The 144,179-nt window shown below is 38.5% G+C and overlaps 7 protein-coding genes across 11 annotated transcripts in view; 2 read left to right on the top strand and 5 right to left on the bottom strand.

Annotated features, from left to right (window-relative positions):
• Window positions 1–364: 364 nt before the first annotated feature.
• On the top strand, window positions 365–30,115 carry mxra8a (matrix-remodelling associated 8a). The gene is made up of 10 exons (XM_036559482.1): window positions 365–644; window positions 6,826–6,852; window positions 7,231–7,533; window positions 7,622–7,723; window positions 9,331–9,789; window positions 26,645–26,806; window positions 26,908–26,965; window positions 27,063–27,142; window positions 27,220–27,294; window positions 28,251–30,115. The coding sequence occupies exons 1-10, from the start codon at window positions 584–586 to the stop codon at window positions 28,274–28,276; spliced, it is 1,353 nt and encodes a 450-aa protein (XP_036415375.1). The 5' UTR covers window positions 365–583; the 3' UTR covers window positions 28,277–30,115.
• Window positions 30,116–34,148: 4,033 nt separating this feature from the next.
• On the top strand, window positions 34,149–78,923 carry dvl1b (dishevelled segment polarity protein 1b). Its single transcript, XM_036560066.1, has 15 exons — window positions 34,149–34,572; window positions 50,487–50,556; window positions 51,804–51,925; window positions 59,948–60,057; window positions 65,439–65,577; window positions 65,738–65,831; window positions 66,102–66,171; window positions 66,262–66,401; window positions 68,674–68,750; window positions 68,851–68,918; window positions 70,711–70,788; window positions 70,891–71,025; window positions 71,132–71,299; window positions 71,781–71,996; window positions 76,991–78,923. Exons 1-15 carry the CDS (start codon window positions 34,403–34,405, stop codon window positions 77,497–77,499), a joined length of 2,166 nt encoding a protein of 721 aa, XP_036415959.1. The 5' UTR covers window positions 34,149–34,402; the 3' UTR covers window positions 77,500–78,923.
• Window positions 78,924–79,120: 197 nt separating this feature from the next.
• On the bottom strand, window positions 79,121–86,942 carry nfs1 (NFS1 cysteine desulfurase). Its single transcript, XM_036560067.1, has 13 exons — window positions 86,611–86,942; window positions 86,218–86,294; window positions 84,813–84,929; window positions 84,535–84,618; window positions 84,203–84,355; window positions 83,542–83,635; window positions 83,308–83,442; window positions 82,990–83,147; window positions 81,607–81,712; window positions 80,539–80,620; window positions 80,370–80,453; window positions 80,200–80,289; window positions 79,121–80,040 (listed from the first exon to the last, which is right to left on the bottom strand). The coding sequence occupies exons 1-13, from the start codon at window positions 86,723–86,725 to the stop codon at window positions 79,977–79,979; spliced, it is 1,359 nt and encodes a 452-aa protein (XP_036415960.1). The 5' UTR covers window positions 86,726–86,942; the 3' UTR covers window positions 79,121–79,976.
• Window positions 86,943–91,018: 4,076 nt separating this feature from the next.
• Window positions 91,019–98,497, bottom strand: rbm39a (RNA binding motif protein 39a). 5 transcript variants are annotated; one of them, XM_036559213.1, is made up of 17 exons: window positions 98,226–98,497; window positions 97,522–97,584; window positions 97,292–97,352; window positions 96,070–96,119; window positions 95,661–95,897; window positions 95,221–95,286; window positions 95,060–95,113; window positions 94,814–94,931; window positions 94,562–94,714; window positions 94,332–94,469; window positions 94,164–94,229; window positions 93,802–94,006; window positions 93,582–93,662; window positions 93,356–93,476; window positions 93,138–93,243; window positions 92,958–93,036; window positions 91,019–91,707 (listed from the first exon to the last, which is right to left on the bottom strand). In XM_036559213.1, exons 3-17 carry the CDS (start codon window positions 97,295–97,297, stop codon window positions 91,607–91,609), a joined length of 1,581 nt encoding a protein of 526 aa, XP_036415106.1. In that variant the 5' UTR covers window positions 97,298–97,352; window positions 97,522–97,584; window positions 98,226–98,497; the 3' UTR covers window positions 91,019–91,606. The 5 variants fall into 5 exon arrangements, with proteins under 5 accessions (XP_036415106.1, XP_036415108.1, XP_036415109.1 ...); XM_036559215.1 differs by having other exon boundaries at window positions 96,070–96,588; window positions 98,226–98,496; XM_036559216.1 differs by having other exon boundaries at window positions 96,437–97,352; window positions 98,226–98,496.
• A 9,185-nt stretch (window positions 98,498–107,682) lies between these two features.
• On the bottom strand, window positions 107,683–119,758 carry rem1 (RAS (RAD and GEM)-like GTP-binding 1). The gene is made up of 5 exons (XM_036560078.1): window positions 119,160–119,758; window positions 118,642–118,991; window positions 112,651–112,733; window positions 109,927–110,134; window positions 107,683–108,919 (listed from the first exon to the last, which is right to left on the bottom strand). Exons 2-5 carry the CDS (start codon window positions 118,970–118,972, stop codon window positions 108,642–108,644), a joined length of 900 nt encoding a protein of 299 aa, XP_036415971.1. The 5' UTR covers window positions 118,973–118,991; window positions 119,160–119,758; the 3' UTR covers window positions 107,683–108,641.
• Window positions 119,759–124,182: 4,424 nt separating this feature from the next.
• On the bottom strand, window positions 124,183–136,470 carry cunh20orf96 (chromosome unknown C20orf96 homolog). Its single transcript, XM_036560060.1, has 10 exons — window positions 136,178–136,470; window positions 134,410–134,599; window positions 132,989–133,110; window positions 132,735–132,893; window positions 132,363–132,462; window positions 130,655–130,812; window positions 130,263–130,364; window positions 130,082–130,168; window positions 127,750–127,868; window positions 124,183–124,358 (listed from the first exon to the last, which is right to left on the bottom strand). The coding sequence occupies exons 1-10, from the start codon at window positions 136,232–136,234 to the stop codon at window positions 124,298–124,300; spliced, it is 1,155 nt and encodes a 384-aa protein (XP_036415953.1). The 5' UTR covers window positions 136,235–136,470; the 3' UTR covers window positions 124,183–124,297.
• A 776-nt stretch (window positions 136,471–137,246) lies between these two features.
• Window positions 137,247–144,179, bottom strand: part of pnp4a (purine nucleoside phosphorylase 4a) — a 7,526-nt gene continuing 593 nt past the window's right edge. The window contains exons 2-6 of the mRNA XM_036560061.1: window positions 143,537–143,700; window positions 142,709–142,812; window positions 138,976–139,151; window positions 138,296–138,486; window positions 137,247–137,802 (exon numbers count right to left, since the gene is read on the bottom strand). Of these exons, the coding sequence (XP_036415954.1) occupies window positions 137,585–137,802; window positions 138,296–138,486; window positions 138,976–139,151; window positions 142,709–142,812; window positions 143,537–143,700 (853 nt within the window). The 3' untranslated portion in view covers window positions 137,247–137,584. The remainder of the gene's footprint in view (window positions 137,803–138,295; window positions 138,487–138,975; window positions 139,152–142,708; window positions 142,813–143,536; window positions 143,701–144,179) is intronic.

A 144,179-nucleotide genomic window follows, 5' to 3' on the forward strand; every position in this document is an offset into this window, starting at 1 on the left:
TCTCAAAACTGAGAATATGCAAAGTCTAGGAATGAAGGAATACTTCCTATACTCCCGTTTTCCATCATTTCTGTCAGTATGATCTGACCTACTGGACTTCATGCTGATAGAAAACGTTTCAGTGAACTTCGCTCTTTCCAGCGTACTTTCCTATTTTCCGTTTAACTTCCCAAAAAACTCCTCAACATGCGAAAATATGCATGATCTTCATCGTCTCCTTCAAAGTCACGAGTTTAAACTGCATTAAGTAACCTCTGAAAATCTAGAACATGTAAAACGTTCTAGGTGAGGAGAATTTTCTTTCTTTATGAAGAAATGTGGAACATGAGTTAAGGGATGAGAGTGCCGGGCGGTGAGTGGGGGTTCTGGACGGGGGGAGAGAGTCGAGGCTCCGGTTTGCTTTAGCTTTAGCTTAACACAGCTGTGGGTGGGTCCACTGCTGCTGCTGCTGTTGTCGCTGGTCGACCAACAGCGAGCGGTTCTGGGAGTTTGTACCATCTCGTACAGGTGATAAGAGTCCCTGCCGTTTCTGCCTTCCACGCTTTGGAAAAGCCACTTCTTAAGTCCAGGTGAAGTCTGGGAAATGACTGACATGAAGAAAGCAGGTGTGCGCGTTGTCGTCCAGACGCTGCTCTTTCTTCAGAGTGAGTATCTACCTGTTTGATGTTTTCAGCCTGTTGTCTACCAAAGTGAGGCTTAGCCCACTGTTGTAAATGAGAAATCAATAGTAAAAATAAACAGGGTTTTCGATTTAAATATGCACATGTACTATTATTATTGGATTATCAAAAACATTTTAAGCGGCAGAACCTATTAGAAGTTTGCAATACCTTTGGACCTAATTGTAAATTGCCAAAACTGTGACATTGTGTGAACGTTTGGTTTATTTATTTGAAGAGGTTAAGGTTATTTTAGTTAGCCTTATCTATGACGAAGACCAATGTCCTAACCAGCTGGTGCATGTGGACATTTCGAGCACCAGTGTTACTTCTTTGTTTTGAAGTAAAGCAAAAGTTTGTTCCTGCCAAACCTTAAGGTACTTGAAGGAAAATAGCTATAAGTTTATTTTCCGGACTCATGCACAAAGTGAGTTGAAAGGCGGTGGCTGTTTGTACAGACATTCTCTGGAAAAGAGAAACCAGATGTATTCTCTAAAATGGGTTATTTTGCAGCAGAACCAAAGCATGCCGATTTGCTTCCTTTGTACTCCTATCGCTGTGGAATTTTGTTGGTTTTGAAGAGAGTCCAGTATTGCTCAGCAGGGGCGAAGAGTAGACATGATAATGGATGATGTTAGTCAGCCTAAGGCAGGCCTGGTACCGTTGGACGTTGACAATATTTTGCGTGGAGAAGACACCCTTTGGGTAGGTAGTCATCATATGGCCTTTTCAACCAGTGGTGGTCTTGGAAGGACACTCAAAGTGATTCACCTTTTTTTTGCTGTGTTAGCAAGAAACTTTGAATGATTCAACTGAGTTTGGACTAGTTCCTCACACCAAGAACAGAGACATATGGGTTTATTCAGAACCAGAAGAAGATATCTGACTAAGACTGACTCATTTCCTCACAGACAGAGTCAATACAGTGGTCTGTCTTGGTCCAGTTTTGAAATTTGGTTGCAAAACAAGGTCACTACACTAAAAAAAATCTCTCTTGTATTGGTTTATTTTATGGTGCAATTCAGGGAAACCTACAAACTCCGAAATCCGAAATTAACCTACCTTTATCTCTTGAGTTTTGTATGTAATGACGGTAACAGTAAAATGGTGGTAAATCAGAAAAATAAACTTTCTTTAAGAACTATTTTGTAAATCTCCATCATGAAAACTATCATAAACAATGTTTCAGAGATCAGGCAGTGTATTCTTAACCATTTAATGTAATAGCTTTCTGTAAGGTAGCTGTGAGGACGCATTAAACAGAACCATCTATTCTAAAGTTCTTTGGGTAACCAAACGAACCCTTTTTGGTTTCTGATGTGCTCTGGAGATACAGTACATACATGCTCTGGTGTACATACATGTAACGTGAGTATTATTAAGCCCTCGAAATGCTTAATGTGCTTTCTTAAAGGTTAATGGGTTTTTTAATTACATCCTGCAAAATTCTTTGAGGCCGTTTTGGACAGCGTGATGTTTTTCTGTGAATTAATTTTGTACTGTGCAGTTCTGTTTAGTCTGAAATGACTCGTTATAACTTGTACCATTTTGGCGTGCGGTTGAGGTTTAATGCATGCCATTCATGGTAATTAATTTGTTTTTGTGTAGATTCCGGTTAGAATGTTAGATTTTTGCACACTCAGCAGATCTTGAAGACAGCAGAAAAGCCCAGCCCAGGTGGAACACACACCGCCGGTAGCAGAACATGTGTCAACATGGCCTCAATGTACTTACCTCTCAGAGCACAATGTTCTGGCCAAGAGAGCTAACACCTCTATTTTATTTAGAAAGAAGTTGTGATTTAAAGGGCCTGTGATGTGGAAAGCCACATTTTCATTACTTTTTTTGAAATAAGATGTATGTAAACCTTGGGCCTCATTCACCAATAATACTTTCTGAATGTCAGAATCTTTGTGAAAACTGCATAAGTAGGTCTTAAAAAGAAATTTATTCTAAAGAACAGTTGGTGAATGAGGCCCATTGCTAGTCTTAAAACAAACTGTTTAGGTCTGTACTGTCTTTATATGGAAACAAAGCTGCAAAAAACATCCTGTTTTGAATTCACTGTTTTTGTAACAGCACAGAAAACAAGGCATTTACATATGTCCACCTTTTTAGACTATAGCTGTTTAGTCCAGCTCACGCTGAAGTTATAAGGAATGTTTCAGCCAGTACTTCTATTTGAGGCGCAATACAGGGCAGCTGATCAGACCACATATCATTTATGTATATCAGTCTTAAAGGCACAGTAACAAAAAACAGCCTGTTTAATCCTGAGGGCTAAATAGATGTTGGCCAGTGGTCATGTATAAATGAATAATGACTTTTTGATACATAAAACCACACAGATGTTTTACGTGTACCTCAGGGAAAAACATAAAATAAGGTAAAAAATAAATAAGAGAAGAGTTATAGAGTAAGTGAATAATGCTCTGACAGAGTGTGACGCACAGATAGTCATCCGAAGAGAAGCCAGTGTTTAATTAAATCCATTTCCAGTTCTCCAAAATTTCCCATTCAGAAAATCCCCTTCATTTTTACCCGGAACAAAAACTGCTGCTCTTGCAGATTAAGTTACCCAGTATCCCCCAATTTTGGAGACACAGCTTAGCCAAGTCTGATGTAATGTAACAGTTATTTTCAAACCCGTGTCTTCTCTCAGTCCAAGAAAACTAATTTTCACTCACCCTCTGAGAGAAAGACAAAAAGGAGAGCATAGGAAGTATAGCTTTCACACCCTTGTGCGCAGGTGTTGAGCTGTGCAGCTTGGTGTGAAGTGCGTGTGGGTTTTGGAGATGTGAATCCATGGACGTGAGAGCACTCTGCACATTCCTGTCAGAAGACCCCCCCGTTTCTTTTTATTTCTCTTTCTCTTCTTTCTATCTCTATCTATCTGATTGTTTCTCTCGCTTTCTCGCACTATCCTTCTCTCTATCTCTCTTTCTCTCTTTCTCTCCCTCCCTCCCCATCTCTTTCTGTCTCTCTCACATGTCTCTCACCTCCCTGACTCTGTCTCTATATCTCTCACTTTTACTCTGTCTCTCTGTTTCTCTCTCACTATCTGTCTCTCTTTCTCACTTTCTCTCTCCCTCTCCCCTTTTTTGTTTTTCTCCCGGTCTCACTCACTCTCTGTCTCACTCACCCTCTGTCTCTTTGTCTCACTCACTCTCTGTCTCACTCACCCTCTTTTCTGTCTATCTCTCTCTGTCTCTCTCTCTCTTTTCTCTCTGTCTCTCTCTTTAATGTCTATCTCTCTTTTCTGTCTCTCTCTTTTATGTCTATCTCTCTTTTCTGTCTGTCTCTCTATGTCTCTCTTTCACTCACCCTATGTCTCTCTCGGTCTTTCTCTCTATCGCTCTCTCTCTCTCTTTTCTGTCTATCACTCTCTCTTTTCTGTCTGTCTCTCTCTATCTCTCTGTCACTCGCCCTCTCTCTGTCTCTCTGTCTCTCTCTCTGTCACTCTCACCCTCTCTCTGTCTCTGTGCCCCCCTTTTCTTTCTGAAGTGCATGTGTTCCTCTGGTTTCTAACATATGCTCATTACCAGCTTTTCCTTTATTGTTCCTTCAGGGCTTTTCTTTTCCCTCCTGTCTTAGTTGACACTGACAGGCCGCCACACAAAGAACATGAGTCCTGTACTTGAGCAAAAGGGAAAATCCTTGGTTAAATGTTTAATTCAGATGGATATAAATACTGTGATTAGAAAATATAGTGACTACATTGTTTCTCTTTAAAAGTGCATCAAATATTTTCAGCAGTTCAGTTTTATCCCACTTGAGAGTCACAAGTATCCACATATGATGCAAAAAGTATTGCAGTGAAGAATAATATATTTTACTTTGGAAAAGTATTTGAGTGAAGGTAAAAAGCCTCCTATATGGACATACTTTAATAAAGTATACATACACTTGAAAAAATATGTGAAGTTCCTACATCATGGAAAACTTTTTTTGAAATAACAGTTTCATGTAGTAAGTAAATATTGTTAAAGTTTAAATATGTACTGTTCAAGCCCCAGTGCATATAGCCCATATATTGAAAGTAAGCTGCAATCACAGCCTAATTTAAATGTACTTTTTTGTGATGTCACATAAACCAACATTTTTACATACGTTCACCCATTTAGCCTCCAGCAGTTTAGCCCTGCCTTATGTCTTTTTGGATTATGCACAATACAGGGCAGCCAATCACAAAAAGGGTAGTTTAAATCTTAAATGTGTTCATCTTTAAGCACAGTAACATAAAACCACAGAATAATCATAAGTGGATCTTGAAAGATGTAAAGTACAAATAAAACGTAAGATATGTGTCCTTTAACCTCAGTAGCTAATAACATGTACATTGTAACTGGCCACTGCTGTAAACCTCGCTACGAGAAAGACTCTATGAGAAAGATGATAGGTGGTCTGTTGAATGTCTATTGAAGCTAAAAACACTGAGCAAAACTTTGAAAGCTTTGTAAACATTTGACAAGCCTGAGCAAAAGGAATTACTTGAGTAGAACAGCTTTTGCCAGAAGCTGACTCATTTGAATTCTAACCACAGCTGCTGAAACAGCTGTCCAGGGAACACAACAGAGTTTTCTGTAGTGTTCACTCTGCTTAATATTTACACTTAGTAAGTGAAAGATTTAGTATGTTAGTTTGATTTGTGCAATTGTGAGCATGTATTTCTTGTCAGTTTAGACAATACATCTCTGATTTTGTGTAGCTAGAAGCGTTTGTGTGCAGCATAATTGTGTTTATATTATGTGTCTGGTGCATCTTTTTGTCTGTGATGTGATGAAACTGCATGCTGTTAGTTAGAGGTTGGGCAACATGACAATATGTTATTGTTATGATAAAAGAGATTAGAGGGAATTAGAGGACATCATCAGTACTTCTTGAACACTGAACAGCTGCGTGTATGTACGATCTTGTTTGTGTGTGTTTTTTTTAAATATATGGTTTGTCTGGGTGGGACAATAAAGAAAGGGACTCAGTTTCTTTTACAAGTGTCTGGTTTTCCAACTATAAAATAGCCTCTTAATTAGCTTTTGGTGGTATGCTTCAGCCATCCCCAGTCAAACACTTAGCACTTTAATCCGTTTTAGCTATATAGGCTATTTTTATATAAGGTCTCTTGTGATCATCTTTGGATTAAACATTACATCACTGGAAATACCCTGACAGGTAAGTAGAAAAAATGCAAGTGAGGACCGGTACAGTCCCAGCTATAAACTGTAAACTAGAAACTAGGGCTGGGCAATATGATGATAATCGTTATTGTGATAAATTACACAGCATTACATACTAAATGCATTTCTGAGCATATCATGGGTAGCGTTGTTGCAAGATGTACCGCAGTACTCCTTAAATATTATCTTGAAGAGTACAGTAGCTACCTCCTTGTAGAGTATGGTAAAGTATGCATAGGTAGTATTTCTCAATAAATTCTTCAATTTTTATTTTGTAAAAGAAGAGCACAGAGATGAGATGAAAATCAGAAGTAGAAGAGAATTTCTGTTTTACAATATTGCCAAACAAAAATGTCACACAGTGTCATAAACCCTTGATGATAAATTTATATGAATAAACTTACAAATGCCCGATGGAATGTGTTACTGACTTTTTTTTTGAGCAGTGAAGTATTTCTTCACTTCAATCAAAGTTAATGGCTGAAAGTAGACAGAAACCGATCTGTGGTTGTGAGACATGCCTCTATTTTTAAACAACTGAATAAGTCTAATTCAGGTTTATGTAACATTTTATTCAAATATTTAGTATACTGTCTTGGTCCTAAGCTTATCCTGAAACCACAGAGGTTTGTCCCTTTGAGGGACATGGTAGAAAACCAAGTTGTAGAGCTGAAAGCAACTTCTGGTCGTATTTTTAGTCCACCTTTGTATTTTTTGTGCAACAAGTGTATGTAGCCAAATAGCCATATGTCTTGACAAATGGGCTTGGACCTCTCTGGATTTTTCTCAGCAAATCAGTTAGCCAGTGTCCACCATCGCTAACAGAGTTGTTACGGGAGACGACTGGGACCATATGGTCAGCAGGGTACTCAGCCTGGGAGGAAGTATAAGAGGGGGATCTGCATCCTTGCTCTTGGCATAGCCTCATGCTGGCTGGCTTGTTTTGTTTGTGTGTGATTTTAATCATTTTTCTCTGTTTGCTTTTGTTACAGTTGCTGTGTTATCTCTCTTCACCACTGGTGAGCCCCTTATACACTTTAAAGGATCTTGATCTCAAGCATTTCCCAGTCTAATCTTTGTCTGCCACATCTGTAGCATGCAGATAATTGCCATGAACAATTATTTTCCTGTACTTGTTAAAAAAACAGGACTTTTTTTTTTACTCAAAACACACTTGGCATAAATAGCAGCCAATGGTAAAATGTTACAGCATTGCAATGGAATTGTTATATCAGATGTGGCGGATGGAGAGTAGACTGAAAAATGCTGGAGTATTCCTTTGACTGCATTCTTTGTTCAGTGTTGCTGATAAGTGGATGCTTTACCACAGAAGCAATTGTAGTGTTTATTTTATTATATTAATAGAATCATTCATGTATTTATTTTCTTTCTCTCAGTACTAGGCCAGAGTGATGGCAGTAGTGTGGTGGTGGCCATGTACAATATTAGTGCACCTCAGGGGTCTCAGGCAGTACTGCAGTGTCACAGCCAGCGCATGGTGTGGACCCAGGACCGGCTGAAAGACCGCCAGCGTGTTGTCCACTGGGATCTGTTCCGCAGCACTCCAGACTACGCCATGGAGCGTGTTCTGGACATGTTTTCTGCAGGAGATCAGCGTCTGTATAATGCCTATAACCAGGGACGCATCAGTATGTCCAAGACTGCTTTCAAAGATGGCAACTTCTCACTAGTTATCAAGAGTAAGCACTGTTCTTTTGTTTTCTGAGCTGGTGCAAAATGCCTATTGATCCTTTTGTTTCATTTAATGTGGTGTGATCCTTATTACAGAAGTGGCTATGACTGACAAAGGCATCTACTCGTGCAACCTTCACCATCACTACTGCCATCTCTATGAATCAATCAAAGTGCAGCTCAATGTCACCAAATCAGGTTGGTTAACTTCTCTCTGTGTACTCATTTCTGGACAGTACAGATATGGCCAAGTGTTAATGCAACTTGTAGTTCACCGATACCTCTACTTTACACAGAAATCATGAAAATAAGCCAGTGAACATTGGCCTACTTACAGTGGTTGCTAGTTGGTTCCTTTTTGATTTCATTAATTACTAGTAGGGGAGTAACAATAGACTCAGTCCATGATTCAGTTTGGTTAATATTTTAACATAACTCGAATGAAGATTGATGAGGATGGCTATAGTCATTTTGTTGCACAGCTTACTGATGACACTAGAGCTGGGAGGCAGGAGGAGTGCTAGAGTGAGTTGTTCATTGATGCAAAATGTTTGCAAATTTTAATGGCAATACATTAGATGTCATACTTTACTGAATATCTCCACGATGCACACTGTCACATGATGATGCCACGATGCATTGTTACATGTGTCATTAATAATATTCCTTTAAAGATAAGCTATATAATCGCTTCCTACTCCAATGCTCATTCTAACAAGCCCTTGTCAACTTTGCCTCGCCATTTCCCCTTGAGGGAAACCCTGACGCTGTCTTAAGGGCCATTCCAATACTTTAGAAGCTCAAGTGAAGGGTCAACTTACGGCAGAACTTGCCCAGAAATCATTGCAACATGACGTAATTCCATTTTCAAGCTGGAACCAGTGTGCTGCGTTCAGAATGGATTTGAATTAGCAAAATACTACATCTGTTATGCTAGTTAGCAAGCTAAATGAGCTACACAGCACCAACAAAAAAATACAAGCTATATGCTACAGTTCTACACCAAAGTTTATTGCCAGATAAAGTGATTAGTCATAAAATATATGCATGTTATGTTCAAGCTTGTCAAAAAACATTCTGCATTTCAAAGTTTGCATGGCTAGCCGATTAGCTCACTGTGACTAAGTCCTGTAGCTGAAGGCAAGTGTGAAAAATCTACTCTTCTCTGTCCCTGCATTCCCTTGTGCTGTGAATGGCCACTTGTGTAACGTGACACATTTCCAAGTAGTGAGTCAAAGTTGGCGTAGACATGTTAAAAAGAGTATTTAAACAAGGCCTTAGATGACCCAGAGGATCTTAAATCTTAGCAGAATTGAGGCTGTACAATATGAAGCAAATACCACATTTTAATTATTTTGCTACATATTAAAATTCTGATATAATTACAATATATTTAAAACCCTTCAGTGATGGCTTAACAAGATGTGGTAAAAGATTGCCCTGTATTATTTTTGACCGGAATTATTTACATTTGTAGGACCATGCGAAAGACTTCATTCATTCCGACCTCCACAGGTGTCTGGTTAGAGGGCTCATTTGCATGTTGCGTCCTTTTATATATATATATATATATATATATATATATATATATATATATATATATATATATATATAACTGACAAGCAATATATTGTACAGCCTTAACAGAAACCTTTTCTGCCTTCGGTTTATGCTCATACCATTATTATTTACCCAGAACCTTTTGATCCTGGTCTTTTTGTATGACGCACACAGACATTTTGAACATTGCCTTTTCTGTCAGGAAAACTGAATCTGTGTTAATCGAATTTTTGTTGTGGTTACAGCTCACAAGGAGCGGCGTTTCTGGGATGGGCAGAAGGCAGTGTATGTGGTCCTGTTGAACAGCACAGTTGCGTTGCCCTGCGTGAACCGCCGGCCCATCTGGACAGAGGGCAACAACCAGGAGGAGCAGCAGCAAGTGGTGCACTGGGACCGCCAGCCACCAGGGGTCCGTCATGACCGTGCTGACCGCCTTATCGACTTGTATGCTTCAGGAGAGCGGCGCCATTATGGGCCACTCTTTATTCAGCAGAAGATGAATATCTCGGCCACAGCTTTCTCACGAGGAGATTTCTCGCTCATCATCTCAGACCTGCAGCCCACTGACCAAGGGCTGTACTCATGCCATCTGCACCACCACTACTGTGGCCTGCACGAGAGACGCATCTTTCAGCTGACTGTTGGCCCACCCATCCCACAGGCCCCTACTGATGCCCCCCAAGCGCTGCCCAATGAAGATCCCAGTAAGATAAATGTTATCATCACTTAAAAAGGGTGTTGACAAATCTGTGCATTTATATATTTATTTACATATACAGTCAGGTCTTCAGAAATTTGGTTGTTGACAAAATTTGGGTGTTGACCGCCTACCGCGGTGTATTGAAGTTTAAATTAAAGTGCAGATTTTCAACTTTAATTTGAGAGTATTGACATTCAAATCAGTTGAACGTTGTAACAGCCATTTTATGCACAGCCCGCCGCCCCTTCACCCCATTTTTAGGGGCTAAAAAGTAATTGGACAAACTAATTTAATCATAAATTAAATTGCAAAGTATTTGGATCCAAGTATTAAAAATGACAGTCAATGACTGCCTGAAGCTTGACACCCATAGACATCAGAAGATGCTGGGTTCCTTCCCAGGTGATGCTCTGGCAGGCCTTTACTGCAGCTGTCCTCAGTTCCTGCTTGTTCACAGTAAGTGAAATGCATGCTCATTTGGATTGAGGTAAGGTGACTGACTTGGCCATTGCAGAACATCCCATGTCTTTGTCTTGAAAAAGTCTTGGGTTGCTTATGCAGTATGCTTTGGTTCATTGTCCATCTGCACTATGAAGCACTGTCCAATATGTTTTGAAGCATTTGACTGAAATTGAGCAGATAATATAGAACCTATACACTTTATCCTGCTGCTTTTGTAAGCAGTCTCATCCTCAATAAACACAGAAACTTGTTCCACTGGCAGCCAAATATGCCATAACACTACCTCCACCATGCTCAATGAAGTGTTATGCTTTGGATCAGAAGCTGTTCCTTCCCTTCCCCATACTCTTCTTTTCCCATCATCTGGTGCAAGTTGATCTTTGTTTCATTTGTCCATAAGATGTTGTTCCTGAACTTTTTAGAAGTTTTTTCTGGTCTTTCTGTTTGAGGCTTACCGATGGTTTACAACTTATGGTAAACCCTCTGTATTTACTCTGGTGAAGTCTTCTCTTGATTGTTGACTTTGACACAAATGCGCCTACTTCCTGAAGGGTGTTCTTGATCTGGCCAGGTGTGGAGAAGGGATTTTTCTTCACCAGGGAAAGAATTCTGTCATCCACCACAATTGTTTTCTATGGTTTTCTGTGTCTTTTAGTGTTTATGAGCTAACTACTGATTTTTTTTTTTCTTTTTAAGAATGTACCAAATAGTTTATATGGCCACCCCTAATGTTTTGCTGTCTTTCTGATTTGGTTTATTTTGATTTGTAAGCGTAATGATGACTTGCTTCGCTGGCAGTGGTGGCACTAAGGACTTTATATTGGGACTTAACAGAAGGAGATTCCAAATGCCATATTTGAAATCAACTCTAGACATTTTATCTGCTTACTTGTAGACTTTCTATGGGGTTTAGGTCAGGGAACTGGGGTGGCCAAGGCAAAATCTTAATTCTTTGGTCAGTGAATCATGTTTGTTAATTTTGAGGTGTGCATTGTCCTGCTGAAAGAACCTTCCTGGCTGAGGCAGTCAGGTTTTGATTTTATTTTTGCTGGTACTTGGTAGAGTTAGTTGTTTGCAAAAGTTAGAACTGGTAGTGCCACCTTTTTGTATTATTTTTTACCTTTTACTTAAATATATATTAAGATAAACCTTGAAGGTTATATGCTCCATTTTATATACTTTTTAACTTCAAATATCTTTCACTGATTGACACTGGCTATCATACCCCTTTTTTTCTGTATGAAAAAACATGTATTTTTTGGCTTTCTGTACGACTGGAAAGGTTGCAAGGTCCAGTAAAATCGTAAGTTTTCCAGTCATATGTGTTGCAACAAGGCCTGAAGTGCAAGTCTGTTGTGTGTCTGTGACTGCGACTTCACAGTCAGTCCGGAGATCCTGTCAAAAAAACTGATTTATTTGTTTCTTAGGTGAAACTCACCCCATTTTCTAAGCTATATTCTCTTGATTATAAACAATGAGTTACAGCCACTAATATGGCCACCTTAGGACCAAGCATGTGCAATGTCAGTCAAGGCTGGCTGGATATCAGGGCTAAAACAAGTAGAAGTATATGTAGGCCATGTTTACAATGAGAAAGTATTCCTATCTGACTGATTTTTAGAGTGTAGGCAGAGATGAGTGATTACTAGATGATATATTAAACAATGTTTACTGGTGAATTGCATCTCTGCCATGGCGCTATTGTTGAATTATGAAGTGAAAGTAATGGGAAGCACATGTGTTTGGGATCTGACAGTGTTTTTGGTGGCTTTGTTTTTGCAACTCATCTCAGTACTGATTGCTGTAGGTTCTTGTTCTTGAGTTTGACTTCTCATTTTTTTGTTTTATGAGTGTGAGGGAGGAGATGAAGTGGGCCTTGTTACTGGTGTGTGCATTTAAACATGTTGTGCTGTGCATTTCCCCCTACCATAGTCAGCACAAACTGGGCCAAGCTCAGTTCTCCCAACCAACAGCTGTTAGTTCTCTCTCTCTCTCTCTCTCTCTCTCTCTCTCTCTCTCTCTCTCTCTCTCTCTCTCCTCATCTCTTTCTCTGGAAGTGGAAAAACAAGGAAAGGCAGTTTTTTTTTTTTTTTGGATGACTTAGAAAGAGGACAGATGGGGAGAGTCTAGAAGAAAGACTGGCATGTACAAAAACACTTATATACACACACACATTTAAACACATCTTTATTTAGGTCCATATTTCAAAATACATTATAAGAGGTCACCTTTTGTCAAATGCATTAGTTGTCCCCTCATGTATAATACAATACTACATGAGCAGAAAATCTGAATCAATCAAAAAAAGAATCAATCAAAAAGTTTTTACTCCAAATGTAGCAACTTCCAGTTGTTGAGGATAAATCAAATAATATTTTGCCAGTTGCATTCATTTTTGTTAAATTCAAGATTTTAAAACAAAGGCTTCCAGTTACAAATACAAGGAGAATACACTTGTAGCCCAAAGGATGGATTGACTGTAAAAGTGTCTTGTATACACACGCTCTAATACTAGACTTTGAGATAAGGAATAGCTTACCAGCAAACATCCATTCAGCCCTTCTTTGGAAAAAGTGTTTCATTTTTCTTCTACTTTTTACTCACACTTCTCTGTGTCTACCCTCTGCCCCAATTCCCGCACGTCACCCCCTTTTTCTGTCTGGCCCTGGTCCTGATCGCCACGTGTGCATCTGTGTTTGAAGTGCTGCCAGACAGATGGGGGAAATGGAGAATAGAAGATTTTTTCACTTTAGATAAGAGAATGGCAGAAGAAAGGAGGGTGAAGGAGCGAAGGGAAGAGTGGAAATACAGAAGATACAGAGGTGGTCTCAGTAGGAGTGTAACAACTATTTACCTCCATAAACATTGACTGTTTCAACACACTTCCAAAGTTAACACACATGGAAACGTGTGTGTGTGTGTGTGTGTGTGTGTATGTATGAAATGAAACCGAAATATTTAAGAAATATATTTAATTTACATTCAAGTAAACAAAGAAAACAGTTTTCTAGCCATGTTTGTAGTGGTTGAAGAAAAGTATGAGTAGCCCATCTTGCCCCACTCCCAGGTACTTTTCTGCTGGTAATAATACTAATTTCTGGAAGTGAGGTAAAAAGTATCAATGCAACCAAAGTTGATAATTAGCAACCACTACACAATATTTACATAAAAACAAATAAACACACGTTTTAAGGTATAAACCGATTTAAGGACTATGCCATTTAATACAGTTGCATTGTTTGAACAACAAAGATTGCTACCAACTTAAATCACAGCAGCACATACGACACACTTCCAGCTCCAGGCTAGGAGTCTAGTCCCTAGTGTTATTAGAAGGTTGTGCAACAACTTGGATACAATCATCATTTTTCATCATTTAAAATTTGTTTAAAGTATCACAAGAATATTGACTCGGAAACCAGAGATAGCACCAGTCCAATATCTCAGTATTTGTATCGACCAGATATCAACAGAACAAACTGAAGCAGATATTGGAGAAAAATAGAATGAATTATATTAGATTTTATAACATATGTACCCTGAAATATCACAGAGTTGCTTGTAGTGCAACATAACATAAGGCAAAGTAAAAAAGGTCATGTTATAATACAGGATACTGTCATATGTTAACAGTATTGATAGGGTTGTACAGTGAGTGGTTTGAGCATGGTACATAAATATATAAAATTGGTGTTAAAGTCAACGCATTGTTAACGCAATAAAAACTGCACTATATTTTTGAAAATGCCATTAATGCATTTTCCTAGTTTGACCCTTCAAACCACCTGTCGTTCCAGCCTAAACCCCAACTGCTCATGCTGCTGTCACCTCACTCAAATACAGCTTTTAAATCACAAGTTTCATTAATGTCTCCCTTGATAAAACCAGAATTATTTCCAGCTACTAACCCTGCAATCACACGATGAAAATAATGTTATTAAAATTAATAAATACACTCTGATGCAGCATATTTTGTTCACTCATGTAGCTGTAACAAAATGCACTGCTTTTTAAATGGGGAAAATATTTTTTAAGGTCATATTTGAGCAAATGTGACTTAATCTGGATTAATTACACAACATAATGTGATAATGTAATAAACTGTGATTAATTTATTTTAATTCTTTGAAAGCCATATATATATATATATATATATATATGTGTTGTAAACAGAAAATAAAATCAAATCCTGAGCTGAGTGTATCGTTACATCCTTAGTGTGATATGTTTTTTTTAATAATTGGAGTGGGGGTTGTGGTTGGAAGTCTGGGGACGTGTTAGTCTAGTTTAAAAAATGCTAATAGGAGAATGTGGGAAAACCATTTTCTATGGTTGAGAAATGCTTGCGCGTCTTGGACCCGAGTCTACACAGACCTCAGTAGAATCCAGTGGGATAACATCACATGCCTTTGGGCGGGGGAGAAAAGAGCAAAACACTCTAAGAACTGCTGAACGCATTACTAAAAAGAAAATACGTTCTGATTCTGCTTGAATGTTTGTTTGACTGCACAAAAAGTAGTAAAGTAACTAAGGTTGCTGTGTGTACTTGATAAAGTGTGCTGTCCTGTCCCGTTTGTGACACATTTTGTGTGCTTTGGCAATTCCAACATAGACATGGGCATGAAGTTTTTCCTTGAATCATTTTCCCCTTTCTTAATCTGTCTGTCTGCAAGTTCCTGCTGTCAGTCAAGCAAACCTTTTGTGGGTTTCTGTTTGTTTTAAGTGTTTTGTTCATTGGCTCTTTTCTTATACATACTTCCTTTTCTCTTTTGTTTCTCCTTGTTTTTTGTCTCTATTTTTCACCCCTGCTTTCTTTCTGTTTTGGAGTTTGCTTGGACTACTTGTTGTTTATCCTCAAAACTGTGGAAGTTTGCTTCATGTGTAAAGCATCCAGTCAGCTGCGGCTGTAGTTCAGCCTCTGAGCTGTGGAGGAGGAGGTGGTGTTGGATTTAGGTCAGCTCAGCACCACCCCCACCTCTTCCATCCAAGCAAAATATGCTGGCCCCTTCCGCTGACCTGTTTAAGCATAGAGAGGAAGGCAACTGTCTCTGAACTCACAGACAGAGATATCTAAACTACGTTCTTCCAAAAAAAGGATTTTTTGGAGCGCTACCACAGGGGAACCACTTTTTGCTTCCTAAAGAACCTTTCTATTTAATTCCAATGAGAGTTTTTTAAAAAGCCATAGATTGACAACCAAAAGTGATTCTTCTATAGTAGTAGAAGACAGTGCACAGTGTTTTTAAGAGTGTAGAGTTGTCACAATAAGACCTTTGACTTTAATACCAAAAAGAAGTGTAGTTCAAAAATGCTCACCAGCAAATACTTAAGTTTCTTTCATAACATAGACTCTCCCAAGATACGTTACGTCGTGCTACATTATAGGATCATTCCACCATGGTTCGTTCTTTGTTTACATGTGGCAAAAACTCACTTACACTATGAGAGCTTAAAGAGATTGCTGTTTTACTGTGTTTTTCAGGCTTGTCATTCTTCATTTTGAATAAAATGAAATGGGAGTGTATCTTAACCAAATCCAGAGGAATGTCAAACAACAATATAATGATAAAATTAGCTTTACTGATGGTCTGGATCCACAGAACTAGTGGAGTAATGATCTGTACATGGTAATGTTACCTCCTTTCCATGGCCATAACTAGCTATGAGGACACCAAGGTCCAGACCTCGGTAATTTAGAAGGGTTTTTTCACTTTCCTCCTTTCATGAGATTAAACATAGAAACAGAGCCATTATGATAATACAGTCTATTCAGGGGTGCAGCCACAGTATCACTGGCCACCCAATCAAATGGGAACAGAATATTTTTTATGCCACATTTCTAGGATGATGAATTTTGATTTGTTTTTTGTGAGCGCTGTCACTCTATTGGAAGTGAGGTAAAAAGAATGGCCAATCTATGGCCAATCAAAATTTGCCGTTATTTTCTAAACCCTCCACCCAGCACACATGCTATGCACTAACATATAACGTACCTATGGTAAAAATGTAAGAGTTTATGACCATAATTTCCATATTAATGTATTTTTTTTCTATAGTAATGTAAAATGCAAACTCCAATATTCATGTCTTTATTTCAAGCATTCGTAACATTGCTAGCCAAACCAGCATGCTTTAGTCTAGTTCCAGTAGCTGCTTAGTTTAGGCTACAGGCTCCATAGTTGGCTAGATTAGTGATTAGTATGGAGGGATGGGGAAGGAAGAAATGAAAGAAAAAGGTGCATAACAGTTATGGATGGGTAAAAAAAAAGAGCAAAAAAAAAAACTAAAGGAGAAACTTACAGTTGGTGTAATACTCATATTTAACAGTTATTTTATTTTATTCACTCTGAGATATAGGTCACATTTTGCAAAATGAACCTCACTAAAATTCTGCTCCCAGTTACGGCCCTGCTCCTTTCATTCACAGACTTTTTTGCTGTTGTGAGGCTTATGTGCCTGTTCCTTTAAGTAGGTCTAAAGTTTTAAGTCACTCGAGGCCCATGTACAACTGGTTATTTCCCCCAGCCACTTGCACATTTAACTTAGTTATCTTACTGATATCTTTGACTCAGCTACTGCAGATTTAACTCAGTTACGGCCACATTTCACTGAGCCACGGGTGGATTTAACATTATTCACTCAGACACTGGCATATTTAAAGATGGAGAAGATTCTGGAGGCAGTCAGTCTATAGTGTTTAAGAGACACAGACAAGTAAATGCTAGTCATCTGGCAGCTCAGCTAATGTTACTTGCCCACTCACAACTTAACCTACTTCACCTCTGACCTTGCAGCTGCATTTGCTTTGAGATTTGCTTCTTGCTGGTCAGTTTATTACTCCAGTTTTCTGTTCCACCTTAAATGATGAAGCAGTTTCATCCTGACACCAATGAGCTGTTTGAAGAGTTAGCTTAAGTTAGCATGTTTGTTTTCAAACGTGATAAATCCACAAAATGAGGCTGAAAGTTTTATTCCATAAAATCTACAATTAGCTCTATAAAATAATCTTGAGCTTCATGTTTATCTGCACTCTCACTGTGATATTTCATATGCGCTGTTTAATCAGAGCTGCAACCGGACAGGTGACTAAACTTTCCTTTCTGGTCTGTTTTCTTTGATTTTGCTCTGATCAGTTATCTGTTAGTCATGTAGATCCACATGCAACATAGTTTCCTTGGGAAGTCACATCAGGACTGGGGTGTGAGACTGGGCTTCACACCAGCACTACCTGATCTGTAGCACATATGTGTAAGCACTGGCTGTAGTTGACCTGTAACAAAATGGCCGTGTTCTTCTGTAGTAATTACATATGTATTTTGCACTCTTCTCTGCTCAGCTGGCAAGTGGTAATTACATATGCATCCTACATGTTTAAACCCAGAGCTTTAAGGTGTCATTATGTACCTGAGCCATTTTGCTTTGTATACGATGTCTCTTGGGCTGTATTTGCCCTACAATTACAACAGTTTGAACAGAGTTCATCTTCATCCCAACCAGTCCTTTACTTCGGTGGCCCAGTCTTCTTCAGAAATGCTAAGTAAAACGGCCTTACTGGAGCTAACCCATTTAGTCAGGTGGAATCCTTCACTTGCACACAGAGCTTGGAGCTCTCTTACCAGAGCAACTGCCTGAGCTTCAGATCCAACTGACTTTAAACAGTCATCCACGTAAAAATTGCAGAGCTTCCTGGCTAGTTGTTACTCTTCCATCTTCTGCTGTTTTGCGTAAGGCATAGGAGGCACAACTGGGCGAAGACGTAGCACCGAAAAGGTGAACCATCATTCTGAACTCTTCAACCTCATTACTAAGGTCACCCTTTGGCCACCACAGAAAACGCAGAAGATCAGTGTCTTCTTCTGGGACCCTGACCTGATAGAACATAGATTTGATGTCCACCATTAATGCCACCGGTTCCTGTCTGAACCGCGTCAAGACACCAACAAGCGTGTTGGTGAGGATTGGACCCTGGAGCAGCTGCTCATTCAGAGACACTCCTTTGTATGAAGCTGTGCAATTAAACACCACATGTATCTTCTTTTTCTTGGGGTGGTACACCCCGTGGTGAGGGATGTACCACACCCTGCCATCACAACGACTTAGTTGTTCCCTAGTCTGCATCATATTGCTGGTGTAACAGCTCTTCTATTTCCAGGACAGAGAGGCGATTGACTGTATGGCTCTGCTACAGGTCACTGTCCATCCCCAGACCACATCGTCCTCTCGATGGCCCACCAACCACCCAACCAAGGGCTGTTTTTACTGCATAAGGACCTTCTCCTTCACTGTGTACAAGCTGTCATGGCTCCATTGCCTTGTTGGTGCCTATGAGTAGACCCACCTCAGCCTGTACACTGGGTAGACGTACCTGTTTCAGGTAAGGCCACCTTGTGATGTCTTCCTGTCGGGGGATATTCTCTTTCTTCACGGGGATATGGCTGCTGGTGAAGACCTTAGGCAGTTCAATGTAAGAAGACTCCTCTACACCACACACCTCCAGGTCTGAGAGAATGAAAGTCTTCATCACCTTACCATCATTTGCCTTGTTGCAACTCACTGTTCTAAGAAGAATTTGTGTTTTTCGCCCTCTAAGTTTCAGTTGTCTCTGGAGGTCCTCAGTGCAAAAGGTTGCTGTGCTGCTGGGATCAATGAACGCATATGTTTCTACATACCTATCACTCTTCTTTGATTTGACCCTGACTGGCACAACAGCTAGTGCACACTCCACTCCGGCCCCAGTATACATGCATGCTTCACGTTCCAGTGATATGCAGGCACTGGAGAGCTCTTTGTTTTGAGCGTCAGCTTCTTCCTTTCCGTCAGTAGCCACACTGTCTTCCTTGTCCACATGCAGTATGTCTGGATGTCGCCGATGGCATGTTTGACACTTGGCTCTCTTCTTGCAGTCCTTGCTGCGATGTCCCTGTGTAAGACACCCGAAGCAAAGCCCTTTAGACTTCAAAAAATCTATTCTTTCTTCATGTGGTAACTGTTTGATCTTACTGCATTCTGCAATCATGTGTTTGTTATGGCAATAGACACGGTGTTTCTGAGATGCAGCTACAGCAGCTTTTTTGTTTGTCACATCTTTTTCATTATTCTCTTTAGAAGCTGCAACATCTGTGACGAAGCTACTTCCCTTTTGTCCTCCTTTCTTGGATATCCTTTCCTTCTTAGACTTGTCTTTTTTGTCTGCTGATGGATGACCTTCCAATAAATTGCCAAACAGTGGGTCCAGGATTACTTTAGCCTGTAGAACAATGAATTCAACCAGTTCTGAGAACCTGGCCCGTCTTCTTCCTTTCTCTTGAATCTCAAAGGCTATTACTCTCCACTTCTCACGCAATTTGTAAGGAAGTTTTGAAACAATGACCTTCATATTAGTAGGATTATCCATTTCCTCCATGAATTTCAGATCACCCATGGTGTTCTTGCATCCAGTCAAAAAAAGGGCATATGCATTCAATGCTTTACCATCTTCTGATTTGATAGGCGGCCAATTAAGTGCTTTGTCCATGCAGGCACTGGCAATTTTCAACGCGTCACCATAGTGCTTCTGGAGTAGCCTTCTGGCTTCTTCATAGCCTCTTTCTGGTGCCATATGCTCACAGCTACAGACAAGCTCCTGTGGCTCACCACTGGTATACTGCTCAAGGTAATAAAATTTGTCCTGAGGACTTTCAGCCCTGCTGTCTACAGCATGCTCAAATGCCCGAATGAAGGACTTATAGGAGAGAGGGTCACCTTTAAATACTGGCACATCCTTTCGTGGCAGACTTGACAGATTATGCTGCTTGACAAGCATTTCGGTGATGACACTCTGCCTATGCAGCACCTCCTGGAGGTCCCCGTCATGTCTTGCATTTTGTGTTTGACTCTGCTACTCTGACCGATGCCTTTGTGTACGTGGACCTTCTGAGACGTGCAATGGCATATCTAATAGCCTTGAGGTAGCCTTTCTTTGAATGGAGGGATGTGTTTGTGGAAAATCCTCTTGTTTTCCTTCTGCTTTAACTCTGGATAACCTCTTAGAGACATAGCTGTTCGTGCCGCTTTGCTCATCCTCATATACTTTCAAAACCTTCAGCCTTGCACTGGATTCAGCCAGTTTCAGCTGCTAGCTGTTCCCTTTTAGCTTTAAGTTGTGCTTCTTGGAGATCAAGGGCTTGCTTTCTTTCCAGAGCTGCAGCATATGCGACCAGTGCTGCATGTTCAGCCTCCTCTCTCATACCCACTGAGGACAATGAGCTACGTTCTGAACCTGCTGATCGACATAAAGGTATAGAGCAATGCTTGCTTTTAGGTCTGCAGTCTCTTAAACTAATCTGTGAAACACTATCTCCCATGTCCACTTCATCCTCCACTGCTTCATACAGGACATCTTTTCCAGGATCTGTAATGTTTCCCTCATTTTGTTTAACATCATGCTGGAACCGGATCCATTCCTTGGTTTTCTCAGTAAAACTTGTTACTGTTGCCATTTTAGTATTAAACCATTCCTGATCTAATTCCTTTTCTTCCTTGTCAATCAAGGCAACTACTGCATCATTAATCACTGAAATTTCTTTACACAAGTTAAAGAAATCGCCTTGCAGCAGCTCTATCACTTTGCAAAGGTTGCCATCATCTGCCATGAGATCATCCAACTTTTTCATTTTTATGGTAAGGTGAGCAATTTTCCCTTTTCTGGTTCCAGTAAGTCTGTGCAACTTCTCATTTAATGCCCTTTCCGTGGGTTTTGGCGTTCTACTTTGCCTATATTCTTCAATGGTAAGCTGGTTTCTAGCACTTTCAGCCATCTTTAATAATTAATGCACAATCTGCCAGGCGAAAGTTCCAAAAATTCCTTTTTTAAAAAAAAAATAAAAAATACTAATGCACAGCTGTTTCCATCCAAGGTGCAAGATTACCAAATTGCTCCAGACGTGGCTAGCTTAACCAGTTACTTTATCGTCGTATGGCACTAGTTGAAACGGCTTCTTTTTACTTCTTATTGCTGTTTCAACGGCGGCTGTTTTTAACGCAAAGGTGACATAATTTAACAAGTGACTTAGAATGAACATTTTGGTCATTCTTTATATAATTGAAATAAACAGTAATGCCATTTCCTTATGTGGAAAAAGTACACCCCTACATTGTGGAAGGGATTGTTAGTCCGGGCTGGTTTAGAATAGTTGAAAAACACTAACTTTACTACCTGCTTTCATTGATCTTGGCTGATCTGTAGCTTATGGTCTCAGTAAATATGTTTGCAGAGATGACTAGAATGTGGCTTTACATGACTAACAGGTCGCCAATCAGATTAAAAGCAAGAAAAACAGATCAGAAAGGAAGATTTGATCATCTTTTCAGATGCAGCTCTGGTTAAATAGTGCATGTGAAGCATCACAGTGAGAATGTGAATAAACATCAAGCTCAAGCTTGTGTTATAGATTTAATCATATAGACATAATGTGATAAAAAATTTTACATCCTTTAGTGGATTTATCATGTTTGGAACCAGGTGACTATCTCTTTGTGAGTATTTGCAGCATGTAAACAAAGAACGAACCCTGCCAGTTTGGCAGACAATCCCATAATGCAGTACAATGTGCTGTCCTTTCCCAAACACTATAATAATCTTTAGTTATGCTCATGGTGGTGTCTCTGCCTATGAGAGTCAATTTAGCATCACAAAACGACTTCATGAAGGAATCTAAGCTCTTTTTTCTCCTTTTCCTTTTGAATAGTTTCACAGCACATTTAAATCTTGACACCACAAATAGCAGATCTGTTTAATGTGACAGAATCTTGGTTCTTGGTTAGTTTTTGCTGCTATTTGTGTAAGGTAGAAGGCCTGTCATTGTAAGAGTAGCCTCCACACATGGAAGAGCTGTTCTGCTACTACTAAGCCATGAAGATTAAAGCATCTGAGTAAATTATTATTTTAAATATAGTTTAGATTGCTATAGATAGTGAGTGTGTGCCTGGACTGGATCTCTGTTGAGCTTTAAGCTTTACTCAACATTTTATATATATATATATTATATATATATATATATATATATATATATATATATATATATATATATATAAAAAAGCCAATACAGAAAAAAAATAAAAACAATTCTGGATGTAGTGGCTAGTGTTTTAGTGGACATAAGAGGTGCATCTAGCCCATCCATGGGCTGAAACATTGATTAAAATGAAACTGTATCTGTTCTGTCGGATGGTTAATCAATCCTTCAGAAACATGTCTGGTGTAACTTGGCCTTTAGCCCACATAAAGAATTGAAACTGAAGTATTGAAAGTTAGAGCACTGAATACAACATAGTGTACAAGGTAATATTACAAAAAGATTTGACTTCAAAAGAGGCAAGTTTCTGCTTCTTCTCGTGGAAGAAGAGTTAGGAGAAACACTGCTGTTAAAAATCCAGCAATACACACTGGGTATATCAGTGAAACAAAGCTTGGCTCTTGTGTTTAAGAGGCTCTGAACACTATCTACTTTACTGCAAGGTCAAAGGACACTGATGCTCTCCCGTTTGCTTTTAAACAAAGCAGCCAAACACTGGGTTATGTCCACCCCAGTGGCCATGAAATCAGGACAATCCCATGGTTCCTGAGGAGCTCCTGTTCCAGATTACTGGCTCTATAAAAGCTTTACTTCCTCTGTGTGCTCTGGAGACAGGAGCCAATCCAAGAGCTTGATGAACCCTGCTCTCCATGAAGGAATCTGTTGAAGGCCAAGCAGCTGTAGGAAGTCAAATTGCCTGGGCTGAGCTTCTTTGGCAGTGGTTGCAGAGGAGTTTTTACTGACCGCAAAATAAGCATATTATCTCCTGGAATAGAATCTTCTACTTTTTTGGCTTGGGCACATAGAGCATGTTATAGATAGATAGATAGATGGACACATAAATAGATAGAGAGATCAAGAGATAGAGACTTTGGAAATTGCAACATGAAGAAGCATTAGAGCTGCAAGATGAGTTATGCTTTTTATCAGCACTGTAATATGAATTTCTGCGATAAACACATTGCAGTCAGAAGAATAGGCGAAACTCATTGCTGAAATTTTGAAAAAAACACCACCACTCAAATTACATTACCTACTTACAGCACAGGAACGTTTGCTGTAAGATGTTGGAGTAAAATATTTCATGCCATAGACTTGTGCATGTTAGAGTAACATGCATAAATGGACAGAGAGCTTTAAAGCTAACACAGGTGAACAGCCAAACAATACACTGTCATTAACCCTTTGAACCAGTTGAGTTTTGACTTAAATGAAATCTACTTCCGGTTTAGTAAATCATCCACATTTCCTTAAAAATATATTACATCAATGTTATCGAAGAGAAAATGCATGGTGCAGTTTAGGGGCCTCAAAAGAGGTGGAAATTGCTCTTTTATGGCTGCTGTGAAAAAGAGTTAAGTGCATTTCATTGCATTTCACATCATCACAATCTCTGACAAATAAATACTGATGGCCGTATTCAGTGGGCAGTATAACACTGTTTAACTAGAGGAATACTAGGATGACTGCATACAGCTATTAATCAGTAAAGTGCCCGTGCTATACAGCTGAGATTGGTACCTTGATATGTCCTTTTTTATGGGTTTGCTTATTATAGAGTCGTTTGTGTAACAATGCAGAAAGCTGTGAGCGATGCAGAACAGTCTGTTCCTCCTTGCAGAGAAAAGAATGTGTCCCTAATCTCAGCTGACCATTTGCACTGGCAGTGATGTCATGGTTGTGGTGTATCATCTTCTCAGCTGGCCTTGGTGCTGTGGTTAGGCTGAAGTGGCAGATACAGGCGAGTAATGACAGTGAAACCACAGCAACCTGTGTTTATTGCAATCATTTTGAAGAGATGGTAGAGGCCTCCTCACAGAAGCTCCTGCTGATAATTGTAGTCCACTACTGCTATGCCCATTACAGTGAGCCACAAAGGAGTAGAGTAAGTAGTAGTGGAGAAGATTGCAGAGAAGAGTAATAATTTGTAATTAAGCTAATCAGCTAATGTGTACTTGTTAGCATCCTTCCCAAATGTCACCAGAAATGCATCTTCGAACAGCAATGACTGTTCATCATCTTAGCTGCCAGAAAGTATGTCAAAACTGATATTTGCTCTGCTAGCTAATAGTAATCCCTGTGATGAGGTGCTTTTGACCAACATAAAGTATATATCCAAAAGTGTCCAGACACCCTTTCTAATGAATGTATTCAGCTGCTTTAAGGTGCATTGCTGACCCAAGTTTTCAATTGCAGTTTGTTTACCTCCACAGAAAAACATTGCCCATGCCAGGCATCGGCTAGAGGGGTATAAATCGTCCCAGCATTGAGTGTTGAAGCAGTAAAGCTGCTTTCCTCTGGAGTGGTGGAGCAATCCCCACTACCTTTGGGATGAGTTGGTTTGGCATTTGTTATCCAGAATTGATTATCCACCATCCGTACCGGATGCTAACGCTCTTGTGGATGAATGCAATCACATCCTCACAGCAGTGTTACAACATCCAGTGTAAAGTCTTCCCAGAAAAGTAGAAGGGGTGGGCAAATTTCCTGTTAATACCCTTGATTTAAAAAATGTTAGATAAGCAGATGTCTGTTAACTTTTGGACAGTGTATCAGAAAAGGAGAAACATGGAACTGAAGGCTGGTGGTCGAAAATCATTAAACTCATGGTGGTCATGAACAGTAATGAACTAAGGTACCGATATCATACATTAAAAAAGTAATAGATTTACACAATTGAAATTAAACATATTTCCACACAAATAAAACATACGACATCAACACATTTATTGACCAATATAAATAAACTTAAAGATAACTGTTTTGTTGTCATCAAGTAAATTTACGTAGCGATAAATTGTTAGATTAAAATCTGCAGTATTGTTGGTTTTTGATATGCAGTCCAGTAATTTGTGCCAGCCAATCATTCTCTCTCTCTCTCTCCCTCTTCCTGTGATTTACCAGGGCTGTCTTTGATCCTTCCATCACCTTGTTATTACGGCCACAGGCAATATCCAACTGTTTCAGCAGAAGCAGTGTGTCTTTAAACTATACCCCAGTTCAAGCGCTTCAATCAAAACATTAGACTCCAGACAGTCTCTCTTCCCTCTCATGCCTGTCCCTCTCTCTTTCTCTCGTTGTCTTTTATTATGTTTAATGTTTATCTGCTAAGTATCTATATCTGCCTTGCTGTGTTAATGTAGTGTTGTCATGTTATAATGTCAGATTTTGTTGTTATTGGACATAGAGCTTTTATGCCTTGGATAAAATTTTCCTCTCAAAGCAAAATAGCAAGGGAGTTTAGCTAACCACATTTGGACCTCTGCATCTTTTCCCTTAAAGCCTTTTGCCCACCCTTGATTGATTTTACAGATCTGCTGTTCATTGTTACTTTTTATTGTTTTGCTATCCGGTGTCGACCAGAGGAGAATGGGTTCCTCTTTTGAGTCTGGGTCCCCTTAAGGTTTCGATGTTCAGTTTGACATAACCTTCCTGTTTCACTATTATGATTTACTATCATGAAAAGCAAAATTGCAACACAGCTGTGTCTCATTCTGATTCAGAACCCCCCAGTTACCAGTTTGTAGATAAAGTAAAGGTAAACCAGCATATAGGCTGCTCAGCTCAGTTTTATAGGCTGAGTTGTAGTAAAAGAAAAACTATTACATACTGGCCTGCTCAAACCTCTCACCCCAACCATCTGGTTCTTCTCACCTTCCCTGGGTTGTTTCCACCTCATTTTGGGCAGCCTTATCTGCCCTTTCTTGCTGTGGGTTAAAATGCCAGATATTTTACCCATCAGAATGGCAGACGGAAATAAAGGAAATTTGAGCAGCTGCCCCAGACATAGCTCAGATATTTTCAGAGTCAACATTTTTCCTCAGAACTGCAGTTCAGACTTTTCCCATAATACTAAGGTCTGTAGAAATGGCATTAAGCTCAACACAGACAGAGTAATCATGGTATGAGTCTCATTGTTTGAATAGTGTGGTGAATTTAATTTGTTGGCTAACTTATTTCCCTTATTTATACATTTACATTTTGGTTGTATCCTGGCCACATCATCCAAGCCAGAATTGTTAGTGTTATGTGGCACTAAAAGTTTTGTGTTTTTTTTTATCCATTAATTGTTTTTCCAGAATGTTTTGGCATGGTCACGGCACACTAAAAGCATTTTTATGAGAACGCAGTGCCCTCTTGTGGCTCATGAAAGGGTGTGCAATGACACCAAGTTCAAGGACAGTTTAAGATTTCAGACAGCTGAATTTAAACATCTTTACCTTGATTAGAATGTTTAAACACATCTTCTTATGTATCATGTGTGTCAGCAAATGTAGCAGCCTGCAGATATTATCATTTATGTATAAGTTAGCAATCAATTGTAATGTGTTCTTCTTTTTGTAGTCACAAACGTGGTGGAGGTACCGCCTCGTGTTATCAATGTCATCCTGCCGGAGCAGCGAGGTCACTTACTGCAGCAGCTGGGCTACATCCTGGCCACACTTCTCCTGCTGGCCCTCATTGTGCTGGCCATCATCCTCCTCACCCGACAATGGAAGACCCGAGGTTAGCAGCCTCCTCAGACAGACAGTCTTATGAATTTCTATTTTTTTCCTTTTGGCTATGAATGTATTTACATTTTGATGTCAGTCTACATTTTATTTTAGGTTTGGAATATGATCCACGCACAGCTGCAAACCCACAACTGCCCATTGTGAAATACATGTGAGTACCTGAAGTTGTCAGTGACAAGAATCAGTCAATAGCAATGACAAATCAAAAAGCCCCCAAAGTTACATACAGGTTTGAACTGCTCATGCAGGGGACAGGTTTCTTTGAGCAAGGACACAGAGAGATGCGTTCCAGAGGACAAGACATGCAACCAGGAGGATACTAAGCTTGGTGAGTTTATCAGACTGTCCCTCCATGCTGCTAGAACTTGGACAGTGACTAATGCTCTATTCTCTATTCTTTCTTAGACTTCAAAAACAACCTTCTGAAAGAGGCGGAGATGTCCAAACTTTGCTCTCCTAAGGTCATTGACTTGGACAGAGGTAAAAAAAAAATTCCATCACAAATCTACTGTATTTGCCTTTCTAAGAAACACTAAAGTGAATCAAGTTTAATGAGACAAATCTGAGGAAGTGAAGTCGAGCTGCTGATGTTGGAGGGACAGGGAGCCTTAATTAAACTTAGTGTTTGGAGCAAGGCTAATGCTCCTCTAGCCTAGTTAGTATATTTAGTGGCCTACAGATCCAAACACGACAGTGCAGGTTCAATTCCCTCTAACTGGAGCTCTGCTGTTACAAGTGTGGATGATAAAAACTGTTCTCATGTCAGAGTGAGAAATGTCGAGTGACTTGAGTGACAGAAAGCTGAAATTGAACCTTTTCTGTAGTGTTTTGAGCTGTAGCCTGCTGGGCTAGGCTAACACTAGTGTAAAGTTAGTTAGCAGGCTAAAGTTTCCACCCACAGCAGTACAGACTCCAGTTCCAGCTAACTGATGTTCGAATAACACCCGTTTAGAGGATACAGAGAACATAAAGCCTGTTAGCCATTGCCGAGCCACTATCGTGTGAAGCTTTTTAGAGGATTTCCTGGTTCTGATTTAGCAGCACAGCAGATGGAAAAAGAAACCGTAATAATCTCACAAGTCCACACGTGCAACAGCAGTATGGACCTGGGGACCATTTGCGCTGCAATGGATAAGAGGCCAATGCATATTTAGTTTTGTTAACCCAAAACAGACTTAATAGAAATCATTAGGCAGCTGCTGAATTCCTTCTGCCCGTTGGCTTATATTGACTTTTGAGCCAACAAGTTGTCAGTTTAAGTACAAGGAAACACATCAAAATGTTTATAATCAATAGTATGACATAGATGCAGCAAATACCGATTAGGTTAAGAAACACTGGTCATTTTTGCTGATCCCAGTCTTTCATGCCATCCAGGGCAACTCCTTATATTTATTTTATTTTTTTTGTACTTCTCACTTAATCATTATTTGCAGAGATGGTGAAGTCGTCCTGGAAGTGAGAGACAAGATGGCCCCTGGCTGGTCCAGAGGCGGATACGAGCAGAAGAATAAGAAGAGAGGATGAAAAAAGAACGCGTAGAAGAGAGGAGAGGAGATCAGAGAGGTGTTTGTGTATCTGTCTATGTGTGTGCTGTTTCAGTCTTCGCTGTTTCAGGTTCGCATATACTGCTGTCGTGGGGCATTACTGCCGGAAGGAGTACAGACTTATCTTTGGATCAACGACTCTGTGGTGCTGCAGCATCAACAGCAGGCTTACTGTACTACACAATGGACCACACACATTAGTGATGTTCTTTCCAGGGTACTATTCTATCTTGCACCTTCAAACACAAATGTCAGCGCCTTCGGTGTGCTGTTCAAGCAAAGCCATTGATTGCCTTAAACATATATTTTATGGTCTGTGCATGGACTGCATCATGTGCGCTATCTGTGTCTTTAAGAACTCAAACAAAACTAGCGCTTTCCTCTGTGATAATGTGCATATATATTAGGTCATTTCCATACAGAAATGCATTTATTAGTTAATGAGCTTCAGATAAAACTTTGATAAAAATGCTAAAGCTTGTGCCTTGAGTCATACTGTAATTTTTTTTCCAGCTAAAGCTCCACAGTAGTTAAGCTTTGTTCTAATTCCTCTTTTTTCTTATTTTTCAATGTTTATGTGAATATTTTTAACATATTGCTGTGTAGTTTGGTAGTTTATTTAAGCTGTTTATTAAAGCCTAATATGCTTATTACTGGCATAATGAAACAAGTATTCAACTTCAAGTGTTCAACTTGAAATCGTTCTAAATAGAACCATGAATACTTTTACTGTAGAATTGGGACCTATTTTTCAGCATTTGTAAGGCGATATAAATTCAAGTATCCTGTGCTTGCTGTATTTGCTTATGTTTAAATACATTATTCAGACATATAGCCTACAGAATTACAAAGTGCCTTTCATGTAGAGTATGTTGCTTTATCCACTTTTGGATCATTTAAAAGACATTTAAGGCTAAAGCTTCAAAAATGAACACCTAGACAGTGACTATTTGTTCAGCATTTTTTAGTCTTTTCACTAGTTACCACTTATCTAACCATTACTTGTAGAAAGTCTTTTGACCAGATAGCTTCTCCATCTCATCCACAGAATACTTATCCTGTCTTGTTTTTTGCAGACCTTAATAACCTCTGCCCTCCTGTCAACCTTTGCTGGAGCTCTCCCATCTGTTTTCCTAACCTTTCTGTTTAATTGGTTTGTGCTCTTGTTTATTCTTTGTGGCCGCTCTCATTTCCTGCTTTTTGATGCTTTCTGTGTAACTGCTCCCCTTAAAGCTTCATGGCTGTAGATGTTCAGAAGCTGTGAAGCCATCTGAAACTGAACGCTTATGAAACCGCGCTAAAGGCAGCATGGGACACATAAATTGTGTTTATTATTCAGCTTCAGTAATGCTGTCGTGGCTTGTATTGTCATTGGAAGCTAGAGCTGCATACTGACAGAAAAAAAACGATGTATGGGGCCTTTGTAATGAGAAATGTCAATGGCCAGTATGACACCCAGTTATTCTTGTTATTTCCTCAGTAAATGTAATACACATGATTTAATACTGAGAAAATAGGAGGAAACAGCTGGATAGACCGTAATGCTACAATCACACTATCCAATTCATTTTTAAATGGACACTTAATTGCCATATGGCTCCTGGTGTACTGTTTCTTCAAATGGCATGAATTGTTATGGGTACTGATGATGTCATTTTTCTCTGGTCTGCTCAACCAAGTAACAAAGGCAAAATGTCAAAAAATTGTATTAATAAAAGGCATACCAATAAACTTTTAATAAATTTAAATTTCAACTTGGCTTTTTATTAAATAAAAGAGTCTTATGTTGTATGTAAACATTGTTATAGGTTCAAAATGTAGCATTGATTCCCCACTCCATATGGAAACTAAGCTGCAAAAACAGTTGTGGTTATGATGTCACTCACACAATGAACATATTTACATATGACTGTCTATTTGTTTACAGCAGTTTAGCCTCGCCCATTTAGCCTACAGCAGTTTAGCTTCACCAGAGAGAACTCATGAAGTGAAAACTGTCATGTAAAAATATTTCTGGGAATGTGGTTTGGGTGAGAAGGCGGGGAACTCGTTTCCCCTTTATGCAGACAACAGAGACTCAAGCCCTATTTACACCAGTGGGAAATTCTGTCCATTATATTTCCCCCTTCATGATTACAGCAAAATTGTGGCTATTTTTGTGATTGCTGGAGTCTTTGGGCTATTTTGAACATAACATTTTTAACCTAAACACAGAGAGAGAAAGAGTTTTATTGGCCCCTGGACATGGAGGAGGGGCGAAGTGCATGACACAGACAGGAAGTGTAACGTATGCATCCTCTAAGTTTACCTTCTATATGAAGATGTCTTTGGCTTCACGAATTCACAAAGAAATGTAATTTCATAAATTACATGATATTTTTGGTACATAAAATCATGTAGACATGTTGAAAGTGGACCAAAGTGGAAGAAGTACAATGCAAGAAAAATAAAGAATATGGCCCTTTTAATAGTTGAACAATGAAACCTATCCAACTGATGCCTGAAATCACCTCTCTCTCTCTGTCTTTGCAGTTCTTAGTAGAAAGGTTTCTGAAAATTCCTTTCACTTTGTCTAAGGTCAGTCTTAGGATAAGTATATGTCTGGTATGTACTTCAGTAATATCACAAACCCTGACAAATTTCCACAAACACTGCTCTCTTTGGCTCTGTTATATAAGGCAAGATGATAAAGACATTACGTGAAACGGAATGAGTCAGGAAATGTGAGCCTTGCAAGTAGCTGTGTTGTTGGTAGTCATCTCTGAGTCAGTTCTGGCCTACAAAAATGATTACATCACTAATGTGTGGCAGGAAGATCACCTCTAGAGGGCAACAAAACTAAAAAGAAAAAAAAAAAAATAAGTAAACCACAAAATAATTGAAGATGTCTAATGTAATTTATCATTCTGATTGATGTGTTCCATGTACTCTATGTAAGATGACTGTGATCCAGGGCTAATGCTTCTGCCCACAATGTGAACTGCACAGTATTTCTGCAAGCAAAGAAAGCTGTTGAGAAATGTAGATATTTCACAATGAAATCCTATTATAAATAATCCAAACACATAATTAAATCTTATCCACAGATTCTACTTATAATACAGTTGGTTTGGATCTAATGCTGCCTCCAGATTTCACACTTCCCAGTAACTTATGACCATCTATGAGTGGAATCTCTAGTCACTGGGAAACATTTCACAGGAGCACCATTTGTAGAGTAGATTACAATGCAAGATGTTAACACACTCTGCAAAACATTTCTTTTTGCTAATTCATTTTTAAGGCAGACATTTTATGTAATTAGGTGCATACGACTGAAGTGTAGTTAACACAAGTGTATTTTCACAAGTCCTAACAGCACATCTGATTTCTGATCAAGAAGACATGGACTGAATCTCAACTCCCTACTCCCTATGTAGTACACTACCTAGATCATGAAAGAATGGCTTCTGCCCTAAACAGTGTATTACGTCCCACTGCCAGTAAAAGAACTATATAACATTAAATACAAATAAATATAAATACAGTAAAACATAACATTTTTTTAGAAAGCTGCTGATATCTTGGTTAGAAGAACAACACTTCTTACTGTGCTCCAGCTATTACATGTAAATATTAAATTCCATCACCTGCTCACCTATTTCCTTCGTATTTCAATGAAGGACTGATTACTTGAAGCAGGTATTGGATGGTGACTGGAAATACTGGACTTCATTGAGGAGTTGTTTGGAAATTATTAAGCTAACACACACACACACATAAAATCACAATGCTTTTGTTTATTTGTATTCATTTTAATCTTTGTATTTTCTTGACCAAATAAATGCTAACTAATCATAAAAATAGCTTTACATTTAATTTTCTCAAATAGCCTAAGACCTTTGCACAGTACTGTGTAGAACAGTATTTGGGTAGAGAAGCCATATTTTCACGACTCACATTGTGCACTATGTAGGAAGTAGAGACCCATTTGACAGTCAGCCATGGAGCTGGAAAAAACTTAATGAATTAACCCATCCGTGTCCAAAAACTACATTTTGTATGACAAGAATAAGTCACTTATTAGCCTTATTGTTTGATTATTTTTTAAATATTTCTTCAGATTTGTGGGGTATGTTTCAGTATCTAGTCACATGAGTGTCAGGTCTGTAGTTACCTCTTCTAATTAGTAAATTCATCTACTTTACGGTAAACCTATTGCTGACACAGCTTGTATGATCTCCATAGAAAAGCATTGCCGAAAGAAGCACTTGAGCAGCCACACATGGTCCTAAGGTAGGGGTGTCCAAACTTTTTTCAAAGGGGGCCACAGTACTGTGTCAAAATACTCAAGCGCCAAAATATTATATACAAATGATTCAAAATATTTTTTTTCAAAATATCAGCACACAGAATCTCTACCATGTTCCCTATCACTGTATAAAAGATGCATCAGGCTTCTTTAATTGTTCAAATGCTCAGACCAATTTGGATTCAGTAAGCGCTTATCACAAATAAGTAAATTGTTTAAGCATATTCCTACTGAAGTGTTTACTTTTGTTCAAAATTGTGAGACAAATTAATATTGCAGCGACTTTATTAAATCACCTTATTAAATTAACGGAACAGATTAAACAGCATAAATAACATGTTTTTGTTCGGCCTTAAAGGGTTAATATTTACTGAACTGCTGATTTGCTCTGATAAGAAGTTAGTGCCGTGAGATCTGGGAAGCTGCAGTTGCTTTAGTTTCTCTGCTTTCTCTCCTCCTAAATATTTATTGTAACGTCCAGGCTTTGTTTCATGTTTATTGGTATTAAATTCATTATAGTCTTTTGACATATGAGGCATACACATTTGCTGTGGCTCTTGATGAAAAAGTATTCAAATTTCCATCTCACCAAAATCACTGGTTCTCAATGTTAAGCTTGTGCTTTATGTCTGTAGTCTTAACTAAATATCATTCAGTAAATAAAGCTGCAGTGTCACTACCCAATTTGAACCAGAATACTGATTTGGACTACACATGTGTGAATATGTATGTCAACATACCCTTTTTGGACTACGCATGCACAGGAACATCGTAAATGATATTGGAAATTTAAATTTTAGCTAATTTCGTTACCAATGTCATGTTACGGTGCTGCTGCAACCATCAGGTGAAAGGAAAACCTGCAACATACTGGCCACATATAACACACTCTAAAAGCTAGTAGCCAAGGGCCAATTAAAATCTGTCCACAGGGCCACATTTGGCCCTGGGGTCAGACTTTTGACACAGCTGGCTTGAGGTCACCATGCCCAGGTTTCAGCTAGAGGGAGATAGAATACCCCAACACAGGGCTGTGGAGCAGTGGAACTGACTCTGGAGTGATGGAGCACCATCAACTACACTAAAGCCTTCCCAGAAAAGTACAAGCTGCAAAGGCTGGACTCCCTATTAATAACCTCAATTTCGGAGAAAATGCCAGTGCAGGGGTTTACATACATTTGGACACATAAGCATATTACTATACTATACATACTAAACGAATTAATTAATTCTAATGGTGGCGTACAACTTTTGACAAACTATTTAATATGGTATTATGTGGTTTGGACGCAGCAATTGTACATGACTGAGAAAGCACAAAATCATTGGCCTCTGGAGTTGGAAACGTTGGGCTATTGTCATATCCCAACAATATAGCCCAGAGCCATTTTAAGGCCTCATGGTGGCAGCACTAGACACAGAAACGGCTCAGAATAATAAAAAAAAAAACTCGCCGTGTTCCCGGCTGATTCTCTGAAGGCTATGAACCTTCCCTTCCTGTTTCAGCACACAAGCTGCATAACGTCCGCACACTGAATCCCATCTGACTGCATTAGATGCCTACCAGGCTTCCATAATGTCTGCCTTTCCATCTCCAGCGACAAAGAGGCGGTTCATTCCTTTCCTCGATCGCGTTACATGTTTTGTTTTATTAATCTGAGGACCTTATTTCATTGCACTTGTTTCTCGCAATAGTCCTGTACGGCAGGAACACTCACTGTCCTCCGGTGATTGTTCCCTCCATATTCTCATGGCGGAGACTAAAATTATTTACCATATAGACGAGGAGGAAACTCCTTATTTGGTGAAACTGTCAGTTGCTCCAGACAAGGTAACTTTGGCAGATTTTAAGAATGTCCTCAATAATCGTCCGGTCAACAGCTACAAATTCTTCTTCAAATCTATGGATCAAGATTTCGGGTAAGTAGCCTGGTCTATCTACGTTTACAATGTTGCATGTAACGTTAGTCTCTTCTGTCATAAAACGATTCCGCTGGAAAATGGGGCTTAATGAGAATATACATGCATGTAGTCTGAAAATGGCATTCGTTATGTCTTCACTTGTGCTGCTGTTCGAATGAAGCTGTCATCTCGGCAGCGACGTTATTGCCACCTTCCTATGACTAATGGCTTTATCACCTGCTCCTGCTCCTATTGTAGGGTTAACAGCAGAATAGGGGTTCACCTTATCTTACCGAGAAAAAAATAGTCTTTTATATACTTAACTACGTTTGACTTCGTTTAATGTATTATGAGTATATATTGGTTTAATAGCCTGAGTTTAGCATTTTTTTCAATAATGAGCGAACAGCAATGATTGTGTAATTTTAATGAGATAAACGGCTCCAGTGTAGTCTACAATTCCATTATCTTGCTTATTCCCAAAGCCTATTGTGACGTAACTATTGTATATATACGTTATATTTCCTTTCTTCCTGCCCTTGCGATGTTACTCGTTAAAAACCTATCACAGTGATTCACAAGCGTTTAATGCTGCTGAATCTTTTACTACGTTGTGTTTGGGGCAATAGAATAATAACACATGCACGTGTAACTAGCTGGCTAAATACAATGTGAAGACATACAGTATGCTAAAGCTTCCCCTTACCTTACACTTCGCTCTTTTCCCCAAGCATTGTCCCTGCACATGTGCACCTACTTTTTCCAACCTGACAGGGCTAACTTTACACAAGGTGGGTTTGCCTGCCGGTAGAGAAAAAAAGCACGGTGTGTTACACTATACCCATCTTCAGTAGCCTGTTTTGACAAGTTACGTGTGGCTGTTCCAGCTGTCGTTTGTAAAGGTCTAAGAAGTGCTTGCTCAGTTGCCAGAGTAGGCCGCTCACTAGCTGGAATACTGTAGGCCTAACTGTAAGCGCGGCTATCCGGGAAATCTCTCTGTCTTCGGGAAGGCGAGTGCCGGGGACTAACGGCCTGTCATTAAGTTAGTCTCGTCCACTCTGCTGCGGGCTGCAGCCACTGACGAAGAGCTGGTCACAGCGCACTCGCAGCCTGAGCTGGTTTCGTTTTCAGTGAGAGGTGTGTAGGCGGCTAGACAGAACTGCTTGCGCCTGGTTAGCTACGGCACTAAGACATACAGTCAGATCTTGGCACCTACTCAGCGTGGGTGCTTTGTTGTGGTGTCCGTATTGTTCGAAGGTATTGCCTTATAGCTACCTCTTTCATCACCAGCTGTATTTTGAGGCATGACTGACGGATAAGGTATACCTAATTACAAATTTAAGGTATTCTGTACATAAATGAAGATCCTATTTTTCTTCAACAGTTCAAGGAAAGCACAGTGTTAGCAATGTTAAAGTTGCTCTGATAGCTGTTGTACTTTTACAGCCACGAAGTTGAAAACTGACGAGCCGAAAGATTAAAATATGTGATATGCATTGATACTGACAAGGATATTGGTTGAATTTTGACAGTAATACATTATATTCCAAAGTATCCAGACAGCCTTTCCACTTAATACATTAAGCAGCTTTAAGCTAGAAAAGCATTGTCAAAAGAAAGGGACGCTGTGGAGCACCTGCACATGAGCCTTAGGTCACAATGCCCAATGCTAAGCATCAGCTAGAGCTCCTTTGCATTGGAACAATGTTCTCTGAAGTGATTGCGCTCCACTGAATACTTTTGGGATGAGTTTGAGTGGCGTTCCCAGAAGAGTAGAGGCTATTACTGCTGCAGTAACAGGTAGAAAAACTCCATATTAATACCCTTGATTGCAGAAGAATTGAATTGATTTGAACTGTCTGCTGACTTTTGGACATGGTGTTTATTTGATATTATACGGTTGCTCTGATGTTGCAGCTGTACTTTTACAGCCAAGAAACTGAATGCTGAGGAACCTGCTTAAGAGCTGGAGGTGACATGAATTGACATCAGCTGTGATACTGATTGGGAAATGTATCTCGGTGACAATAACATCTTGTGTCTGCCTGCTTATAGTTCTTTTTGCCAACAAATCTACTGTGGCTAATGTAGTTATGGCTTTTGTTATGATGTGGTGCAGCATCACTAATTAAGAATAAATGTTATATCACCTTTTTCGCAATAATACTGTATTTAAAATTCCTGACAAAATCTTAATTTTAGTTTCTACAAATATAATATGTATTGTCTTATTGCCAGGCACACAGTACAGTTAATTAGATACAGAGCACTGCTTTATAATACATTGCCACCCCGCTGGATGAGTTTTTGCTTTTCTGTGATTACAAAGTGTTTAAATTCATATTATAACTTGAGAAAGAATTGCTATCATTACTATTATGCCTTGAAACTCAAGTCTTGTCTGGGTATTTATCCAGTCTTTGAACTTTGTATTGGTGCCACTTAACACAAAGAGTGATTGCCACTACCACCGACACAGATACACATTGCATAGACCTTCACACTATTGCCCCAACCCTCCCACCCTCACTGAACTCATTGGCCTACACACTGTTTTATAAGTGTCTGAATTATTTCACATGATATAACAGTCAGAGCCAGACACAGTTCCTCAAGGGAGGGCAAGCGATCCAGAACATCACGCTCATTCAATCACTGGGTCAGACCACATGAAGTGTTAGAGGGCAAAGCAGTGTACTGGCTTTATGACGTTGTTCCGGAGGCTTACACGTACTGTAGTGTTTGCACAAGACATTTGCAAACAATCACATAGACAGGCATGTAGATTAGGAGAAGCAAGAGCATTTTCCTGTTGAATTCAGTTTGATTGTAATAGATAAGGCAGATGTAAATGCTTCCGTAACTGGTGGTGCAGTAGATTACAAATAGAGATTTAACAGCTCCTGAATTGTTCATGTAAATACACTTGTTAAGCTGTTTACACCTAATGATTAAATTCATAACCGAGTGGATTTCTTTATCTTTACATGTTGATGGGCAGGTTTAAATACTCCAGAGTCATAAATGAATCATGATGGGATCTTCCAAGCTGCCTGCAGACGCACTTCAGGTCAGGATAAGCTGTGATTAGGTTGTGCAGAATTGTAAATGTTTTAGGCTATATGGCAGTGTCAGGCCAATATCAGCAGAAAATGCTGGACCAGATATCGGAAGGAAAAAAGAATCCTGTAACACATCTATCCTGAGACAGCACCCACTCACATTGTATGATGTCATGTCGTAACTGTGTAGTTGTTCCTGTGGGGTGGCGGAGTGTTTGAGTTGTTTTAACATGATAGTCTATTTTAAGATGTTTAAGTGAGATCCTAAGTGAAGTGCTTCAATTAAAAATTCGTCATTTGGAAGCTTAGTAGTTTTAAAAGAATAATATGTCCATCTGATGTTGGATATCGGTATTGGAAAAGGAAAAGTGCTATTGTGCCAGTGTACAAAGGTGATTGATGATTCTTCAGTGATTGTTTTCAGATATACATGCCCATGAAATGCCCACAAAATAATAAAAAAATTTAAAAACTGAGTATTCTAAGTTTAAACACCAATGCTTTATCGCCAGTACGTCTCTTGTTCTCTGCCAAGGGTTTGTCATTTGCTGTCTTTTGTGTTAATGATCAAAACTAGGTGTCTAGGTGTATCCTGTCAGAGTAAAGTGGGTGGGGCTTATGCCATGTGCGCACAATTGATCAAGTTTTCCAAATTTGCTTATAAAATCTAGGCTTACTATTTTTATGGGGCTTATTTTGTTAGAGGGCATTTCAATAGGTGTTGAAAAAGTCCTATTTGAACTTTTTGAAAACCAAATGGAACCTCAAAGTATGTGTATCATTACAAGTAAATTTAGTGTACTTTAAAGGGCTCATACCATAAAAAACTGAATTTTCCATACTTTTTGTGAGTTTGATGTAGTATGTCAACATTGTTAAAGTTTCAAAATGTACCGTTCTCTCCCCTGTCCATATAGTTCATATATGGCAACAAACACAGCCCATTTTGAATTAACTGTTACTGTGATGTCATGAAAGTCAACACATTTATATATATATTCACCACTTCAGCCTACAACATTTTAGCCCCACCCATTCACAGTGCTTTTTGAATGAGTGATAGTTAGTAGCAGGCGACACACCTCCTGCTACCTTGTCCATTGCATCTGAACGAGTACACTTTGTTTTTGAGTGGACACAAAGGAATGGCTGGTCTTTTGGGGTTAGCTGTGGCATGGGCATCAGATGAAGCCACAGCCTTGTGCGCAAAACAAGCTATGGACCAGTTGGTAATAATAACTGCATAACTGTCAAATTGCAGCAGTGTCTGATGAATAGAGGCACGAGTATATGGGATGCACATATAAGACAAATGATTTTGACAAAATTTGATGAAGTTGCCCTCTTATTCTAAATTCTGGTTCCACCTTAAATGTTGCCGGTACATTCAAGTGCCTGTACAAGAGGAATGAAATTTCAAACAAAATTAAGAAGCCAACTTCAGCCTTGTAGAAATTCGGATGTGAAACAACAATTAGCATCATTTTGCTGGATCTGCAGGAGAAGTGTTGAAAAGCAATATTGACATAAGTTTCTCTACATATTTTTTAGTTTTGTTTTTCCTATTTTGCACCAAAAAAATTCAGATTTACATTGATGAAGGGACATCCCAGAATAATAATGCACTATTTACCTACAGAAATAGGTTTACATAGACCGAAACTGTTAGAAATTTTATCCACTGTAATTATACCATAATATACATAATTCCCACTACTTGGCACAATACAGGGCGTCCAATAAGAACAGAGGTTGTATTCATATATCAGCAAAACCACTCTGTTTAATTCTAAGACATAAAGAAACGTTGGAAAATGGTCATGTTAACATTTATTATGACTGTTTTTGGTACATTAAACCACACATAAGTCATATGTGGACATCAGTGAAATACATAGAATACAAGAAAAATAAAATAATAAAAATACCAATAAAATAGCATATGGGCCCATAATGCCCAGAATTATAATCAGATCAAACAATATTGCTTACACATATCAGGCTGCTTATGAATACCTCAAATCCCAAATCAATAAAGTAAGCCAGTTTTTTCTTTTCAGGACAAATACTAACAAACATTATACAGTTCATGAGCAAGATTAATTGTTTTGATACATCAATATTGCCTAATGGGGTCTGAGCAGGATCAATACAAAAACTGTGACTCAATGAAGAGAATTTCTGTGGCACTTAGCGCTATGCCAAAATATCAGACAAGCCCAAGCGAGACACATTTACCAACAGCACACTTAAAAGACTTGAAGTCAGTCTAACCAGAATTTTCCTTGGCACTTTTCTTCTTCCTTTGTGGATGCTAGCTTCTCCCCAGCTGTCTTCACAGCAAATGGTGTTTTCACCTTGAAGTACTTTAGTGTACCTGCATTGCACCAGCCCAGTGAACACAATCACAAAATGTATCCAGAACAGTAGCACTACATTGGGTAAGAGAGCAAGAGGCTGACAAGGCAGTAAGTAATTACATAACCAGCCGTGACTGACAGCAGCTGTGATTACTTATGGAGAATGATTGATGGAGAATGTGCTGTAAATGGTTCTATATAGAACCTTTTTGAAAAGATAGTTGAAAAGAAGAATGTTTTCATCATGCAAAGAACCCTTTAGTCATGCAAAGGGTTCTTTGAGTGTTCATGGTTCTATATAGAACCATTTTCTTTACTAAAGAACGCTTGAAAAGCCTTCTCTTTTAAGAGTGTAAGACTGCCTTATTTTGACAAAATTATGTACTTTTGGATTGCAAGTATACCTTGGCTGATCAAAACACAGACACAGTTCAAGTTGCTCACAGCACACAGTAAAAAACACTGTGATTGGTTAAGTGACTTGCAATGCAGCCTTCCATGAAATCAGTACAGAACCTGTAGAGCACAGTGTTCCATGCTGACCTAATAATCTAACTACATGTAGAACATGACTACAAGATATGAGAAAGTAGGCTATGTAGATATAATGGAAATAATAAGCCTCTATACAATGTACTGCTAAGTGTGCATTAGTAAGAACTGAAGTCAAGAATAATGACATCTTAAATGCATGAGGAAATACACCATAAAAAAAATCTGCATAACACAGTTGTTAACATCTAAACAAAGTCAGTTGTTTGATGTGAAATGTGGTATTCTAGAGAAGTTTTCTGGGCTGAAATTGTTCACAATTGTGGTCATAGGAACCAAATTTCCAAATGTTTAACCCCTTAAATTCCCAGGCTTATTACATACTAATGCTTATTATAGAATCTAAAAACTACCTAACCAGAAATTATTATGCGAAATGGCTACAAATATGTAGCGTGATGTCTGAGACATTGTTTTACTGTACTTTTGCAACAAGATTCTGGCTTAAAATGTATTTTTAAAAGATGCATAAAGGACATTGTAAGGCACAATTGTACCCAATTTTTTACTTATTTTGTTGTATATTTAGCATTTAAAAAATTCACAAGACACATGTATGCTAAATGGCTGTATTTGCGTTTTTGTATTTGCATTTGTGTAGACAATGTGATACCTGATTTCTATCACCCACACTGTAAAGAAATCTGAGTCAGTAGGTTTCTCTACAATGCACATTTTCATAGCAAACTACACTGAATGTCTTTGTTTACATTTCAGCATATGAATTATTGAATTATGCAGAAATGTGAAAATTCCCCTTTAACATAAATGTACAAGCCGCAGTACACATGGCTTTGATAAAATGTCCAGTCTGTTGGTCTTACTTTATTTATGATTAAAATGACCTCAGAAGATACAGTACCTAATAAAAATAGTACTGATGTGTTAGTATGTCATATACTACAGTATACTAGATTGATGTACTAGGACATGGTTTAAGCATGATACTGTAAACAATAACCTGACATGAGGAAATTCCAAGCTAAGAATAATGGGAGTGTTCTGCTTGAAGACAGTAATGTCTCGAATGATGTTTAATGAAATCCGAGCACACCTCAGCACACCTCTCATTATTGTGTGCGTCAGGCTGTGTGCATCAGGCAAGTGATGTTTTTCTTATTCTTCAGAGAAAGTATTACCAGCAGCAATAAGTAAATTCACAAAGTGATCACAAAGCTCTAAGATAGCAAAAACACGTTGTACTCATCCATTTCCATAGCCTTTTAAACGGTCCAATGCAAAACTTACACATTTTGTTGAGTTTCTTAGTGAAAAGAAGTTAACACGTCCTTTACAGGGAATAACCTTAAATATGGAATTATTCTGCAAATTTTTGTGCACAATTTCTGGGTTTAACAATTTGGCAAAAATGAAAGATAAAATATATAATGTTCCATAACTTTTGCACAGACCATATGTTTTATATTTTTTCCCAATATGTTAAAATTTTTAAATTAGCTATTTGTAAACGAAGCACCTGGTATTGAATCTGTGCCATGTCTATTTTCACAGTTTATACAGTTTGAAGAAGACTGTGGCCTACTAGATGTGAACAAACATTTTAAAGGGCCCACATTCATTTTTTCCCATGCATTTTTCATCTGTTTTATTTTTATATTCATAAAACCACACAAACATCAAGAGTGGATCTTGGGGGAGTAGTCATAATTCGTTTTTACCTGACCACTTTCTAACCCCTCTTCATTCTCCCTTTAAAATAAACAGATTGTGTTTTGCCTTTAAGTCTGAGCTCTGTGATACAGCTTTCTATGATACAGGTCATGGAAGTATTGCTGAATATACATTGATGTCTACACACAATAGTTTGCTTTCTCAAAGTTGTACTCATGATGCATTTTCTTCCTGAATGTAATGTATCCTATTCTTAGGCCTTTGGTTCAGGCTGTACATCATTGTGTTGAGTCATGATACTACGAATAGTCTGATATAAGCAGAACGACGAGCGCAGATGTCCAGACTGCACATATGGCTGTGCTTCTGGGCAGTTTGAGAGGAGCTTAGAGTATTAGAGTTGGCTGCAGTGTGGTCAGTCTCAGTGCCCAGTACCTCACCGTTGGAAAGCCCCAGGTTTGGACTCAGCAAAGTGGGAGGCCAAGCCATGTGAGGAAAGACTGGACTGCCCTCTGCTTCCCAAATATATAGATAGAAGCAACAAGAACACCTGACACAATGTGCTAACAGTAGGTCATTTAACAGGATAAGATCTATTTCCCTATTGTAGGCACTCAACATTCATGTTGTATTAGTGCTGCCATTACTCATTATATTAGGTTATATTAGAGTACCAGTAAGGTTTTTAAAAAGGGGTTAAACCTTAAAAATGACTTATTTGAACAATAACAAACCATGCATGGTCTTTAGAAAATCCAAGATACTGGAAAAATATACTTAATTAAACAAAAAAACATAAAAACTTTAGGAGGTACATTTTAAGCCAAGTCAAGTAATCAGATTTAATCAAGTAAAGATACTTTTTCATATGTGATTTTAGGTTCTTTTAGTATTGTAAGTAATTGTTTGTAAATAATATGATACATTTTTCATGTTTTGTATTTCTTTTCCTGCTCTGCTTGCCATGTCAGTCATTGTTGCCCTTCAGTTCTGCATAGTATGTCACAAATATTGTAAAAAGTAACATAACACAAAATGTATTTAATTGTTTTTAAATTTTACTTATATTCTATGACTTTGTTCATTCAGCTTTTCTTATTCTTATTTGGAACTTTTCAGATCATGAAGAACTAAATCAATGATGCTGCATTTTTCAGTTACTGTAGTAATTCGTCCTATAATCAATGTTTAAAGTTCTTCGACGTGCATCAATTAGTAATAAGCATGCCTGAAGAACCTTTCAAAGTGCAATTCATCCTCTCATGTTGAAATGTGTGTGTTTCCTTTTATTGTATATTATTGATTAATTCAGCATGGCTGGGTGGGGGTAACTAACGGCCCCATTACATTAAAATTCATGAATTTTTAGAATATAGTTCAACACACTTTAGGATGACTCCCGGCAGATGAGCACCATGCAGAAAGACACACCTCATCTAATACACTGCAGACTGAGCCGGCAAACCACAAAATTACATTTCAGGCTCAATTTCTTTGGATAACATGGTGGGTAACAAAATTAATTCATCTGACCCACACACCATAACTATGGCTCACCCTAAGAAGCTGCACACCCCCTCATTCCCACCACCACCACACTGCCACTCACATCTAAGACACATCAAGGTCAAAGAAGCACTAGTTAAGTATGCCGAGTCAGCCAGCTGGCCAAGCCCCCAGTGGCTGAGGTGGTCTCCTGGGTGTGGAAGAGCAGAAGCAGGGCTGGGGAAAGCCTGGCCTAATTAAACAATGGAAGCGACAGTTGCAGCTAGCTCCAGCCGGGTCTGTGAGGGCGGCGTGAGCAGACTGTCTTAAGAAACAGGACTGAAGACGTTCACTATTCCAGCTTTTAAATTGTTCTGTTATATTTTGATTACTGATTATTACATAAAAGTCTGACCGCAATAATTTAATCGTCTGACCATGATCATTTCCCAAAATTGTTACTAGAGCTGCACAATATGGACATAAATTGCGATTGTTGATAAAGCTTGTTTGACCCTGAGCATGATGACGATATGAGAAGGAATAAGTTATTATTGAAACAGTGTGCCTCTGACTGGATGTGTTGCAGATAAAGATCTTTTTTTTTGTTGTGTAAACAGAAATCTAAATAATCTCTCCTTTAAGAAAAAGGGAAATAGTATAAAATAATGTAAAATTACAAAAGCACCACTGACTACTGTGCAAAATAAAAATAACGAAATACTTATAGCTACTTACATCAGAACAGCAAGCACATTTTTGTGCACTGTGAGAGTAAACAGTGTCGCTGATGTGAAGCATTGCTCTTATTAAGAATCAAAAGCTTTTTGACTACTAATCATTCCCCTTTGTGGAGATTTTGTAGGCTGCAAAACATGAGTGAGTTCCATGAGGTGATTCAGTTGGACAAGATTCCCTGTAGAGCTTTTTATATTTGTATGGATTTGGAGTGAGGTGACACATATGAAAAATTATGTGTACTTTTATTTTCATTATAGGCCTACTAAAAATAAATAAACATGTTTTTAACATCCTATATATCTCTTTAAGTTGATGCAGATTTGTTATGACAGTAGCCATACATTTTAGCATACAGTCAATGTATTTTACACACAACCCTGAGAGTGAGAATAGTTGTTAGCATTTTTATGGCTAGCTTATGGATGGTAGTTCAAATCATTTTTGAGCTGTGCATGTGTATGGCTTGTAACTGGCATTTAGCAAATGGTTAAGTTCTTTGATTAATTTCTGAATACAGATGGAGTGTTCACATGACAAAACGGGCCAACATTGACATTTAGTAAATGACATTGAGTAAATTCACACAGTGTGGTAACACAAACTGTGGCCAAGTGCTTTAGTCTGTGTATGGCTATAAGACATTTTTTTATTGGATTAGTGAGCTGTAGCTCCTCTCACTGAGTTTTTGATTGGTTCTGCCACTGAGTTTGACTCTCTGTCTCTCTGTGTCTTTAGGTCAGCACTCCATGCAGTTTAGAGAGGGTGGAGATTTTCTTTTTGATGTAAGCATCCTTAACTCAATCAAAAAGTGGTGGGTCGTCTCCCCAGCACTTTAAAAAGTGGTGGGTCAAATACCTGCTCGCCCCAGTGGTTCCGGTGACTCTGCCATATAACTTAACAATGTTTATTTTATAAAAATAAGTATTAAATATTAAATATAAATAGGTATAAAAAAGATTACTTAATTGCGAAAAATATTTGTTTTGGTAGAGACAGTTCTCAATGTTACACACTGATTTTCAAGCCCCTGGCATCTTTACAAAACACTGGATTCTAACTGCCCACCATGTGGCCATGAGATTCACGTCCTGCTCTAAAATGCAGGGGCATGGCTAAAGGCTCTGTCTATGAACTAAAACTCTTTGTGTTTGGCAGTGACCTAAAAACATGGGAAAGCATTTTCTGAAAACTTTTTTATTTAAAAATTAAAATCAAATATTTTAATCAAATCTTTAAACGTCACTTTGTAAGAAACCAAAAAGATTAAAAGATTTTAAGGATTATTTTCACAGGTTGAAATTTAGGGGGTTAGAATTTGGGACAGCCAATGGAAAAAAAATAATAGAAAGTAGTTTTGTATATATTTAGTTTATTATTATTATTATCTCTGTTAATGCCTTGGATTTAAACAGATTATAGAATGCCACCTTAGCTACAAGTCAACTGCAGAAGCTGAAATGTCCGCCCTGCTAGATCTTCCCCAGTCAACTGGAAGTACTATTATTGTGAAATGGCATCATCTAGGGGCAACAACAGCTCAGCCACGAAGTAGTAGACCACGCAAACTAACAGAGTGGGCCCGCAAAGCTGAAGCACGAAGCACATACAAATCGCCTATCCTCTGCTGCATCACTTACTACAGAGCTCCAAACTGCCTCTGTAAGCAATATCAGCACAAAACTGTGCAATGGGAGCTTCATGAAATGGATTTCTGTGGCCAAGCAGCTAAACACAAGCTTAAGATCACTATGCACAATGCCAAGCGTCGGCTGGAGCACTGCAAAGTGCACCTAGACTGGACTGATTAATGGTGCTTCACTATCTGGCAGTCTGATGAATCTTGGGTTGGCAGAAGCCAGGAGAACTCTTAGGTTATCAGAATGCATAGTGCCAATAGTAAAGTTTGGTGGAGTGGGAATAATGGTCTGGGGGCGTTTTGAGGGTTTGGGCTAGGTTCCTTAGTTCCAGTGAAGGGTAATGTTAATGTTACAGCGTACATATACACTTTGGACAATTATATGCTTACAACTTTGTGGAAACAATTTGGAGAAGGTAATTTTCTGTTCTAGCATGTTTGTGCCCCTCTGCACAAAACAGTCCATAAAGACATTGTTTGATGGGTCTAGTGTGCAGGAACTTGTGGAGAGCCCTGACCTCAACCATATTTAACGCCTTTGGGATGAAATGGAACATCAATTGCGAGCCAGGCTTTCATGTCTTGTTCTTGCCTAACCTCACAAATGCTGTCTTGACTGAATGGGCACAAATTCCTACAGACACACTGAGAGTGGAAAGACTTACCAGAAGAATGGAGACTGTCACAGTTGCAAAGGTGGGGTGGGGGGGCAATTTTATATTAATGGCTATAGTTTTGAAATTAAATTCAATAGGTGTGATAGGTGTCCGCATACTTTGGCCATATAGCATACATTACAAACCTAGCCTCCCCCAAAACACATGAGAACACATGACCTGAGTAGTCATGACAGAGAACGTTGAAGACGAAGCAAAAGTCTGCTTCTTATTTACCAGCTTCTTCATGCATTGGAGAGAGATGCGCAATGCGTCATTTTCATCACTGTATCCACCTACCTCATGTCTCATTCACATGTGAGAAAACACCTAACATTATTATAATGGATGTAAATAATAACGATACAACGATACTTGCTCAAAACTACAGTCCAGGCATTGTCGAAAATATATACACACTGATTACATACAAGACAAATATATCTAGCCAACTTACACCTGCAGCTTAGCGAACATTAGCTTTGGACTTATACATAATGTAGCTACATAAGTAGTTAGCTACGTTGGCTACGTAATTCGGGAAAAACAACCAGATAATTAACTATCCAACAGAAAAATAGCAACCTTAGCAGCATTTTTCAGACATTTCAACTCCCTCAGGTTTCACCACCCTTGAAATGGTACAGTGATGTTCACTCTGGTTTGACCTCCTGCTTTATCCAACTTCTTTTTGTTCAAAGCCTTTTCTCTCTTTCTTTCTTTCTTTATTTATTTCTTTCTTGCTGTAGCCGTGCAAGCTGTTGTAGGTACTTATGTAACTTTATCTGCCATTCTTGTGAACCTAGCTTGCTTCCTTTCAGCTGTGTGTGTGTGTGTGTGTGTGTGTAGGGCCGTATAACCGACTGCACATGCGCAAATGAGTACATGTGCAGAGTGCATGCTTGTGGGCAGGTCATGAGGAAGATAGGTAGACAAGCAGGTATTCCATCTAAAGATTTCATTCAGTTCGAATGAAATGATTGGACAGTCCTGTGGCCTCCACAGATAATGTTTTTTTCTTTTTGCTGTCAGAGCTTTTGATTTATTGATTGCTGTCGGGGAAAGAGTATTTCGAGAAATATAGCAAAAACTGTTTCTAAAATAAATTACCTACTCCACCTTTAACTGATTGTTTCACAGGGTTTACTGACTACCTGAGCTAAACCATTTACTTACATTGAATGTCATAAGCTAAACAGGCGGCTGCAAAAGAGCATTTATGCAACAGCTTTAGGTTTAAGGAGGAACTGTCATGCTTGTTTTTCTGCAATGTTAACTTGCCATTTAGCTAATTGCTTTCTCAGGTTGGAATATTTATCTTAACCTGTAATCGATATTAAAAGTTAAAAGAGCTAAGTAATATACTTTAGCAGAAGAACTAAAACTACAATTACTGTGTTTTGAATATGTAAAAAGTAATGTTTCAGGGAAAATGTACTGTAACAAATGTAACTGTAATTTGTTACTTTCCCCCTCTGTCCCTTTACGGTGAATTAGCATTAGGAGGTTACACTGAAAGCCTCTTACAGCCTAGCATTTAGAATTCTTTGCCTCTTTTCCAGTTACTGTTCTCACTGGCATTTCAGCCACGCTTCTCTCCTTATCCCAAAATTTTTGAGGTCTTTTTCTTCCCTTTCCTCTCGCTCTCATTTCATCTCCCTTTGCTTTCTTTTTTTTTTTGGTGTGCTTTGTCCTGGGGTTCTGCTGTCTCAGGGGAGGACAGGGCAGAAGAGCTCAGGGGCGAATTTCCACTACAAAGTATAAAAGAGCTTTACACACAGCTAACCTCGTCAAGTCATCATTTAACACACACACACACAGTGTCGGCTGTACTTATTAAGTGACTTAAGCGGCTGCTTAGGGTCCCGCAGCCACCAAGTGTACATCTAACAACTTCTGTGTTATTACTGTACCATAATATTATTTAAGATGCTTGAGTAAGGAGAAAAAAAGCCAACTGGTTAACAATGTAGGCATGCGCAGCCAAAAAATGAAAAAGAAAAAGAGACAATGTAAGTGACCATTTGTTCAGTGTACTACTGCGTTGTCTTGTGACAGAATTTACCTTTGTGTATGTCTTAGATCTGTGACTATGTTTCTCTGGGATAAGGTCAACTGGCGAGTTACTTTAGCGTTTTATAGAGAGGTGTTGGATGGCGGCGTTTATACTGCTTGCATTCAAGAGAAAAAGCTAAACACAAATCAAAATACTTAACTCTTCATTAAATATGCACTCTTGATATGCAGAGCAAGGTACTTAGTACTAATTTTGTGTAGAAGTATTAACAGGAAAGTGTCAAGTTATGTGTATGGATTTTGTAGCATTTTAGAAAGTCTTAGTTTTAGTTATCTTAGCAAGTAATATATGCTTATCTAACATATTATTATGTGATAATATGTGATATGTCCATTTTAATAACCAATCAAACTGTGAACAGAGTTAGACAATCTGCTCCGAGATCACCTTACTGAGTAGGTTGTTGTATTCAGTCATAGAGCTTTCGTTTATTAAACTAATTCCTTTGTACTGGTGGACCTGTAAGTGCCATTTTTGTTTGTGGCTTTTATCTTATCCTTTATCGAAGGTCCGGTTGCTACAGATGTTGAGGTGAAAAAGCTCCAAGATCAACTTTTTTTGCTGTGTTAACATTACACAGCTTGTTTTGGCTTGTAGTTTGACAAGAAGAGAAAGCCGATCTGTGGTCTGTCTAACAAAGCAGGTGCAACTTAGACAGACTTTCTGGCTGAGTTTGACCTTCACCAGAACCGTAGTTAACCCATTTTACAACGGTGGTTAACGTCTTTCTCTGCTAATCCAGGGTAGGATAATTAGGCTGTGATTAATCTAGGTTTAGATACTTAGACTTAATCTAGGTTCAGATATTCAGACTGTGATTAATCCAGGTTTAGATACTCAGGCTATGCTTGATCCAGGTTTAGATACTCAGGCTGAGATTGATCCAGGTTTAGCTACTCAGGCTGTAATTGATCCAGGTTTAGATATTTAGACTGTGACTGATCCTGGTTTAGCTACTTAAGCTGTGATTGATCCAGGTTTAGATACTCAGGCTGTGATTGATCCAGGTTTAGATATTTAAGCTGTGATTGATCCAGGTTTAGATATTCAGACTGTGATTGATCCAGGTTTAGATGCTCAGACTGTGACTGATCCAGGTTTAGATATTCAGACTGTGCTTAATCCAGGTTTAGATACACAAGCTGTGATTAATCCTTGTGTGTGCACATGAAACGTGACATTTATGAAGAATGAGAAGAAAAATCATAATGCCTAAATATGTAGACAGTATGTATGTATGTATTAATGTAGGCATTAATAACAATGAAAAAGCAATGCTGTTACCACCCCCACTGGAGTTAGATCCAATTAAACTTAAAGTTAGTAAGCAAGAAATACTGCATTGTGAGACAGACTTCTAGGTCAAGAATGCTGAAAAGGTTTTCTGTAATTTAAACTGGAATTTAGAACTCCAAACGAGCAAAACAAAAATTTCCCACTTATAAATGTGTATCATTTAGACAGCATGTGGTAGCCATGGTTATTAGTTAGCTTCTGATTTTGCAGTATGTCAGCTAACATGATCAAAAGAATCTTGCTTAGGGCCCCCAGAAGGCTAGAGCTGGCCTGGCCACACATACACACAACATAAGCACAAACACAAACATCATCCTCACAGCTCTGTCACACACAAACACTTACACTAGTGCCATTACTTATTAGTTATGCTGCAGATGATGTGTGTTCACAGTGTTGTGACATGTCATACATGTTTTTGTCTGTCTTGTTCAGGGTGGTTAAGGAGGAAATCTCAGATGACAATGCCAAATTGCCTTGCTTCAACGGCAGAGTGGTGTCATGGGTAAGCTGAAATGTTCTGTGGCTTATATAATATCTAAATAGGAAGTGGACAAGAAAAGTATCAGGTCATATGGCATGCCATATTATTAGATCAATTTATTGCATATTCATACATTCTGCATGATATTCATCTGATTTAATCAATCTGACCATCAATCTGGTAAATAATGTTAGATGTTGAGCTAATATTTTAGTTTTTTCTCTGTTCCATCTCATCTGCCAATGCATGAACTGATTTAAGTAGTATAAGCAGTTGTTTAGGGTCCCCAAACAATGAGGTGTCCCTGCAATGGCCCTGACTGCTTGTATAAATTCTGTTGGTATCTGATGTTTCAGATAAAGCCCCTTTTCTGCTTAGTGTGCTGTGGCCTGACCTTGATTGACAGGTTAATGGGTGGAAGTCTAAAAATGAAAAAGCTAATCACTTTTTATGTTCTCTTTTGTTTTACTAAGTTTTGGGTCTGTCCTGTTCACGAAAAAATAAAATAAAATTTGGGGCTGGTTTGGCGATATGTAAAAAGTGGATTCCCCCAATTTTAATACCAACCTTTGGATGTATCTTTCCACCAAAATGCATGTTGCTCTGTTACCCTATCCCAAATATAGCAGATCAGCATCAGTCTAAAATGGTATATTCTCCACTGTCCATGTGTTTTTTACTGCAGAGGATAAAATTTTAATGCACTGCACCAGTGTCCTTGACTTCTATTGGGTTTCAAAGCCAGCAGCCAGAATTCTAAAAAAAAGTGCTTTCTAATTCTATCCAGGATACTGTGCTTCGATTAGCACTGTATGAGTCTGTTATTGCATTACTGCAGCCCCTGTGGCTTACAGCACTTCTGATGGTTTCTAGCTCTCTGTTGATATATTGGTCTAGCTCACTGTTGATGCTACATTTGTTTTGTGTTATCCATTTATGTCTGCATCATGTGGTCTATCATGTTTTAGGGCAGTATTGTCCACTGCCAGTTATGGGGAACTCATGTGCTGTTTGTTTTTAGGCTTTTTTATGTAAATGTCTAAATTATGTGCTGCACTTTTGTTGAGTTGTTTGGTATTTAAGTTGTTTATGTTTATTTGTTCTAGTGGGTGGGGCTTATTACAGTATGCACAATATGATAAAATCCATATCTTGGCCAAACATCACACCACTATCCACTTTTACATCAGTAAACCTTCCACCACTTGCTAGGATTTGGAACCAGTGTGCTGATAATATTTTGACATTTTTTTGTGTGTTTTTCTCAGCTTGTACTGGCAGAGAGTTCACACTCTGATGGGATGTCAGTGTGTACAGACCGTCATGCTGAACTTCCTCCACCCTTAGAGAGAACGGGTGGCATCGGAGACTCAAGGCCACCCTCATTCCAGTAAGTACACTCCACCTACCCTGTGGCCCTGTTTACACTTGCCATTAAAATGCATCCCATGTATGCATGTTGTATTTCTGCATGTTGTCCATATATGCATTTAAAAATACAAGTGTAACCACGTTTGTGATCAGAATATGTTCAGAACCCGAGGCAGCTGAGCATGCATTGTTGTGGGAGCTAAGCAAAAATAGTTTCTTTGTAAATTAAAGTGGAATGCTCTCATTGTGATTGCAAATGTTTTATAAAGAATGAAACACAGCACAGTCTGTATAATCTGTGCCTGCTCTGCTCTGGCACCATGCCAGCCAGATTAAACATTGTGCAGGGAAAGGAGATGCAATCAATAAATGGATACAGAAGCAACATTTGAAAAGGGCAAGTGTAAACAACCGTATCAAGATTAGATGATGATCTGATAATGGTGATAAGTTGCTAATGTAGGCTTGTGTTACACACATAAATGCACAAACACATGCACTCTTGTAATACTGTCCTCATCAGGATTTCTAGTCACTGCTAAATGCTGCTAATGCTTACAGTGAAAAAAATGCTACATTGAATTGACATTGTTTCATTTACACAATAATAAAATATCTTACCATTTGTGCCAAACATAAGCTACAAAGCCAAAAGTAGTGTTGCTGAAACATCCTTTTCAAATGTGTTGATCAACATTTTGTTCAGGTGGAAATAATGTACACATGTAATGTCTTTCTGCTGACCCTGAAGTATTTTTTCCCTGTAACGTTGTTATCAGACCAACCGAGACACTCACACAGAGCTGCTAGCAAGCAATGAAGGGCGAGACAGTAATGGATACAAATTCAGTTTGTAGACTAGTTTTGTAACTCTGTGTTTCCATTAAAATATTATTCCATGGAACTGCAAAAATGGAGGGGCTAAGGTGCAAATCATGTTACTGTGAAAAGGATTGAAGCAAGTAAATGAAACAGTGTACATCTGTATCTAACCTTAATGGAATGGAAATCCAAAGGTGACAGCTGCATGTATTACAAAAAGCTTTTTTCATTTTGAGAACCAGTGACATCAGAATGTTGTCATCAGAAAGAGAATAAAACACACACACACGCGCGCACACACACAAATCTGATGCAGCCTTTCTAATAGTGCTTTCTGGGTAGAAGCAAGTTAGTGACACCCTGAAAATCCACACACAAACCCACGCAGTGCACTCATCCTCTCTCACACATCATACACACCATCAGACCTCTACTTTACGCCTCTTTGTGCACATAAATGCATCTGCTATGTCACACACTTCTGCAGCTTATATACACGCTCCACAACTCTGTTGCATCCTAATGGATTTTTTTCCACCTGTCATCCACACATACACACACTCTCTTGTAGGGGTGGTCAGTATGGACTGACTTTCAAGACAACTAATAAAACATTACAAAATAAAAAAACAAAATTATGAAATAAAAAACAATAGAAATAATATATACAGTAATAATAATAATCCAGACTCCATATCAAATGACTATAATACACTGCTATTAATTTTTATACCATTACACCCTCCACCTGTTCTTTGTTCCCATCCATCCACAGTCTGAAAAGCCTAATGCAGTCTGTTCATGTATGCAGTGATCTCTACATAGCATCGTATAACAACACTGTAGAGAGTGGATGGGTAGTCCCTAACTGAGTCGCTCATCCGTAAACTGCAGGACTAATAAAAGAAGGCAAATGTGATATCTCGGAAACAAACCACCCAACCAAACATTAACACCCCCCCACAGACACACAACAACGCAGAGAGACCTCTGAGAGAGAGAGAGAGAGAGAGAGAGAGAGACCTCTGAGAGAGAGAGAGAGAGAGAGAGAGAGAGAGAGCGAGAGAGAGAAGGTAATACACTTAATTGACTTGATTTAAATGTGTATCATTACCACATGAATAAAGTGCATTACCTCAACACAATTTGCCTCTCAGTTTATTATTACTTTATTTCAGTAAAAGAGAAAAACTTTCATTAGATTGTGTCCTGAGAAGAAACTTACATTTCAAGTTTTGTTCATTTGATATATTTCTTCAGTTGTACTGGATACATAATAATAATAAGAAGAAGAAGAAGAAGAAGAAGAAGAAGAAGAAGAAGAGTAATATATTTAATGGGGAATTTAATGTTTTTTCAAAATATATACATAATATATACATAATTCGATCTGGAATGTAAACAAAATAATTTAGAATGGTCTGATGTGAACAATGTATCTTGAAACTAACATAAAACAATGCGAAGCTCAATAGTGCAGCGCGAAAAAATGCTTACTACAGTGTCATTTCCGCACTCTACACCATATAATCAAGTTTAGTTATTCAACAGGGTCATCATCCATTTCCCTGTCAGTGTTCTCATCTGACGTCAGGTTTACTTTAACTTTAAGGCACGCACGCACACACACAAACATACACCTCCCAGTAACTTTCTAGGTAATGTTATTTCTGCGGCAAATGCACTCGCTTTTTATTTTCAACCTGGCATGATCTGCTCCTCTCATTATGGTTACGGGTTTGGCTGCAGTAATAATTATGAATACGGTACTGTGAAAAGTCACATTTAACAACCTGCGACAAAAACCATTCATGTTGCTGTTGATTTGCAGTCTCTTGAAATGATTGACATCACGCATTTGTTATCCCCGCTTGATTTTTAGGGAATGAACCCAGTGCTATGATTGGTTGAACTATTTTTTTACACAAGGTTAGACGCTTCTGCCTCTTGCTGTTAGATTGGTGCGTGCACAATTGAGCTCACACCCTGCTAACACAGTTATGTTATGACAACCTACTGTTTTGGTGCCCACGACGTTGTCTACTTGCTGTTCTCTACGTTGTCACAACGTAGAAATGTAATTCCTCAGAAAGTTGTGACAACGTTATCTGACAATATAATCCTGTCCGAATTGGGCTTACGTTGTGAATGGAACTCCATGGAATTTTGCTAAGTTGCCAAAAGGTAGTTTTAACGCGACAACGTTGTGTGTTTGCTGGGCAGGCGTCACCAGCTTTTTGTGTAGTTTAGACTGACAAATCATACCAGCGTACTTTGATGTCAGAATGCATACCTGCAATGCAAAATGCTTACAGGCTGGCAGATCTGCCAAGGTCTCAGGCATCAGGCAACATATGACCATTTTGTGTAATAATGTCCTGTAAGGTAGATTGTAAACATTCTGGAGATCGGGTTCCTATCGCCAACACTGTAAACAATTCTGACTCGGCAGGTATCTCTACAACGGCATATTTATGCATATTTTCTGTTTTCTCTGCTATGCCAGAACTGACCCAACTAATCAGCTCATTTGCAAACCCTCTCAGAGCTCAAGTGGGTGTATGAGCACAAAATCACTATAAAGTACAGGACACAGGTAGTCCGGGAGCAGGACTGGGAACCACTTAATCTTTTTGCTGTTGGAGTGATCTAAGTCATCATTCTAACACCGCCACTGTCTGCCCTCTCGTGGTCATATTCTGAACAGCACCTCCTCTCCTAGTCGCTGTCATTATGTAGCGCTACACGTGCATGCCCTTCATTTTTTGTAAGGGTAGACTTTCTTGCTTGACTGCTCGCACACTTGAACAGCCATTGGTGTGTTTTGTCATGAATAATACGATCTGAGTAAGAGAGGCTATATTTAGCCAGACTAGGAAATAGATTTGCTTATGTAAATGTATAAATAAGGGCAGTTAACATTTTTTTCTTTTTTTAACCATTTGAAAGTCTTAAATGATCTTGTTGAAACATTTTACTTGGAATAAAATTTTGTTACATTAACTCACATTAAAGATAAGAATGTTATTTTTTACCATTTTGGAGGTGTAAAGTTTAGATACAATTGTGCACACTCACTGGACACTATATTAGATGCATCTACCTTGTATCTATGTTCGTTATCCATTCCATCAGATCCACTTAGTATACATGTTTTTTTTGTAGTTCTTCAATTGAAGTCCCATTCCAAAATGCTGTATGTCAATTTGTAACAGATGGCCTTTACATTGTTTGAAAATGCCACGGTGAATGGACCAATAACATGGCCCAAAAAGTTTAATTGCTAAATGCTGTATATCAATTTGTAACAATTTTGGATGTAACAAGTTTTGAAAACTGTAACAAGTGATGTATAATAGAAAATACATTTTTATTTATCTAATAATGGTAGTATTAGTCATAATATAGCATATGATATTTCGCATATGTGTAAAGCCCACTCACAATTTATATCACTGAAAAAAAGAAAATTCTTGAAAGTGATAGATAAATTTGTTTTAGAATGAAACTCTTTAATTATAGACTGTAGTCCATCTGTTTCTCTGATTAATTTGTTAGCCATTGATCAGTGGTCAGGACCCCCACAGGACCACCTCTGAGCAAATGTTATTTGGGTGTTGAATCATTCTCAGCACTGCAGTGACACTGACATGGTAGTGGCCTGGTAGTGGATACCTGCTCAGTGGTGCCCTTGTGGGGTTCCTGACGATTGATTAACAGGGTAGCAATAAGTGTGTAACATTATGAATTGTCACTAACGAAAAACATTTTAGGTCGACTTTCTTGTTTTGTAATAAATATATATAATGATTTTATGTGTGTACTGGTAAAAGCTGTAATGTACTGGCTAATATGTTTGTGTTATGCTCAAAATTACCTGAAATTTCACTACCGAAAAAATCTCTCCTGAAACATTTGGTAACGTTTTGGCAGTGTTATGATTATTTTGTTGTGACAAAAATGGGATATTCAATCATTTATTTTAATAAAATAAACATATTTACAGTATCGACTCACTTTAGTCTTAGACTGAAGTCCAAGTCAGTTAAAAGTCTGAAATGACTTTGAACCAGTTCGATAGAATGATCCATACATTTGTTTCTGTTGTAACAAAACAGAATGCAATGATATGCAAATCATTTAAACTCTATATTTAATTGAAAATAGTACAAAGACTACATATAAAATGTTGAAACTGATGAAAATGTTGAAAAATTTGCCCATTTTGAATTTGATGCCAAAACACATTCCAAAAAAGTTGGGATGGGGCAACAAAAGGCTGGTAAAGTTGTGTAATGCTAAAAAAAAACACCTGGTGGTTGATTGACAACAGGTCAGTAACATGATTGTCTATAAAAAGATCTTCTCAGAGAGGCCGAGCCTTTAAAAAGTAAAGATGAGGAGGGGTTCACCACTCTGTGAAAGACTGCGTGGGCAAGTAGTGCAATTCAATTCAAGAATGACATTTCTCAACATAAAATAGCAAAAAAGCTTTTCATCATCTATAGTACATAATAACATTAAAAGATTTAGAGAATCTGGAGAAATCTCTGTATACAGAAGACAAGGCTGAAAACCAGTATTGGCCGGCCATGATCTTTGGGCCCTCAGGCGGCACTGCATTAAAACAGACAAGATTCTGTAGTGGAAATCACTGCATGGGCTCAGGAACACTTCTGAAAACCACTGTCTGTGAAAACAGTTTGTCACTGCACCCACAAATGCAAGTTAAAACTCTAAAACGCAAAGAAGAAACCATATATAAACAGGACCCAGAAATGCTGCCACCTTCTCTGGGCCCGAGCTCATTTAAAGTGGACTGAGGGGAGGTGGAAAAGTGTCCTGTGGTCTGACAAATCAAAATTTGGAATTCTTTTTGGAAATCATGGACACTGTGTCCTCCGGCTAAAGACCGCTCAGCTTGTTATCAGTGCATAGTTCAAAAGCCAGTGTTCATGACGGTATAGGGGGGCATTAGTGCACATGGCATGGTGACATGTACATCTGTGAAGGCACCATTAATGCTGAACGATATACACAAGTTTTGGCAGCATATGCTGCCATCCAGTTGACATCTTTTTCTGGGAAGGCCTTGCTTATTTCAGCAAGACAATGCCAAACCACATTCTGCATGTATTACAGCAGCATTGCTCCATATTAAAAGAGTCTGGGCGTTAAACTGACCTGCCTGCAGTCTAGACCTGTCACCACTAAAAATATTGAAAAATACAACAAAGGAGACCCTGAACTGTTGAGCAGCTGAAATCCTTCAAACAAGAATGGGAAAACATTTCACTTTCAAAACTACAGCAGTCGTTCTCCTCAGTTCCCAAATGCTTACAGAGTGCTGTTAAAAGAAGAGGTGATGAAACACAGTGGTAAACATGCTCCCATCCCAACCTTTTTGGAACGTGTTGTTGGCATCATATTCAAAATGGGCATAATTTTTTTCAAAAAACAATCAAATTTCTCAGTTTCAACATTTGATATGTTGTCTTTGTAGTATTTTCCTTTAAAAATATGGTTTACATGATTTGCATATCATTGCATTCTATTTTTATTTACATTCTGCACAGCATCTCAACTGTTTTGGAAATCAGGTTGTAAATAAATTAATTAATTAAATTAATTAAATAAATGTAAAAATGAATACATTTATTGGACATTGCTAATGTAACAGGATGCATCCTTCATTGAATTTCTACACTTCCTGATATGGCAAATTAATTTTACACAACAAAGAAAACTGCAGCATCCTGAACAGGCAGCTGCATTTGTTATTACATAGAATGACCCATTTTCTGCAGTGCATCATGGGTAATGATAGATGGAGGATCTGTGAGGGCAGATTGGTGTGTGTGTTTGTGTGGATGTCTGAAATATCTCCACAGCTGGGTGGATCATCAGAGCTGCAGCTATTTCTCAGTGCAGGTAGACTTCTCACCCTGCTCAGGTTTCTACAAAGCCTGTGGCCGCTGCTCTCCGAGTGACACACACACATACTCTCTCTCTGTCCCTGGCCCCAGGGGTTTGGCTGGGAACCAGCATAATAATTCTGTTTGATAAAACACTAATATATCAGTGTTGTTATTCCCTAGAAACCTAGTGTCCCCCACTATGTTGGCAAATATTTCTCATTCCAGGACAGAAGAGGTTGCACAGGTCAGTGCTACACACATGCAAGTGTGTCTTTGCAAGTCTACTGTATGAACCATAGATGCTTGCTAATGTACACTATGCACAATACATTTACTCTTAAATAAAAATTGTCATAAAGTGTTCCTTGGGCAATGCCAGCATGATGTAACATAAAGGTTCTTTAACAATTTACCGGTTCTTCTATGGCGTCATGCATAGAACTCTTTCTACCACCTGCACACAGCGATATATTGTCTATGCCAGTATACCAGTATTGGTGTCACACCGCAATATTTATTGTATAAATATTCAATTACATGTTAAATTAAACATGTTCAATTAAATGTTGTCCGTTTAAGTAGTATTAAAAGGAAACACACATTCACATGTCTATTTTCCAACCTATCTTTATCAATTACAATTCAATAAGCTACTTTATTATACTGTGGCTTCAAGACTGATATATGTAAATAACCTGTGTTCTGACTGGCTGTCCTGTACTGTACTAGGCTGAAACCCTCCTTATACCTTGTGTGAATAGGCAGGGCTAAGCTGCTGTAGGCTGATTAGGTGGAAATATGTAAATGTGTTGGTTTTCATGACCTCACAGAAATTCAATACAAGCTGATCTAACAGCTTAGTTACTATATATGGACTGTGGAGTGAACAGTGCGTTATTTAAAAAAGCGAGGAAAATGAGGTTTTCCATGACATCGGCCCTTTCAATACTATGTTGTGCATTTTGCATGGTGTCCAATATGACACCATAACAATATACTTCTGATGAATACTTCTGAATCTGATGAATACCACCCAGTACTTTATACATACATGCTATATGTGACTAGCATGACAGGAATGTCATTGTGTCAGAAAAAACAGAAAGAGTATCCTGTTTATAGGGTGATTTATGAGTGGCAGTGTAAGTTTCTCTCCTTGTCCTGAGGTCATTTCCTTTAAGATTATATGTCACACACATACTCTGCACAGGTGTGGTGTTGTGTAAGGCAGTGGGAGTGGGTGTAAGCTTGTGTTACCTGTGGCTCATGTGTGTGTATGTGCTTGTGTGTTTGTGTGCAAGTGCCAATGCAGTAAGCAGTAGAGATGGCCTGGACACCGAGACAAGCGAGTCGCTTCTCAGCCACCGTAGAGAGAAGGAGCGAGAGAGAGCCCGGCGGAGAAGAGAAGAACGTGAGTACTGCCCAAACACACAAATAACATTCTCCTAAATGCCATTGATTAAGTTTTTTTTAGAATATTCAGTATACACATATGTGTATAACACATCAACTGAAGTCTATTAACATGCCAGATTACAGGAAGTACAGGAAGATTTGTTATGTTGCTTGACAGCCATAGTCTACTGTTAACAGACTACACTGCAGAGGAATTGTCAATAATAAAAAATTTATTGAACCTCTTGTATTTTATCATATTGTATTTTGTTGTCGGGTGCAAAAATCAATAAACCACTCAAGGCTGTGTGTTATAATGATTTTACCATAGGTAAAGTGATAAAAATGACCTCTTAAAGGAATGGTAATGATTTACAGTCTTTGGTGTCTGAAGTTTGCTTCTTTAGTTTTGCACTACAGCTACGAGGCTAATGACATGTCATAGATTTCTATTATATTAGCCTTGTAGCTCAACTGCAAAACTAAAGAAGCAAACTTCAGACACCAAAGATGTCTTGGTTAATCGATTATGTTGGGCAGGGTTCAAACTGTCGCAGAGGTCTTTTTTTTGCTAGACATACAAGTAAAATTCCTTTCGTATATTGGTAATTTCACAAAAACCCAAGTTCAATGTTTGCTCTCTTATGAAGCATATGGGAGGTCTGGGACCCTCCAGCCATTACCCCACCCCACCAGTTTGAACCCTAATGGGGTAAGGGTAAAATTTTGTTGGTGAACTATTACTTTAACCATGATAAAATCATTGTCATGCACAGCCTTGAGTGGCAGATTGCTTTAGATTATTACAGATGCTGTAGCATAACTGAGCAAGGCCTGGTACAGAAAATATAATATCAGGTTTTGGCATCTGGATGCCCTGTCTGACACATAGGATATTTAGGAAGTGTTCAAGGCTTGATCACATCCTGAGGATTGCAAACATTTATACAGCTTCTGCTAATGAGGTACATGTGCTGACCGTTTAGAAGCGCAGTTGTGATGCCAGCACCTGCTGGCATATACATTCAAAATGATTAAACCTTGCTCTGTGAGTACCCAACAATTGCAACCAATCTTTTTGCTACCGGAAAATACGCTGGTTTCATTGTTGCTGTACAATGAAAATGAGAAATTACAAAACTGAGAGTGAATATGGAGTGCATAATTGTATGTGTGTGTGCATGCAGTTGTATGACTTTGTGTCTGAGTGTATTTCTGGATGGCTGGATGGTCCATATTTTTTGAAGAATAAATAGATTCTGCATCAACAGATTTGTATGATCATGTAGCATGTTTTTGTGCTGGTCTCCGTTTACTCAATCCTGCCTTTTCCAATTGCCGTGTGGACGTGTGGCTAACTCTGGCCACAGCCACTGCCTTTTTTCACTGACCCTTCAGACAGGAAATACTATATTTATCCATTGGTCCACCCTGCCCCATGCTGTTATGGCTCCCACCCATATGTTACAGCCTCAGCTTATTTTAGCGCACTCTCACATCTCCATTCACCACCATCCATCTTTCTCCTCTGTTCATCTCTCTTGGGGGTGATTTTGTTTCTTTGCTGTATTACCTGTTATTTGATTTGCTTCATAAATTACCGCATATATGTCATTCACTTCGTCTTCAACATATTGTTGCTGTCGTGTCAGAACTTCCGTTTTTATTTTCTTACAAAATTTGAAAACACCAGCTATTCTTTAAATTGAACATTTCCTGACAAAAGCACCAATAAGCATTGTTCAAAATTCTGTACATTTAAGTTAAGATGTTTTTTCCTTTTATGAAGTTTACGTTTTGGAGATACATGGTTTTGTTACTACAGTGATATGTAAACATGTGAACACAAAGGCAATCAAAGACCCACATATAAGTACCTATAGTAACAAGTCACCAAACAGAATCCCTCAATTGCCCTCCCAATTACCTCACCTCACATATATCATACACTCTCTCTTTGTTACTCTCTCTCTCTCTCTCTCTCTCTCCTTACAATAATTCATCTGTGTTTTTGTGACAGTAGTGCTTGTTTCACCCCTGAACCCCATTAGATCCCAGTGATCATTTATCAGCAGAGCTTAATTAGACTTTAGGAATGGTGACCACAGCCTCAAGATAGTAGTTATGATGGCACTGTGCTCAGAGAATTAATGGGCTGGAGTATAGAGACAAAACACCTAAACACAAAAAACAATCAAGGTTGCCATGAAAACAGTAAGTCTGACCATAAAAAGGAAAAAAAATCTATGATTGCGTGTCAGCATATTGGAATTTCAGAAGATGCTTTGATGTGGACGTGAAAGCATTTGCAATCCAGACCAGGGCTAGATGATTTCCAAGATGTTCAGTAAATAAACAGTAACTGTGTATTAAAATGTGCAGAAGTGTGCTCCCTGTGGAAGATGTGTTAAATTATTTTCACAAGACATGTAATTTGTCTAAGAACATTTGCATGTGATTGTATCTATAAAATATTATATGTAAAAGAAATATAATCAGCACAATGCAATGCCCAATGAAAAGGAAAATGCAGGATCAGATATCGTTGGAAAAAAGCAAAAAAAACCACTCTGATCTATAACAAATTTACCCTGGACTATCACAGAATTGTTTGTAGTGCAACTTAACGTAAAGTTGTGAATAGCTAGATATACTAGAATTGTGATTTTGTTTCCTTATATTTTATTTTCTCTAGTGATTATTTGACTAGTCTGAACATGCCACTTTTAGATGTCCATTGCCCATCTTAAGTGAAGTGTTTCAATTAAAAATTGCTCATTTTAAATGGCCCAAATGTTATAAAATCTAAATTTTATAATGAAATAGTTTGATGTAGTATATAAACACAGTTAAAGTTTCAAAATGCTCCTCACTCCTCACTCTATATATGATTGTAAGCTTCAAAAACAGCCCCTATTGAATTCACTCTTTTTGTGATGTGACAAAAAAGTACATAATACATATGTCTGCCTATTTAGTCTGTGGTATACCCATTCACATTGAAGTTATAAGGAGTGTTGTAGCCTTGACTGCTTTTTGAATGAGGCACTAAACGGAGCAGTCATTTGAACAGAAGGCATTTACATGTATCAGTCTTAAAGGCACTGTTTAATTGTAAGGGATGAAAGAGGTTGGAAAATGGGGCTTGAATAATGAATCATGGTGCATAGACCTACATAAACATCAGTAAACCTCAGAAAAAATTAAAATGCAAGAAAAAGATATGATTTTTTTAAATCTTAGTAGTTTTTAAAGAAAAAGTAGTGTATGTATCGATATTATATATAACTATTGTTATTATTATTATTATCATTATTTAATAGTGCAAGAATGAAAAGAACCAAAATGCAAAGAAAATGATTAGTACTTTATACGCTGGCAGTAACTAAAAGCACTTCCAAAAGAATCCATGCTGAAGTTTCCTATCTGTCTGGAGGCGGTGAGTATCTCTGCTGTAGCGGGGTTGTGCTCTGTATCCATTACCTGGCCGCTGGCTAACCTTCCACTCAAGTCACTTTCTTGTTAGTTCAGGCCATCAGTATTGCTCAGATCTCACTGTGAGAAACAAATCCATGGACACTGAGCCGCGCGCACATTGGCTGCGTCCAAAACCGCCCACTACCATACTAAATCGCATGTGGTAAATAGAGCCTCCATTATTAGTACATTGTATATTGTACAGTATTAGTGTAGTATTTAAACTATAGTAGTATAATATGTGGTTTTGGACGCAGCCATTGTCTCCGCGCAGAAGGGGAGGGACTCAGTGCGCTCACCCGCTCCTTCACGAAAGAGTCTGTTGGTGGAAGCGAGCGAGAGAGTTTACGCAGTTGTGCTCGCCCTCTGTGGCTCAGTGGCTGTGTGGCTGTGACTGAGGTAAGACCATTAAGGATTCGTTTTATATGCTTTTTTCGCCCTTTTTAGACAACAATATTAGCTGTCTTTGAATTAATATGAAAAAATGTGTAGGAGGATTTTTTTTGTTTGTGATGTTTTAACGGATAGAGACATTTAACCTGATCTGATTCTCGTAAGCAGCTTTTTGGTAAGTGATGTTTCGTACGGTAGCTAATATAGTTCTTTAGCGACATGAAACATGATCTGTAGTATCACAGCTGATAAAATGATATGTGTTTTAACAGGAAGTATGTAAAATAACGTTCTTTTTAAAGGGTCTTGGCATCAGCAGTATTTGAATAATGAAGGTTTTACTGAAGTCGAAGAAAAACTACGTTTTTTGTTTGTTTGACTGTTTACTGAATAGTCAGTGGTTAATTCAGATCTATCACTGCCCATTTGACCTCACTCAGACTGAGAGCTGTTGGACTGGATTCAGTGTATAACCTGAGAGTAGTTTCCTGCCTCATCAGGTGATGCATTATAGTGTTATTCCCCTAACGGTGTTCACAAATATCCGTGATATCTCGATTTCATTTCTGTGTGTGCAACATTGTTCAGTAATGGATTGTCCTGTCTGCCAGGACTCTGGATGAGTATTAAGTTAAATTGCTGGTGAAATGGAAGTCAGTCTATGGCTCATGCGTGTCTCAATGAAAAGCAATTATAGAATATAGGTAGGCCTTGGAGGGATATTTGTTTTCAGAAAATTCAATTTTGATAGAAAAACAATGAATTGAAATTGTATTATCGACCTCTCCACTGCTGCCTGCCTATTCCCACTTTCAGTTTTCCCATGCCTGTGTATGTACTTTGCCCCTGTTTCAGACTGTCTCCTCTTATTGCTCTTCATCAGCCCTTCACTTCTTTTTTCCCTCCACAAGCTGTCAGTCGAACTTGAAAGCCAATCTGGAGGTCAGAGCATGCACCTGTGCTAGAGAACTAAGAATGTGGTTACCAGATAAACAGAAGATAAACAGAAGCTTTTAGGGGCGTATAAAGTAAAAAAGAAGGACTGTGAGAGAGACAGAGGTACTATCAGACAAAGGCAAGGCAGGATGGCCACCCCGACTGTACTGGATTGTTTTGGCTTTCCCCGGAAAACCCACTCCCACCCGGACTCTCTGAGATGCCTCCGCCTCACTCGGGCCTTCCAGCCAATCCGCTGCTACCCCGAGGCCCAGCCACACCCAAAGCAATGTATGTTGTCTATACATTTTTCATGTCGTCTTCGTGTTACAGATGAAACCCAGCAGAGTTGTAACACTCAAGGTGTGATCAAGCCATGAATGTAATCATCATGTTTGAAGCAGAACTACTGTTTTAGTTTTTTCACAATTCATTATCCATGTGATGGCTGCTCTGAAGCATGGTGCATTTATTTTGTTTATGTGCAAATGTTCAAATACCTATTGGGCTTTGTAGTGCTCTGTGCACTAATATCATGCAAAAACTTGAAGTACATCTTACTCTGAGCTGTGTGTTTTGGGTTGTCTTCAGTTCCGCATGTGAATGGTCACTCCAAAGCCGAGCGAGTCATGAGGGACACAGCTATGGTCTGCGACAGTGCCTCCATGATGAGCAGTGAGCTGGAGTCCAGCTCCTTCATTGACAGTGAGGAAGATGAGGACACCAGTAGGTTAGTATTAAAAACACACACAAGCTCAAGCACATCATTATGAGACATATACATTTACATTTTATAACAACTGTAAAATCATATTCTTTATGCTACTTTTTGCCCAGTTGTGCAGTATCTGACTTCCTTTCGTACCAATCTGTGTCTGTATGGTTGTTAGACTGAGCAGTTCTACAGAGCAGAGCTCCTCTTCTCATTTAATGAGGAGGCACAAGCGCAGACGCAGGCGACATAAAGTGCCCAAGATTGACCGGGTAAGAGATGTGTATTTTCCAGGGATGCACCAATATGGTATTTCAGGGATGAAATAATTTACACCTTGCTGTGGCAGATACCAATATCAAGAACCAATAAAACTCTTTAGTGTTTTAAAATAATTTCACAATATAATCTATATATAAAATGCAGTATTAAACTTAATTAGCCAAAACAATTGACAGTTTAGTAGACTGTCCAGAGTTATAGCCAATTATGAGTAAGTCTAGTACATCTTTAATTTAAAACATTTGTTTTTCTGTCCGTAGTCGTCTTCATTCAGCAGTATCACAGATTCAACCATGAGCCTCAATATAATCACAGTTACACTCAATATGGGTAAGAGCTTTATCTTGAAGACCTCAGTATGCATACCACCGCACATTATGCCTTACAGACCAGCCACCTTTTATGTCTCTCTCCTTACAGAGAAGTATAACTTCCTAGGCATTAGTATCGTAGGGCAGAGCAATGACCGCGGAGACGGTGGGATCTACATTGGCTCCATCATGAAAGGAGGAGCAGTAGCAGCTGATGGGAGGATAGAGCCAGGGGACATGCTCCTGCAGGTGCTACTCTTCTGTCTTTACTGTATAGAACAAAAAGGTGCCTAGGGACTATGTACTTAACAAGTGAAACCCTAAGAGCTCACACTTTCTTTCCTCACTCTTATGACTGTATAACTGACATATTGGTTTCACAGTAGTGACCAAGTAATTCATGGCACTGAATAATAATAGTTTATAGATAGTAAATACATCTTCTGATAAATAGCTGAGTAATAATCCTGGGGTTCAAGGAGTTAATAGTAAATAACACAGTGATTGTGGTTCACTGATTCACAGACAGCTCAAATAGCTGTTATTGTTTAAGCGTTATAATGCTTTTGACATTGCCCACAGCATATAAGCTTTTGTCAAACGCAGATATGTGTACACAAGCACAAAAAAATCCTAAAACCTAATAGCATATTTTTGAGTGAAGAACACCAAACTGAAGGGAAAAAACATCCATGTTCCGTTCTATACCCCTTACACACAAAGCATCTTAAAATAATGCCACAGATCGGCTAAGCCGGCAGAAGCCACAGTGTTGGGTTTAAGCGATTAAACACTGCAGGACATCAGGATTTTACCTTGAGATCAGTTTTAGAGGATGAAACAAGGGGGTTGCTCATCCTCTAGTTCTTGCCTTGTAGCTCTTTGGCATTAGCAGCTTTCTCCAGGCACAGCCCCAGCCATCAAATGTCTCCAGCAGTTTGTTAATCCTGGCTGAATGGCAGGCTGAAGGTAATGGTGTGGATTAGATGGATTCCCTTATAGGGAGATGCCACTGTGTTGCTTGGTAATACAGTGAATATTAGCATAAAGGTGTAATATCTGGTTCGGATTCAGCTCCCCTGGGGCTGTTCAGAGGAGTAGATGTGACTTCTGTCTGTTTTTTTCAGATTTGACTTGGTAGCAGAACAGCTTAGCCGAAAGACAATTTGATGTCGCCTGTAGGCGCTCAGTGTGATTTCACCAAGCAGTGGCCTGTGGGAGTAGAAATACACAGACAGCCCTGTTTGCCATTTTTAGACATTAACAGTGCTAAAAATACACTAGGAATGCAGTGTATACATTTGCATGTACAAAATAATTTGATAAGTGATTTTGTTAGTAATTCAGATGACACATTTACATGCACAGTAATCTGATAATAGGAAACCTCGGGATCTATATGAATCAGTCAAACACATTTTTTTCTAAATACATGACACATGCACCTCTACAGTTCTCTGTAACTTGTCAGTAAACCTACCAAAAAAAGAAATACATGGTGTCTTGGCACAGATATAGTGTCCAATCTAATGTAAAATACAAAGTATATTTTTTGTTAACATATGCTTATATATATACACCAACTGGCCATGTTGTTGAGTACAACTGCCTTGTATTTATACTCATTGTCCATTTTATCAGCTCCACTTGCCATATAGGTGCACTTTGTGAGTCTACAGTTACAGACTGAAGTCCATCTGTTTCACTGCATTCTGATACCCTTTTTTACCTTTGTTTTTGTATACATTTCACCCTGCTCTTCAGTGGTCAGGACTGCCACAGAGCAGGTATTATTTGGGTGGTGGATCATTGTCTGCATCAGTGCTGCTTTTTTTAAACCCCTCATAATAAGTAAGTTAAGATGAGCTTTGGTCACCAAATAGACACAGGGCAGCACTGCTGTGTCTGATCCTCTCACACCAGGGCAACACTTACTAACACGCCACCACCACATCAGTGTCACTGCAGCACTGAGAATGATCAACAACCCAAAATATCCCTACTGTGTGGGGGTCCTGACCACTGGAGAACAAGGTAAAGGGAGACTAAAAAATGATACAGAGAAACAGATGAACTACAGTGTATAATTGTAGAACTGCAATTATGGCTGGTCAGTGTATGCTTTTTATATGCTTTTTTTTAGTTTATTGACATGGTGCATGTATAGTGTTGAATCAAGTCTACAGTGTTTATTGCTCCCAAAGAAGCTCTTTCCTATGCAGTTATGTTTGCACATGTTCAGATGGAGAAAAATTAAAGAGATTAAATCAACAGTATACATGCACTGAACAACCTGATTACTGGGGTAAAATACAGGTAATTTTTGTAGTTTTTGAAATCCAGTATTCCTTATATCTGGGTTTAATCTGGATACAAATAGATAAGTAAATATTAGATATAAGTAAATATAAGATATAAGATTGAATAATCTGGCGACTCTTGAAATGAGATAATGAGCATATTATTATTGTGTATGTAGTGATTGTTTGTGAATGAGCATGCCTGTTTTTCTGACATGCAGGTGAATGATGTGAACTTTGAGAATATGAGCAATGACGATGCTGTCAGGATCCTCAGGGAGATTGTCTCTAAGACTGGGTAATTACACAGAGCTGGGTTTAAATGGTATAGATTCATTAATTTAGCTGTCATTGCATGTTAAATGTGAGCTGAATTAATATGTGCTTCTCTCCTGCAGCCCAATTAGTCTCACTGTTGCCAAGTGCTGGGATCCATCCCCTCGCAGCTACTTCACCATACCCAGAGGTCAGCACACACATACATACATACAGTTTTATGCCAAAGGTTGGGCACCGCTGGCCAAATTACATATTCTTAAAATGGAAACAAGTAAGCACAACCTTTGTAGCAAACTATTTTTTTTTTAAATAATATTTTACTGCAAATGTCAATGTACAGTTACTTTATATTTGATAAACTTAAAAAATAGAAAAAATAAAATAGTAATAGCTGCAGAGGCTTTGTTTACTTCTTTTCACTTCAAAAATAAAAAAGATGCCAGAGGGTGTTAGGAAGCCCTGCACAATAAATAAAATATAATGAAATAAAATAATCCACTGCTTATATATAGACAAGCTGCACAGCAGGAGTAAAAGTTTTTTTTTTTATTCAACCACGCACTGAGTTACAAAACAGTGTTCCAGACACTTTCTTCCTTGTCTTATGTCTCTGTGGAATTCCCCAAACTGAGTGGTTCTTGATTTTTTAATCAAGTGAGAATAAGACACTTGCTTTGTCAAAAAAAATGTTTAGCCAGTAAAGTGACTTTTCTGAAAGAAAGGCCATTGTACCTTTCAGAATAGTAGTCCTTGGACTGACTCCTCTTAAACTGCTCAAGTAACTTTAACAGCAGTAATTCAGATTCTATAGAACTGCTGTAAGTGTGCCTCATAAGCAATTAAACTGTCTTTAATGGTGTCACTTAGAGCCCTAAGTTGTCAATCATCTAATCTGCTCATCTGGAATATTTTAATCAAGATAGAATACCAAGCCAATTCTGATATTGGTCAGTTATCAGGCAATACTGATGCATGTACCGACTCTGTAGTGGTAGTGTGCTGATAGTCTAAATTGAAATACAAATTGAAATGATGAGCTAGAAATTGAAATGATTAGCTAGATCTACCATCTTAACTGTTTTTGCCTTGAGTCAGAGAGAAATGCTGTTGCGCTAGGTAGTTAATGTTTCATACTAATCACCAGAGAGAAATGCTGTTGCGCTAAGTAGTTAATGTTTCATACTAATCGCCTATAGAAATTAACAGTGTAGAAACATTTATTTTTGACATCTGAACAGTCCAACCCCAACCGATATAAGCAGAAATGCAGGCAAATGACAGGACAGGGAAAAGGGAAAGTAACACTAATATTTTCATAATATGAAAACTAAGCAAAGAGGTGTTTCACTACTTCATTTGAATTTCGTATGACCTTGAGGGAATTAAACAAAAATGTCCCGGGCAGAATTCTCAAGAAAAAAGACTTAGAAGAATTACAAAACGGATCTAAATAAACCCTGCCACCAAAGCTTTTCATATGATGTCTCCTGCTCCCTTGCTTTCATTTTCCAACTTTCAAGAAGAGAGACAATTCAGCTAATCACTCAGTGGTTTTGAACAGAATTTTCATTATGCAGAAATCAAGGTTCAAATCCAGCTAACTGCTTAAGTTACTCTATAGGCAGGGGAAAGAAGTGAGGGTCGTATAGCATTTGGCAAACATATCAATGTGTTTTTGTTTTTCAAGCCAAGAATGATGTTGCAGATAATCCTATGAATAATTCTTTGTAGTAATGAATTTCTAAAGAACAAGATAATTAGGCCTAAATTGGACCATATTCCTTTGTCTGATTTGTTTTGAGAATTTAGACAGATGCACCTTATAGATGCTAGAAGTGCTGTAAGTGTGCCTCACTGCGCTCTTGAAATGTGCCTCATTGGGCTCTTGAATTTATCACATGTATTGCTTGTATGTTAGACTGTGTATTTATCCGTTTGTAATTTAACTGTAACCCTAATCCTAACCCCATTTTTACCAGCTGAACCTGTACGTCCAATTGATCCGGCAGCTTGGATATCTCACACTACAGCTCTGACAGGAACATACCCACAGTATGGTATGCCACAATCATTAATTTAGACAGTTATTTCTTTTTTTACATAGAACGTTGAACTTAGTTGAGCTTTCAGTCTAAAATCAGACTCTTTGTACTTCTCAGAGTTTGACGATCTTCCACTAACGGTCGGGAAGACAGACATGGCCACCATCGTGAAGGTGATGCAGCTCCCAGACTCGGGCTTAGAAATCAGGGACAGGATGTGGCTAAAGATTACCATTGCAAATGCTGTTATAGGTAAGAAAACTGTGGCTGTACATAATGTGTGTAAATATGTATCTTTCTGGCTTTAAATTGTCTTTCACTTGTGTTTAAATGTCTGACTAAACCTATTGTCTTCTAGGTGCTGATGTGGTGGATTGGCTGTACTCGCGGGTTGAAGGCTTCAAGGACCGACGGGATGCCAGAAAATACGCCAGCAGTATGCTGAAGCATGGCTACCTGAGACACACTGTCAACAAAATCACATTTTCTGAGCAGTGTTACTACACATTTGGAGACCTTTGCCAAAGTACTGCACATACATCAAGATATGGTTAACCCTTAGAAGTCACATTCTGTATCAACAGTATCCAGATTGCACTTTTTTCAGTTTGTTCTGTTGTGAAGCAGTGACAAAAAGTGGCCAAATTGTATAGCATGTTTTTATATTCTGCAAAATATGGCTGTATGCACAATAACATCAACTTTAAATCAAAATAAAATCTTTTTACTTTTGCACACAAACAGGGCGTTGATTTAAAGTTTAGAATCCACATTGTCAACAGAATTTCTCCACTCATTTTAAGCTACAAGTGAGACAATATTAATACAGAATTATACACTGCTTTTGTTACCACTGGTAATATCTGTGCCTGTGACTTCTAAGTGTTAAATATATTGTACTTAAAATAATATAATAAAAACTAATTAAACAAGGTGCAGCCATATTGTCAACCAATGTCAGCACCCTTCCATTCTTCTTTTTTCTTTTTTGCCTTGTTTCTCCTCAGACATGGCTTCGCTGAACTTGAACGAGGGTTCGAGTGGTGGTGGTTCAGAACAGGACACCCTGGCCCCTCTCCCTCCATCCTCCAACCCCTGGCCCATGGGCGGCCAGCCTTTCCCTTACCCACCTTTCTCTTCAGCACCTCCTGGCTTCCCTCCGGGCTACTCTGACCCCTGTCACAGCTTCCACAGCGGCAGTGCCGGCAGCCAGCACAGTGAGGGTGAGTGTTCATGTTTGCACACAGCGATGTTCATGTGTTCACACAGTCCACCTGATTAGCTGATTACATACACAATTTTACACAATTGCCCCCTTTCCCCAAATGAAGGCAAGACATTTGGTGCCTGAAGTTTGCTTCTTCTGTCTTGCACTGCATCAATGAGGCCAATGTAGCTAGTGATTGATGCATATACATCACAAATTAGCATTATTCCAACTGCATGCATAAATCGTACACTTTACATTGTTAGGTCATTTGAAGTAGACTTCCTGGCATAGGGTGGTTGATATGACAGTATTTTAGTGCATCATTGTAAATTATGTTTCATCAGTCTTATTTAATTGGAATTAGTGCAGTGCAGTGTGTGAAACAATTAATAATTGCGTAAACATTATTGTACTCATTGTTGATAGTATTTTTTAAATATGGCACTACTGTCTGTTCCAGCTTATCACAGCTCAGAAAAACAAAATAACGTATTGTAAAAATGTTTTACAGTATTGTGATACTGTTTTTTGCCGTAACACCCTCCAATGCTTGCAATTTACTAATTAAGCTTCCATAACTTGATAGCTATATTAGTGTCATGACTCCAGTGCTAAACTAAAGTAGAAAAGTTTAGACACCAAACATATATTGACAGGTTAACTACATTTGGGGTAAAGGCAAACTAGTACTTTAAATAGTCATGATTAATTCTTGGAGGTCTGCCTTCCAGTACTGTTTTCAGCTAAATCGCTAACTAATCAAGGGCTAGACCTAAACTCAGGAAAACAGATGCTAATTTGTAGGGAGGATGGTAGACCAATATAAAACATCTGATGAAGGTGAGGTTAAGAGGCCATTTTAGACTAAACTTTTCATTAAAGAGTAAGTTATTACTCTTAATTACATTGCTCCAAGACATTATTTTGTTATACAGAAGCCTGCACTTCTTGTAATGGCAACACCAATGTTCATTTAAACCTAAGGCTCAAAGGAGAAAAGACATTTACTTAATTTGTCAATTTTTTGACAATTTTTTAAATGTCTTACTAAGCCTGGGAGGTATTATAGACAATAACAAGGGTTTTGCACCTTTTGCATATGACTTCATAACCACAAACAGCAATGCAAAGTTTTTGTCTCTGCACATTAATGGACTTCAGTGCTTTTCAACCCTGAACAAAAACTTTCTAGAACCATCCATATATATGCAGCGTGAAACACTTCTACTGTTTGGACATTCTTCACGTGGTTTTGTTTATAGTCTGATATACTTCAAAGTCAAGAAATCCACCATCCCATTACTCACTCATTTCATAAGCACTGCCATTGACACCGAACCTTATTTTGACAATACTTTCTAACTCTAATCTCTCCATTACGCTTGTAGCTGACTCATTCCACTCATAGATTTCCTTCACTTTAAAATAGTCTTTCTCATAATGTGTTGATTAGAAGTGGAGCACCTCAAATATGTTTGTAAAGAGAGCAGCAAGTACATGTGTGTGCCATTTTGTGTTTGATGGTAGTAAATTGAGCCTGGTGGAACAGAAAGAGTGCATTTGGAATGGTCTTGATTTAGCAGTGTCAGATTGCTCTACTTAGCTAGTGGTCAGATTTTTCTTTTTTTCTCTTTCAGAAAAATATTTGAACTTTGTCAGGTACATAGAATGGTCTTATTACATCAACATTAGGGTTGGAGAAAAAAAGACATAACATAGTATTGTGATACTTGGGGTAAGAAAATAGTATACTTTTTGTTCTTTCTGGTGAGTTTGGTGGTTGGAAGCATAGTGCAGGAGTTCCCAAACTTTTTCATGCCATGACCCCCATGCTGAGGTAGCGTTTGTCCCAAGACCCAATAAGCCATAAAACTGTCATGAAACTAAAAGTGCTTTTAGATGTTTTCTAACAACAGAAAATGATAAAATGATGGTGGTAAATTTGTCAGTATTTAGTCAGTATTAAAAATTAATAGTCCTATATCTTTTAATTATAATTACTTAGTTACAGATATGTAGAAGCCCTTTTGTCATCATTCAGTTCACAAAGGCAATTTAAAGCCAGAAACTGCCCTTTGTGCAAACATGAGCACTTTACAAGCGTGGTACAGAAACAGTGTTGGGCGTCTTTTCCACTGCAGGGCCGAACGTTTCTGAGAACGGAAGGTAACCGTTCCCGTGGTGGTTCCACACGGACATAGTTCGACATGAAACCCTTAAAAACCAGGCTCAACCCGATTTGTTCAGCACGGTTAGCTAACCGGTACCACAGAACCGTTTTGTGGGATGACGTAACGACGTTACTATTCGCTGATTGGTTCTATGCTTATGTCGCTGTTGTGCAACCGCATCCTGCTGCTTTAGCTCAAACTGAAAAAAACAACAAAAAACAAGTTCAGTTCGCTCAGACAGACGGCAAATAAATGAAAGCAGTGCACGATTTTAAACCTACCATTCAATAAATGTCAAAGCTTCAATCTAACACTAATTTCTTAATATTAAACGGTGTTGATAACAAGTAGAGAGTAGCTGGTTAGCGTTAGCTTAACTAGCATGCTGCCAGCTCTGCTCATTACAGAAACAGGTTCGACTCTGACTAACACAGGCTTTACTGACACAAGTTTATATTTTAATGACTCAGCTCTGAGTAAGCGAAGTCGAGCGGCTGACGTTAAAGGTACAGGAAGCCGAAATTAAACCTGTTCTCTGGTGCCTGGAGCTGGAACCTCCTAGCTAGCTAAGCTAATGCTAGGCGGCTTCTCTCTCTTAGCTAGGTTAGTTAACCTAACAGCATAGCTGAGGAAATCCAAACACGCCAGTGCAGGTTCGAGGTTTTAGTAACAGATGCTCAAATACTACTCGTTTAGATGATAAAGAAGAGAGCACGGAGAGAGAGACTGGAGTTGGAGTGACAATGGAATGGAACGGAATGTTTTGTGATAAGTGGTGTGGGCATGATTATTAGCCCATTAGCAGTTAGCCACGCGTTTATGTGTTTTCTCGGGTATTTCCTGGTTCTGATTTAGCGGTACAACAGATGGAAACAGAAACTGTAACCGGTCTCACGAGTCCGGACCAGCGCGGAACGGCTTAACGCTAGCTAGTACGGCCATGAGAACCATTTGGCTCGACAGTGGAAAAGCGGCCTTTGTTCCCCCTCCTGACCAAAACTTCCTTTAGCTCTGCTTTCATGGAAAAGCAAAAAAATGTTGATGCAGCTTCCTTATGGCCCACAGTTTGAAAGCTACTGACACAGTGTGTAACACCTTTCACTTTTATTATATCAAAGAGATTAGGGTTCAGTTTCCTGTCCAGGCAGGGACACAATAAAATCTGTCATAGCAATCAGAATCCTTGAGCAAGACTCCTAACGTTCACTTTCCGTTGTATATGGCTCTGAATGAGAACGTGTCGAATATGTAATTGTTGGAAGAAGGTCTTCGAATGTTACTTTTTCTACTTCCTGTTTTCCTTCAGTATAAAAGACTGAAGTGAGATGAACAAAGTGTAAACTTTGCCTGCTTTATTTGGGTGATCAAATACACTGTAAAAGAATGTCCTGACATTAGGCTCAGGTTGGAGGTTGCTAGAGAGAGATTTGTTTTTTTTAGGTAGGGCCACTATGTAACTGTGCTATTCCCTCTGTTTCTGCTGGGCAATGGCAGGCTGATGGAGGAGGTAGTCCCACCGCTGGGGTGTCCGGTAAGGCAGCCTCCCTTCCTCTCATCCTTCTCTCTCTCTCATATGCTCATGCTTCCCACTGTAACTCAGGCATTGCTGTTACTTTGACATCTGGTTCACCTCATGTCTCTCTGTCTCTAAGCATGTTTTGCTGGTGTGCTGTTCTAGTAAAAATCTTTTGTCTTCAAAGAGATGGATGGCACTCTAACAAAGACATAAATACAAAGTTACAAAATTAAAACTGCTTTATGCTCTGCACTAAAATCATCTGGAAGGGTTTACATTTTGAGGAGTCACAGAATTTTTTTTTATTTATGGTGATCATTTTGTCATTTTCATAGTTTTCAAAAAACATGCTCTTTTTCAGTTGCTAATGTGCTTTGCCATTTTTTCGATGCTTCTTCAGGTTATATAGAGCCTTTACGTTTTTCTCTGAAACATAAATTTGAGTGTCCAGTCCTGCTCCTGGAGATTTACCACCCTGGAGGTTTCAGATTCAACACACCTGGCTCTATTATTCAGATGTCACTCAAAGCCTTTGTTACCTGGATCAGATGTGTTTGATTAGGGTTGGAGCTAAACTGTGCCAGGTGGTAAATCTCCAAGACAAGGATTGGACACCTCTGAAGTAGACACTCATCCAAAAACTTATGCCATGCAACAACGTTCCCTACTTCAGACCTCTACCTTCACTTAAAAAAGGTTACGTACTGGTAATGCATTCATATGACTAAATCTGCATTATTGAAGAATGTCTGGTCGAAACAACTTCAAACTGCTTTGGGAGCACTGGGACCATGGGTACTCTTTATGATCATCTGATCATCATTAACACAACTGTTCAAAATCACAATCAGCATAATGACAGCAAATCATACATCTGTATTTTTCCAAATATAGCTTTTGCTGATTTGTAATTCATGTGGTGATTACTGAACACTTACACACATAATTGGGAGATGGCAGGTCATGGAGAAATCCATGAAGAATAGTCAGGTTAATTCAGGAAAATTATTTGCAGTAAATTATTTGCAGTAAATTTGTCTTTTTTTTCACTCTTTTGCAGCAGTCTACACTCCAAATGTAATTTGCTCTGTTTGATCTAAATATAACTTACCATTAGACACTAGCATTGCAACTGTCTGAACTGTTAGTAATGATAATCAGGAATTGAATCACTGTCAGGCATTGCCGATCATTCAGAATGTTTTAAGAACAGGAAGTTAAAAACACTTTTCAGTTGTTCAGTCAAAGTCATGTAGGTGATTAACACTGAAAAGTATTTATGTGCAGGTTTGATATGTGCTTTTTTTCCCTCTCTTTCAGGCAGCCGCAGCAGCAGTTCCAACCCCAGTGCCGGGAGGAGCCAGCGACCCATGCCTCGGGAAAAAGATCGCAAGTCGACAGGCAGTGGCGGCAGCGAATCTGAAACAGGCACACGAGGAGGGGGTAGACGGGGCGAGCGCTCGGCCAGTCAGCTAAGCCACCGTAGCCATGCCCACTCCGGACACAGCAACACCCACTCTCACCGAAGCCGTGTGCCCTCCCACCACAGCCGTGCCTCCTTCTCCTATAGCCACGCATCCTTTTCCAAGCAAGGGCGCACCTCCTGTGCACACAGTGAACGGAGCCACGCCTCCTCTTATGGACCCCCGGGTTTGCCTCCTCCCTACAGTTTAGCCAGACTTGCACCTAAAGGGGCCATTAACAGCGGGCCCCCAGGGGCCCCGCCAGTCCGTGAGCTATCTTCTGTTCCCCCGGAGCTCACAGCTAGCCGACAGTCATTTCAGCATGCCATGGGCAATCCCTGCGAGTTTTTTGTGGACATAATGTGACCATGGGCCAGTGCCAAATTACAAACAAGAAAAGCAGTGCATGGTCCAATCATCCTCACTCTGTTCTGCCTCCGTGTTTTTTTGGTCTGTTCCATTAGTCTTGCTTTACGCCCACAGCAGCAAATGTGGTTCTACTGTGATTCATTTATTATTGGGGATTTGATTTGAGGTTTATATGGGCCATTTTAAGGATAATTGCACATAATGAGTTGAGGGCAAATTTAAACCAAAGTCAGAGGTCAGTAGAAATCAGTTATTTTGTTAAGGCTTGTCAAGGCGAAATCCAGTGAGAATGCTCCAAGAAAAAAATGTATTCCTTACCACTAGATAATATTCTTTAGATATCAGAAACAGTTCATCAGTACCTGAAAAGCAGTTTATATCTGCTTTCATTACCACCAGGAATGTCCTCCATTGTTGCAAGCTGCATTCAGGCTAACAGACTTGAAGACAATCAGGCATCACCCTCTGCTGGTCAGAAGCTGTCACCACATATTTCAAAACTCGAGGGGGCATAAAACGGTATTTGCTGAGCACTGAAATTAAGAATGCTTACTCATGCTTTCTTGCATTAGCTGCTTTTGTTTTGCACCAAGTATTTTTTTTATAATTTAACACTCAGAAGTATTCATGATGCTTAAAAATGATAGTTGTCTGTGCAAAACTATAAATGGTGAAAAGTCTGTGAAATTTAGATTTCTGATTAATTGGTTTCCTCTAATCACAGACCTCATTGATGTGTTATATCCACTGAGGCCATCTCAAACATTCTGTCCCTTTGGAATTACAGGGTAGACTCAAGAACCAGCACTTAATACATATATATTTTAAAAGTATGTTGCTTTTCTTACATAAGCTATACGACACTGCTAACAGCACTGCATACTCTCTTGCCCTTTTGTGCTAAGAATTATGTCAGTTCCTATGGGGCTGGTTACCTGGTTATAATAATGTCAACAAATGGAGGAACAATCTATGATGGCAAATAAAATGTTTGTTTTTGTCAGTGTCAAACAGAGCAGAATTAGTGGCTAAATGTGTGGAAGTTCTGTTCAAGTTAAGACTGAGACGTCTTTTTATGGGTACTTTACTGTGTGCGTTTGTACCATATCCAGCCTCTTCATGAAGTCAACAGCATCTGCTCATGATTTAAAGCAGCATTCTGTCAAAGTGGCACTTTTATAATAGCACCCTTTTTTAGTGTAAAACACTGTACATCTTCAGGTTTGTCTTATTTTTGTCCTGTGGAAAGACTGGGGAAAATGTGTTGTACATAATTCATTTTTACTGTATATATGAGAAATAGAAAATTGTATAAAAAGATATGTACAAAGGTTTGGGTCATACTTTTTTGTAAATTGATGTAAAATGCTAATTTGATTTAATGTGAGTGTGAATACAAATTTCAATTTCATTTGAAAGCAGTTTTGTAGCCCAGTTCTGTTGCTTTTTGTATTTCTCATTATGGCTCGTCAATGAATCATTGAATAAAAAGCAACATGACGTGTACTAATTAGTAACTCTACTACTAATTATAATTAATTAAGAACATCCAAGTTCATACCAGATACACCTGCCGGCCCAACTGAACTATTTCTGGGGGAAACAAAACCAAGCCATATGTCTTTGTAGTTGTTTATTAGTAAGATACATTTGTGACTGGAATGGTGACGATGTCTACACAACAACATACCTGATTAAATTAGTTTAACTGTAAACTGCCTTTGTGGAAAAGTTATGAGGACTCATACTGCATGCATGGATAACTCCTTACTCAGTATGTGTAACAAATGGGCATGTGACAAATGAGGATAAGATTTATTGACAATCCATATTCTGTTCTGAGATTATTTAGATTTTAATTCACATTTTTTTCCCAATGATACCACTAGGTATGTTCTCATCACACTTAAATACACATCTCTCTAATCATAAAAGAACAGCATCTGTCCTTGGTACTGTTCTGACTATATAAAGATGGTATACACAAAACATACACCAAAGAATGTAACGGGTATCTTAAGTCCTAATTCTGATCCAAGGTCAAGGTGTAATGTGAGCCTCCAAGTCAATACTATATTGTGGGAGACAAAGACTTAATACAGAAAAGGATTGTTTTAGTAGTGTTAATTACCTAAAAAACAGTAATTTGAACAAAACTACTCCACAGAGTCCAAATATGCACTAATAAGCAAAGTGCATGTATTTTGTGGTAAAACCTAATTCTGAGAACAAGTTATTTCCTTTGTGGTCAGCTGAAGAAAGCAGAAACAAACTATCTCTGCAATCTGAACGATTTAAAACCCCAATGCACTAGTACAAAACGCTACCACCTGCTTAATGAACATTCTCAATTCTCAAATAATAAAATTGTGCGTGTTTCTTTGAGGAAAGAGAAGTCCTAGGTGTTTTCAAAAATACTATATAAAAGTATTTGTACTCCAGTGATCCTCTAGCATTTCTCCCTGAGAGGTGGTTCAATGCTGTGTCCACTTGATGCTCTTCAGATCAATACCCTCCTGCACCATCTCCCACAAAGGACTGCAGGACAAACACCAGCACAATCATCAGAAGAGAAACTATACACTGTGCAATAACTTAAGATTGGGGTGACAGGCTTGGACTGTATGCCATAGCTTTTTATTAGCTATTTAATTCTAATCGGATTGCTACCAAGCTAATGTACAGTAAATATATTACCTCATCTCTCGTAGTCGTCTAACCTGTTGAATGCACTTCTCAGCTGTGTAGTCCACTTCCTCCTCTGTGGTAAAGCGCCCAATTCCAAACCTGCAAACAATGTCTGAAGTCAGCTAGCTAATAGTAATTACCAAAGTATAGTACAGATATACTGCAAAATGAATACCAACCTGATTGAAGAATGGGCCAGGTCCTCATCTGCTCCTATTGCCCTCAGTACATAGGAAGGCTCCAATGAAGCAGAGGTGCATGCACTACAAGAAAGGGATATTCTCAATAGCTGTCACAGGAAAGAAAGAATGAACAATCTCTGTAACTTCAATTTAAGAAATAACTAACCTCCCAGAGGATAGTGCAACATCCTTTAAAGCCATCAGCAGACTCTCACCCTCAACATAGGCAAATGATAAATTGATACATCCTAAAGCCCAATGAAAAAAACAGCATAAACTAATGTACAAGCAACATACATACTTGTAAAATTCATCAGTTCCTCAAGATGGCCCTTATTCATCAAATTTGTGTATGTTTTAATCTGACCGTAAATTGAGCACATTCAAGTTTCAGACAATTTTATTATCCATCAATTTCATCTTCTGCGTATCTGTATGATCAAACTCACGTCTAATAGGAGTGCGTGTAAATTTGACGGTAAACATTTAACAACCTAAAAAAAAAAATGCTTTATCTGCTATTAACTAACTAAATTATCAATATAATCTATAATATACTAATAATAAGTATAAAAATAGATAGGAACAGAACTATTAATAATTTGTCCACATGGCAATCCAGTACAAAAGGGGATATACTTATTTTACATGCCCATTGGTATAAACAAATACTTAAACTATTTCATGTTCCATATAAATACATTACAGTGTTGTTTTTGTTTGTTGTTGAGACACTGCCCATAAAATAAAAAATGCTAACCACAGCTAGTGTAGAAGCATCTTATACACTACAATAATACAGTATTTAAATATGATATTTTAGGAAAATAATCACACAATCACATCTCAAAAAAATATATGTACATGTTTCGCTTATTTCACATTTTGTTCTTTCCAGTCAATGTAATTTTAACACTATAAAGTTTGACCGGTTTGTAAAGAAGTGCCCTCACAGCTCGATCTCAAACCCCATGCATGAGCCTCTGAATGCTGTTGTTTTATCAGCTCCCTACCAAAGCATCTGCATGAATTACGGCGTACGTCATGTAAACTGTATGTAAATGATTACTAGTAGGCTGGCGCTTGATGTCATGCATTGAAGATTTATCACTCAAATTTCCGCCTTTTTCCACGTTGTAGAGAGGTTTCATGAATCAGACGGGGACTAGTTTGTGCATCATTAAAGGTGCTGTTTTTTACACTGAGAAACTGAATAAGGGCCAATATGTCTCACCGGGGTATCTCTGTTCTGGATCTCCATTCATCACAACATCTGGAATCTCAGACATTATCTTCTGCACAAGGCGATTAGCAAGCACAGACACTCGGGCATGGTCATACTGGAAAAAGGGGTTATTTATTTAGTTTTATATCATAAGATGATTTGTTACCAATTTTAGAAGCCTGCTAACAATGGCAAATCTTACACAACTAGGCTAGAAATATAATTCCTGAAAATATGTAAACAAATGCTTAAGAGTTATGCAAACCTTTATACACTTGGCATTAAAATGCATCCTGTATCTGGATGTTGTCTGTATACGCATTCAAAAGACAAGTGTAGCTGTGTGTAGCTTGAGTGCGCACTGTGACTGGATTTACACCGACTGCCTACTTCATTACAAGGTAAGTACACTTACCTTGTATCTACACGCTTTGTCCATTTTATCAGGTCCATTTACCATATAGGTGTGCTTTGTAATTCTACAGTTAAAGAATATAGTCCATCTGTTTCTCTGCATACTTTGTTAGCCCCCTTTTACCCTGTTCTTCAAAGCTCAGGATCCCCAAAGAGCAGGTATTATTTGGGTGGTGGATCATTCTCAGCACTGCAGTGACACTGACGTGGTAGTGGTGTGTTAGTATGTGTTGCACAAGGGCATCAGACACAGCAGTGCTGCTGGGGTTTTTAAACAGTGTCCATTCACTGTCCACTCTATCAAACCCACTTAGTGGATGTAAAGTCAAAGACAATAGTTCATGTGTTGCTGCACGGTTTGTGTTAATCATCCTCCATTGCTTCATGAGTGGTAACAGGATGCTGCCCACATGTGTTTAAAAACTCCAGCAGCACTGTTGTTTCTGATCTACTCATACCAGCATAACACACACTAACACGCCACCACCACATCAGTGTCACTGCAGTGCTGAGAATGATTCACACCTAAATAATACCTGCTATATGTTGGTCCTGTGTGGGTCCTGACCATTGAAGAACAGGATAAAAGGGGGCTAACAAAGTATGCAAAGAAACAGATGGACTACAGTGTGCAATTGTACAACTGCAAATCCTATATAGACAAATAAACAAGAAATACATGAATCATAAAATAAATGAGAGGAGAAACAAGGAGGTGTACTTTATGAAGTGGCTGGCACATGTGTGTGTGTGTCAGCGCAGAGTCCTGGTTTAATGAGCTGTTGCTCTCTAAAATGAGCCAATTCGTTTTGAATGTTGCTGTAAGGTGTGATATAACTGCAGTGGCCACACATCATCTACTACTTATTTATTGAGCAGAATTTACTCCTGTAAATTTTGCTGTTGAAAAATTATTTAGAAAAGTGTTGAAGTTTTTAGGTACACTACAGCCACCAATAAGTAATTCAGATGTTCTACCTCCATCTCTTGCTGGGCAAGCTCACAGGCAGCCCCCAGTCCCACAGCCAAGGGGGTGGGTACTGTGCCTGAGCGCAGCCCTCTCTCCTGTCCCCCTCCGCTCTGCAGCGGCTCGATGCGAACCCTTGGCCTCCTCCTTACATACAGAGCCCCGACACCTGGCAACAGCATTCAGACTCACAAACAGACACTCCTATGTATCCATCACATCATTTAAAAAACATGTTGGTATCAATATTGCCCAGAATGCTTACATTTTCTCTTCATCAAAGATTTACTGTCTTTAGATGAGCACTATTAACAAAAGGCATGTGATACCTTTGGGGCCATATATTTTGTGACCACTAATGGACATCAAATCCACTTTTAAGTCAGAGACATTGATGGGGATTTTTCCAATAGCTTGGGCTGCATCAGTGTGGAAGAACACATTCTTGGACCTACAGATGTGACCTATCAGAGAAAACATGAGAATATCAGGCCAATAAAGTGCCCTATTCTGAATGTTGTACAGCTAATTATAGCGTACAACTGAAAGTTGTGGAGAATTACCTATCTCTTCAATTGGCTGTTTGACTCCAATCTCATTGTTAACCATCATGATAGACACCAAGCTGGTATCTGGACGTATTGTTTCATCTAGTTGCTGAAAAAGCAGAATAAAGAGAGCAGTGAGAACCCACAATGTCATAATCTATCTCTGATTTTGAATAAGTTGAAGAATGAACTTGAAATGTGTCATGACAAGTGACATGCCCTACAGTCATGCTAAAAAGTAAGTACACCCCATAAAATGTTTCCCTTTTTGACGTGAACATCTTCAGTTAAGCTGTGCTAAAAAGTAAGTACACCCCATGAAATGTTTCCTTTTTTGTCATGTGAACATATCAGTATTTGATCTTCAGTTAAGCCATATGTATAGATAAATATTACAAAATAAAAACAAAAAACAAAACCGACAGCAGCATAAAAAACGATGATAAAAATGTTACAATTTAAGAACTGACACCTAAATTAAATAAATTATTGGTTTTATCTAACAACAATGTTTAAATAAAGACTGGGTATCTGTTTGTCGAAATATGCTGGAAAAGAGTAAACATTTTAAACAGTGTGTACCTACTTCTTACCTAAAATAGCATTGCCAGCACCAAAAACAGACACAAAGATCAAGGACATATCATTTGTTCTTCTTAGAGGCAATAAATCATACCTGGAGGTCAATTAGACCATTGCTTTTCACAGGTAGGTATGTTACTTCAAAGCCCTCAGACTCTAGGACACGACAGGAGTCCAGCACACACTTATGCTCGATCTGTGTGGTGATGACATGCTTCTTCTTGGCCTTATAGAAGCGGGCCACACCCTGGGGACAAGACAGAACGTTGTAAAATATAGTCATTCCCTGTCCCATGACTGTATTTGATACATTTAGCCTGTACTTGACTGTAATTCTTAAACAATATGCTGCTTTATGCATGTCCAAAATAACATTTAACCTCACGTCATACTCCTTCTCTTGCTAGAAAGTTAGAAAATACTTACTTTGATTGACATATTGTTGGACTCTGTGGCACCACTAGTAAACACAATTTCTCGTGGATCAGCCCCAATAAGATCTGCTACTTGCTGGAAGTGGAAATAAACAACGATGTTTACATAAGCAATGCATTTTTGGCTTAACCAAAATATTTTGCTTTGGACTGCATAAGCAAAGCACAGCTATTTATTCAAAACCAATGTAATGGTGAAACAAAGAAGTAAAGAAACTATTTGCAGAGATGGCCAACAAAAACAACCATTTCGGGATGCAATTAACTAACTTTTCTCGCTTTTTCCATTGCAGCCTCACTTTCCCACCCATAAGCATGTGTCCTAGAGTGTGGATTGCCATAGTAGTTCACTTGGTAAGGGAGCATAGCATCCAGAACTCTGGGATCCTGCAGAGGCAGAAATAAACAATATTGTACTTGAAAACAATGACAACCAAACATGACTCAGCTCCCAATCACGTTATAATCAGATGAGTTGCACAAGCCACCCAAGAGTACTGAAATGTTTTCTCTACTGACAGCAGACATTATTCCAACACTAAAATGTATCTGAGAAAAACCATATCTACCTGTATGAAAAAGTTTCTACTCTAACCGTTTAACATCTAATTCACACATTTTTGGTTTTAAGCAGAGGTGAGCAGAAATAATCGTAACTAGTTACATGTACTTAAGTAAAAAAAAAAAACAAAACATGGATTATGGGGAATATTTTGAAATAATACTTTTTCCAATACTCATGTAAATCTGAAAGTTATCTACTTTTTGACCTAAGTGACATTTTGGCCATTAACATTTAGTTACTAATTAATTTTTAAATGTTTAATTAATGTTTTTGGTGACAGCGCTGTACTGTTTTCAGGTTGCTCACAACTCTGATTTAGGGTTTAGCATTTTATTTCAGAACAATTGCATCAAAAACAATAGGCCATAACAATCTTACAGGGGTATTTCGGCCTAAAACTAGCATAAATGTTATTTGTTATGTTATGACGTATTCTGAAGTGTAGCAATTGCACCCCTGATGCACACTGGTTTTACAGAAACCCAATTAACAGTCCATCAACGTTCACTCAATACAACTGCACAATACCCACCATGCATTATGCAAACACATCCCACAACTACTGGGAATCCAGAGTACTCAACAAATCGTGATTACTGGCCATAGATCTAAAAGCTAATACATACACATCTGTGGTGCGAGCTAGCGTTAGTGATATTGGTCATCAAACTTCTGTTAAAAGAGAGAAAGAAAGAGCGACACAAAAAGAAAGAGAGATAAAAAAAGAAAGAGCGACAAAAAGAGAAAATCAAACAGCCCTCCTGAAAGTATCCATCTCATTTGTAGTCTTTCAAAATGTACTTCCACCTTGAATATACACCCCCACCAAAAGGGGGGTTCCTAGCCTTTAAACCAGGGTGTCTAGTTTTAGATACTATAGTGGCACTGTTTTAGGAGCTGAATAGGCATGTTTACAACAAATACAGCGAGGTTAAATTTTTCATTTCGGTCGGAGCGTCCCTCAAATTTCCTTTGCCGATAGATGCTGTATGTAATACGATGACCTGGTACTTTTTTTACTCCTTCTCAAGTTGTTTTCTGCTAGACTACTTTACTAACCTACCTCTGGTTTAAAAAAAATAGTTATGGCCATTACAGAAAATACATTACCATCGGTGTTGTTGCCTGAAAGTCCATGTACAGCGGTCGGAGCTCATCTTTCTCCAGCTCCCTACTTTTGATCACCTCTGTGGAGGCAGTATGAGTGACAAGTAAGTCATTCAAAAGCAGCAGTTTAGTCTTCACATATTCAATAAAACTGGTAAGTTAACAAACAGCTTCCTTCTCGTTGAAAACACTTTCAGCTTATGTCATTAAACAAAAGTCGAGAGGCTAGCTAACTGTTATCGAGCTAACTCAGGCTAGCGAGTTAGCAAGGTAGCTAGCAGAGGCTAGCAACAGCACGTTGAACAAATTGAAGTGCGTCATGAGGAGAGAGGAGATTACAGCTACCGCATGGCTTTTAAGGGATTTTCTAGTAAATTACTCCAGCTAGCTAGTTACCTCTATCTCTCTTCGAGGCACTGACAGAACTCTGCGGGTAATTCAGGCGAAGGCTTGAAGAAATCCCACGTATGGAGCTCAAAAGCGTCCTCGTAACGTTCTTGCTCATCATCATTAAGCAACGACTGGTTTATTCGCGACAGAAAAATTACAAGTGGGTTGTTAATAGTCACTCGCAGGAAATAAAGTTTCCCTGCAGCTAAGTACTGCCGTTATCCAAATAGCGCCAGCACAGAGCGCATGACACACTAAATTCGACTCGCTTCACCCAGAGCGCCCAGAGAGCGGCGCTTACACAAGACGCGACTGTACTGTGGACGGATAAACGCTGTCAACCGAAACTCTGACTGGTTACATGTTTGCATTGTAGGCGGGCTGATTTGACGTAAGCGAAATTCAGTGGTTCAAAATTCAAAAGGCGTGTCGTCTCAACCGGAAATCTGAAATATCAGCCAATAGAAATTTCACTTTTGATTAACAGACTGCGTTGCTCTATATAAGAGTCGCAGACTGTAGTAGACATGGATGATACCATTGATTTGCTTTCCGATCCTAAACTAAGTAATAGCTACCAAAGGTATTTACCCAACGATATTGATAGTTTTAAAAGCCTCCCCGGGTACAAATATGTACACAAAGGATTTCGTTGTGATGTCTATAGTCAAAATCAGTACGTGGACATACGAATATTTAAAAGCCTTTGAATTAATATTGAATACGTGCCTGTGTGTGTGCGAGGCAGCAGAGAGAAAAGGCTAGAAGAGAAGTAGTTTCTATCCTATACATTTATTTATAATAATAATATTTTCACTTTTTCAAAAAGACATTCACTTTCATAAAAAGACAGTGTACTCTTAGTCCTACTCTCATTGTGCATTTTATTAGGTTCCCTTAGCATATACAAGCACTCTGTAGATCTACAATTACTTTAGCCCATCTGTTTCTCTGTATACTTTGTTAGCCCCCTTTTAACCTGTTCTTCAATGGTCAGGACCTCCAAAGCACCACCACAAAGCAGGCATTGTTTGGGTGGTGGATCATTCTCGGCGCAGCAGTGATACTGACGTGGCGGTGGTGTGTTAGTGTGTGTTATGATGGTACTCCAGATGGTACTGGAGTTTTTAAACACCTCATCATCACTGCTGGATTGAAAATAGTCCACCAACTGAAAATATCCAGCCAGCAGCGTCCTGTGACCACTGATGAAGGACTAGAGGATGATTAACACCAACTGTGTAGCAACAGATGAGCTATCGTCTCTGACTTTACATCTGCAAGGTATATTCACAAACACAAAAAGCAGTGATTTATAAACCTACTTTGACCTGTATTTGAACAAAACAGTACAAATATTTGTCATGTTTTATTTTATCAACTTCACTGTTTTTTGTAAATAAAAAATAAATTCTAAAGTTGATGCCAGCAACACGTTCCAAAAAAGTTGGGGAATTTTAAATATGTGATGCAATTATGCTTGTATATAAAAGGAACATCCAGGAAAGGCCTAGACCTTTATGAGTTAGAGGTGGGTCGAGGCTCGCCACTTCCAAAAATCCAACAATCCAATCCAAAAATCCATTATTTTTAAAATAATAATGTGCTTCAGCTAGCGATTGCAAGGACTTTACATTTTTCACCCTCTACAGTGCATAATAATCAAAACATTCAGGAAAAACAGAGCTATCTCTGCGTGTAAAGGAAAATGTCAAAAACAACAAATGAATGCCTGTGAACTTTGACCCCTCAGAGCCAGCACTGCATCAAAAACCAGCATGCTTCTGTGATAGATATGATGCATGGGCTCAGAAATGCTTGTGAAAAATGGTTGTCAATAAACACCGTCTGTCACTGCATCCACAAACACAAGTTAAGGCTGTATTATGCACAGGGGAAGTCATATGTCAACAGCATCCAGAAACACTGTCGACTTCTCTGGACTCAAGCTCATCTGACCTTTCAGATTATTTATGGAAATATTGGACGTTGTGTTTTTGGGTCAATGGAGGCCATCCCGATTGTTACAAGTGTAAAGTTCAAAAACCAGGATCTGTCGCGGTGGGGGTGGGTGGGGGGTGGGTTAAATGGGTAATCTGCACATGTGTGAAGACAAATCAAGTCAAGGTTTATTTGCATATCGCTTTTTACAACAGGCGTTGTCGCAAAGCAGCTTTAAAAAATCTGGGTCCAAGCCCCCATAAGCAAGCCATGGCGACAAGGAATGGCGGCAAGGAAAGAGCAAGAGGAAGAAACCTTGAGAGGAACCAAAACTCAAAAGGGGAACCCATCCTCTTCTGGTCAACAACGGATAGCAACAATAACAAAAGAGCAATATGAACAGACAATGAGGTTTTAAAATTAGAGTAAATTATATACAGCAGGAAGCTCCATGGTGGTCAAACTGGTCCAGAAGGCGGGCGAGCAGTGGGCACCCAATCAAGGCAGATGAAGCAACAGCATCAGACTGCACAGGATGGGCAGTTGTTGTGAAGGCACCAGAACACATTTTGGAGCAACATATGCAGTCTTTTCGGTGCCGTCTTTTTTCAGGGACATCCATGCTTACTTCAACATGACAGTGACAGATCACATTCTGAATGTGTTACAACAGCATGGCTTGCAGTCCAGATCTGTCTTCTAATTAAAATAAAGACTAGTGCAATAGAACAATGGCAAATAATTCTGCTTTCAAAACAGGATCAATTGGTGTCTCCAATATCTTATATTACCAGTGTTGGTAAAAAGAAAAGTGATATAACACGGTGTTAAACATGCTCCTGTCCCAACTATTTTGGAATATGTTGCAGGCCTCAAATCTAGAATGAGCATATATTTACAAAAATGATGTTCATAAGGTGCAACATCAAACATTTTGTTTTTGTACTGTTTAAATTTAATGTACTGTTTAATACATGTCAAACAGAATTTACTAATCACTGCTTTTATTTGCATTTCACATGCTGTCCCAACATTTTTGGAATTGGGTTTGTATATATATTCTTTGGACAAAAACTATGGGCAATTTTTGTGCCTATGCATAGGCTGGAAAACAGTTTTCAAGATCTTGAGGACAAACAAATACACCTGCATGAGGATTAGGAAATATACCATCCTCCATTAAGCTTTGACTCTGGCACCAATTTGTGGTGGCTAGGTTATTGAACAAAAAAACAAAAAATCCAATCCAGTTCTTTAACAATCCAGTCTGAAATATCACAGAACTTAAGTAATGTAGGGTAAATATCAGGGAATAAAGTTAAATTCACCATTTTGCTATCTGTTCTACAAAGACAAGATTCAGGTCTGTACACTTGCAGTCTTAACATGTGCTTGCGCATTTTGCTAAATAAAGAAAAATGTCATGTAAATGTGCATTTTACAAGAACACAACTTGCAACTGTGGACATGCGTGTCTGGACTTTACATGAAACGAAAAGTAGGGCTCTGTCAGCTTTAGAGGATGGAGTCATCTGATCCTACATCCTGAGCCCATGCACTTGGCCAAGATGCTGAGTTTGCAGCATAGAGCATATAGACAGAGGACATGATTACAGTAATTCCTTTAAACAGCCCAACCCTGAGAGTATTCTTCTCCCCAAATCAGAGACTAGTTCATAAACTAAATGTAACCTATTAAACAGCAATCTATTTAGAATGTAATGCTTCAATGATGTTGGAAGCTCATGTGCGTAACTCATGTCATGCTAAAAAAAAAGTTATTTTTTGATGTTTGACATAGTATATAAACATAGTAAAAGTTTCAAATCACTGTTCACTCCCCAGTCCATTTATGGACACTGAGCTACAAACACAACCCCTTCTGAATTCATTTGTATTGTTATCACAAAAACCAATGCATTTACTTAGCCCCACCTGTTGAACATTGTAATGGGTATTTCAGCCCAGATTGCTTTTTGAATTAAGCACAATACAGGCAGCCAATCAGAACATGTCATTTACATGGATCTGGCACAGTAAGAAAAGCTTTCTAAGGGATAAAGGTAAGATGGAAAATTGTCATGTAAAAATCAATTACATTACATTAAATGTCACACAAATGTCAATTTAATTATTTTTTTTAATTAAGGCATTGGGTCTTATACAAGACTCCTCTTACAAAATAACTAGGCCAGCACTACTTATCCTTATTAAGTTCATTTGCCTGAGGCGGCTTTCAAAGCTGCTCTGAAAAGCTTGGAGAATAAGCCATCAACATTTTCTCTCTTAGTCAGTCATCTCCTACATGTTTGCTCTTACAGTATACTTTTATTTTCACATTTCATTTGTTGCACATACCTTGTCATGAAACAAACAGGAGGGACCTCTTCTTTACATTTCCGATTCCACTTCTGTTAAATTGCTTTTCCGGTTTTAATGTAACAGCTTACATCAGGACAATAAAACCAAAACCTTTGCCAGTATCATGGCTTTATTTGAAATGAACTGTTCATCAAGGACTTTACAAAATCAAATCTTGATTAGAAAAACAGGATGCTTTGAAACCATATAGTCTCTATGAACAAAGGCTCTCATCACCCATTTAGTTCCCACAGCTCATAGAGCCCAAAACACTGAATATGTAGATATTTAACCAAAACTGTAGGGTTTAATTAATTCAAAAAAATGCAACATTTTCATTTTGTGTGTGGCTAACTGTACATTTTCTAAAGTGGAATTCATGCCAATCACAAAGACAATATATGTTGAAGAAATAAAAATAAAAACCTGAAAATTGTATCAACAATAAAAGGTCAAGAGGCCTAAAGAAAACAGGAAGAAAAAAGGCTGTACATACAAAACTACCACAGAACCTTCTTTAAATGCCCAAGTAATGTGAAGGGCATATGAACATGAACCTTGAACCTCTTAAATCAATTAAACAGAAACAAAAAAAAAGAAAAAGGAACTGTCATAGCTTGCAGAATTTCAATACGAATATTTTACCCAAAAATGTTAAAAAGAGAAAGGCTGAAAAATGATAATCCCCAGAGGTAAGAGATCACCGGCGAGTAGGCATAAGAAGCTGCGTTGCTTGCACTGACTCAGGAAACAGATTGTGGTATGTTGGCAGGGGGACATATGCTGCTTTGATCATTTTACCTGTGGAAAATAATATGAAATGAGATTGGTACTCAAAAGTAGATAAGTAATGTAATATGGCAAAAATAATACAAGACATTTTCACAATATATCATGTTTGGTTTTTCTGACGTCTAATAAGCTGGGCCAAAATTAAAAAAAACAAAACCTGCACTGGTACCATATTTAAAAATAAATAAATAAATAAATTCTCCATTTCACACACCTTTCAGGCACTTACTCAAATTAAACAGGACTAACTGTGCTCACTAAGCTAGCGTTACGTTAGCTAGTAGGCTACATATCTAAACACCTAGGAACAGGTTAAATACACCTTTTTGTCCTTCCAATTCCAGTCGCTCAACTTCACTCCCTCAAATTTGACTCCATGAGTGCGTTTACATGCACTCATTAATCCGATTTCTGCAGTTATCCGATTATTCAAACGGTCATGTAAACACTATTTAGAAATCTGACTAAGAAATCCGATAGAGAGCTGGATTTTAGCTCAGTAATCAGATTTCTCAGTGCATGTATACTCATACTCCTGATTTCTATCGGATTTCTCAGTATGCGCATGTGCAAAAACAGACGGCGGGAACAGAAATAAGCAAGAAGCGGTGCCATGAGATGACAGCAAAACACTGAGCTGCACTGAAACCAAACACAAAAAGGATTTTAATATTCTTCATCTTCTATATTATGTATGTATACATTTTTAGGTAAAGCAGACAGATGTTTTAAAAGGCAGCTGCGGCATAAAGTTAGAGTTTTCACATCTTCGGTGAGTTTACTGGCTGGTTGCAAAACAGAAATTCGATTACTGTCCGACTCATGTAGACCCAGAGTTTCCCCATTAACTGACTACTCAAGAGCATGTAAACGCGTTAATTGGATTACTGACAATCTTATTTTCTGCAGTTATCAGATTAAGTGCATCTAAACGCGCTCATCATCTAAACTTGCAAAAAGAAGAACAAAGCCTGTTCTTTGGTGAGCATGCTAGCCAAGCTAATGCTAACCAGCTCCTCTCTCCTGGTTAAGAGCACTAGTTATCATTTAGTAACTGTTAGATTTAGACACTTGAAATTGAATGATGGACTGAAAGTTGTGCATTGTATTCATGTATTTGGTTACTGTAAAACTGACTGAAATTTGATTGTTTAGCTTAAAAAATAATAATAATAAAAAACCACAAAAGCATGATGAGAACACACAAGCAATGTAAACAAAATTGTTTTACGCCTTTTACATACAATTACAAATCTTACCTCCAAACCAACGTCCATGTAATGCACTTACTGCAGCCATTGCAGCAGGGATGGTTGGACACTTCACATATACATTCCCCTACAAACAAAAACACTCAGTATTAGCATGGCTGTGAGACTCAGGTATATGACAAAACTACTGACTCCTAACTTCCATGTTGTTGTCAAATAAGCATGTACCTCAGTAGATTTCTTGTCCACATATATATGAATAACGCCGCCATGTTTGTTACATTCTTCAATGACATCATCTTGAATTTCAATATCCCATCCAGGATCATTCTCCCTATGAAAGCAAGGACAAATTAAATTTAAAGTGTTAAAAGGAACATAACGCAATGAAAACCTCACTAATGTATTACATATGTCCATACATGTGACACTACAGAGATACTTACGAGTGTGGATCAAACATGTTAGAAAGCTGGAAGCAGTGTGTGGCAATAGGCTGAGAGGGTAGATTTAAAGCTTGGTTTGTGGGCATGCTGATATTGAAACTTAATCCAGGATTCATAGCCGCTAGAATAGAACAAAACATGGTGAACAAACTGAACATGAAAATCTCCAGACCAACTTGTAATTTTGTCAACAGGGATTGCCAATCCTGTACTGTTCAAAACACACCTGTAGCTGCTGCCATTGCAACCATGGAGCCACTCATCTGAAGAGCCTGCTGCGCAGCTGGAGGGATCTGCAGACCAGTACCTTAAAATACATAAGAAATTGCATGTTAGTAATTCACAGAGAAAAACCAAGTCATTAGGACAATGTAAACTTTTGGGGGAGGGGGAAATGGGGAAATGGAGAAAGACAGCAGCATTTTAATTAGGCAATAAAATCTTACCTTCAGCCAGCCTGGCCATGAGCTGCAGCCTTCCTGTAGTGCCCAGGTCAATGCCAGTCCTCTCCAATTCATCATTATCCAGGAAGGAGCTTGCTGTGGAGGCATCGGTGCGCTCAGTCACATGACCCACTTTCATTGGCCTGCCAGCCAGCTCAAAGCCATTTAGCTGCTCCAAGGCTTTCTTAGCACATTCAGCATCAGCAAACTGGATGGGAAGAAAGGAAGGAAAAAGAATACAACAAATAAATAAATGTGTACACACACACACACACACACACACACACACCCCATATTTAAAACATTATACTATTATTGGTGAATATATAACACATACAATAAAATTATCATTAGTATTAACTTACTGTGATAAAGCCATATCCTTTGGATCGCCCTGTTTCAGTATCCATCATAAGCTGAATACTATCAATCTATTTGAAAGAGAAGGTCAACAAAAAGACAAAAAAATTTAACATGCCATTGACTGTACAATTGTACACTGACAAGTAAGCAAATTGCTTGAGAGATTTTACCCGTCCAAATGGTTCAAAGATTCCTCTGAGCATGTCCTCCGTGATATTGAAGTGAAGTGAGCCAACATAAAGCCTCATAGGCCCAGCACTGCCTTTCTGCAGGTTGTTTGCCGTTGCAGCTGCTCTGTTCTTTTCAGCCTGGAAACAAATAATAGGAGTAAATAGATCTACATCAGAATACACAGCTAAAACAACACATAACTGGTCTTAAATATTTGCTAAAGACTTACCTGTGAGGCCTGAACAATGATTGGTACACCTAGCAGCCTTTGTCCAGACAGGCCAATTGCCAGAGGCACAGAGGTGGCTTCCACAAATTCAATGTAAGCAATGCCTTTGGATCTCCTGGAGTTCCTGTCAGAGATCATCCTCACATCCCTTACCTGTTGATGGAGAACTAGAGATTAACACTGTACATATCACAGCCAACAAAAGTCAAGAGTATCCAGAAGCTGACAAATAAGTAACAATTAATTACTGACTTTTCCCACAGCAGAGAAGAACTCTTCCAGGTCCCGTGGCCGGATTCTGGCAGCAAGCTGCATGCAGAAAACTGTGCGTGCATCCCTCTCCTCTGGTGTAAGGTTATCTATGGGTTGTCTAGAAACAAATACATTTACCAATAAGTCAAAATTGGGAAAAAAAATCCATTAAATGGGGTAATAAAAAAAAAAAAAAAAAATAACTTATCACTGTAAGATAAGGATTTCAAGCTGGTTCAAGCTTACCTGATAGGGCTTTTGTCTCTTCTGAAAGGGCTGCGGCTTCTTGACCTTTTACGGCTACATGAAAAAGCTTTCTATTAGTGTTTCAGCAGATATCGCCACCTTTTGACTCATACACTGAACAGGCAACTACCCACACACAACAAAAATAGTATCATAGAAACCTTAGTTTGATGGCAGGTGGTGGGCCAGTCTTCCCCCTGGAACCACCGTTAAATTTCAGGCCAGAACTGTGATTTAAAAACAAGGTTTATCTCAGCAGCTACTACTATCGCTCTACTTTTAATGGCTGTCATAAAAATGTATGGTTCAATGGGGGGACAGACAATGTTTTGCTCACTTGACAACTTCAGGGAGAGCCAACCAAGAATGATTACATATTAGGAGTACGAATGAGTTAGACAAAAAAAAACCTTATGCAAGTTGTAAGGATAAAGGAGGGGATGTAACTGCTTTTCAAGATGTATTCACATCAAAAATACTTTAAGGATCAGTAAATCTAGTCTTAAAAAAGAAAGAACTTAAAATACACGTAATAGTAGCTAGATTTATGCAGCTATACATAGATGACAACTAAGACCTAATCAAAGAACGGCATACATACAAGGACACTCTGAAGCGGCCTCCACGCTCTCTGCTCCTTGAACGGCTGCGGCGTCTTTCCTTGCTCCGACTGCGTCTCTTGTCGCGGCTCCGGCTCCTCTTACGCTCCCGACTCCTGTCCCGGCTTCGGGTCCTTTTACGTTCCCGACTCTTGCTTCTCTTTCGCTCCCTACTCCTGCTACGACTCTTGCTTCTCTTTCGCTCCCTACTCCTGCTACGACTCCTGCTCTTCTTTTTCCTTCCATTTCAAGATTTAACATGTCAATATGCACACGTTCATCTCAATGTATTAATCTGAATTAATTACAACAGATTAGATTGAGTATATAATTATTTACAATGTCTTCTGTTTCTGAACTGCAAAAATTAAAATCTAAATAATTAATAAATAAATAAATAAAAAGACTTACTTCTTGCTCCGGTCTTCATGGCCATTGGAACTTATGGACTTGGTCTCATCCTAAGCAGGGTCGATAGAAGAACATCATGAGGAGGACGGCGTAACATTGCAAGTCGTAAGGATAAAGGGGGGGATGGGAACAAAAGAGAATATGATATGATCATTAAATATGTGTTCTTTACAAGACTTATGTGTGGGAGAACGACAAATAAAAAGAGGGCCATTAGAACCACAAGGCTGCCATTTTTCTCTTTCCTTACTAGTATTAGTAATTCGTATGTGGTACGGTCAATAGGTCAAGACTAGTGCTATGCTGTGAATGTAAAAATGGCATATTCAGTGACTTCATTCTTTCAGCAGCCTGATAGGTTCAGTACCAAGGCTATCTGTGCCTATAAGACCCAAAGTGGCAACGCTAGCAGCCAGCCACTAAGCGAGCTCCAGTGGTGGATGCCATTCCAGTGATCTTCACCCCATTTGCCTTCGTGGATTGTAAGAGTTCGATGCCACCTCTGTCACACATCTCGCCCTGAAGCAAACAGGGATTCACACGGCTTAGTAATATCGACTTCCAAAGAACATCTAAAGTTGAGATGTTCTTTAAAATGTACCTAATGATCAGCATAAGTTTTTTAAAACAAAAGTGGCCATCTGTATTCAGTAGAAAAATGACAAAACTATCTTGCATTGTGTAGAGAGCCATCATTTCCTGTCAGTAAGACCAAAGAAACAACCACATATCACTGATATGAAAGTCAACTGCATGCATAATGCTTAATGCATGAAGTGATGAATTTCCCTTAAAATGTGTCAGTATTGATAACCTCCTGGTTATAATTTATGTTCATCTTTGTTCAATTCCAATCCCATGTAAAACATGAAAACTATGTGGAATAGCTTGTAAGCCCACTCCAGAATATCTGTAATGAGAATTTTAACAATTAGGCCAATGTAAGTTTACATCAACAAAAATCAGACGTTTACTACAGTATTACTCTATAAGACATGCAGACTACAGTAACCTTTCAGTAACTAACATACTGAAAAATCATGAGGATAGCTGCTAAAAAATACCATGCATTTAAAAGCGTGAATAGTCTCCAAAGACTTCATACCAGCACTTAATTTCATGTGCATCCACTGCATTTATTTTTGTCGGCACCAATATCATTCAGCCTATGTGTTTTCAACCAAGGGTACCACAGTACATCAATATATGGGGCAATTACTACCTTCATTTTTTTGACAGTTCACACTGGAATTCATGGGAGTAGAGGTGAGATATAGGCATGTCTACAAAAAGAGATAGATGGGCATTTATTCATTGAAACCACTATGACAGAAACAAACATGTTATTTAGCTACATATAACGAGTTAGCTAACTAAAACAAGGCGTAGCTTGGATTGCAGTTTCAATTGAATGCAAAAGTTAGCTAACTTAGTGTTTAATTTAACACCCACCTTTTTAAATGGCGCCTCAAGCATTGCTTCGATGTCAAAGTCGTCGGCCATGATGTCGGTGATCTGTTGGCGAGTAAAACAGTGGATAAAAGAATGTGCTGTTAGGGATTCGTTACAAGATTAATGTTCGAGACAAATTCTGCACGGAACAACAATTAATTGCTGACACAATGTTTCAACAGAGAACACTTTAATAAGTTAACTTTCAAAAACTTCCTCACTCACTGCTGACAAACTGAATGTACTGCCTATAGATGGCTGCCTAACATTTCTCTCACAGCGAGCGAGCTAGCTAAATTGCAAATGTATGCTAGCGAAGAGGTTAACCTACCTAGATAGCTAGCTAGCATGCAAGCGTTAATTAGCACGTTCACAGATCTAACTGGCCATTTTCTCCAACGTTTCACTTATTTACTATGATGTATGACATCTATATCGACCATAGCAGATAAAAAATAGCAAGCAACCGACACTAGCTAGCTAGTAATGTCCCATTTTTATTTTCGTGTTCGCTGTGTTGTTAGCAAAGGGCTAATGACAGGCCGGCTAGGTTAGCTAACAAATAAAACGCGCAAATAGGACTGCTTTACCAAAACCAATTTTAGTGGTTCGCAGTATTTTAAGATAAATATGTATTTAATATTATAGGTGAGTAGTCAAATAATCAGAAAATAGCTAACGTTACCTTACATTTTCCGCCTTACCGTGTTAGCTAATGCGGCCTACTAGAGTCCCCGTTCAAACGACGGTGAACGTAGGGCTCTCTGGATCTCCTTCTCCCTCTTCTTCTGTAGCCTGAAACAAATGTATGCTCCTATAAATAACCAAACACGTATTTCACACAAAATAACTACGTTTCCTACTTTAAATAAACGCTAAATGCTGTACTCCAACACCGCGCTCCACGTTCGCCTTTCCAGACCGTGGCGGCAAACTGTTATGGCGCATGAATGTGCCTCGTTGCATAAGAGGGTTTAACGGCGCCTTCCACAAGGGGGACCTAAGACCACTGAACAAACAGTCCGTGGTGAGCTGTGAGAACCATAGTGGATGTTCACTGCACGCCCCTGATTCCCTCCAAATAATCCAAGAGAGGGGTTGAATGAAATTTCCTTTCCTATTAACTACCCTTGATTTTTCCTGAAATGTATCTTGACTCATTAAATGAATTGGCAGAGCTCACTAGTTGGTGGATAGACAAGGCTACGGCAACAGGCAAAATCAATGATAGCAGATAAAAAAGGGCCTGCGCTGTAGTTGAGGTCTTATATGTAATACTATGACATGAACGTTCTCTTAACACAATGGTAGGTCTACATTATATTGTAATGCAGTCTGTCTGGGTTTTTCTGGAGTGTAGACTTGTAAGCACAAACTGACCAGTAAAAAAAAAGGCAATATACAACATACACATATACTACTGGTGTCTCTAACATATCATAGGCAAACTAATTTTCTATTGATCGGACACCAAGTAATCCCGATACTTTTAAAAAGGTGCAACTCCACAAACTGTCTGTTTAGGGAAATAACTAATCTGCCATTTTTGAGCATTCACTGCGTCTCATGGCTCCCTAGGTGCGTGTGAGGGAGAGAGAGAACAGAAAGAGAGGACGAAAGGAAAAGTATTTCCTATCCTACACATTTAATAATTATGACCTTTTTTGTGACCATTATGTTTTCACCATTAGTTGAATAATACAGATGTATTTACAGCTTAAAGAAAACACTTTTTATCGATATTGTCATGTGAGGATCGATTCTCAAAAAGAAATGACAGGATCAAGAGCATCAATATTTCAGGATCGATCCGCCCTTGACTACCATAAATTAATATAACCTGACTAGCAGCACATAAAAGCTGAATATTTTAGCTGAAAAAACGGAAGTCCAAACAGGCCATGAGCTGTTGCTATAAATTTCTGGATTGTTATCTTAAAATCATGACTTAATTATTTAATTCTTATTGTCAAAAATATTTCATGCAAATACTACCTCATGGCCAAATTCATGTTGTGCATTTGTGCCAACCAACCCCAAAACGTTTTCTATGGGAAGTTGGCACAACATTAAAAAGCTATAGACAAATAGAAGTCATCTGAGCTTTTGATTTAAAACTTAAAAGTAGTTACATCTTATTACAAATTTAATGGAAATTCAATATAAACAGTGATATAGTACAGTATTATATTCTGGATAGGTATGTTAGTTAACATGTGTGCAACATATAAAATATGTGACAAAGGCTCTCTATATTTATTACTTTATATTTAAAGTAAATATGTCATCAAGAATGAATAAAATGACACTTATGATGTTCATGCGTGTTTGTGTGGCGAGGTAATATGATTGCTGCCCAACTATCTTGAGGGGCACATACAAACTACAAAACTCTCCGTTTCATGGTGGACTAAACTTCACCAGTTTTGTCAGTCAGCAATAGCACAGCAAAACATTTTGGGATTGTCCATCAGTTTTCCCTTTAAAGTTTTTCAACACTTTAGTTTGGAGCAGTGCACAATGGTTACTGTAATCATTCTCTCTATGAAATACCTTGTGTAGGCTTAATCACTGTAATACCAACCACACTGTTAAATTTGGAACAGCATTACAAAATGACTTGAATGAGGGCTCTCCCCAGAAGTCACCAGGCATTATTTATGTTGTTTGGACCGCGCTGAGTGTAAAAATGGCTAGGATAAAGTAAGTGAGTAGGCTGATTTTACTGAGTCAAAACTTTAAAATAAACTTCACATAAGTACTCAGTAGTCATACAAGTTGTTATTTCATGCAACGTCATTCAAGATGTATTGGCAGCTTGTTCTGGCTAAATCAGGCGTATTAATGTGATGTGTAATGAAGTACTGCAGCCTAGCATGCTTTTGCCATATATGTCCTCTTGGTAAATGCTGTCTCCGTCATGGCCACGACGTCTCGGTCACTAAGAGCGTAGTGTTACCGTTAGGCGGAACTGAAACTCCTGAAAATCTATTGTAACTCAAAATGGCATGAGTGGAAAGATTAGATTATATGTTGCCTGGTGAAGTTGCCCAGCAAATGTTAGCATGTCAGCAAGTTGTTTTAGCTTCTCTGTCAATTAATCGTTTAAATTGTTTATATTTCTAGATATGGTTTAGAGTAGAGTAGAGAAGAGTCAGTTTACGACAGGTCTTTATGTGAATTTGGGCCTAACTGACTGTTTCACACTTTCCACAATTGAACATGTGGTAGACTGTGCTATTCATGGGTCATTAACAGCTGAAACATACAGATACTTTAGACCTACAGTTAATTTATTTTAGACCTTGGTTAATTTACAAGTCACACTGGTGGCCATCTGTAGTTGAACTCACGGTCTTGGATTCCTATATTTGGTTGTGTTTTATTCCGCTGAGCATACACTACTTTGATCTTCATAGCACCAATCCTGTGAGGATACAGATAGACGAACAAACATTTGACCTTAAAGCATTCGCCTTAGGCTGGAAAATGTTCACTCCATATAGTACGAGCAGTGAAAAAAAATCAATGCACTACACTGGCTCTCACAGATCAGTGTCTGTTGACCTGCTGGACTGCAGTGACCCTAGGATGAGCTGAACTGTATTAACTGACCAGTTCACATCCCAAATGACATAGCAACATATAATGGAGCTTCTGTTGCCTGTATAAGAACATACAGCCCCAAAACAGTAAACATATTGGCAGAATATTGTCACTGTCATATCAAAGCCTTGTACCATTTTTGTTTTTGTAGTTGAAAATCCATAAAGTTTTTTACATTATGTGACCATTTTATGATGAATTGACCATTTTTTAAAATTTCTTAAGAATAAAATCTCATGACATTTACATTGAACATATTAACATTTTTTCTTTCCTGAAAAAAGTTACCATTCAGAAAATACAAGGTTTACTTCTGATGTGATATAGAAAAGAGGGTTGTACAAAGGTTTTTAAATCTTTTTAAAAAAGACAAAAAACCTTTATGACCTTGCATTTTTCTTGGTTTAATCTCATTCTTTCCGTTGTATCTTGCCACAGCTTGCTTGCTCCTTTGCTGGCTGCCAACTTTCCGTAATTAGCTCTCTCTGTCTCTCTCTCTTTCTCTCTCTCTCTCTCTCTCTCTCTCTCTCTGTGTGTGTCTCTTGCTCTCCCTCTTCTCTCTTTCTCCCTCTTCTCTCTCTCTGCCTTCAGTCCAGTAGAGCGCAGCCAAATGTAAATCTCCTGGGAGGCTTTGGACAGTATAAACATGACACACATCTGGAGGACGCCAGTTTCTTGACACGTTACAAGAACCAGTCAGTGTGACCAGTGCGGGGTCGTTCATCTTTCTGTATGCACCACCACCTCATTGGCCTTATTCAGTTTTTCCATTCGGTGCTCTCTCTCTCTTGCTCTCTCTCTCTCTCTCTTATGTTGTGTTGTTGGGTTTTACTGCAAGACTCTCGTAGCTTTGTCCCCTATAATCTCATGTCTAACACTTAATACCTAATTGCTGTTGCCATTTAAAGGAAACAGGCGTCTTTTTGTTTTGAAAGGAATATACTTCATTGCAGGAAAGAATGTGTTTAAATTATACAAGAAGCCAGTAGAGATGAGAGGAAGAAACATTAAATGCTACTTAGTAAAACAAATTGGTATATGAATCAAGGTAGCATTACAAAGCTGTTGAGGCAAGCAGTGTAGTTTAAGTCAGCAGATTTTAAAGGTGTAAACATCGCTCAAACTCGTGGCTTTTTAGAACTAGCAAAAAAATAGCCTAGCAAAACATACAAACAAACAAACAAAAACAAAACTGGCATAGTAGTACAAACATTCCAGCACAAAAGTTCCTTGTTTGAAAAACTACTCAAGTACTGAGTAATTTATAGAATAGCAGTAGATCTTCTTAGTATATCCACCACCTGTATAGGAACTGAACTTTGGCTGTATCTTTTCTTTTTAGAACCATTTTGGTCTAAAACTGGGATTGCCCAAAGTGTGGCCCACGAGGATGTTTTTATTTGGCCCCCTTAAAAAAAAGTTAACTTAACCCCTCTCCTTTATCCAATGAGAGAACAAAGATCATTTTACAATGCAGCGTAATTTTATCATTTTTTGTTTTGGCATTACTTGGTTCGTAAAAAGCAGAAAACGTAACTAACTTCTAGGACTGATCTTTGGAGATGTGGGAAAATATCCCAGCAAATTTATTTAAAAAACTGAAAGTCTCCTGAAAAGAATGGAAGCTATAATAAAATTAAAGAGTGGGCACACTATATACTGAAAAATCCAATATTATATGTAGTTGCTAAGGCTATTTTTCTGTGTAATTGTTTCTGATGCTGAAAAATTGATAACCTGTACTTATAACCTGTAATATTTTAGTAACAAATGTAATGTTATAAAGTCCATAAAACTTAAAAAAACAAAACTTCATATTGTCCTACAGTCAAACCTTCTTTATTTTTATACCATGTTTTTTGCCCTCAGCCCACCACAACATTGCAATTTGGTCCCCCCAAGACTAAAAGTTTAGAAACTCCTCCTACTCCTAAATATAAAAGCTAAAGCACAAACGTGAGAGGTTCAAGCAACAGCCTAGGGCCTGAACTAACACAATGAAAAGTAACTCAATGTCAGTGGCTAAAGCAGAGCTGAGTAAAAAAGTTGATTACTTTCTGCACAAATATACATGAAGAGAAGTAAAAAGTATTTCCAATTGAAATCACCAAGAGAAAGACTAATCAATCAAAATTTGAGCAAATGGAGCATGGAGAAACTTGTTACCATCAATGTCTGCCAATGTCGTAACACACATGCACACATTGTCAGATTATGCTTTGCTAAACATCCCACTCTTGTATGGGAAGCTTTTCAACAAAATCATCTGTATGAGATAAAGTCCCCCCATGTTTCTGCGGAAATGACGGTTTTGTTTGTGTGTTGAGCATGTGTATGGGTGTTGGTAGTGTCTAAATTAGCTGGGGGAAAGGTTGACCGTGGAGTGAGGCATTCTTTCCATTAGCCAGACCAAATCAATGCTCTGAGCTCCAGCCAGCAGGCCCTGTCCCCTCCCCCCACAGCAACCCCCACTGGGCCGAGTGGAAAGAGCTGACCCAGGCACGGCACTCTGAAGCTGGCCTTGTTGCAGCCTCTGGCCCCCTTCCTGCCCCTCCTGGTGCTGAGCAATGGTTGTCCCAACACATCTGCCTACGTCAAAAACACACCCACGCACGCCCATGTGGGCTGACAGACAGTGGATGTCCAAACTGTGGAACTAAACATGAATGACTTAGTGAACTGTTTCTGCTCGAGATGGCACTTATCCGATGCTCAGTACCCAGAAAGTTTATCAAGCTGATACCAGCAGAAAATGCTATGTTAGATATCGGAGGCAAAGAAGGAACAAATCTGACCTGGTTCTAAAAGAAATCTAGTCTGAAATATCACTTAAATGCCAGAACTGCAACATAACACTGAAAATGGAAGAGATGAAAGTCTGATTTATGCACAGTATTATGTTGTCAGTAATCATTTACATTTACTGTGGGTGTCAAATTGGTCACTAAGTTAGGAGCCCTGCCTAGTGTTACAGAAGTAGGCCATCCCCATGGACATTGACTTTCATCATTGTCCATTTCAGAATGACCTGCTTGCAGTATTTCATCCAACACTAACAGTAACAAGCAGACAAAAAACAATAACAAACCAGGCCCAGTTTTTCAGCAGGGTGGTATTAAGATAATCTTTCCTGTTACGGTATATATTTCTCATTCTAAGACTTTCTGACAGCATCATGTTTTATCTGATTCAGCTGACAAATATGAAATAGATAATAATAAATTATCATACCATAATCATCAAGTCAAGTGTGTCAAAGCAGAAGAAAATTGTGCAGTGCATGAACTACTTAAATAGAAAAAATGAAGCTTTTTTCATTGGCTTGATGCTTTTGAGATATGTGTCTGTTATCAGTTGATTTAAAAGACAGTAGATCAATCTATGCTCTCAAATGCAGACTTTCATTGCGGCAAGACAAGCTTTAAAGAATGATGACAAAAATTCCATTTAATATAGTAATGAACAGTAGTGAACCTGTCAGAATACCTAAATTGAGAGTTCATTTAATAGCTAGGACCAACTGGTGGGTCCAAAGTTTTACTATACACTTCCATAACCTAAGAATAACCAGTTTGCATTGTAGTCCATGTAAATACTGAATGAGCCTTAGTACGTAGCAAGTCTGGGATTGTAAGAGGCTCATTTTAAATTATTTGTTGTATGTGTTTATTTTGTACGATCACAGTGTTACAGCATTTTTTGTAACCAATCGTGCAACCAGGGTAACTAGCATGGTGAAAAACTAATTTCAAAATTGCCTAGTTTTGAATAGCTAAAACAAGGTAGTCTAGCTTAGCAGCAAAGCATTTTAAACTGGAAAATTAATGTTATGTAGCTGCTCTAAATAAACATTGTGGCATTACAGACATTTAGGTATATCTTACAACAGTTGCCACAAAAGAATAGTTTGTGGGAGGAGCATGGATAGGTCAAGTGACTTAAATGGTACTGTGGACAATAACATGCAGATGGAACACTGTTTTATTGAAAAAACACAACTTCAGGTTAACTCCAGCGTTATAAATAGTGGTATTAAGAGATAATACTTTTCTTTAAGTCTGGAAATTTAATTCAGAAATCTGCTGATCTATCTGGTGGAGGAGTTCTCTAATGAGGTTGATCAGGTTCATCTTGGCACAAAGTGTAATCTGATTAACTGAGACGAATGGAACTAGAACTTCTCAGCGCACAAAGAAAGATCTTGGCATCGGCCATGAGCTATCAGTGTGGGCCTTTTGGAACACTAGAGTTTCATTGATACCCTGCCCATTGTTGTAGGCCAGTACTCTCAAAGCCACTGGACTGTGTCTGAGAACAAATACAATGGATGGTCATCCAGGCAGCGTGCACTCAAAACAAAGGAGATATCGGAGCACCTCATTATCATACTAATTGCTGGCCTGGACTATGTGAATGAGTACCAGCATGATGTAATGGCTATACATTTTGCTTGTGTAAATGACTAAAAAGTGTAACAATTTAACATGATCACTTGCAATCTACTAAACTGTGTTCTTAGTTTGGATTCTAATACTAATGCATGATTTACAATTGATAATTATACACCTGTATATTATATACTTGAAGAAAAGTAAAAGAACACTGAGGATACAAAAAAGTAGAAATTTACAGATACCAGGTATCAGTATCGATCTGATCCTGGAGAAAATCCAGCCTGAAAAATCACAGAGCCACTCTAGCTACATTCCTATCCAAATGATTTTTTACGACACGTTTTAACACTTTAAGAAGTCTGCTATTGTAGGCTGTGGAATCGGAAATTGTTTGTGATATTTTTTAAATGTTGAAAAAACCTTTTCCACTCAGCTTTAGCAGAAAGTGTGTTTGACGATAATGAAATGTTGTGAAAACCCACATTGGAAACTTTTTGTGGGGAAAAATAATGCATTAACGTACAAATTTGTCACAGAGTTCCCTCATGTGCCTCTTACAACAAAAACAAACAGCATGGCAAAGAGCTGGAGTTGAACTGAAGGCGAGATGAGAGTGTTTTTTAAAGGAATGCTGCCACATTTCAGATCTTACAGAGGGAGATGTCCAAAAAGTGCTACAGCCTTTCTAAATGGAAAGTACTCAAACAGCTCTATATAGCAGAGAAACATGATCTGTCACATTACAGTTTTGATGGAAAAATAAATATGATTATAAATATAAATGATAAAATAACAATACACAAAATTTCCATATCACCAGGATATGGGAAGTTAGGGAAGTGGCCTTCATGCGACATACATGAAATTAGAGATAGAAACATATCAAACATGACTTTTGTTATTAACAATCAGCCTTATGCAAGTTTTTTGCAAGAAATGATGTAATAATGTAAAGCGTTTTTCAGGTTGTTAGGTGTGTATTTCTTCCTGTGGGAAAGTAGAGTGTTTCAAAAGCTTGAGCACGATAGCTTACTTTACATTTACAAACCTCATCAATTCTGATTTGTGAGCCGATCCTTCTAACATGACGGTTCACATTCGTGTGAGCAAGGAGCTAAAATCTGTCATTAATGTGAATAAACCTGCGTCCTGAAATGTTCCGCATGGGCACGTCTTTATCAATAACGCCATGTAAGTAAATGAACAATGTGCGTAAACAACAAACTATGCTCTAAAAATTGGAACAGGGCAGAAGTTATGTTCAAGTGTTTTTGAGGATTGAATAAACTTTAAATATTGCTTTTGTTCATCTAAACTAAAATTTTGCTTTACATTGCTGCATTCAAAGTATTTGAGTTGAACAAAATCAGTTAAATTGCTTATTACCACATGAATACATTTTTTTTAGGTTGAACTGACAAACTATTTTTACAATGTAACAAAAAACTTTAATTCTGTTAAGGTAAAGCGGCCATGAATAGATGGATATGCATCCCATCTAGGACCACGTATAAAAGTGCCTCAATCTGATTTGAAAAAAATCAGATTTGCTTGTAAACAGGTCTGCGTCACGTTAAGGCAACAAATCAATCAATCAATCAATAAAGCCTGGTAATGTGAATGCTTATATTAAATTAAGTGCTGCAAAACTTAGCAGCTTTTATAGAAAAACTATTGGATTAGTATCAGCTAATACTCAAGGTTTCAGGAATCAAGAAAGAAATCACGCCATTTCTAGTAATTCTGAGAAAAAGGAAGAGAAGCGTAGTAACTGTGTAGCAAAGCAATCTGTAGCATTTGGCTCAAGCCTGAGTAGCCTCACCACAATAAAGGTACATCCATTGTTGGAATTCAATAAAAGAAAATCTGTAGAATATAAACATTGACTTTGGCATATACCTGTTTAAAGCATATTTTATAGATCCTCTAATAATCTGACTAACTGTCAGATTATTAGAGGTGGTAATTAGTGTTTTCGGTCAATGACAGGTCAGGGTGGTAAGAGTGGGCGGGGGAGGAAAAACAAGGTAAGATATTACTGGTTTGTATAATTTTTTCCCGGCCAGTGACCAAAACTTTTCAGCGCACAAAAAAGACCATGTATCATCCTTTATCATGATATATAATCTTCCAAAACCAGTGAGAGAATAATACATTTCAGTATGTGCAGTTTTTACTTTATTTATTGTATTAAACAAATTCCGAACATACAGTAACTCTGTATATTTACAAACCAACATTTCTTTGTACAAAATGCTTCTTTTTTCGTCAAACGTTTAGACACAAATTCGTAAGAAAAGAGTTCAGTTCATAAAGTGTTCTTCTTTGTTATACCTAGCAAGTACAAACAACTCTCAATCATTTCTTAATCACTCGCACTTATACCATAGAGCAATTTGTGAAGAAACTAGACAGGGTTCTCTGAAAGAATGCAGAGTTGCATAGTGTTCCTGAAATAAAATACACATCCATACGGCAGGTCCTAATGGCATGTCTGCAGATATTTCTTTCCTTTCAGCTTTTTAGCTTTAAACATGCAGAGCCATTTGGGATTCGAACTGGTCAGTTCAGTGAAACAACGTACATAGTGCAAAACTTCAAAATCAAAGACAGTGGTCTCTCCTTTGGTTCCTCTTTGAACAGTGTTTTCCTTGTAGGAAATGACATCAGTGTATACAAAGGAATTTCTTTATTAGAAAAAGGATCATATTTTTATGTTACTTTGAAAATAGTAGAAATAACAGTAAGCAACTAGAGCTAGGTTCCCTAACCCAGATGTCTACCCAGTATGATAAGGCAAACACTGATAGAAGTCCAACAAAAACAAAGCCCACTTATTTAGTGATATACAGTAATAAACCTTTGGTTTAAGAAATACTCCAAAAATTTTTACTGCTCCTCAGCTCAACACAATTCTTCAGATCTATTAGCTGAAAGTATTCTCAAGAGAGTGAGCAGGAAAGTGGTGCATAGTCCAATTCTCCATCTTTGAAAGGGTTTAAATAAATAACAAATAACGCAAAACACAAATGTCCATAACTGATGGTTTTTATGAAGAACAGAACGGAACCTTTCAGGAATGAAGAGAAGAAGACGAAGAGACATTTGGAGTGGTAAGACTCACAGCACTGTGAGGTCGTGGCAGGATTTTGAGCGCACTTTTAGGGCCATCTTTTTGTTGTTCTTGGCCACCAGCCTGTCGAGGAAGCGGCGAGCCTTCTTGGTGATGCTTTCCTTGCGCTTGTAGATGGAGCGGCGGCGTTCGTTGGCCTCTTTGCTGTCTCGCCGCAGACGGATCTGCCTTACAATGCCTTCAAACAGCTCATGCACGTTATGGTGCAGTGAGGCCGATGTTTCAATGAACTTGCAGTCAAAGACTACAGCACATGCCCGGCCCTCTGGCAAACAGAGCAAGACACGTTATTCTTGGTAAACATCTTGCAACAAGTTACATCTTATAGGCATGAGATGATACTCTAGCATACGACTAGTATGAGCCAAGGAATAGTTTTTTAAACCTAATGTCTGTCTGCTGCATTGCATTGTTTTGTTAACTACGATGAACAACATTTTCAGTGCATTTTCTTCTACTCAGAACAGAACAGAAAATCCAATTAATCAAACTTACTTATAACAGAAGTCTTTGGGCAGTTGCTGAATTCCGAATAATCGTTCGCAAGATGTGTCTATATGACATGAATTCAAAATAGAAGTGGCCAGTATGGCAAAATGTAACATCACTTCAAGACATTTTTATGGTATATGGTATACAGCACAGATATTTAGTGTTTCCAAAGTTTATTTGGAACATAAAAATAGTCCCAGTAGAGCCTGTAGTGAAAAATACTGTACTAATGCTAAAATTAATAATAAAACTAAAAACTATGTTCTTTAAGTACTCTTGACATCCACAACATGCTCAGAAAAGCATGTGATGTAATGTGACACATTTTGTTACAGCAGTGATAAATATCATCATATTGCTCACCTCTAATTCAACAGCCATTACACTCTCAATATGCATGTCTTAGCATGAGAATGTATTCCCAAAGCTGTCCTTACAAAGTTTTATTTACCGTTTGAAAACTAGAGCAACTGCAGTCCTGCTTACTTTTCTAAGTTGTCTGTATCCATGTGTGATCAGACAGGAGCCTGTGAAAACTCCACCCACATATTAACACAAGTTCTTTCGTTTGGAATACTACTCCCATCTCTGAAAGAATGAATTACAGGAAATTGTTAAGATTTAATTGAGTGAAGAATTCATTATCCAAAATACACATTTTGCATTAGCGATTACCGGCAGAATTCAGCATCTACACATAGCGGCATATTACTTCAAGAAACTTAAAGAAGTGCTGTTTCAGTAGGACAAACCTGTTCATGTGTTGTGCTGCTTGCTTACCTTCCACTGCCACTTCTCGACAGCGCACCAAGTCACTCTTATTGCCCACAAGGATGATAGGAATGTTCTCGGCCTGGCGGATTCGTCGCAGCTGGATGCGTAGCTCTGATGCACTTTCGAAGCTGCTGCGGTCAGTGATGGAGTAAACAATGACATAAGCGTTGCCCACCTGCATGCAGTAATCCTGTACCCACTTCTCATCCTCCTCCTGTGAATCACAGACAGAAAAAAGAAATACTCACACATAGCAGTTTATAGCACAGTACCCACTGTTCATCACAAGTTCTAGTGAGGTAGAAAATAAAACGTGAGTAGCATAATGTGATAAGAGTTGTTAATTCAGGTACAAAATATCAGTTAATCAGAATGGCAGAGGTGAGAATTATTAGATGCCTCATGATCTGATATTATCGTGATATTTGAGCAAAGATAAGGTTCTGTTGTAATTTTTAAAGATTTGTGATATGCAAAGTATTGTGATATGACTACAGCTGGGCGACAGGTTGATATAATCAGTTATGAATGATGACTCACATATAACCCGATGGCAATGCTTGAACAACGACAAAAGTCAATGTTTGGAAAACATATCTAATAGACAGCTTATTTTACAAATAGCTTTTTAAATAATAATAAATAATAGTTGCATATTATGTGCAGTCACATGTTTAGTGATAGAATTAATAATCTTCCAGACCTAGATAATACATCTTGCGGTATATTGCAATTTAGTACTTTTGACTGCAAATTACGTCTCTAGAAGAAAAACAAGTTTTACCTGTGGCTATGTTCATTTCAGTAAAATTATTTTTCAAATTCAAAACGCTTCCTAGAAGATGCTCTAAAATGCTAGGTAAATATGACATTAGGTGTGTAGCCCAAGATCTCTTCTTCATATATCATTCCTGCATTCCTCCTTGGATGGGGAATCAAACCATCAAATCAAATCTCCTGTCTGCAAGGCAATGGAGTTATCTACTATGTTGTCCAACTGCTACTACAAAAGAAAAAAGGGCCCAAGGCCACAAAATTAAAAATCTTAGCTGAAATAAAAAAAGTCATAGTACTGAAGTGCATAGTGAAATTGAAGCCAATGTGAATCAAAACACTTTTTTCTTTCATAATGTGACGTAAAACAGAACATTCAGGTGGGAAGTAACTGTGTGCAGGACATGACTTTATTCTTCAGGATTGCAGTACGAAAACCTTTTCAAGACACATAGATGAGGTGAAGCACTAGAGTAACCTTTTAGCATCTGCGTTGTTCCTGCTTTTCTTACGTTTTGGCGTAAAAGCAAGAGAAAATGACTTTTGGAAAAAAATTAGGTTATTATTAAAATAAATCAGTGTACGAGTGTAACTAACTACTGTGTGTGAGCAAGAGACAGACTGTGCATGTTGCCTTCATCATCAGCTGATCCTCCTCACAGCATTGCAGTGCAGTAGAAAACTTTAGAAAACAGGGCAAATACTGACAGATATTTGAAGTACCTCCCTTGTGGTACGATGAACACAGATCGACAGCCTACACAAAATAAAATAACTTATAAGTAACTATTCTGACAACCGGTAAAAAAAAAGTGAAAATCAGACAGTAAATCAAGTTACGTCAGCAGCAGGCTAACCAACTGGAGCTGTGTATGTGTAGCCGTGAGCGGAGGTGGTAATTAGTGTTTTCGGTCAATGACAGGTCAGGGTGGTAAGAGTGGGCGGGGGAGGAAAAACAAGGTAAGATATTACTGGTTTGTATATTTTTTTCCCGGCCAGTGATGCAGTCAAATGTCAGATGGCGTTTAGACATGTGCAAAAGTCATTACACTTTGTTCAAAGATTACGCAGAAACAATAGTTTTGTCTTTTAAATTATATAACATGGATTGTGCTTAAATGCCCTGCGATGGACTGGTGACCTGTCCAGGGTGTATCCTGCCTTTCACCCAATGACAGCTGGGATAGGCTCCAGCACCCCACCGCGACCCAGAAGGATAAGCGGTTTAGATGATGGATGGATGGATTGTGCTTAAAATGACCAAGATCAAGAACTAACAAAGGTAAAAAAGATCCATTTTGATTTCAGGTCAACATTTTGAAACAGGGTTGCATACATTTCAGTTAACAGACTTTCATCAGAGCTACACATTAAACATTAAGAATTAAATCATACAATATCGACACGTAGCCCCATGTTTTTTTACAGAAATATTTTTTTTCTCCCAAACCTAACAAGACGGGGTCAGTTTTTTGTTCAACCTTGTAAACAACCACTAAGGCCAAGCTGAGCTGCCTTGGAGCCCTCAGTGGGAGTTTGCATAGAGCCGTGTGATCAATATTGGTGTAATTAGGTCCCAAAGCCATCAGTGTCCTCTGGTGTGTGGAGGTGCTCGGCGGGGGCCCAGAGCGTTCTGTCCAATCTCTGCTGGACTCCAGCCCACTCCACTTCAGCTACTGTCAATGGAGTTTGGCCAGTGGCGCTCAGTGGCCATGTTTTTCCACAACATTCACTGTGGGAAGGGCATTGTGGCCTTTAAGTGAGGGTGTTGTTTGTTGTCAACAGCAAGCTTGCAGCTCAGATACACGCAAATCTATGTGTGGGGACCAAATGCCTTTGGATGTTTTTTTTTTACTTGGTCTATAGTTTATAAAGTAGGTTATGCTTTATTTTTTCAATCTACAGATGATGTTGGGTGTGTGCTAAAATGTTTCTTTTTTTGGAGTTTTTTCATACCTGCTTCTCTGTTTCCCATGTGTCCATTACAACAAGCGTGGTCTCTTCTCCATCCACTGTTAGTGTTCTTTCATATGTGTCCTCTAAAGATGAAAAACAGAAACTCTCTGTCAAATATCCATTCACAACATTACGGTCCATTATTGTTATTTTTCTTTCTTTTCAAAGTTTATCCTTTGAAATATCATGGAAACGTTAAAAGGCTATGCATGGTTTGTTATCACTCAGTTAAGTCCTAGAGAACTAGATCTATATAAAGGTCTATATTAGATTAAATACTCAAACTCTTCCATTTTATCCTATTCTATTGCTTTGTCCATGTCTTGAGCTTGCAGTTAAGTTATGTTCTCCTGATGGCTTTAGCCTTTCTGCAGATTAAAAAAAAATGTCAAAAAAGAAAGAGATGAGTTAAAAGTTTAAAACATGGCTCAATATATAGAAACAGTGACTATAAGGTTATATAAATGTGAAATTGAGTGAATAATAGGATTCATAGCCTTTTCCGCCCTTTTCGTATATGGCCTCCCTTTCACTTTTTGATACGTAATTGGACAGTGGATGCTCAGATGTTTCTTGGAGAACTTTGTGTTGTTGCATTATAAATTCATGCACTAGAGAGGTTAGAAAAAGCCTGCAGAGTTCTAGCACAAAGTCTGAAACATCCTGGTGTGGGCCTCTAGGCCACTCTCAGACTTGTCATTAACATGCGTCCTGGGTGATCCAGTCATAAGTGGACAGTGCTAAGTACAGGTGTGAACGGGGTACAATGTGTCTTGGAGACACATTGGCTATGTTTAGATTGCAGGTCAATTGGATTTGTTTCTCTAATCAGATCTCTTGCCCGCACCATTATTTGCAAGTGATCAGATCAAATTTGTATGTCCAGACATCACCAACCTATCTGCATAGGTTGCTGTGGTAACGACGTAGGCATCAGTAACTACGTAGCTATGCTGGTGATGTGGATTTCAAACACAAATGCAGGAGAAATGGCAGTGCATCATCTCGCCCACCAAACCCTTCAAAATTCTCTGCCATAAGCATGAATTTTTCGCACTCTTCTTGAATTCCAGCACTTTTGACTCTCTGGATTTGACATTGTGGTTGTTTATTGTGTTGTGAATGATGCAAAAGACACTTTGAAATCTGATTCGAGCATCCAGAGCGTCCAGACTGAGATGAATCTGTAAAAATCTAATCGAAATCGGATTTCAAAATACCTCCAAATGTGGTTTGGATCTGATTTGCAGAAATTAGATTTAAAGTGTATTTTGGCTGTCCAAACTATCAATAATCAATCTGGATACAATATGGATATGCCAAAATCGGATTTGGGCTGGCAGTCTGAACAAGGCCATTGTGATTTGATCACTCAAATCACCTTCGGAGGTGGTCCTATACTCACATATTTGCAGTGTGAACGCTAAAGTGCCTTGATGTGTCTTCGACTGCGACAAAAGAAACGCCTTAATTAGCTGCGTCATCACGCTGCATAGCTTAATTTTTCATCTCTTCTACCATTTGTTTACATGTCACATTAGTTGTTTAAGTGGTCTAAACTTCTGTAACAGCCGTTTCATTTACACCAACATGGACTTTTATTCTGACAACAAATGAAGTGAGAGACTGATGTAGTACATGTTGGGCTGTACCCATCCTCCAGTCACAAAATCTGATAACTGGAGACTTGTGACGCATTGAAGTGTGAGGTGCGACCGGACATGGTCTTGCCCACGTATGATCAGATCACTCGAGACGGATGTTAATACCAAGTGTGAACAGGGCCTGTGACTGCCAGTGGATCTATTTAATTTGTCTTTATTAATGATGTGACTGGTGATGCTAGCAGCAGGATAAATTCTGAAGAAAACAGCAGCATCTTAACTGCTCAGATCCAATCAAATTCCTCAGAACTCAGTGAAAGGCACTTGGCCTTTTAGCAGTACAATGATTCAAAACATAATACTACGCAACTGTGGAGTTTTTCAGGGCCAAAAAGTGGAATGTTCTTAAATGGCCAAGTAAATCACTTTTACTTTTTTTAAAGCAATAATCAATAGATTAGTCAATCACTTATGTAACCAACAGCAATAGCCTTAACCCAAATGTAGAAGTGTTTCAAGAAACAAACCAAAATGTTGCTGTAAAGACCTTTGCAGTGCCACTGCTATGGTTCAACTGTTCAAACAGATGACACAGTTGATAAAGCTCCGACCAAAAGGCACCCCGTTTATGTTAGTGTTGATGTGCTTATCCCTGATCTCCTTGAGTGGTACGTTATTTTTTCACATTCATGGCCATGAAGAATGAATGTGGAGCAGAGTGGTGGAAAAAGCATTGCACCATGTCTAGTTTAGGCTGATCTTGTGGCTAGTTTGACAAGAAGATGAAAACACTCTTTGCTTTAGAGTGAAACAGACCTTGTCTCATTTTTCCACTTTAAATCCACCCTGTCAAGCCTTCAACGTACTTACAACAGGTACAGCTGAGGCTAGCTATTCCATTATGACTTCAATGTATGAATTTAAACTAGGATTAAAAGAAGCTACAATGAATTCCAGTGTTCGTGACTCAGCATCCGTTAACTCTCTCTAAATGTGCTGTATCTAATTAAACTAAAAATAGTACAGCTATATTAAAATTGCGTCATAATCATCTATAAAAATGAGTCTCATCAGCAGAGCGCAAATGCAAATTTCACCATCCATTTATCCAATGCAAATTTCACTTCTGATAGCATCTCATTTTGTTTGGTAATATCAAACTGAAGATGAGCTTTGTGACTGAGGATCAAAGCTAAGCATGGTAAAACTCAAGAATACATGAAACTAATGAACTGTACATTGAAGGAACTGAAGACTGGTGATTTCCTACTTGTGAGGCAAGATGGTGAAGGGAAGAAGAAATAATAGAAACATTGCTCATGTCTCTAGGGAATAACAGGTCAACAGACATACACACACACACACATGCATACATGCACACACAGACACACTCACACACAAGCAGCTGTCGTTTATGTTGACACAACTCTAAAAACCTGGACCATTTCACCTAGGATAACAGAAAACTAGGTGTATATTAGATGGTTTATATTAATTAAAATTCAAAACTCTTCACTTTCTCCTATTCTATTATTTTCTCCGCTTCTTTTGTTTTGCAAATACTTGATGTTCTCCTGAAGGCCTTACCATGCAGATTCATGCAGAACAAAGAAAAGGATAAACCTGTGTCAAAGAGAAGAGTACTAACTTACATTCAATGAAAAGGCACAGTGCAGGCAAACTAAATAATAGTTATAAGTAAAGTTGGGCAGTATGACAATATTTTATCATCACTGATAAATCTTATTTTGTGTACTGCATATTTTTTGGGCTGTTAAACTGTATTTAGTGCAGTTCAGTAAGTGAAGTATTGAATAAAAAAACAGTGTACACAGTTTTTAATGGCAGTTTTCAAATGTGGCACCGTGTGCATAGTGTCTGTGTGTTGTGATACATAATGTGAAAAAGTGAAAAAAGTTGTGAAAAAGTCTAAGTGTTGTGATATGATATTTTTGCCATTTTCTGTTTTCTTTTATTCTTACATTGAGTGAACCATAGCCATTTTAGCTCTTTTTATACATAGTGCCCTATTTAGGGGATTTACAATGAATGCTCAAATATTTCTCAGCCGGCTGTTGTTGAATCATTAATTCATGAATTAGAGAGTGTAGACGCAGCAATGGCATTTGCTGCTGTTATCTTTCAACATGTTTCACTGGCAGGAAAGCAGACCATGCATGCAGCATGCAGGTAACCAATCTAAATAAATCAATCAGAAACATATCCAAAGAAGCACAAACACACTATTGAGCTCTGTAACAGCAAACATGGAAGACTGCTGTGGTGAATGAACAAAAAATACTTTCAGTCAATGAAGAAAAACTGTTAAGAGATTCAGACCACTATCGAGGATTTAGACCATCAGGAAGAGAAGAACGGATCAACACAAGATGCAAACCACTAGCTACATAAAAAGTGCATTAAATGCATGTACAATGTCTTATGGACACATAAGAGATAAGATGATACAAATCTGTACCAGAGTGATGAAATGAGGCAAAAAAGAACTGTTCAAGATACAAAGCAAACCACCTCATTTCTTAAACATACATGCCATGGGCCTGCATTACTGCCAGTGGAACTATTTCATTAGCCTTTATTAACGAAGTGATTGTTGGTGCCAGCAGCAGGATGAATTCTGAAGAGTACAGCTGCATCTTAACTTCTCAGCCAAATGCCTCAGAACGCAGTGAAACATACTTCACCTTCGAGCTATGACTGAAAACATAATACTAAAGCAACTGTGGAGTTTTTCAGGACCAAAAAGTGGAATATTCTTGTCTGGGTTAGTAAAACACTTTACCTGAACCCCCGAGCATGCATTTCACATACTTAAAACTGAGGGTAAAAAGCCTTGAAACAAGCAGAAACTGAAATATAGCTGGATTTCAGGCCTGGTAGAGCACCACCAGGGGAGGATATCTTGTCTGTGGGCTGCAAAAGGCATTAATCGACTGCAAAGGATTTAAATTAAGCATGATGATTTCATTTAAGATTATGTTAATTCATGATTCTTGGATAATTTATTATTTATTATGGGACTATGTATAAAAAGAACTGTGATTCCAATATGATTCAACCAATACAGCTGTAAATATTCTCTACTTAAAGCTGTTCTGCACTTTAACTGTACATTGTTTTATTGTTTTTTCACATCAAATTCAATGTTCTGAAGGACAGAAAGAAAGGAATTGTGTCACTGTCCAGTTACTCGTAGGCCACAATGTATAAGGCTGTTAATGAAGAATTAATGTATGTATTGCCTTCAGATCAATAAATAATCCAGTCACTGCACTTATATCTGTGACCTACATCTGTAACCATGTAAGAGAATCTTGTAAGGTGATCTTAGACATCTCCAGTCAGTACAGTTTACCAACTGCATACATTTTTGTAAAGTGTGTGTTTTGCTAGCAAACAAGGTTACTGCATTAGTACTGACAGCAGGTCTGAGAGAGCTTAAAACAGAGCGACAGCACAGTACATCAAACTCTATCCAGGCTGTCCGTCAAAGCAGACCATCTTGCATCCCTGGGATGCATGACATGAAGAAGAGTGGACACATGATGGGTCTCACTCCACCACGGCTATTCTTTCTTATTCAGTCAGCTTCTGCCCAGTCCTAAGCAATGACCAAATCCAGCAGTGCTAGGAACATATTACAGACAATAACCATGTCCACTGCAAGGACACCCTCAAATAATAGGCTACAGCATTTCAGACACCTCAGGACATATAGATTAGTATATTGTATGAAATCAATGCTGCACTACAATTAATGTTTTCAGATCAATCACTACATGTGGCATATTCAGGGTTCAATCTATCAGTCAGTCCCTGAAGTTTAGCCAAGGTTATTATAGTAACGTGACTTGGCTAAAATGTACAGATAACTTAAATGCACGGAAAAATCTACTTCACACAGTTTTCCCCTTACCCCAAACGCAGTCGATTGGTTAAGACGTGTTTGAAGTTTAGTTTTACAATGGAGCTGCAGGGCAAATATAATAGACGTCTGTCACCCAAAGCAGACCTAGTTCTGTTGATCTAGACTTACACATGAACATGGACTATTTAGTACCTACATTAGCATTGTAGCACCAGTGCTAAACTAAAGAAGCAAACTTAAGACACCAAGCATATCTTGGCTGATAGTTAAGTAGTAAATACTACTAAATCCTGCAAATTCATTTTTGGTGAGCTGTTCCTTTAAAGAATAGCATGATAACAACGTAGCCTAATACAATGCTCAGAGGGACTAATGAAGTTTTCATCTATCCATAGCTAAAATAATAAATGAATGTGGAGTGACCCATTGCATGGCGCAAACGGGATACCAAGCTACGGATACAGTCAAAAAACAAATCCAGTTTTCGAAACAGCCCACCTCCTATGTGCTTGTGTGCATCTTTCTCTTGTATTCCGGCGAATATGCTGGCCAGGCTGGACTTCCCCACGCCGTGATCTCCCAACAGAACAACCCGGTAGAGGCATTCTGCTCCGGAGCTGTCCGACTCCTCTGAGTCTGAGGACCAGCTGGCCCGCGGGTGGACGCTCTTGTCCCCGGCTTGGTAGGAAGCGGACTGGCCGAGAGGAGGGTGGCGGGGCTCTACGGGCAGCTGTCTGTCTCTCAGGCCCGGCTGGTGAGCAGAGGGGATCGGAGTGCTCGCTCTTCTCCGCAGCGTTTCCTTACCCTCTCTCTCCGTATTTAGCGTCATCTTATGAGCGTGAGCATTCCTTTGCACATGAAAACGTCACACAAAGTAGTCTGGTAGTTTAGCAGGCCCACAAATCCAAATTTCAAACAACTTTTATGGTGAAATAAAACTGACAAAAACGGTCTAACGATTAAGTTAGTTAACAACACCTAAAAAAAAAATCACTGAATTATGAAGATCTACTCACAGGCAAGGCCATGCGCGACTAGTGCCAATACAAGGTCAACCAAGGCGCTGCAGTGAATATGCGCTGGAGGCGAGTACAGCTGTTACTCCTTACTGCACTGCTCCATCTCCAAGCACGGCTCTCTGGTCAGTTGTGACCGCTTTGCAGCCAGCCTGGATTTGCTTTTACCTCAGATTTCACTGCCTTTCCGTGTGTTTGAATTAGTTTTCCCTCTTCAGTCTGAACTACTTTCTTCAGAATTCGCTAGCTACTTTCTTTTAGTTTTGACTGAGCTTCAGGTCCTTTTTGCTGCCTTCCTGTGGGTTTTGTCCGCGCCTCGGTCGCTTTTAAACGTCTGCTTTTCCTCAGTTTTGACCGCGCTTCGTTCACTTTTGACTGCGTTTCGGTCGGCTTTGCCTGTATCTTTGTCAGTGTTGACCGCGTTTCAGTCCATTCTCACCGCCTTTCCCAGTTTTGTTGCCTGTAGGAGACAACGATGTAATGCTAAACCCCAGGAGTCATAGCAACCAGCCAGCAAAGTTCCACAACGCTGTTAAAAATTCAGGAGTGGAATCAGGGGAGTTGCTCTCTCTCTCTCTCTCTCTCTCTCTCTCTCTCTCTCTCTCTCTCTCTCTCTCTCTCTCGCACCTTTGACTACACGAAGCTCACGCAACGCACGAGGACAAAACATTGACGAGTACAGTTACGTTTACTTTCAAATCTCAGCACTGGCGAAGGCTAATCACAAGTAGCCGTTAAGAACTTTTCAAGAAGTACTTCAGAATATGAACACACGCTCTACGACAACTTTGAAGCCAGCTGCTCACATCCTGTTCTAACGTCTATACACCAGTGTGCTGTGATACTGATACCGCGATGAGCGATATTTGAGCATATATTGCCAACATCTTTTTAGGTGTAGTAGTACTTTTTCTTTCTAAAAACGTGTGATTCATGTCTACAATACTGTGTATGGTCTGGAGTAATTTTAAGAGAAGAAAATAGGACAGTCCAATCAAAACAAGCTATGTCAGTTTTGTTAAACATAGACCACAGAAGTCATGCGTCATTTCGTTGACATGTCGACAATTACATTTACACATTTACGGCATTTAACAGACTCTCTTAACCAGAGCAACTTACAAAAATGCTTTGTTATCCTCTTAGAGAATGTATCCTAGCTAAAAGGTTCCAACTACCGTTAAGCTCAGACACCACCAGAAACAAAAGCCAGCACTAATGCCTAGAAAGGAAGTAACATAATTAAACATAGCATAAGTGCAATACATTATTACCTAGATGGAATATATTAATTACCTAGAGTGGTGCTCAAGTGCTGTACAAAGAGATGGGTCTTCAGTCTACGTTTGAAGACCACGAGGGAGTCGGTGTTCGGACAGCCAGTGGAAGTTCGTTCCACCAGGACAGGGAAGAGTCGTGTTGCTTGTCTTTCATGCACCTTGAAGGATTATGGGTCAAGCCGAGCTGTACTTGAAGCTCGAAGGGCTTGAGGTACGGATTGAGTTTTAATCATTCCCAGGGGTGTCGGACCGCAGGTAATGGTGGACCTGGCTAACCAGGGACCTGCTTGGATGGGGCCCTTCAAAAGCCTTGCAAATAAATAGATTTTGGCTTATAATTTTGCCAATTTTGATACTTTCTGTTATAATAGAAGTAATTAATAACTTTTATGGTAAGTTATGCTCTTACTACACTTATCTTATACCAGGCTTATCTCTGTGTTGAGTCCTTTATCTGCTTATCTGCCTGCTTTCTCCCTTTCTGCTCCCCCTAAAAGCAAAAAGATCCTCCAGCGCACAAATCTATTCGTAAAAATCGCCACGCAGCCAAGAGAGCAGTTAGTGGAGCAGACAACTGCCGACGAGTTTCTTTCAGAAAACAGATGAGCCTAAAGTGCCAAACTGTAAGTATGTTGCAGTAAAGTAAGCTAGCTTGCTAGTTAGCGATTAGCTAGTAAGCAGTCATTCATAACAAGCACAAAGCTCATAAAGAAGCAGGATTTGATTTAATGCAGCTAGTAAGCAATTTATTAATAGTTAATATAACAGACACTGTTTTTGTTGACCTGTCCAGGGTGTTTCCTGCCTTCCACCCAGTGACCACTAGGATAGGCTTCAGCACCACCCGCAACCCAGTAGGATAAGCAGCTTAGAGAGTGTGTCTGTGTGTGTGTTTGTGACTTTAATGCAGCAAAGTTCAGCCTCAGCCCAGCAGCTAACCTGTAAAACACACACTGCTAGCACTGTTAGTCCCAGAAGCAGCCACAGTCACTGAGGGAGAAAAAATTGGGACTTCTTTCTGATGCAATTGAAGCAACTAAAGAAATGAGACACCAATGATGAGCTCACCAAAGCAGGTATTAAATAGGTGTTCCAACTTCCAATCAACCATTTTTTTGAACTGAAAATGACAGTAAATTTGTATATATTTTGTTTTTTCTCTTTTGAATTTCCCTCTAATTGCATTTATTGCCTTAAAAAATGAACCGAGTTGAAGTCTAATAATTTTTGAACTACAGCGAGAGTGATGATAAATCTTAAAATCTTAAATCTAGTTAATATATCTAATATTTCTCATAATTTTCTCATATTGTTGTAAACTTATTTTAAGATTATTTAACTCTATTTTAGACATTTATTCGTTTTTTAGGCAATTTCATAAGTCCAATTATCTCACTGTATTGGCAGATCTTTTTGCGTGTTTTAAGAAACATGCTTGAAACCAGCAAAATTATTCGCCAATATAGTGAAATAATTTTACTCCACAAAATTTCTTAAAGCAAGTAAAAATGCCTACAAATTAAATAATCTACAAATAAGGTTACAATCTCAAAATGAGAAATTTTAGATATATTAAGAAGATTTAAGGTATTTTCACTTGCCAGGTTACCATTTTTTTGCAGTGAAATGCACAACTTAACTTATTGTTTGCTAGCTATTTTACCATTAAATGCACCCCAACCAGCCTCATAAAGAAAAATATCATAATAAACTTGTTTTTTTCTTCATTTTTTTGGGAGGGGCCCTTGGCACACTACTGTACCAGGGGCCCAACATTTGGTGCTCTGAAGTGAACTGAAGAAGATTGAAGACAAGCCGTGCTTCTGTATTCTGGATCAGTCGCAAGGGCCTGATGGCCCGCATATGCCCAAATAAAGAATACCGTGTCTGAGCTGCTATTGTCTATGGGAAAATGAATGGCGCTTTTCAAAATCACTGCTGTCACACTAAAATGCCCCACACAAACACTACTGGTTTGTGTGGGGCATTTTAGTGAGGTTCCCAGTCTTATGATGTCAATTCAGTGTCTGGCAGTGTTATCTTGTATGTAGCAATATTCACATTTTGACCCTGTAACAGTCTCATAATGCAATTATTTTGACATTTGGTGAGGTTAATTTTCTCCATAGAGAAAAACAGCTTAGACCCTGAAGTTTTTCTTATGTACCAAACAACAAGTTACATTCTTTCACAAAGATGAGGTGGAACATTTTGTAATAATCGTACTTTGTTACTATATTTGGGATACTCTCAGGGGTGATATACCTGTTGTAAATGCCTACCAGCCTCCTGAATTGGCATGGACAGTTGGAAGACTTAGGTGACTCTGATGTAAGAAAGTAGAATTCACATTATAAATTGGTTAGCACTCATATTAATGCAGGTCAAATGTCCTAACTCATATGGTCTACACCAGCAGTTCCTCTAGTTTAATTTGATGTATAAAATGTTTGCTAGTTTAAAATATACAACTATAGTAAGTATAGTTTCTCTGTACCTTTTTCACCCCTAAGCATAGAATACCTGTTCAAAAATATCATAGCTTCATTAACTACAGTATATTAATGCAGTCTCATCATCTGATATCAGGATATGTTCAGAAAATATTGTGATATTGAATTTTATTAGTATCACCCAACACTACATCCTAATGCTGAAGCCAAAACACAAGTGGGCTCCTTAGCTGTAGCACATTAGTGAAATGGCCCATTGTGTTTATATTACTCACTCGATTCATAAACTCAGACAGATATGCTTTCAGATCCCCTTGTTACAAGTCTCCTAGGTCCTCTGAGAGCTTTTTATTTTTATTTTTTTCATATTGCGCTAGGTCATTGAATCTGTGCGGTGTAGAGGTTCTCTGAGAGTTCAGGACAGTTTGATCCCCCTCTAACAACATTATGTTAAGTTTCAGCCCTCCGACTTTGCTCCAAGCCCCACAAACCTTATCAGCCTTTCTCTATTAGTCACTTTCTTTCATGTTTCAAGTTGCACTCAACCCAAACCTTGCCTTCATGACATTGCTGCTGTGAAGTAATGCCAGATACAGCGTCAGTCACCAAACCATTCAAGAAAAACAGACTGATTAACTTTTATGCTTCTCAAAAGAAGGCAGCAACTTCAACACGGTTTCTTTTTTCAATGCATGAAGGGACAGTGAGCACATCTCTCTCAATGAGGTCCAGCTCCAGCAGGCCTTACCAGGAAACTGTATTCTCTGAGGCTCAGCTGAATCTTTTCCAACTGAAACAACAGAAGTAATCAAAGCAGTCGGCCGTGCATAGGGGTGATGAAGGCCCTAACTGTTTACAGAGCCGGGCTCGTTCCCATACTTAAGTCAATTACAACAATGTCCCAAAACTGCAGTTGCAGGGTTTACAGAGATTTACAAGAGGGGTTAGAATTACTGCGTTCACAGGACAAATAAATGATCACAGCCATGGATAAAGAAAAGTTTGGAGAATCGGTAATTAAACATATACACAAATACTGAGGACAAACTGGGAACTCCCTTTAGGTTTTGTTTTACATTCTAGGGATTGGATCAGTACTCTCCATTAATTAAAACATTTTCATTGTGCACAGAATTAGGTTCAGACTACCAAACATATTCCTTATTGTTTACTCATAATATTACATAGTTACAGACAGCATTTGATGAAATGTCATACAAGATTTATTACATTTTCCAACAGTTGTGATAAAGCTTAATACTGAGCCTACTCCACAGACATAATGAGGAGAAAACAACAAGGAAAACTTAAACTTGCTTAAAAAAACTTAATTACTTGTGTTGTATAGTGCAGTGGTTTGCTGTGTTTCTTCTGGTAAGATTACTGCCATACCAAAATGTGACAGTCATATAGGCAGCCATTCTTCTCTTTGTATACTGAGGTGAACATCCATACTTGGGGTACACCTGCAATAAAAATCAAACAAGCTCTTATAAGAAATAATATGACATACATTTAGTGTTTAAATCTTCTGAAATCTTGCAAAGGGCCTAACAGGCTACTCAACAGGCCCCTGCACGGACATATAAAGGAGCAGTAGCTCTGATAAAAAGAAAGGGACTCCCCTACCCAGCAAACACACAACACTGTCACAATGCTGTCTACTTTTTTACAATGTTGCTACAACATTGTCAAAAGGTGGTGCTGTTTACGTTGTCTGAACAAGGTTGTCACAACATTGTCACAACGTCATTATTAAGTAATGTTGCTGTATGATGTTATGACTACCTATAGGCAAACAAAATTCCATTTAGTTCCATGCACAACATAATGGGACTTATGACAATACTAGGAGGTTGTGACAACGTACTGACAACATTGCCATTACGCTGTCACAATGTTGTCAGATAATAATGTCACAACCTACTGAGGAATTACATTTCAACATTATGGTCACCAAAACAATAGGTTGTCACAACGTTGTCACAACGTAATTGTGTTTGCTAGGTGATCATCACCATTACAATTTATCTTACATCAAATTTTAAAATATAACATGGGAGCCTCACAAAACCCTTCGCCCATGATTATTTTTTTTATTATAACATAATACACTACATTAATGATTGGGCTATGGTTATATTGTACCATAAAAATGGAAAGTAAATCAACATTATGCTGCTATCAGCAAGGTTTGTTGTGGACTTGGCTTAATGTTGGCTTAAGCATAACAACCTTCTGGAGACATTAAATAAGATCTAACAAGATAATATAACCTTGGCTAATGTTGTGAAAGTGGCATTCAAAAACTGCTACTTGGAGTTTGCTGCTTTCATTCAGATATGCACAAACTGTATTGTTCTGTTTTAGAATGATAAAAAGCAAGGCAATGAGCAGCTTAGTTTTTATACTGTAGCTTTTATACTGTGTTTTTAATGGGAAACAAGGGGCAGTTCAGTCAGGGGCACTCTGTCATCCCCTTCAGTCATCCTTGCTAAATCTATGGCTATGTTCACCAGATTGAAATGGCAAAAATCTAATTTTTTGCCCTAATGTGACACAGATCTGATGTTTTCAGAGCTGTGTGAAAAATCTTTTTAAATAAATCCTGAGCAACTTTGACATGTGGTCCTTGATAGGATACATATAACCGATTCGTGACCAAGCAACCTTAATGAGACCCGTCAGATGGGAATTCAAAAGCTAGTTAATATTGTCATCATCCTGTGTTGGCAGCATCGCTGCAGTGGCTTCAAGTTTCTATTGGTAAACGCTGCAGAAGCATTAAGGCAGCTGGCCTTTTTTGCCTTCTCCCATAATCACGAACAGCTGAGAGCTGTTCAGAGTAAATGATCTTGTGCTGTTAGTTTATTCATTTGTTGTTCATGACGCACATGAATCATTCACGTGAAGCTATTGATTAGGATGTACGCATGCAGGATGTTTCAAGGCCATCTAGGCAGAAAAATCTGATCTGAGCAAAAATCTGAACTGTGTAATAAGGCTTGTAATGTGAATATAGCCTATTAGTCACCTTACAGTATGACTAATTGATTGCTTACCAATCTAATCTTTACCTGGCATATCTGTAGCATACAGTCAATTACCACTAAGGATAATTTCCCTTTTGCTTTGAAAAGAACAGAAAAACTGCTGAATCGAAACACCTGTTCAACCGCTTATTAAAGCACCTGCCCATTGGCTTCCATTAAAAATGTGTTTTGAGTCAACAGTTTTTCTCTTCTTTTACTAGTACAGGGAAAGTGTTTAAATTAAGGTCTGTGGTAATTGACTGTGTGTGTACAGATGCAGAAGAAGAGTATCCCTTTAAGCATATCAAATGGTCTCAAATATTAATGGTCTAAACAAAGGATCTAGTATGTAAGACACATTTTCCCACACATAGACTACTGCACACTGACTATAAATCAATGTGGAGAAGCACAATTAGTAATCCACTATGACAGAATAAACCATCTGACAGCTCCCCTGCGAGTAAGAGAGGCTGCATCTTATCACGCAAAAGGGAACAAACTATCTAGAATTGAATAAGCAAAGTATCTCCTCAAAAGGGCCCCAAGGGCGCAACAGAGAACACACACGCAAACACTATTCTGTGGCAATGTGCAGATAGTCCTAGCAGCTGTGGTTATGAAGTCTGTAAATCAGGATGCAAACAGAGACTCTTTATGGAACATCTGCCCTTAAACATGGCCATTATGGCCCAGGACGGTTTTGTTTAACACAGGAAACAGGCGAACAGTCTCTGCTGGGGCTCAGGCCATCTGCACACACTGAACTTAAGCCTTTGTCACGAGTGATTCAGGAAATCCCAAATCTGGTTGCCATTATCCTTGAAGAAATGGAAATCTCTATCATAAAAACTGTTTGTAGAAACTGAGTATGACATGATGTGAGAAAAGACAAACAAATGTCTTTTTCAATGGAAAAGAACTGCAAATTGAAGGGCTGACATAAATACATCTTGGTATAATAGGTCGCATAAGGGGTTATGTAAGCCTTTGTCAACTGCGGTGTCCAGCATTAAAGTGTTACTGATTCTTTGGAGATGAGAGATTGTCATGAAGAGGAAAATGTCAGAGTGTTTTGGAACAAGCTGTTGGGAAACGTGAAACCCTTATTAACCTTTAATGGCCGACTGGGATTCCATGAATGTGCAGCATGCTGCTGCTCTTCATTTATCTTTAAGTTGGAGCCTTTTCCAAAGCTGTAATATTACACGCCTTACGATAGTCCATTAATTTTCCTCTCCAAGTACTAGGTGGATTCCCTTCTTAGGGTTTTGCCTTGGCTTGTCTTATATGTAGCAACCTAGCAAAGGTGCAAGGACTGTGCTAAATGTGCTCGGCTAGTTGAATAGCCCTCTGTGATGTTTAATTTGCATGTCTTTTTTGTGTGCGAACTAGTGTAATTTTAGTGTCTCTGAATTAATCATCATGAGTCCTTTCCTGTAAAGTGGATATTCTATGAATGCTGCAGTTAATGGGTCCAATTTGTCTTTGGGCGTGCGTTGTCACCATGTTTGTAAACAGCCGTGAAGAAGGCTCTTAAGGGATTGAATCGCACTGAGTGTTTCAAATATGCATCAGTTCATACAAGCAGGATTAGGCCAACCTAATAATAATATCAATATCAGAGACTTAAAGGACTTCCTTTTAACTGGCTGGCTTTATCCGTCATTCTACTGTCTGGGAACATTTTCTTAGCATCTCAACTAAGAACTGGTCATGATTCAGCATAAAACTGAAATTATTTTCTAGAACATTTCTGTGGATGTGGGATCAAGTTTTAGCAGTCCACCACATAAATGAAGCATCCTTCATAAGTTGTACTCACTTATCTGACTTTGGGAAAACATCCCGAAAGACCTCCCTGCTGATGTTTGGCCTTGACAGCTGCAGTTCCTGAATACTCTTTAGTAGTTTTCTGTTCTCAGCCTCCAGTTGCATTATTTCCTAGAAGGAGAGACAGATTCATAAATACTGGATACTGTGAAAAAATAGTTCTTATAAAATTGATCACATTATTATCCAAATACAATACTGAGCAAAGATCAGAGAGCACCCTTTCAATCAAGATCCAGTCAGAATGGCCTTTAAATACAAGTTTTCAGTGTTAGAAAAAAAGCAGGAAAACATACAATGATCAGCCATAACATTAAACCACCTCTTTGTTTCTCCACTCATAGTCCATTTTATCAGCTCCCCTTACCATATAGGTGCATGTTGTAGATCTACAGTTACAGACTATTTTTTTGCATACTTTGTTAGCCCCCTTTTACCCTATTCTTCAATGATCAGTACCCCCACAAAGCTGGAATTATTTGGGTGGTGGATCATTCTCAGCACTGCAGTGATGCAGACGTGGTGGTGGCATGTTTGTGTGTGTTGCGCTGGTACGAGTGCACATTAGACTCCAACACTCAGTATAATAACAAATCTATTAGTCTTTACTTTGTCCACCCTTTAACTTTTGTGCGCTTTACTGCCACTTTAAATCCATCTATCCTCCCAATCTTAAAACCAACGAGTTACAGCTGTGTCCTTCTAAAAAAGCTGTTCCTAAAGGGACACTAACATTCACAAAAGCAACTACCCAAACACACCTTAGCTGTCATGCACATTTCTTTCTCATGCGCATCTATGTGCATTTTCATGTGCATTTTTCATGGGTCAATTAAAGAAAGGTTTTTGTTTTTTTATGGTCATGGTTGCAGACACTGCTATAGATACACTGTAACTGCACATATACATACTTATTCATGCATATTTATTTATAATTCTATAATTGTATAGTATATTGTGTTGTACAGCTGTTGACAGTAAATACCTGTGCTTTCCCAAAAGCATAAATACTTTGACTTTGATTTAAAAGAGCTAAAAGAAACAATTCTGAGAAGATTAAATAATTGAATTCACTTGCATAAGGAAACGGGGAAAGGGGAAAAAAGTGAAAGTTTCTAAAACTGGATTTGTTTTTAAAGATAAACTGGGTCTCCTTATTAACATTAGACAACTACAACTTTCACCACCAGATAAACAGCACATCTCTGAGAGATGCTTGCTTGCATCAGATCTGCAAAAATCCACAGGTGTTTCTGTCTATTCTTCCACTGTGAGAAGACAAATCAATGCTATGCGTGTGTAGGATTTGTAGTTGTTAAGACACCATTACTGAGAAAAGGAAATATACACAAAAAAGGAAGCACTAGAACACAAATACTGGACATCTAAGATCCAATTGAGGATCTGTGCAAGTTTGGGGATGTATAACAACATCTGGAGTTGGTGATTTGTTTTTGTTTATAAAGGCATCATGAATGCTGATAAGTACAAAGTTTAATACATCACACAATACCTTCTGGGAAATTATTGGGAAAAAAAAGATTCTGCAGCAAGATAAAGACACCAAGCACACTGCTGAGAAGATCAAGACATACTTATCAAACAAAGAAGCTGCCGGGGATGAACAACCCCCAAGCCCAGACCTCAACATCACTGAATGTGTTTGGGATCTTTTGGATGGTTACATACATAAAATGCAACCAACTTTGAAGATTGAACTTTGGAAGCATCTACAAGATGATTGGAAAATATCACTTCAGATTTGTTTATAAAACTAAGAGAAAATCTCTCAATAAGAATGGAACTGGATATTATATTTAATTGCTTATCTGAATTTTTCTTTTCTTTTATTAGTTTTCTGTTTTTTTTTCCCACTGAAAAATGAATTGTACTTAATGGCTGTATTGACTGCAAATTAAATAAATGATGTTTGCACAGCACTGAACATCACAACATTAGATGATATTTAAGTTTGCATTAAGAATATTAATGAATCCATGCTTTCTCAGTGTTGGTACTCTACCTTAAAAGAATGCCTTGAAAACTTGACATACCTTGTTCTGATTGGACTGTTTTGTTCTGCTTCTTTTAAAAGTACACCAAATCTTATACAATATTGTGGACATGAATCAGACAGAAACACATTTCCAGAAAAGAAACTTACTATTTGTAGCTGCACTATCTGAAGCAGTCAGGAAATTAACTTTTTACTTACTAAACACTAAAGTAACTATAAATGTCACTAATATTAAAAACGACACCAATACGCAGCACTAATTCTCAATGTCTCAATTCTGTATTTTTGTGTGAAATAAACAGATCACCTTTTTGTGCCTATCAATCTCTTTTTTCATCATGTAGTTGTGTAGAGCCATCTGTTTTACAACTGGAGGGATGTGAGACACATTTTTCTGTAAAACAAACCACACAACGTAACTGTCTTACAATATAATTGTCTTCTGGACAGAATACACAGAATGTTTTTAATTATTTGTAGTCCAATACTTTGGCAACAGCTGACAGCACTTCCTGTTGTTTCTGATGGAGATGTCTCTCTAGACGAGCCATCTCTGTCTGACACAGGAGCTTCACATTCTTGTATTCATCCTAAAAAAAGAAAAGAAGGAAAAATGCCAATGGGTCAGAAGCTTCCGAGAGGGGTTTTCAAAACACTGTCTAACAGTGTTTGCCAAAAAAGAAAATCCACTTGATCTGTGGTGCAGATCCCATAAATTATTCAAAACATTCCATAGCAAATGAAAATGTGTGTCGAGAGCATTGTTAATAAAAGGAGGATTTCACTACATCATCAACCATCCCATCCTCTTTCATTACTTACATCTCCAAGAGGCCATGTAGTGAAACGTCTGTTTAATAATATCGAACTCTGACTGTACCTGCAGTACATCCTTGAGCATAACCAGATCTCTCTTCATTTCAGCAATCTGCAGGGCTTTGACTGGATACTCTTTGTCTTTATAGGTCTTCAGGGCGTGAAGCTCTGATTGGGCATTAACCAGATCGGCCTTCACTGCCTTTAATTGTGCTTGAAGACCTAAGTGTTGGGAAGCGTACTTATTTACATTTGACATTATATGTACTGTGCAGACATACTGGTCTTCAGTCAAGTCCTGTAGAACATCCAGCAAGCCCACCTATTTCATTTCAGCTCCCAAAAAAACATCTGAGCCATACGATGGAGTGCTGTAGAAATCTAAGTAACACCTAAAAGTCAAGATTATGACCAGCAATTACAAAAACATGCTTTAATTTGATGTCCATTCCTTCTCCCTTGCAGTCCATTGAAACAATGTGGTCAGAGGTGCAGATTCTAACCATTTAGATGATTCCATATTCGTAGTTGTAAATGGAAGAGGAGATATTTTAAAGTATGAACACGATGGGGCTCCTAAATGGCAAAACCATCTAAGAGTTGGCGATATCATCGAGTGATACTAACCATCACAGGCATCTGTTAGCTGAACTAAGAGAACTGGCAGTTGGCGTTCTCCTCCAAAGCACCCTCCCAGCCTGGTAGCATTGCATAAGGAGACCCAAGGCTGCCTTGTCACCTCCCTTCCTATTGCTCCTCTCCTACCCCAAAAGAACATGGAGGAACTGATGAGAGGAAGGGAGCATGAGGAATGGAGAGAACAAGCAGAAAGTGGGGAAATTGCACAGCTAATCAGTTTTACTGTCATCAAATTTTATGTTGACTACTGATAAACTGAGCTTATTGGAATGTTTGCTTGAAAGTACACCCCTAATGCTCCTGTATCTACTTGCAGCTGCTACACAGAGCCAGCCGATTTACAATCGTGTTTTTTTCTATTCCAGGGTTTTTAATTTTAGTCCATATACAAAATATACAACACAGGGAATATATAAACACAAACAAAACACAAACTTTAAAGTATAGTTGGATTGCTCCATATTTGTCTGTCCTCTCTGGGCATGCATGCAGTGATGTCACTTTAAAATCTAAAAAAAACTTCTTAGGTAGCATACACTAGTGTCTTCTCTGTTTAAAGCCACTTAGGCACGTGTTTGGAGAGGCTTCTCCTGTCTCCTATGGTATTTGGACAGCCGGCATGATTGCGTTACAAAAACAGTTTCTGGGTCACGGAGGAGAGGAGGAAGATTGGTAGGAAAATGCAGTAATTTTCTGGTTTATGAACGCAGTCCTCCATTTTTCTAAAAATAAAAAAAAAAGTAACTACTTGTTAGCACAACATCTGCAATGTTTTTTGCTGATACTGATAAAACAGTAGATTGTCAACATCAGCTGATATCTCGGTTGGGCCCTGGTAAATACATTTGCTCTGCAAAACAAAAGCAATAACTCTCAGCTTCTAAAGCTTGTAACACATTTATCAGAACTAGAATAGATAGAACAAAAACATGGACTTGCTGCAGTTCCTTGAGGACTTGACCAGTCAAATTTATTTATACATAAATTTACACTTAGACTTGCATTAGTGTAATCAAAATAATATATGTTGATTAAAATGAGCAAAGCTTGCATAGTTTTTGTCCTTTAATGTTTAATCTAATATTTGTGCAATTTATTAAAGTGGTTGCAATTAAATGTGACTTTCAACTAACCACAGAGATGATTCTCTCCCTCCTCCACTGCATCCTTCAGCTCAGCTTTGGCCTGCCTATTCTGCCAGTTGCTCCATCGGTTGAAGGCAGTTAATGAATTCTTAAAACAATCACATTTAACTAGTTATAAATGCACAAAGTAATATGTTTAAAATTTATACGATAACCAGGATTTAAACATGGTTGTTTCACAGCATAAATTGATAAACGTAAGTGTACAGCTACCACTTAGACAACGTAACAATCTTATGTTCACTTATGTCACATGCTACCAGCTAACTGTCTCAAGGTTTGCCATGTGTTTATCAGTTATATAAACAGCATTAATTTAAGTAAACACTCTTCTTCTGTACAAATCAACTGATGGCTCACCCCTAACTTCTCGTGCTGGATGAGGAATTCCCTTGCAATCGAGATAGCACGTCTGTCTGTGTCCTCAATGTTTCTGGCCACCTGCTGGTTTGTCTCCTGAAGCACTTCGCAGTGCTTTTCCAGATCTTCAACAGACCTTCTCTGCAGCTTCATCACTATCTAAATGGCAATTTGCACAATCAAAGCCTGTTAAAAATCATGACAATAGAACAAAACACAGACTAATCTCATATGCTAGCTCATGCTTGACCCACCTGCATTTTTTTAACATTATCATTTATCTGAGTTAAATCTTGCTCCCGTTTGTCAGATTTTATCCTTCTAGAGAGTCTAGCAGATGCTGCAGATGAATCCTCAGTGTTTCCTCGAGAACTTTCTGTACAGAGAGCAGAAAGTCAATACTGAAACTAGAAGTGAGAGAAAACATTTTACAGAGCCCATTCCTAAATTTTGTGTAGTTTTATGTACCAAATGAATGTCATAATTTATTTTTTTTAAACAGATTGAAAATGTGCCTTTAAGATGTACATATGTAAATGATCCCCATTCTGATTGGCTGTCTTGTATGGTGTCTCACTGAGTAAGCAAAATATTAAGTATTCAGACTTTAGATTCAGACAAGTATTATGTTATTATCTATATAAACCAAAAACATTAATTTAGATGGTAAAACGCTAAATACATATATAATCATTATTTATAGGGTGCTATCTATTGGACGGTGGCTGTCCCAAACCCTAACCCCTAAATTTTAACTTGTGAAAAAAATTCCTAATTTTTTTATTTTATTTTATTATTTTATTAACTGTATTATTTTTTTCATAAGATCATTTGTATTTCTTTTAAAATGAAATTGAAAGATTTACATCTACACTGTGAAAAATCGCTCATCAGTTCAACCTAAAAAATTACTTAATGTGGTAAAAAGTAAATTAACTAGTCTTATTCAACCTAAATAAATACTTTAAATGAACGATTCTTGTAATTTATGTTATTTCTTCAGTTGAATAAAACTAGTTCAAGTGCATTTTTACAGTAAATCATGAGTTTAATATTTAAATAGAAAAACCTTATTCAAAAAATGCTGTCTAACGTTTTCATGTCTCTACTGAAACACAGAGCTTTAGTCTATAGGAAGAGCCTTATTTTAGCCACACCCCTGCTGTGTGTTTTAGTCATGCTTTTTAGATTGGCTAAAATGGTCACAACCATAACAAGTGGTAAAGTTTCTGTAGTATTATGATTATGTTTTTTTTAGTGAGAATGGAATGTTTAATATTTAATTATAATCAAGTAAACATAAATAAGGGTCATTCAAAGCAAAAGGATTTTAATCTAAAGTCTAAACCAGTTTAAAGTCCAAAATGTGTTTTCAACTCTTACTTTGAACCGATTCGATAGAATGATCCATATAGACTGTATGGACTGGGGAGTGAATGGTACGTTTAAAAACTTGATAAAGCAATAATGACATACTACATCAAACATCTTCTATTTAAAAAAAACGTGAGTAAAGTTCAGTTGTCCATCATATGGGCTCTTTAAAAAGCAAGCCTCTCTGCCCATATGAAAACACAATACTGTATATTAATATATTGATAGTATATACCAAAATGTAAATATGTCAAAACATATTACATTTTGTATGAGTGGTCATTTAATTATGAGACCCCACCAGATTTTTCAGGCTGGGTCTGTTTTATTGCATTAGGAGATCCATTAGTTTCCCTGTCACTTGCTGTGTTTGGCCCATGTGATGCTTTGGCCCCTTTATGATCAGGATGCAATGAGCTCCAGTGTACTGGCTTTGGTTCAGTTGTTTTTGAGCCATTAGTTCGGTTGCTCCGCTCCCACTTGCTGTAATCCTTGAAAGAAGAAGAAAAAGGTTTTTTTTTGTTTTTTTAATCACAACAAGAGCATTTATACGATAATATGAATGCAGTTGTACAAACCCTATTCCAAAAAAATGTTGGGACAGTAGGTAAAATGCAAACAAAAACAGAAAGCAGTGATTTGTAAACTGTCTTTTACAGGTATTTAATGGAAAACAGCACAAAGAAGTGATATTTAATATTTTACCTCACAACTTTATTGATTTTTGTAAACATAAACTAATTCGAGGTCCGCCACTCTGTGAAAAACTGCATAAGTGAATAGTTGAACAGTTTAAGAACAACATTTCTTAACACATACTTGCATGGAATTCAGGGATTAAAAGATTCAGATAATCCAGAGAAATCTCTGCATGTAAAGAGCAAGGCTGAAAATCAATATTGATTGCCACTGAACTTAGATCACTCAGACAGCCGACATGCTTCTGTAATGAATGTAACCACAAGGGTTTGGGAATAATTTAGAAAAACTTGTCAGTAAACACAGTTCATCGCTGTATCTACAAATGCAAGATTCTAGACTATTAGCAACATCCAAAACCGCTGCCAACTTTTCTGGGCTAAAGCTCATATGATATGGACTCGCGAAATGGAAATGTGTGCAGAACGAGTCTACCTTTCAGATTGTTTTTGGAAATAATTGATGTTTTGTTCTCTGGCCAAAGAGAAAAAGGACTATCCTACGGCGCCCCGCTGGTGACATACTGTATAAATAAAATTAATGCGTGGCCATGCCTTGTTAACTCGTGGGATTGAGATCCTAATGCGTGGCCACAACTTAGTAAGGCGTGGGAACGAGATCGCGGCTTACTAAGTTGTGGCCATGCATTAGGATCTCGTTCCCACGCCTTACTACGTGGTGGCCATGCATTTGGATCTCTTTCTCACGCCTTACTAAGTTGTGGCCACGCAGTATTTTTATTTATACAGGATGTCACCAGCGGGGCTCCGTACCATCCCGATTGTTACCAACGAAAATTTCAAAAGCCAACATCTTGTCATGGTAGGGGGGTCTGTTAGTGACAATGACAGGGTAACTTATCTGTGAAGGTATTAAAGATTTGTAAAGATTCAACTTTGATCTAAGAGGTTTTCTAAATCCCAAACAGATCATGGCAAGTCCTCCTTTCATCAAAGCCTGGTGCCTGTATAGGCTATTTAATGGGACAATGCCAGAACACAGGAATATTGAGGCTCATAGAGCCTTCAGGTAACAAATTATTCATGTCCTCAGTGCTTCAGGAGGGGAATTTAAGGACGTAACCTTGTGCTTTACCACTGCTTCGCCTTCTAACATTCACAACTTACCCTAGCTACATACTTATAGCATGACATAGAGTCCCACAGAATGTGAAAAGCACGTATTTTTAAATGTAAGCTATATTTGGAAGGGGGAAAAGATTTTAGATGTTTGGATGACAAGAGAACACAACCTCGCCAGCGCACACTTTTGAGGAAGGTGCACAGCCAATTTTCAGCGGGCTGTGCTGTCGGCTGCTTGGTTTAAAAGTGTTTAAAAGGCAAAAGAACCAGAGAGAGATGGAAACTCACCACGTTCCTAAAATCCTCTCTCAGTGCACAAAAGAAGTGTTTTGGAAGTCTGCTCATAGTCTTCTGTCCCTACTGACAGGTGCTTCCGAGTCATCAGTATTCAAAATTCAAAAGAGTTCAAAATGATTATTGTCGTTCATAACGCTTTCCTTTTAAAAAATCACGACATTACATTGGTGTTTTCAGAGAAAACTGTACATTTGGCACGAAAACTATTTTCGCTGTTCTGAATGAGTGAAGACACGCATTCCACGCGTTCCATTTGTCATGGCAACCACACGCGCTGGAAAACCAACGATGAAACTCTAGCGCCATCTAGTGTACGTTACCTGTAATTCAGAAAACTACAGCCACAGTAACCCATATGCCACTTCCTTTTGTCTTGAGCTTGCCTGAGCACAAATGTTTCAAATTCACCCAAACTTTATTTTGTTCAAAGTAACTATTTAAAAACATAAAAATACAAAATTTAATTGTGAACAAAAGTATGGACGTTGCTGGTAGGCTAATCAAAACATTTCCCATGGGTCATATTATATATTATACAAAATGTCTTCACTTTTGACCAGGGTTGTCCAGTCTTATCAAAGGGCCTTTGAGGCTACAGGTTTTGATTCCAACAAAAGGCAGCACACTTGAAAAGTGGTTGAAGGCTGAGACCAACAATTTAAACAAATAAATCTGGTGCTAATGCTTGGTTGGAATGAATCCCAAAGCCGAATTGTATTTTACCACCATTTTAAAGTTTTATCCCCATTTTGCCTGAAAGTTTTATTAATAAACCATTTTATAATGAACCACCATGTTACATTGTACTAAGTAAAATAGTAAGTTACAGAGACAGCTCTTACTTAACAGGCGATGTGCAAAAACACAGAAAACATAAGACTGCATTCAAAAATATAGCATTAAATACTAAACTGCCTGACATTATATTAATTTCAAAGATCATATGAAAAAGCTTTGATTAAAACAAATAGGCTGTACATGCCTCTAGGAAAGTGCTTCTGCTGTGTAGATAAATAGCTGTAAGGTACATTGAATACAAATCTATAAAACTGCTCACAGCACCCAAAATGGAGTGAAAAGTACAGTATATATTAAACTGAAGCATATTTTTAAAAAAATCAACGGTGCAGAACTGTCAGCATAAAATGAGTCCTCAGTTGGTCACATTTGTGACTTTGATTGAAGTTGGTGGGTGAACAGTTGCCTTAAAGCTATTGCATTAAAATACATTAAGCAAAATTGAAGAAGATATTACTGAAATATGCAGTTCTGTATAATATTCTATGTGATAACAAATACAAACTGCTTTTTCTAGTCACAGTAGGCTGGAGCAGCTGCAGGTTTGATGGAACCTGTCATTACTACAGTTGTTGCAGATTTATTTGATTGGGATGACCGTCATGCCATGTTGTTGTTGATGTCCATGCGGCTAACCAGCTCAGTGACAAGCTTCTGTAGAGTCTCTGAGCGCATCTTGCTCACCTCCAGCACAGCTTCATGATTGACCTTTTCGAAGTCCTGGTAGCTCTTCACCACTTTGTTAGTAATGAGTGAGAGGCCGAAGACACGCATACCGCAGTGACTAGCCACCACGACTTCAGGTGCTGTGCTCATGCCTAAGCGACAGGGATGGAAAGCATGGACACATCAGGTTGATTTCTGACTCATGCAGTGGGGGAAGAAGCATACAAACCCTTTCCTTGAGAGAGAATAGAAATAGTTCTTTCTCCCCTACTATAATGTTACATTTGAGTCATTTGAGGTTTTAACTAATTTATAAATAAATAAACTGATTCTTTAGGACTTCTCTCAGTTGAGAAATTAAAAACGTTAATGTACGTCTCATGGACCTACATTTGCAGTGTATGCCTCAGGCTAGTGTATTATATAGAGTTACTGTTCATCAGTGTTAATGGGTTATGTATTTTGTTGTTATTTATCCCTGTTCAATGTCACATCAATACAATGTACTTAAGAAATACTCTCCCACAGAGGCAATGAAATCCCTAGTACTGCACTGCTACTACTACTACTGTTACTAATTTTTCTACTAAATGCAGTGGAAGCAAAAGTAATGGTTAAAAGATGTGAGATGTAAAGAATGCTTACCTACTGCATCCACGCCCAGTTTGTGCAGAAGTCGGGCTTCCGCTATGGTCTCAAAGTTGGGTCCTCCGACCATACAGTACACGCCCTCCTGGACATACTGGGACACGCCCATGCTCTTACAGATGTCAAATGCCAGTTTTCGTAGGTCTTTATCGTAAACTCCAGACATAGGGGGAAAGCGAGGTCCAAACCTGGGAGATAATGGGTGTAAAAGACTATGTTACATATTTATGGATATTTGGAACAAAATACCTGGTAACACTTATTTGGATGGCCACTGTAGATGCTTTGTAGATGCTCACCCTGTAAATATCTATTAAATTTAGCTTAAAATTGGCATAACCCTAAAACTAACACTTAAACCTAACCTTAACCTTAATCCAAAACCAAAACCGTCACTCTAAACCTAACACTGTTCATAATCATTTGAGTTAAACCAGATAGTTTGTTAACGATTTGAGCATTTGTAGACCATCAGAATAAAGTAAGACCAAATACTTCAACCAAATATGCTAAGTCTGCTAACAAGGAAGGATTGGCATTATGTGTACAGGATCATGCTAATTAGTTGCCACCAGCTTTCATACATTATCAGCCAGGTTAGCATTTTTGAGTGAAATATTCCTTTAAGGTCAGGTAAAAAAAAAAAAAGAAAGAAAAAAAACAATAAGTTGACTCACTTTTCATCATTGGGGCCATTCAGTGGGTTCAGTCCAGCAAGTCCAGGGAAGTTAATGTGATCTCTGATGATCATAATGTCACCACAGTTGTAGCTGTCTGCTAAGGAGCCTGCAGCATTTGTTACAATCAGGGTATCCACACCTAAAAGCTTGAATACCCTCAGTGGGAAAGTGACCTGTGATAGAGATGCAGAGCACAGTCTCAACTCTCATTCTTCATTCATTCAGTGGTGGACAAAATATGCAAGTATACATGAGTGAAGGTAGAGATATCCTTAATAAACTAATACTTGGGTAAAAGTTGATGTACTCTATTTCTACATGAGTTAAAAGTACAAAAGCACCTGCTTAAGCATTAAGGATAAAAGTTAGTGAATTATAGAGGTGTACTCTCAGGGCCTTCTAGGTCTTCAGGGAAGGCCTAATAGTATGGAAAATATTTATGTCTGTAGTTTTTAGTTTATTTGTATTTAATAGAATCATCATGTTTGCCTCTGCAAGCATTGTAGTAGTGACCCCTGGGCACCGATGACAGCCGCGAGAGGCAGCAGGAAGGCAATGCCTAATCTCACGTGCCGACGACAGCCGCGAGAAATAGTGGGAGGAGAACGACAGCCGTGAGAGATGGTGGGAGGAGGATGAGGCTCAGGAGGTGGGGTTTGGGCACTGCCTTCCTGCTGCCTTTCGTGGCTGTCATCAGTGCCCGGGTGTCTGGCGCCTGGCATGCACACACACACACATCTTCTAAGCCGCTTATCCTTCTGGGTCGCGGGGGGCGGGGGGGCTGGAAGCCATCCCAGCAGTCATTGGGTGGAAGGCAGGATACACCCTGGACAGGTCACCAGTCCAGCCTGGCATGCACTCTTATTTAAATGTTAGGTATTGGTTGGAAAGAAAAGGATTTAAATTTTGAAGTGTCCAACAGAAACTTGTCCAATCAGGATTTTTTTTTTTTTATGTGCGTAGATACAGCTAAGCGAGGCATCCATGATTAACTACCAACATACACTGACATGCTAAAAGTAGGATAGCAGTATATAAATTGATTATGAAGTGGCGTAACCTCAAGGGAATGCCCACACCTGTATAAGTTGTGAGGTGTTATCTTGTGAGTAAGGTACACTGGCCAGCGTGCTTATGGCTAGGCAAGCTGAATTATCAAAGTTCAAATGATCCACAGTGTCATGTGTGTACCGGGAACACGCCAGAGAAGGCATTACCACCCACAGTGGACAGCACAGCGGCTACCCACGGGTGCTTCATGATGGCGTCTGGCTAGAATTGTCCATGCGAACATACAAGCAACTGACAGAAATCATATCCACATTCAGTGCAGGAGGCCCCACATGCATATTCTGCAGGTCAGTGCAGCGTTCTTTAGCTTCCGTGCGATATAGCAACACCATGACACTGTACACAGCGCCTCACCTGGGCTCTTGAGGTTGCTAACTGGACCGCAGAGAACTGGCAACATGTGGCATGGTCTGATGAGTCACGATATCAATTATTTGAGGCTGATGGTAGAGTTTGTGTGTGGCGCAGACCCCATGAAGCCATGGACCCCAGTTGTCAACAAGGCACTGTGCAGGTTGGTGGTGGTTCCATACTGGTATGAGGTGTGTTCTCATGGCATTGGTTGGGTCCACTGGCCCACCTAAACACGTCATCGACTGGTGACCACTTAATTTCACTGCTTGCTGAACATTCGCAGCCCTTCATGGACTTCATGTACCCCCACAATGATGGGGTATTCCAGCAGGATAATGCACTATGCCAAGTTGTTTGCCGGGCTAGATGGGGTCTTACATGATAGTAGATCCTGTCTCATGACTTTTGGCACATCAGTGTAATTCGAAAGTGTTACAATTCCAAACAGAAGACCTAGATCTAATAGTCATGGTTTGCCACTGGGTATTTTACTGTAAAATGTAGCAAAGTGAAAGGAAAAACTTAACATGTTTTATAATGTATAGATACTTAAAAATAAATTACATGTTCTTTGTTGTCCACCACTGAGAAATGGCAGATTAACAAGAGAACAATATGTGGTAACATTTTACTGTAGGTCAATTACATAATTCTTTCAACTGACATAAACCTACATAAAACATTCAGAAAGGCTTATTCCAGTAGTTGTCATAAACGCTTTTTTTGTCAACATTGATGTCAAGTTGCCATAACACCTATGCCAAGTGACATAGGTTTTGCTGACATTAGATGTTGTCTTAAGACTTTCTGGGATGAAATGACACAGCATAGTATGACAGCCTACTTTTTATTGACTATTTATTCAGTTAAGTCAATTTCATAGTTCATCTCCTGCTTTAAAATTGTATTAATTTCACATGCAATTCTCAAAATGCTATACTGGACATTTTAATCCTGACCAATCCTCTCTGAGCTAAGTCCCAAAAGATGACACAAAATGGCCTGAAACTTCCTTACATTAACCCTCAGTGGTCCAGGAACTCGGCCACAAAGTGTCAAAGCATGTTTTCAGAAGTGCTTACCTTTGTTTTTGTAACCAGCCTCACTTATCAAGTTGCATAACATAATCACCATCATGTCTTTGACATACTAAAAATACACAAAGTTAATTGTCATAACATGCAATGTCATTTGAACTTGTTATGACAACACCTAATGTCAGCAAAAGCCTATGTCACTTGACATTGTTGGCTGACAGTGAAGCTAACAGAAGCAGCCTTTATGACAATTGCTGCCTTTTAGAACAAGCAGAAGTCATGAAATGCTTAAATTAATGTCATGTAGCCTTATGTACATGTAACCTGACCTACAGTAAAGTGTTAACCAATAAGTAAAAGTATTTAAATCTAATTGAATCACACAGATGGATGTAATCCCACTAGAGTGCTCACATGAACATGAATGGAGTGCTGTACTAGTCTAAGAGTTATGTAAAGCGGACAATTGTAGCATTGAACGGTGAAATGAGTGCCGGCATCTGGCATGTGATTCAGCTCAATGTGATCACGAGAAGGAATGCATGCACAGACCCAAAGATGGCTTTTGATGAAAGAAAGCAGATGCTCCAGTCTTAAGACATCTCCTGACCAGGTCACAGCTAACACAAGCAGCAGGACATGGTGACAGATACTATGCTTATAGAATAAAGAACAGCAATTTTCTAAAATTAGTACATAATCACATAACTGAAATGAAAACAAAGTCATTCACAGTGTTCTGATGTGACAGAACATTGTAAAGAAACTTACCAACTCACGTTTCTTTACAGTGGTGGTGATTGGAATCTATGGTTGTGATGTCTACAACTCCAATATAGCCATTTGCTATCCAAAATGACCAGTGAGCCTACATATGTCGTCTGGGTTTTATCAATAATGTTGATAAATCCAAAATAAGTCTTCTTTGGCCACTATTTGCCTTACACTGCTCTGCATGTACCTCTTAACTATGCGTGTATTTTAAAAATACGTTTCTTGTAGCAAACCTATCATAAATCAAAGTCTCAGACATTAGGCAATGTATTTGCCACTTTAGTGTGAAGGAGCTTTTAGAGGCATTAAATGCTTCAGACATCACCATCACTATGAACAATTGTGATTCAGCAAGTTTCTCTAGAATGGAGCATTTCACTTCCACTCTGAATGACTTTATTCACATCCTAAATATTGAATAATGCCTCAGAAACCATGGTTTTGAGTTGAAAGAAACTGTTTCAGGATATCCAGGCATGTCTGAAAGGACTGACCTTACATAGTGAGTGTCCCTCATACATGTGGAATCGGCCCTGCATACACACACAGGTTTTCCCTCTGAGTTCACCAAACACCAGTTTCCCAGCATGGCCCTGCACTGTTTACACACACACACACACACACACACACACTATTACCAGTACTATGATTTATATATCAACATACGTATATATAGTATACCCAGATGGAAAAAAAATTCTTTTAAAATATCAAGTATCAAGTTGATTTCTGCAATGTGTGAAAAAAAAATGTATTGTTAAATATAATTTAAAATGCATTAATTTGCATTTGTTATTCTAACAAAAGGTACAGATGTAACTAAATGATACTGATGTCTGTGTACTAATGCAGTAAGACAGCGCTCAAACAAAATATATTTCAAATAAACAGGAGGTCACATCAATCATCAAACTGCATTTTCACATTGTGTCAATACCTACAACACTTGCTTTTACTATGTTAAAGGTTCATTTGCTAATATTTAATATTAAGATACTGAAAAAACAGATTCATTTCAAGAGATATTCTAAACTATAAGGTGCATTAGGTAAGTATTTTGTATTTTCATACATTTTCAAATGTATTTGATAAATACATTTATACACACTTATTTTTATATGGTACATTTCTAGATGTAATTTTCCACAAGCAAATTACATCATCATTGTTTGAAGGTCCAAAAGATCCTAGTTATGCAACTATGAATCAGATATCATACTATGTAGAGTGTTGTGCACTACTAATACTACCAATATTATTGCATTCTTAACATTCAAAACTATACTCTATCATCTGACCACAGTTTGAGCATCCAGCCTTACCTGTGCTCTGGGGAAATCCTGGTATATCAGAGTATTTGAAGGAGTCTTGGCACTGGAGGGCATCGGCCAGCATGCCCAGGCCTGAACCACAAATGATGGCCACTTTAGGTCTGTGTTGTGTCTGGGACAGCAGCCAATCAGCTGTCCTCTGGTAGTCTTCGTGACTGGGATAAGGCATGAGAAATAGCTCTGTTAAACTTGTAGGTTCACTCAGTTGTTCCCTTTTATGGATTCTGAAGGTCTGTGTAACTTGGTACATTGATTGCTTAACAGTAACAGCCTATGATATTATCAGCTATGAGCAATGACCTTTCATGTCATGTTAGAATTTTAAGAAATGTTCTTAACTTCTACAATATTTTGAAACACCGCATTTTTTCAATGCCAGCCAACTAAAAACTAAAAAAAGGTATAAGATCATATGATTATCAGTGGTAGTACATTACAGCTACTCTTGTAAAAAATAAGATGTCAACAAGGGTACTTTGGAGCAATGCCATAAAAGAAGATCTTTGGGTTCCCTAAAGTAGTGGCTCTGGTCCTCAGGGACCCCCAGATGGTCTACATTTTTGCTCCATAACTATGTTTTGGGAGTTGGGATGGAGCAAAACACATCCCATTGGGTGTACATGAAGATTAGTTT

The sequence above is a fragment of the Colossoma macropomum genome, unplaced genomic scaffold (genome assembly GCF_904425465.1).
Source record: "Colossoma macropomum unplaced genomic scaffold, Colossoma_macropomum, whole genome shotgun sequence".
NCBI classification, from domain to species: Eukaryota; Metazoa; Chordata; class Actinopteri; order Characiformes; family Serrasalmidae; genus Colossoma; species Colossoma macropomum.

Excerpts from the sequence above, each read along its gene's own strand:
- nfs1 (XM_036560067.1), bottom strand. The coding sequence starts at position 86,725 with ATGATGATGAGCAAGAACGTTACGAGGACGCTTTTGAGCTCCATACGT. Across the intron at positions 84,356-84,534 it reads CCAACAATATGTCAATCAAA|GGTGTGGCCCGCTTCTATAA; the intron begins GTAAGTATTTTC and ends TCTTGTCCCCAG. Across the intron at positions 80,454-80,538 it reads GTTGCACTATCCTCTGGGAG|TGCATGCACCTCTGCTTCAT; the intron begins GTTAGTTATTTC and ends CCTTTCTTGTAG.
- cunh20orf96 (XM_036560060.1), bottom strand. The coding sequence starts at position 136,234 with ATGAGCAGACTTCCAAAACACTTCTTTTGTGCACTGAGAGAGGATTTT. Across the intron at positions 130,365-130,654 it reads TGCTCAAGGATGTACTGCAG|GATGAATACAAGAATGTGAA; the intron begins GTACAGTCAGAG and ends TTCTTTTTTTAG. Across the intron at positions 130,169-130,262 it reads TGCTGTCAGCTGTTGCCAAA|AAAAATGTGTCTCACATCCC; the intron begins GTATTGGACTAC and ends TTTGTTTTACAG.
- rbm39a (XM_036559212.1), bottom strand. The coding sequence starts at position 97,572 with ATGGCCGACGACTTTGACATCGAAGCAATGCTTGAGGCGCCATTTAAA. Across the intron at positions 95,287-95,660 it reads GGCCGCTTCAGAGTGTCCTT|TTCTGGCCTGAAATTTAACG; the intron begins GTATGTATGCCG and ends TTTAAATCACAG. Across the intron at positions 94,007-94,163 it reads AAGGATATGGCTTTATCACA|TTTGCTGATGCTGAATGTGC; the intron begins GTAAGTTAATAC and ends CTTCCCATCCAG.
- mxra8a (XM_036559482.1), top strand. The coding sequence starts at position 584 with ATGACTGACATGAAGAAAGCAGGTGTGCGCGTTGTCGTCCAGACGCTG. Across the intron at positions 7,534-7,621 it reads CTTCTCACTAGTTATCAAGA|AAGTGGCTATGACTGACAAA; the intron begins GTAAGCACTGTT and ends TCCTTATTACAG. Across the intron at positions 27,295-28,250 it reads GGTCATTGACTTGGACAGAG|AGATGGTGAAGTCGTCCTGG; the intron begins GTAAAAAAAAAA and ends CATTATTTGCAG.
- rem1 (XM_036560078.1), bottom strand. The coding sequence starts at position 118,972 with ATGACGCTAAATACGGAGAGAGAGGGTAAGGAAACGCTGCGGAGAAGA. Across the intron at positions 110,135-112,650 it reads CATGGGAAACAGAGAAGCAG|GAGGAGGATGAGAAGTGGGT; the intron begins GTATGAAAAAAC and ends TGTGATTCACAG. Across the intron at positions 108,920-109,926 it reads TCGAGAAGTGGCAGTGGAAG|AGGGCCGGGCATGTGCTGTA; the intron begins GTAAGCAAGCAG and ends TCTGTTTGCCAG.
- dvl1b (XM_036560066.1), top strand. The coding sequence starts at position 34,403 with ATGGCGGAGACTAAAATTATTTACCATATAGACGAGGAGGAAACTCCT. Across the intron at positions 50,557-51,803 it reads ACGGCAGAGTGGTGTCATGG|CTTGTACTGGCAGAGAGTTC; the intron begins GTAAGCTGAAAT and ends TGTTTTTCTCAG. Across the intron at positions 51,926-59,947 it reads TCAAGGCCACCCTCATTCCA|TGCCAATGCAGTAAGCAGTA; the intron begins GTAAGTACACTC and ends TTTGTGTGCAAG.